This window comes from Anolis carolinensis, unplaced genomic scaffold (assembly GCF_035594765.1).
Source record: "Anolis carolinensis isolate JA03-04 unplaced genomic scaffold, rAnoCar3.1.pri scaffold_15, whole genome shotgun sequence".
Lineage (NCBI taxonomy): Eukaryota > Metazoa > Chordata > Lepidosauria > Squamata > Dactyloidae > Anolis > Anolis carolinensis.
This window is the reverse complement of record NW_026943826.1, coordinates 6517467-6661645: the sequence shown is the minus strand read 5'-3', so window position 1 is coordinate 6661645 and position 144179 is coordinate 6517467. Positions and strand designations below refer to the sequence as shown.

Below are 144179 nucleotides of genomic sequence, written 5' to 3'. Positions count from 1 at the left end.
GAAGACTATTCAAGATGTCCTGTGGTGAGACAGAAAAGGAGAAGAGTGAAATACACTGTAGAATTAATGTAGTTTGGCATCACTTGAACTGCCACAACTCAATCCCTCATAGACCTTCCTCTTCCTTCCTTGTGAAACTGTTGGGCGAGGTCATGCCAAGTTTTTAAGTTCGGTGCCATCTCTACGCAGATGACACTCAACTCTACTACTCTTTTCCACTGAATTCCAAGGACCAGTGCCTGGCAGATGTTGTGACAATACCAAAAAGCAAAACAACAAGTAGTCAACTGTTATACACAATAGTTTGTTTTTTTTCGTGTCAGGAGCAACCGGAGAGACTTGGCCGTCTGCAAGGACATTGCCCAGGGGACGCACGGATGTTTTGATGTTTTATCATCCTTGTGGGAGGCTTCTCTCATGGCCCCGCATGGAGCTGGAGCTGACAGAGGGAGCTCATCCGCGCTCTCCCCGGGTGGGATTCGAACCTGGCAGCCTTCAGATCAGCAACCCAACCTTCCAGTCACAAGGCTTTTATTATACACAATAGTGTTATACAGTATATAAGACAATTTAATCTAGAAATAAAAAGCTGAACAAGGATATATAATGGTACAATATCCAATAGTGCAGTTTTTTTAAAATAGATTATACATATAGTCAGAGTTTTTGTCTCCACTCATATATACAGTATTTAAGTCCTGTTAGTAATTTTATATATTCCTGGTGGAAGTAGTTCAAACTGTCAGACTTATATCTTCACTCTTCTGTATTGTCTTATAGTTGGTAAACGATGGTAAACTTGTAGAGTCTGCTGAATTTTATCTTACAGTTTGTATATTACAGTAGAGTCTCCTTTATCCAAGATAAACGGGCCAGCAGAAGCTTGGATAAGTGAATATCTTGGATAATGAGGAGGGATTAAGGAAAAGCCTATTAAACATCAAATTAGGTTATGATTTTACAAATTAAGCACCAAAACATTGTTATACAACAAATTTGACAGAAAAAGTAGTTCAATACGCAGTAATGTTATGATGTAATTACTGTATTTACAAATTTAGCACCAAAATATCACGATATATTGAAAACATTTGACTACAAAAATGGCTTGGATAAGCGAGGCTTGGATAAGTGAGACTCTACTGTAGTTCAATACACAGTAATGTTATGTTGTAATTACTGTATCTACAAATTTAGCACCAAAATATCACGATATATTGAAAACATTTGACTACAAAAATGGCTTGGACAATCCAGAGGCTTGGATAAGAGAGGCTTGGATAAGTGAGACTCTACTGTATGTTCAGACTCTAATGTCCTAATATTTTGATGTTGATGTTTTATGCTGGTTTGTATGTTTATACTATTTTACCTATTTTACATTGGTTTAATTATGCAGTATTTTTTTGTATGTTGAACCTGGGCTTGTCCCCATGTGAGCCCCCCCAAGTCCCCTCTGGGGAGATGGGAGCGGGTATAAAAATAAAGTTATTATTATAATAATTATTATTATTAATGGAAGTGTTTAAGAAAAGTCTCTGTAGGAATGAATAAGATACTTGAGGGGTCCTTGGGAAAGTCTCTACAAACACGCCTATCTGTATTTTATAATGTGTTTTATGAATACTGAAGTTAATAATAATTTTTAACTGATTTATATTGCACTGTATAATTTTTATATATGTGTTTTTTGTAAGCCGCCCTGAGTCCCCTGTTGGGTGAGAAGGGCGGGATATAAATATTGTAATAAATAATAAATAATACAAAGAACCCCAGTCTTGTAAATCTTTGTTTTGGGGAAAATCCCTTCAGGATTCTTCACAAGTGTTGTGAGACTCAATACATTCCTTAATAAGCAATAACAGACAACATAATAGATATGCCAAAGGCACCCGATAACACAAAAAGACAATAAAATAATTATACATATTATACATATTTCAACAGACAGAGTTGCGTGCATGTACAGTAGAGTCTCACTTATCCAACATAAACGGGCCGGAAGAATGTTGGATAAGCAAATATGTTGGATAATAAGGAGGCATTAAGGAAAAGCCTATGAAATATCAAATTAGGTTATGATTTTACAAATGAAGCACCAAAACATGTTATACAAAAATTTGACAGAAAAAGTAGTTCAATATGCAGTAATGCTATGTAATAATGACTGTATTAATGAATTTAGCACCAAAATATCACGATATATTGAAAACATTGACTATAAAAATGCGCTGGATAATCCAGAACGTTGGATAAACGAGTGTTGGATAAGTGAGACTCTACTGTAGATATGCCAACGGCACCCGATAACACAAAAAGACAATAAAATAATTATACATATTTCAACAAACAGAGTTGCATGCATGTAGTTAGAGGTTGTGACGATGCCTGCCATAGCTGTGGGCGAAACGTCAGGAGAGAATGCTTCTGGAACATGGCCATAGAGCCCGGAAAACTCACTGCAACCCAGGACATGAAAGCGTTCGACAACAAAATTATTATTATTTTCATCTTTCCTTTTCTTTCTTGTCTTTTCTCTTCTTTTCCTTCCCTCATGAAGCTCTATAGGAACCTTTGGGGATCAAACCAACATACAGTAGTCTCACTTATCCAACATTCACTTATCCAACGTTCTGGATTATCCAATGCATTTTTGTAGTCAATGTTTACAATACATCGTGATATTTTGGTGCTAAATTCGTAAATACAGTAATTACTATGTAGCATTACTGTATATTGAACTACTTTTTCTGTCAAATTTATTGTATAACATGATGTTTTGGTGCTTAATTTGTAAAATCATAATCTAATTTGGTTTTTAATAGGCTTCTCCTTAATCTCTCCTTATTATCCAACATATTCGCTTATCCAACGTTCTGCCGGCCCGTTTATGTTGGATAAGTGAGACTCTACTGTAGTTAGAGGTTGTGACGATGCCTGCCATAGCTGTGGGCGAAACGTCAGGAGAGAATGCTTCTGGAACATGGCCACAGAGCCCGGAAAACTCACTGCAACCCAGGACATGAAAGCGTTTGACAACAAAATTATTATTATTTTCATCCTTCCTTTTCTTTCTTGTCTTTTCTCTTCTTTTCCTTCCCTCATACCTTTCCCTCATGAAGCCTTTGGAAATCAAACCAACATGCATACATTCACTTTCAGACAGATAAATAGCTATACATTATGTCTTCCATTTCTGTTCCAGTTGCTTGAGAGTTCCAGTTAACTTAAATTTGGTTCCGTCTGGGTCTCACTGAGGGAAAAAGACGCCACAACAATGAAAGAAGTTCACAAACAACCAACCTAGGCCGCGTTTCCATAACAACCGGTCCCCTCACCTGCTTTGCGACGCCATCTTGGCTTTCCCCTCCAGGGCGCGCATGCGCACTACTGACCACCTTCCGTTTCGGGGACCTGCGTGAACTAAAGAACCTTCGCGCATGCGCAGTCTATCACAGGAGGAAAATGCCCTCAGAAGCCAGAAGCCGCTTTCGAGCTCCTATTGGCCGTCGCGGCTTCGAAAGACGTCAATGATTCGTCGAGAAGGGAAAAGTGGGCGGGACTGAGGCTTCCATTGGTTTACACTTCACTGGACTTTCTTGTTGGGTCAGGAAGGAGGAAGACATTGCTTCCCTTGGTAAATCCATATGAAATCTTAATATAATTAATAATATAATTATATTTATTTCTATCCCTGTATAGAAGACGTATCATAGCTATTGTGATTTTATTTACTTAGATCCATATCATAATAGTCCAGGTATTCTCAATATTGTGATTATTTCTACATAAATATATTAATATTGTGCTCATATTATATATATATATATATATATATATATATATATATATATATATATATATATATATATCCATATGATATACTAGTGGAGGTATTAGTAATACTGTGAATATTTTATATCCATGTAATAATAGTCAAATGTATTATTGATATAATAATAGAGGTGTTGCTGATATTGTGAACATATATCCATGTAATAATAATGGTATTATTATTATTATAGGTAATAAAGGTATTATTATTATTATGTGTGTTCATAATACTATTGTCATTATTTATATCCATAAAATAGTAGTCTAAGTATTATTACTATTATATATATATGTCCTATTAATATTGACATTATTTATATCCATAAAATAGTCTATTCTTTTTACTATTATATATATATATGTCCTATTAATATTGACAGTATTTATATCCATATAATAGTAGTTTAAGTATTATTATTACTATTATATACATGTCCTATTAATATTGACATTATTTATATCCATATAATAGTAGTCTGAGTATTATTATTACTATTATATACATGTCATATTGATATTGTCATTATTTATATCCATGTAATAGTAGTCTGAGTATTATTATTATTACTGTATATACATGTCTTATTAATACTGTCATTATTTCTTCTGTCCATGCAATAGTTATTATTAAAATTGTCATTATTTATATCCATATAATAGTCATTTAAGTGTTATTATTATTACTATTATATACATGTCCTATTAATATTGACATTATTTATATCCATATAATAGTAGTCTATTATTATTGCTATTATGTGCATGTCTTATTAATACTGTTATTATTTCTTCTGTCTATGTAATAGTTATTATTAAAATTGTTATTATTTATATCCATATAATAATAGTGTAAGTATTATTATTACTATTATATACATGTCCTATTAATACTGTCATTATTTATATCCATATAATGGTAGGTGAAATATTATTATTACTATTATATACATGTCCTATTAATACTGTCATTATTTATATCCATATAATGGTAGGTGAAGTATTATTATTACTCTGATATACATGTCCTATTAATACTGTCATTATTTATATCCATATAATGGTAGGTGAAGTATTATTATTACTATTATATACATGTCCTATTAATACTGTCATTATTTATATCCATATAATGGTAGGTGAAGTATTATTATTACTATTCTATACATGTCCTATTAATATTGACATTATTTATATCCATATAATAGTACTTTAAGTATTATTATTACTGTTTTATACACTGCACTAAGGAGACCAGGGCTGTTTCAATTTGGAAAATATGGTTATTTTTATATCCACATGATTGAGGTATTATTAATATTATGATTATTTGTTTACATCCATGTCATAATAGCCGGGGTATTATTAATATTGTGATCATTTATTTATATCCATGTAGTAGAGTTCTATGGATGGGCATTTGAATTCTGTAATTTCTTTTGCCACATTGGGAAGAGAAATCAATCTCCTTCGGGAGAGATAAAGCAGGGTAAATGTAAATATTATAATAATAGTTTAAAATGCAATGTTTTCAAGTTCAACTGACTGAGCATAATATGGGAGGGGGCAGAGACCAAACATCCTTGCAATTAGATAAAATATTGATTAACATTATGAATTATTAACCACATGAGTATTAGTTTGCACCATTTACTTATTATTTATGCAAGAACTGCCCTTTAAACCCAGTTTGTGGCAGCTTAAGCCAAGGATAGAGCAAGAGGAGAAAGGAGAAAGTAGGACACTTGAAAAGCAGCAGGGAAAATGGGAAAGCAGACCCAATGGAAAGCATTGGAGGATGTGAACTAGACATTGTGCAAAGCCATTTCCATTGGGTTGTTGTATGTTTTCCGGGCTGTATGGTCATGTTCCAGAAATATTCTCTCCTGACGTTTCGCCCACATCTATGAGGTTGTGAGGTATATGTACATGGGAAGGCTGGCTGGAATCCTATGTCGCAGTTATGAATGCATCACAGAGTTAAGCGCCCATGAGTGTTGTGTATTCTTAGTCCCTGCGTCAACGGACCTAAGGACTTCACAACCTCTGAGGATGCCTGCCATAGATGTGGGCAAAATGTCAGGAGAGAATGCTTCTGGAACATGGCCAGACAACAACCCTGCGATCCCGGCCATGAAAGCCTTCGACAAGCCATTTCCGTTGTTTATCTGCTTGTTTACAATTTACGAACGACCCGTCTTCTTTCAGAGCCCCGCCATGGCTACTGGGGATGATGGGCACGGCCTGAAGGAAGTGCTGGTCACTTTTAAGAAATGCCTTACAGACAATCAAGAGGTCCTTCTGGATCCGTACCTAGAAGGCTGGAAAGGCCTTGTGAGGTAAGACTAAGAGGCACGGTTGGTGGTCGGAATTAGATTTTCTGTTCTCTATAGAGGTGGTATTTCTGCTTGAACCGCAGTCCAAAACACATGGGAATCAATCTGTTCCAAAGCTCATCTTGTGATGGAAACAAGGAGCTGAGATTCAAGGTACACCACACTCTGCGGCAGAGAGTTCCACTGCTGAACAGCTCTCACAGTGACTTCAAACCACAGTCACCCCTGTGATATACTATCACAGATTCTCTGTGCCTTTCCAGGACACAGACTACATTAAATAAGTCACCAAACTTATTTAAAACCGACTCAAAATGAACAATGGAGTCTCCTTGATCCCATCAACCTGGAATCAATCTTCCCTGTGCCTTATCAGAGCACAGACTGAGATTTGAACTAAACCTGGAACCTGGCTGCCGATAAACTGCCGGGCCCAATACAAGGTGCAGATTTTGACCTATAAAGCCCTATACGGCTCGGGCCCTACCTATCTCTGTGATCGCATCTCCTCCTATGAGCCAGTGTGGACCTTGAGATCATCCAGGGAGGCTCTTCTCGCGCTCCCACCACCGTCTCAAGTGCAGCTGGTAGGGACGAGGGAACGGGCCTTCTCGGCAGTGGTCCCCCCGGCTCTGGAATGCACTGCCACAAGAGATCAGGCAATCCCCTACATTATCCAATTTCCGTAAGGAATTGAAGACCTGGTGGTGTCGGCAGATTTTTGAGTAATTACATTGGAATACCGCTAAAACATCATGTTTAACAATAAATTTCTGGGCCTGAATATATTGCACAAGATTTCTCTAGCCTAAGATTATACATTTTAATATATATTGGGTTTATGGTTCCCGTCCCCTTAATCAGGTCATGTAAGTGTTATTTATTGCTATAATTGTATTATTTTACTTGCTTAATAATGTGTTATGTTGTTATGTAATGTTGTGTTGTTTTATGATTGGAAACCGCCCTGAGTCCCATCCTAGAGATAGGGCGGTATATAAATAAAGTTTTATTATTATTATTATTATTATTATTATTATTATTATTACTACCAGTCTATTCCCTGTGACTCTCAGATCACAGACTGACATTTGAACTTCCCTGGTTCTAACCACCTCAGAACCAGTCTTTCCCTGTGATTCTTCCGACCACAGACTGAACTCTTTAAAACATTCCTTCCTTTTTCATCCCGCTAGCTCCGCCCCTTTCTTGCTAGCTTCAAAATACAGTAGAGTCTCACTTATCCAAGCCTCGCTTATCCAAGCCTCTGGATAATCCAAGACATTTTTGTCATCAATGTTTTCAATATATCATGATATTTTGGTGCTAAATTTGTAAATACAGTAATTACTACATAGCATTACTGCGTACTGAACTACTTTTTCTGTCAAATTTGTTGTGTAACATGATGTTTTGGTGCTTAATTTGTAAAATCGTAACCTAATTTCAATTGTAATAGGCTTTTCCTTAATCCCTCCTTATTATCCAACATATTCACTTATCCAACGTTCTACCAGCCCGTTTATGTTGGATAAGTGAGACTCTACTGTACTTCCCCTCATATATTGATCCATGGCCATCATCATGTCTCCTCTCCGCCTTCTCTTCTGAAGGCTAAACATGCCCAGCTCTTTAAGCCACTCCTCATAGGTCTTGTTCTCCAAACCCTTGATTATTTTAGTTGCCCTCCTCTGGACACATTCCAGCTTGTTCTAATGTTTTCCTTTGACTGTATGACCCTTGTGGTCTCTTCCAACTCTAATTCTCAATGTACTGTAGTTTTCTTAAAATACATCCATACATCAATACCTTCAATACTCTTATATTTCATTCTTAATTCATTGCATCAACTATATAAATATACAGTAGAGTCTCACTTATCCATGCTAAACGGGCCGGCAGAACATTGGATAAGTGAATATGTCGGATAATAAGGAGGGATTAAGAAAAAGCCTATTACACATCAAATTAGGTTATGATTTTACAAATTAAGCACCAAAACATCATGTTTAACAATAAATTTGACAGAAAAAGTAGTTCAATATGCAGCAATGCTATGTAGTAATTACTGTATTTACAAATTTAGCACCAAAATACCACGATGTACTGAAAACATTGACTACAAAAATGCGTTGGATAATCCAGAATGTTGGATAAGCGAGTATTGGATAAGTGAGACTCTACTGTAAATTAGATTCCTAGCATCCTAGAGTTAGAAGAGACCTTGTGGCCATCCAGTCCAACCTCATTCTGCCAAGAAGCAGGAAAATCGCATGCAAAGCACCCCCGACAGATGGCCATCCAGGCTCTGTTTCAAAGCCTCCAAAGAAGGAGCCTTCACCACACTCCGCGGCAGAGAGTTCCATTACTGAACAGCTCTCTCTCACAGTTATTAAGTTCTTCCTCATGTTCCGGTGGAACCACCTTTGCTTTAGTTTGTGTCCTAGTCTCTAGGGCAAAAGTCATCCTCCCTATTACAGTAGAGTCTCACTTATCCAAGCCTTGCTTATCCAAGCTTCTGGATAATCCAAGCCATTTTTGTAGTCAATGTTTTCAATATATCGTGATATTTTGGTGCTAAATTCATAAATACAGTAATTACAACATAACATTACTGCGTATTGAACTACTTTTTCTGTCAAATTTGTTGTATAACATGATGTTTTGGTGCATAATTTGTAAAATCGTAACCTAATTTGAATTGTAATAGGATTTCCCCTAATCTCTCCTTATTATCCAACATATTCACTTATCCAACGTTCTACCAGCCCGTTTATGTTGGATAAGTGAGACTCTACTGTACTTCCCCTCATATATTGATCCATGGCCATCATCATGTCTCCTCTCAGCCTTCTCTTCTGAAGGCTAAACATGCCCAGCTCTTTAAGCCGCTCCTCATAGGGCTTATTCTCCAAACCCTTGATTATTTTAGTCGCCCTCCTCTGGACACATTCCAGCTTTTCTAATGTTTTCCTTCGACTGTATGACCCTTGTGGTCTCTTCCAACTCTAATTCTCAGTGTATGTTCTCCCACCGTAGGTTTCTGAACACCATGGGCTCGATCTTCTCCTTCATCTCCAAAGACGTTGTGACCAAAATCCAAATCATGGAGGAATTCCGGAGCAGCGAGCGGAAGGACAGCTACGTCAGCCTCCAGTCCATGGTGAGTTATGAGCTCTCCAACGACCTGGTGGACTTGAAGAAGCCCGGGGACCACCCTGCGTCCGGCTGCCGGACCATCCTGCGCCTGCACCGGGCGCTCCGCTGGCTGCAGCTCTTCTTGGAAGGCTTGCGGACCAGCGACACGGACTCCCGGACCTCGGTGCTGTGCACGGACGCCTACAACGCCTCCTTGGCGAATTACCACCCGTGGATCATCCGCAAGGCCACCACCGTGGCCTTCTACACCCTGCCCACCCGGGACGCCTTCCTTGAGAACATGAAGGTGGGCACCCACGAGGAGGCGGTGGAGATGCTGGGAGAGGCCTTGCCCAGCATCTGCGAGGTCTACGACGTCACGCAGGCGCTCTATTCCCAACACAACCTCCTCGACCTCCCGTGAAGCACCGGCAACAATCATTCCACATCTCCGTCGAAATCAGAGATCCTCTTGCTGTAAAACCAGCCTTTTCCCGTCTTATGCTTTCGACTTCACCTCCCATCGGCCCCTGCGGTCAGAGTCCAAAACATCCCGAAGGCACCAGATTGGAGAAGACTGTTCTCCTCAGAGGGCATTTTCTTATAAAACCAAACCTTGCACTTAAAGTTGGCTTTAGGACAGTTCTCTCCCAACCTGGCTGTTTGGAAACCTTGCCTTGAACCACCTCCCCAAGCAAACATTTGGTCGGGAGGCCTGGGAGTTGTAGTATTTCCAAACATTTGGAAGTTGGATACAGTTGCTGAAAAGGTCTCACATACAATCTCTGTATCTGTTTCAATATCCAGATCATTTGGATAATCCATGCGTAGCGGGCTTTTGCTGAATATCTAAAGATTTCCCACCCCATAAATAATCAGAACTTTGATATATGTGTAATTCCATGCCAAGGGGTCTTAAATCTACCAAATTCCAAAAAGAGTCTACCTTAATATGCTTGTGAATGGTATCATCTGAAAAAGGAAATTCTGCTCTACAAGACTGATACGTTTTTGTTTTGCAATGCGACCATTAATAATAATAATAATAATAATAATAATTAATAATTAATACAGTAGAGTCTCACTTACCCAAGCTAAACAGGCCAGCAGAAGCTTGGATAAGCGAATATCATGGATATTAAGGAGAGATTAAGGAAAAGCCTATTAAACATCAAATTAGCTTATGATTTTACAAATTAAGCACCAAAACATCATGTTATACAACAAATTGGACAGAAAAAGTAGTTCAATACGCAGTAATGCTATGTAGTAATTACTGTATTTATGAATTTAGCACCAAAATATCACGATATATTGAAAACATTGATTACAAAAATGCGTTGGATAATCCAGGACGTTGGATAAGCGATTGTTGGATAAGTGAGATTCTACTGTAATCAGAACTTTGATATATGGGTCATTCCATGCCAAGGGGTCTAAAATCTACCAAATTCCAAAAAGAGTCTACCTGAATATGCTTGTGAATTGTATCATCTGAAAGAGGAAATTCTGCTCTACAAGACTGATAGGTTTTTGTTTTGCAATGCGACCATTAATAACAATATTTATTATTATTTATTTATTTACTACATTTATATGCCACTCTCCTCACCCCGAAGGGGACTCAGAGCGGCTTACAAATCAAATGTACATACAATATATTATTAGCATAGCACAATATAAGCAATTAAATTACTATATTGTACTATATAATTTTATGGTAATATTATTAGTAATATTACATTTAATATATAATTAATATTATATTATATTGCTAGCTGTCCCCGGCCACGCGTTGCTGTGGCGAAGTATGGTGGTATGGGAAATAAAGTACAGTAGAGTCTCACTTATCCAACATAAACGGGCCGGCAGAACGTTGGATAAGCGAATATGTTGGATAATAAGGAGAGATTAAGGAAAAGCCTATTAAACATCAAATTAGGTTATGATTTTACAAATTAAGCACCAAACATCATGTTATACAACAAATTTGATAGAAAAAGTAGTTCAATACACAGTAATGCTATGTAGTAATTATTGTATTTACGAATTTAGCACTAAAATATCACGATATATTGAAAACATTGACTACAAAAATGCGTTGGATAATCCAGAATGTTGGATAAATGAGACTACTGTATTGAGGAATTGGTGGTAGTTAAGGTAAAGGGTCCCCTGGGCTGAATGGGTTGCTAGGAGATCAAGTGAACAGAGCTTAGCCTTCTAACTGGCAGCAATTGGATAAAAACAATTATTCCTCTCCCTCTAATTAGGACTTTATTTTTCTTTTCTTTTTGTTGTATCAACCTAGAGGCATGGATGAGGGGTTGTGCTGTCAATTTTTGAGGTTGTGGGGTGTTTACTTTTATTGTTTTGTCCACTGCTGTGATGCCATTACTCTTTTATATATATATAGATTAATTAGTATAATATTGTAATACATTATAATATTATTATCAATATTATAAGTACATACAATATATACAATATAATAATAATAATAATAATAATAATAATACAGTAGAGCCTCACTTATCCAAGCTAAATGGGCCAGCAGAACCTTGAATAAGCGAATATCTTGGATATTAAGGAGGGATTAAGGAAAAGCCTATTAACCCCCTTCCCTAGCCCCGCCCTTTAGTCTCAAAAGGCCTCTCAGGAGAGGTATAGAGGCTCAGCCCTGTCTCAGGCTCTTAGAAGGAGCCCCGCCCCCTTCCCTAGCCCCGCCCTTTAGTCCCAAAAGTCCTCTCAGGAGAAGTATAGAGGCTCAGCCCTGTCTCAGGCTCTTAGAAGGAGCCCCGCCCCCTTCCGTAGCCCCGCCCTTTAGTCCCAAAAGGCCTCTCAGGAGAGGTATAGAGGCTCAGCCCTGTCTCAGGCTCTTAGAAGGAGCCCCGCCCCCTTCCCTAGCCCCGCCCTTTAGTCTCAAAAGGCCTCTCAGGAGAGGTATAGAGGCTCAGCCCTGTCTCAGGCTCTTAGAAGGAGCCCCGCCCCCTTCCCTAGCCCCGCCCTTTAGTCCCAAAAGTCCTCTCAGGAGAAGTATAGAGGCTCAGCCCTGTCTCAGGCTCTTAGAAGGAGCCCCGCCCCCTTCCGTAGCCCCGCCCTTTAGTCCCAAAAGGCCTCTCAGGAGAGGTATAGAGGCTCAGCCCTGTCTCAGGCTCTTAGAAGGAGGCCCCGCCCCCTTCCCTAGCTCCGCCCTCCGTGTCCCAACAAGGACCTCAGGAGAGGTAGATTCCCAGCCCTATCTCCGGCACTTGGGAAGAGGCCCCGCCCCTCTCCTGGCCCCGCCCCCGTGTCCTAATAGGTGCCATCACTTTGGGAATCACTGCCTTAAAGGGAAAGGCAGAGTCACATCATGGAACGTTGTATGTTGTCATGACTCTGTGACCCCAAATTAGCAGCATAATCCACATCGATAGCATGGGGCACAATGTCCTTATCATCCTTGGAGTGCTGGATGCTCGAACAATCGTTTCTGAATGTCTCTTGTGTTGTTAGTCATGTTGGCAGGGGGATTCTGGGAGTTGCAATCCAAACTCAGGGCAGCTGTTAACTAATTAATCACTGGAATTGCAAAGAAAGACGAATGAACATTTGAGAAGGAAATATTGACTAACTGTCCAAGTCTTTGAAAATATTCTTTCCATTGCACAAGATTTTTAGAATCATGACAATCGTGTGTCTTGCTTTTGTGGAGTGTCACTTTTGTCATAATCCACCAGTTTTGGGACACAAATCAAAACAATCTGTTGCATTTTTGTGTGTTGTCTTTCACAATTCATCTTCAATCGCCGATGGGAGGGAGGTGGCGGGTGGTGCCGAAGCAGGCTGCCAAAAAAAGCATTTGCACAATTATATTATGGGTTGGACGCATGCACTGTGATTTGTGTACATTTTCTCTCCCACAATGTTTGGATTGAAATAAATGTTTTCAGTCACGCACATTCGTACCAGGATCTTGTATTTCAGGGAACTTGAATTAAGTAGAATTCTTGCCGATTGAGAAGAGGTTGCTCATAAATCCTCGCATTCAGAAACATAAAGATTGGTCTGAATCCCTGATTCTATAAATTGTAGCCAAGGTATTTCTACCTCGGTGGGTTGCTGTGTGTTTTCCGGGCTGTCTGGCCATGTTCCAGAAGCATTCTCTCCTGACATTTCACCCACATCTATGGCAGGCATCCTCAGAGGTTGTGAGATCTGTTGGAAACGAGGCAAGTGGGGTTGATATATCTGTGGGAGAAAGAATTCTTGTCTGTTGGATGCAAGTGTGAATGTTGCAATTGGCCACCTTGATTGGCACTGAATAGCCTTGCAGCTTCAAAGCCTGGCTGCTTCCTGCCTGGGGGAATCCATTGTTGGGAGGTGTTAGCTGGCCCTCATTCACACTTATAGCCTTGTTGAAAAGAAAAAATGGTGTCATATCCGTTTGGCAAATGTGAATCTCCATGAATACGTAGAGACCACCTTTTGAAAACCACTAGTCAAGAAAAGCATGATCTTGTTAGAAGTCAAGTCTTTAAGCAAGTGATATTCACAAGTATTCATGTAATGGCACACAGGCAACACAGCTGTTAAACTAAAGAACCATGTCTTTGAACTTCCGAAGACAAAGACATGCCACTACGAAACTATATTTGGTTAGCAGAGGATGGTTGTTTCTTTAAAGTTGAAATTGCAGTTGCCCAAAACATGCAATCCCTTTAAAAAAAAAAACCTTTTAGTTTAAAATATGCACTCAGAAATAAAAAAAGTCTTCTTTGAAAAATAACATCTTGTTTACTCACAAACATCTTGTATTGATTCACCATACAGGTATATTACTTATTAAAGTTCAGTTACAGATAGGATGTAGCTTCTCTGTATTGAGTCCACAAGGTATCATTCTTGATTAAGTCCATAGTCTTTAAGTATACTTGTACTCACTGAAGTCCATAAACGTACTTCTATATTGAAGTCCAAACAGCAGCATGCATCCACCTCCACTGAGGTCTAAAGCGAACTGCTAGCATAATGGTCAATAATCACACTGAATACAAAATGGAGTGCTGAGTCTGAACATGCTCAGTGCAATCGTATGTCTGTAATCCTTCCCACACCAAAGAGGTACTTCTGTATTGAAGTCCAAACAACATACATGCATCCACCTCCACTGTTTAATGCACAATACAAAATGGAGTCCTGAGTCTGAATATGCTCAGCACAATTACATCTCTATAGCCTTTCTCACACCAAAGAGATAGTCAAACTGGCAAATCAATATCCACATAGAATACAGGTTAGCAAATATATACATTAACAAATAAATAGTGAGAGGCTCGGGAGGTTGCTATTTCCAACAGATGAGCTATATTCAATAGTCCACAGTCTTTAGGTATACTTGTACTCACTGAAGTCCCTATATCATACTTCTCTACCAAAGTCCTAACAGCAGCATGCATCCACCTCCTCTGAGGTCTGATGCAAACATACATCCACCTCCACTGAGGTGTAAAACAGACACAACCACCTCCACCAAGGAGTTAAACAGAGTGAATACAAAATGGAGTCCTGAGTCTGAACATGGTCAGCACAATTACATGTCTATAGCTCTTCTCATTTCCAACAACACTTGCCTCAAGCAGACAAGAGTTCTTTCTCCACCCTGGACATTATTCCACAGATACATAAACCCCACTTGTCTAGTTTCCAACAAACCTCACAACCTCTAAGAATGCCTGCCATAGATGTGGGTGAAACGTCAGGAGAGAATGCTTCTTGAACATGGTCATATGGCCAGGAAAATACACAGCAAACCAAGCCTTCGACAACACATTGAAAAGAGGTTGCTAATCAATCCTCACATTCAGAAATATAAAGATTGGCCTGAATCCCTGATTCTCGAAGTTGTCCAGGTAGTTCTACCCAATCGAATCCGGGGGTCTTCGGATTTGTTTGGATGTAGGACATTTGCACACGTTTCATGCTTGACATCGTTTTGAATAAGGAAGGGAGGAAACCGAGATCTGGGCCAGTGATTTGCAAAGGAGTCCATTGCAGCGAGCCTTGGAGACCATTTGGTTAGGACGGGAGGCCATGCCAGTTCCTTCCCGCCCCGATATGCAGGGTCACGCATACACGCCATATATACTTTGCTAAACAAATTCCCCTCGGACGTTTTCTCTCCCATCGTTCATCAAAATATTTAGCATCCTAAGTGCTTCCCATAGTCATCCCTTCATCCCTTCTTTTTGGAATTACCGAATTTGTGGAAAGTCTCGGGAAATGTTCCTGCTCTTTTTGCTCGGCATCGGTTGGGACGGAGCCTCGGCCCAGGACTTTCGCTGCATGTCTTCCCAGTTTAGGAAACCCGGGGATTACATCCTGGGTGGCTTGTTCCCTTTCACAGTCCTCACCACCAACATGTCGGATCGGACCCTGCCTGATATTTACAGCTGTGACCGGTAAGGAGTAATACAAGATGCAGAGCTCTCAGGAAGCAGATCTGCTTAGTCAAAAGTCAGGATCTTCTGGTTGTTGTTCCTTCCCAATACTATGGCCGTCAGAACCAAATTCATCCAAGGAACCTTCTGCTGAGCTCCCAGGTTCTACCCTTGACTTCTCTAAGGGTCATCTCAAAATCCATACCGTATATACTAGAGCTTCTGTTCAACCATTTCAAAGCTCCCTGCTTGAGCGGTGATGGCACGATCGTCAGCATAGATGAAACTCTGCGTCTGTGTTTTAAATGGATTAGGAATCAGCTGGTTTTCCCTGTAATAGGCAGTAAGAACACCTAAAGCTTCAGGGAGCTTCTGTTCAACCATTTCAAAGCTCTCTGCTTGAGCGGTGATGGCACAATCGTCCGCATAGATGAAACCCTGCGTCTGTGTTTTAAATGGATTAGGAATCAGCTGGCTTTCCCTGTAATAGGCATTAAGAGCACCTAAAGCAGGGGTCCCCAAACTACGGCCCGCGGGCCGGATGCGGCCCATCGAAACTATTTATCCGGCCCCCACGGCACAAGGGCAGAAGGGGGTTGGACTAAATGACCCAAGGGGTCTCTTCTTCTCTTACAACCCTTATTATTATTATTATTATTATTATTATTATTATTATTATTATTATTATTATTATTATATTGTATGACATAGCAAACAAGAAAGATATGCTGGATTTCGTATCACAAAATCACATTATTATTATTATTATTAACATTGAGGCTGGGTGGCCATCTGTCAGGGGTGCTTTGGTAGTGCTTTTGGTGCACAAAGGCAGAAGGGGATTGGACTCAATGGCCCAAAGGGTCTCTTCCAACCCTTATTATTATTATTATTATTATTATTATTATTATTATTATTATTATTATTTTAGTATGACACAGCAAACAAGATAGATATGCTAGATTTCATATCACAAAATCACAAGTCGAACACTTCCCAAGTGTCTATTATTATTATTATTATTATTATTAATAATAATAATAATAATAATAAACATTGAGGCTGGGTGGCCATCTGTCAGGGGTGCTTCGCTTGTGCTTTTGGTGCACAAAGGCAAAAGGAGTTTGGACTTAATGGCCCAAGGGGTCTCTTCCAACACTCTTTATTATTATTATTATTAATAATAATAATAATAATAATAATAATAATAATAATAATAATAATAAACATTGAGGCTGGGTGGCCATCTGTCAGGGGTGCTTTGCTTGTGCTTTCTGTACACAAAGGCAAAAGGGGATTGGACTCAATGGCCCAAAGGGTTTCTTCCAACACTCTTTGCTGTTGTTGTTGTTGTTGTTGTTGTTATTTATTATTATTGCTCAGTGGCCAACTATAGTCCGGCCCTCCAATGTTCCGAAGGATCGTGAACCGGCCCCCTGTTTAAAAGGTTTTGGGACCCCTGTACTAGAGTATAAGCCGACCCAATCTCCAATCTCCAATGGTAGAGTTCGAAACAAATACAATAATTTGGGGAGTATACACATTTTAATTGATCTAATTCTCATTGAAATACTTAAGTTCTTATCCTTCCAATTAATCATTTGTAGCTGTATCCTATTCCATGGAGACTCAGTGGCGTAGTGGATTAAAGCCTCGTGACTTGAAGGTTGGGTTGCTGACCTGAAGGCTGCCAGGTTCGAATCCAACCCGGGGAGAGTGCGGATGAGCTCCCTCTATCAGCTCCAGCTCCATGCGGGGACATGAGAGAAGCCTCCCACAAGGATGGTAAAAACATCAAAACATCTGGGCAACGTCCCCTGGGCAACGTCCTTGCAGACGGCAAATTACTCCAGAAGAGACTTGCAGTTTCCCGAGTCACTCCTGAAATGAAAAAAAAATCCTATTCCATGTCTTCTTATAGTTATAGTCCCAGATCCTTGTTGGCTTATTAGTTAAATAAATTCCCAAATATTTAATTTTGTTTTTTACAATCTGTATATCCTTTCTTTTCCGGGTCTCTTCTAAAATTCCTTTCCCCAGGTTAAACCCCAACAGCTCTGATTTTGTCATATTTATCCGTAAAGCTGAGATTTTATAATAATCTTCCAATATTACTGGTACTTCCAGTTCTTTCAAGGTGTCAAGTGGATTTTCTGTGATTATTAAAAAATTGTCCACAAACAGATTCACTTTCACTTCCTCCTTTCCTGTCCTAAATCCTGTTATTCTACCATTGTTTTTTTAATTCTATCTGCTAAATATTCTATTGAGTATAAGCCAAGGGTGGGAAATCCAGCTGCTACGGGTAAATTTCAAAATAAAAATAGATATCAATAAAATTACATTAACTGAGGCATCGGTAGGTTGAATGTTTTTGAATATTTACCTTATTTCAAAGAAAAACAGTAAACAAGCTCTGTAAGTGGAAAAGGAGGGTCAACAAAAATAATATGAGATCAACTATAACAATAAGATTAAAGGAAATACAGTAGAGTCTCACTTATCCAACATTCGCTTATCCAATGTTCTGGATTACGCATTTTTGTAGTCAATGTTTTCAATATATCATGATATTTTGGTGCCAAATTTGTAAATACAGTAATTACAACATAACATTACTGTGTATTGAACTACTTTTTCTGTCAAATTTGTTGTATAACATGATGTTTTGGTGCTTAATTTGTAAAATCATAACCTAATTTGATGTTTAATAGGCTTTTCCTTAATCCCTCCTTATTATCCAAGATATTCGCTTATCCAAGCTTCTGCCAGCCCATTTAGCTTGGATAAGTGAGACTCTACTGTACCAATAAAATTACATTAACTGAGGCATCAGTAGGTTGAATGTTTTTGAATATTTACCGCATTTCAAAGAAAAACAGTAAACAAGCTCTGTAAGTGGAAAAGGAGGGTCAACAAAAATAATATGAAATCAACTATAACAATAAGATTAAAGGAGATATATATTTTCTTCTTCCTGAATTGCAAGGGCTTCTCTCTCTCTCCTTTCCCTTTTCAAAACATTCCCTTGGTTAAGAGCAAGGGTGGATTTTGATAAGAAAACACACTGTTAAGGGAGAGGAAGAGGAGAGATAAATACATCATATATTGCTGGGCTTCTCTTTTCCCTTTTCAAAGCAATCCCTTGGTTAAGAGCGAGGGCGGCTTTGGATAAGAGAACACACTGTTAAGGGAGAGGAAGAGGAGAGAGAAATACATCATATATTGCTGGGCTTCTCTCCCTCTCCTTTCCCTTTTCAAAACATTCCTTTGGTTAAGAGCGAGGGCGACTTTGGACAAGAAAACACACTGTTAAGGGAGAGGGAGAGGAAGAGAAATACATCATATGTTGCTGGGCTTCTCTCCCCCTCTTTTCCCTTTTCAAAGCAATCCCTTGGTTAAGAGCGAGGGCGGCTTTGGATAAGAGAACACACTGTTAAGGGAGAGATAGAGGAGAGAGAAATATATCATATATTGCAAGCAATGGCGTCCAGGCTCCACTACTTATCTTGACCCCATTATAAGCCGAGAGAGGCTCAAAAAAAGGGCCAAAAAACTTGGCTTATCTTCAAGTACAGTAGAGTCTCACTTATCCATCACTCGCTTATCCAACGTTCTGGATTATCCAGCGCATTTTATAGTCAATGTTTTCAATACATCGTGATATTTTGGTGCTAAATTCGTAAATACAGTAATTACTACATAGCATTACTGCGTATTGAACTACTTTTTATGTCAAATTTGTTGTATAACTTGATGTTTTGGTGCTTAATTTATAAGATCATAACCTACTTTGATGTTTAATAGGCTTTTCCTTAATCCCTCCTTATTCTCCAACATATTCGCTCATCCAACATTCTGCTGGCCCGTTTATGTTGGATAAGTGAGACTCTACTGTATATATTTTCTTCTTCCTGAATTGCAATGGCTTCTCTCCCTCTCCTTTTCCTTTTCAAAACATTCCCTTGGTTAAGAGCAAGAGTGGCTTTGGAAAAGAAAACACACTGTTAAGGGAGAGGAAGAGGAGAGAGAAATACATCATATATTGCAAACAATGGCGTCCAGGCTCCACTACTCGGCTTGACCCCATTATAAGCCGAGGGAGGCTCAAAAAAAGGGCCTATCTTTGAGTATATAAGGTATTTTTGCTTCCAACTTATGCATGAGTACATATGGTAGATAATGTATCCTGCTTGTAAGGATTGATTCTACTCAATAACAATAGTAAAGTAACTGAGATTTTCCTGCTTCTTGGCAGGGGGTTGGACTGGATGGTCCACAAGGTCTCTTACAACTCTTATGATTCTAAAATATGAGCATTGTACGTCCAAAAACTGAAGACATGGCAGGTGCCACCTGCAAATGTTGCCTTAACCTCTCCTCCTTTGCACTGCTTCGTCCACAGGCTTTATGCCGCTGGGCTCATCTGGGCGCTGGGCATGAAGTTTGCTGTGGAGGAGATCAACAACTCCACCACGCTGCTGCCGGGCATCACATTGGGCTATGACTTCTACGACAGTTGCATGGAGCCCGTGGTGGTCCTCCAGCCCAGCTTGCTCTTCCTCTCTGAAATGAACACCAGCAGCATCAGCGTCCATTGCGACTACACCGACTATTGGACCAGAGTGCTGGCCGTCATTGGGCCCCACAGCTCAGAGCTCTCCATGGTCACAGCCAAGCTGTTTAGCTTCTTCCTGATCCCTCAGGTAAAAGAAGAGGGTCTCCTTGTCATGATTCACCTGGGTCCGTTTAGCTTGGATAAGTGAGACTCTACTGTATATAGGCATTAACCCCTTGCAAGCTTTTGCCATCTCTATGTACCTTTATATGTGTATATATCTATATACATTAATTTTATATATGAATTTCCCCTCATGTTTGCAGGTCTTTGCAAATCCTTTATACATATAGATATATCTATATAGATATAGAAATTTACCCGTAGCTGCTGCATTTCCCACCCTTGGCTTATACTCGAGTCAATAAGTTATCCCAGTTTTTTGTGGTAAAATTAGGTGCCTCGGCTTATATTTGGGTCGGCTTATACTCAAGTATATATGGTAGTACAGAGCTCTGCAGCCAGATTATTGACAGGTTCTGGACCCAAGGCACGTATTTCCGCCCTGCAGTGGCTGCCAATTCCTTTCTGGGCCTGATTCAAGCTTTCTTATCTGAATATTTAGCATGTATTATACTCTTATCTCCTGCCAACCTAGCAGTTCGAAAACATGCCAATGTGAGTAGATCAATAGGTCTGGCGGGAAGGTAACACTGGCGCTCCATGCAGTCATGCCAGTGGCCACATGACCTTGGAGGAGTCTACGGACAACGCCGGCTCTTCGGCTTAGAAATGGAGATGAGCACTGTAAAGAGGTTTAATAATGGCTGAGGCTCCTTCAGGAAGGGGGAAATATTTTTATCCCACCGCTGCCACCAATTGTAAAGATGTTTTATTTAAAAGCTGCCACCAGAGGTAAAACTGTTTATAATGCGGCCACCAGATGTTAAGGGGATTATCAACTCTTGCCACCACTATAAAAGATGTAGCCACTGGCTACTTAGAGAGGAGACTTTTATTAAATTTTATTTTTCTTCTTTCTGGTTTGCTTTTGATGGTAATATAGATTCCAGAGACTGAGATGTTAAAAAGAACAATAACAGACTACCTTAAAATAAGTCACCAAACTTATTTTAAACTTGACTCAAAATCAAACATTTGAGCCCCCCTGATCACTGAGGATCAGTCTTCCCTGTAATCCCTCCGATTACAGACTACCTTAAAATAAGTCACCAAACTTATTTTAAACGTGACTCAAAATTAAACATTTGAGTCTCCCTGATTCTCCGAGAATCAGCCTTCCCTGTGCTTCAACAGAACACAGACTACCATAAAATAAGTCACCAAACTTATTTTAAATTGGCTCAAAATCAACCATTTGAGCCACCCTGATCCCTTCACTGAGGATCAGTCTTAACTGCAATTCCTCCGATTACAGACTAAACTCTTTTTCCCTCCTTTTTCTCCAAACGGTGGTTGGCTCTGCCCTTGTTACTATGGCAACCTGCCTCAGAATGCTGAGCTGGCTACCATCCCCCACGCACTGTTGACTCTAATACTTACCCTTTCAAACATAGTTAAACATGACTTTTAAAACTCAATTAAACATGACATCTGTCAACTAAAAAATTCACACCTCTTTACAAGCACCAACCCCCAGAGTCAGACATGACTGGACTTAACGTCAGGGGAAACCTTTACCTTTACCTTTATACTCTTATATGAAAACGACAGTTCAAAAAGTATACTGCCAAAAATAAATGACCTTCTTTGTCCCAAGGTGAGCTACGGAGCCACATCAGAGAAGCTGAACAATGAGCAATACCCGTCCTTCTTCCGCACGGTGCCCAGTGACAAGATCCAGATCGACGCTCTCTCCCAGCTCTTGATTGCTTTCAAGTGGAACTGGATTGCGGTTGTCGCCAGCGACGATGACTACGGCCGCGAAGGCCTGAGCCTGTTGTCCTCCACGATGAACAGCAAGAGCATCTGCATTGCCTACGAGGGACTCATCCCAACCGATCTGTCCAACGCCAACGTCCAAGAGAAGATGTCCCAGGTCATCCACTCCATCAACGAGACCAAAGTCAACGTCATCGTCCTGTTCTCCAAAGACCGATCGGTCCGGGAATTCTTCAAAATGTGGTTCAAATTGGGATTGGGCCAGAAAGTGTGGCTCGCCACCGAAGCTTGGGTGATGTCCGATGTGGTCCTCACCTTAAAAGGTGTTCAGAACATCGGGACGGTCATCGGCTTCGTCATCAAGGCGAGGAACGTCTATGCCTTTGAGGAATACACCTCCGATCTCTTGGAGCTGACCCAACAGGAGAGCTTCTGCCGAGAGTCCAGGGAGCAGGCTGGCCAGCTGGGCTCCGTCCTGGGACCACAGTGCCCGCAATGCAACAATATTTCCCACCATCAAGTCACCGCCGTCCTCGGGCATCGCCAGACCTTCGCTGTGTACACTGCGGTGTACGGAGTGGCCCAGGCCCTTCATGAGGCATTGCAATGCCAGAATGGGCAATGCCAGAAACACAGAGTCAAACCTTGGCAGGTATGTGCGGAAGCGCCCTCATGGTGATCCAGGGGCTGTTAAGAGGGGCACAGAGTGGGCAATGAAGCAAAATCAGCATTTGCAAGGTGTACTAAACAAAGCAGGTTGATTTCCCCTGTATTGAGGATGCAGTTATCATGTTGTAAAGGTGTTATTATTATGTCTAAGGCTCTTTCAGGCAGGGGGGGGGGGGATCTTTTTATCCCACTGTTGCCACCAAATTGTAACGGGCTCTTAATTACGCGGAGCTTCCACCAATTTGTAATGGAGCTAATTATGACTGCCACCAATTTGGAAAGATGGAACCACCAATTGAAATGATCTAGCCACCAAAGACTCAGGGAGGAGACCTTTTACTTTTTATTCCTTTCTTCTTCTTATTCACTCTAGATGGTAGCGTCCTTGGTTTATAATATATATGACAGAGGCTTCCATGTTAGAAAAACAAGAACAAGGCACATGCAGGCACAAAGCTTAGTGGTTACAATGTTGTTTCTCACGAAGAGGTATTCTTAATGTTACAATTCCAGAATAAGATGAATCAGCTCTCTAAAATATTGCTTCTTTTACCTAAGGAAACTCTATTCCTCAGCCACTTTTATACCACAGTCACCCCTGTGATCTGCTATCACAGATTCTCTGTTCCTTACTAGGACACAGATTATATCAAATAAGTCACCAAACTTATTTTAAACTGACTCAGAATGACCAATTGAGTCTCCCTGATCCCCTTAACCTAGGATCAGTCTTCCCTGTGCCTCATCAGAGCACAGACTGGCTCTCTTTTTTAAACTCTGCACTTCTTCAGCAAAATGGCAGTTGGCTCCGCCCACTTCTCCATGGCAACCAGCCATGCAATACTTACCCTTCTAAAACACAAACACCCGATTAAACATAACATTTGTAAACCAAAAATTTGTACTTCATTACACATGTATTTAAAACATAAACAAAGTTGAAACTTGGCATGTTACTAAATGTCCTTTGACCAGAAGCTGGGCACTTGGAGTTTCTCTGGTGTCGCCATGAGAAATTCCTCCATTGTGCATGTGGCAGGGCTCAGGCCACATTGCAGTCAGTGGTCTGTGGTTTGCTCTTCTCCACACGTTGTGGACTCCAGTTTGTAGCCCCATTTCCTAAGATTGGCTCTGCACCTCGTGGTGCCAGAGCGCAGTCTATTCAGCGCCTTCCAAGTCATTCTGTCTTCTGTGTGCCCAGAGTGACTCCCGGGTATTTTGGTGTACTGCAATTTATTTATTTATTTACAGCATTTTTACCCCACCTTTCTCACCCAAGGGACTCAAGGCGGCTTACATAAATTGGCAAAATTCAATGCCCAAAACAGTGCACTAAAACAAACAGCTTATACAGATCAAAATAACAATACAGAATAAAAACATATAATAAAAGGTAAAGGTTTCCCCTGACGTTAAGTCCAGTCATGTCTGACTCTGGGGGTTGGTGCTCATCTCCATTTCTAAGCCAAAGAGCCGGCATTGTCCGTAGACACCTCCAAGGTCATGTGGCCACTGGCATGACTGCATGGAGCGCCGTTACCTTCCCGCCGGAGCAGTACCTATTGATCTACTCACACTCTGGGGGTTGGTGCTCATCTCCATTTCTAAGCCAAAGAGCCGGCGTTGTCCGTAGACACCTCCAAGGTCATGTGGCCACTGGCATGACTGCATGGAGCGCCGTTACCTTCCCGCCGGAGCAGTACCTATTGATCTACTCACATTGGCATGTTTTCGAACTGCTAGGTTGGCAGAAGCTGGAGCTAACAGCAGGTGCTCACTCCGCTCCCGGGATTTGAACCTGCGACCTTTCGGTCTGCAAGTTCAGCAACTCAGTGCTTTAACACACTTCGCCACCGGGGCTCCAAAAACATATATTTGAGTCCATTAAATTACACATAGTCAAACAAAATTATATAATAACATAAAATCTAAACAAACATCCACATTAATTTACAACAGCCAACTAGAGTTCATAAACGGCTTATGGATTTCCATGTGATGAGGCCGAAGGCAGGGCAGATCCATGTATCTGATGAAAGAAAGGGGCTCTACTTTTGGCCCTGAAGGATGCTGGTTCAAATCCGTGAGATGGGGTGAGCTCTTGTCTGCCAGCTCTAGCTTGCAGGGACATGAGAGAATCCTCCCAACAAGATGGTAATGCATCCGGGTGTCCCTTGGGCAACATCTCTGTAGACGGTCAATTCTCTTACATCAGAAGTGACTTGCAGGATGTTCTCAAGTCGCTTCTTGCTTTATCTCACCCTATTTTTCCTGAAACCTCCCGTGGGATTCCTTCCCAGGTCATCCTCAGAGCTCGAGATGCTTGTCTGTTCTTAAGATGAAAAGCACAAATCTGCATTTTAGATGGATTAGGAATCAGCTGGTTTTCCCTGTAATAGGCAGTAAGAGCACCTATAGCAAAACAGAATTATGAAATGGCATGAGAAAGGTAGAGAACAGCGGGGTTTTTTCCTGTATTCCCTGGTAAATAGTGTTTTCCATTTGTGCAGCTTCTGGAGAAACTGAATGACCTCAATTTCAGCATCCACAACGAGTCCTTCCATTTTGACGAGCAACACAGCATCAACATGGGCTACGAGGTCCTGTCGTGGACCTGGCCCCATAAGAAAACTGAGATCGTCAGCATTGGAAGCTTCCATGGAAATCTGAGCATCAACGAATCCATGGTCCACTTCCATACCGTGGATCAAAAGGTAAGAGTTAAATTTGTGTTGTCGAAGGCTTTCATGGCCAGAATCACAGGGTTGTTGTATGTTTTCCAGGCTGTGTGGCCATGCTCTAGAAGCATTCTCTCCTGATGTTTCACCCACATCTATTAGAGGCATCCTCAGAGATTGTGAGGTCTGTAGGTCCGTTGACGCAAGGACTACGAATACACAACACTCACGGGCGCTTATCTCTGTGATGCATTCATAACTGCGACATAGGATTCCAGCCAGCCTTCCCATATACATATACCTCACAACCTCTGAGGATGCCTGCCATAGATGTGGGCAAAACGTCAGGAGAGAATACTTCTGGAACATGGACATGTATTCCTCACAACCTCTGAGGACGCCTGTCATAGATGTGGGCGAAACATCAGGAGAGAATACTTCTGGAACATGGAGATATATTCCTCACAACCTCTGAGGATGCCTGCCATAGATGTGGGTGAAACGTCAGGAGAGAATACTTCTGGAACATGGACATATATTCCTCACAACCTCTGAGTATGCCTGCCATAGATGTGGGCGAAACATCAGGAGAGAATACTCCTGGAACATGGGCATATATTCCTCATAACCTCTGAGGACGCCTGTCATAGATGTGGGCGAAACATCAGGAGAGAATACTTCTGGAACATGGAGATATATTCCTCACAACCTCTGAGGATGCCTGCCATAGATGTGGGCGAAACATCAGGAGAGAATACTCCTGGAACATGGGCATATATTCCTCACAACCTCTGAGGATGCCTGCCATAGATGTGGGCAAAACATCAGGAGAGAATACTTCTGGAACATGACCATACAGCCCAGAAAACATACAACAACTCCAAACTGCATTTGTTCTACAACGTAGATGCATCCTAAATGATGAAATTTAATACAAGAAACAAATGCATGATTTCGTTCCCGTTTTTTCTAGGCGCCCCTGTCTGAATGCCTGACCAAATGTTCATCTGGGCAGATCCGTCGTATGAAGGGCTTCCACCTCTGCTGCTACGACTGCATCGAGTGTGAGAGTGGGACTTTCCACAGTTCCTCGGGTAAGAAAGGTATCTCGGAGCAGGATTATGTAAATGTTTCACATGGAGCCCCAATAAACGTTTATATATATTATCTATACACATAATAAAAGTGAAAATACATATGTGTGTATGTGGCTGGGGTGTCCACTTACACAGACAAGCTTGTGTCTCCACAAATATAAGCTAATGTCATCCACAGGAGAGTGAGAATGCCTCAGTATGAAGAAGGCCTAGTGTGAGGAAGCCTCAGTGTGAGAGAGTCCTTGTGTGTGAGAAGCTTCGTGTGTGAAGCCTCAGTGTGAAGGTTGCTGTGTGTAAGCTACTGGGTGAAGTTCCTGTGTAAGTTTGATGTGAGAGGAGGCTCTGTGAGAGCGAAGCAGTTTATCTGCATGAGAAAGAAGCCCAGCGTGGAAACAAAGAAGGAAGTTTAGCTGAGAGAAGATCCAGGTTTAAGGCCTCATTTGTGAAGCTTCAGTCTGAAGGTTGCTGTGTGTAAGTTCAATGTGAGAGGAGACTCTGTGAAAGCGAAGCTGTTTATCTGCATGAGAAAGAAGCCTAGCGTGGAAACAAAGAAGGAAGCTTTGATGAGAGAAGCCCCAGGTTTAAGGCCTCATGTGTGAAGCTTCAGTCTGAAGGTTTCTGTGTGTAAGTTCAGCATGAGAGGAGACTCTGTGAAAGCGAAGCTGTTTATCTGCATGAGAAAGAAGCCTAGCGTGGAAACAAAGAAGGAAGCTTTGATGAGAGAAGCCCCAGGTTTAAGGCCTCATGTGTGAAGTTTCAGTGTGAAGGTTGCTGTGTGTGAAGATCCTGTGTAAGTTCAGTGTGAGAGGAGACTCTGTGAAAGCGAAGCTGTTTATCTGCATGAGAAAGAAGCCCAGCGTGGAAACAAAGAAGGAAGTTTAGCTGAGAGAAGCCCCAGGTTTAAGGCCTCATTTGTGAAGCTTCAGTGTGAAGGCTGCTGTGTGTAAAGCTACTGTGTGAAGCTCCTGTGTAAGTTCGATGTGAGAGGAGACCCTGTGAGAGTGAAGCTGTTTATCTGCATGAGAAAGAAGCCTAGCGTGGAAACAAAGAAGGAAGCTTTGGTGAGAGAAGCCCCAGGTGTGAAGCTCCTGTGTAAGTTCAGTGTGAGAGGAGGCTCTGTGAGAGCAAAGCTGTTTGTCTGCATGAGAAAGAAGCCTAGCGTGGTAACAAAGAAGGAAACTTTGGTGAGAGAAGCCCCAGGTTTAAGGCCTCATGTGTGAAGCTTGAGTGTGAAGCTCCTGTATAAGTTCAGTGTGAGAGGAGGCTCTGTGAGAGCAAAGCTGTTTATCTGCGTGAGAAAGAAGCCTAGCGTAAAAACAAAGAAGGAAGCTTTGGTGAGAGAAGTCCCAGGTTTAAGGCCTCATGTGTGAAGCTTCAGTGTGAAGCTCCTGTATAAGTTCCGTGTGAGAGGAGGCTCTGTGAAAGTGAAGCTGTTTATCTGCATGAGAAAAAATCCCAGCGTGGAAACAAAAAAGGAAGCTTCGGTGAGAGAAGCCCCAGGTTTAAGGCCTCATTGGTGAAGCTTCAGTGTGAAGGCTGCTGTGTGTAAAGCTACTGTGTGAAGCTTCTGTGTGAGAGGAAACTCTGTGAAAGCAAAGCTGTTCTAGTAAGTTACTCTGCTATATGTTTATGGGGAAGGTCTTTTGTTAATAACCCCACTCACCCAACAATGTTGTCCTCTTTCTATTCCTTTCTTCCAGATGACTCCACTTGCACCCCGTGCCCCGAGCACCAGTGGTCTCCCAAGCGGAGCACTCAATGTTTAGACCGCGGTGAGAAATACATCTTCTGGTCTGAGCCACTGGCCGTCTGCTTGCTGGGCCTCTTGCTGGTGGCCTTTGTTCTCACCTGCCTTTCGGGTGTGTTGTTCCTGAAGAACCTCCAAACGCCAGCGGTGGAGGCATCTGGAGGTGGCCTGTGCCTCGTGGCCCTCCTCGGCCTCGCTGCCACGTGCATCAGTGGCGTCCTCTTCCTTGGCAAACCCAGCCCAACCATTTGCCGCATCCAGCAACCCTTTTTCGCCCTGTGCCTCAACCTTTGCTTCTCCACCATCTTGGTCAAGGCTCTCCAGATCATGCTGGTCAACGACTTTGCCGACAGCCGACCGAACGTCCTCCACACGATCATCCAGAGACATCCCAGTGTCCTTGCGACCGTATCCGTCTTAGCCGAGACCGTACTCTGCGTAGTGTACCTCTACGCCACCCCAACTCTCCTGATCCAGAACTACAAGCTCCTCCCCGAGGAAGTCCTCCTCCAATGCCAGGTCCAGTCCTGGCTCACCTTTGCCACCATCCATGGGCTCAACGGCATCGTGGCCTTCGTCTCTTTCATTTGCACCTTCATGGTGCAGTCGTCTCCCAAGAAGTACAACATTGCCCGGGCCATCGCCTTTGCCATGCTCACCTATTTCATCACCTTGATCATCTTCATACCGACATATGCCACTGTGAAGCAAGTGGACCAGCCAGCGGTACAGATCGGCGCCATATTGCTGTGTACTTTTGGCATGCTGACGGCTTATTATCTCCCTAAATGCTACATCATTTGGTTTAAGCCGGAATGGAACACGCAGAACTATTTTCAAGATTACACCCAAAATAGAATCCAAGGGAAAGATACCTAAAATTAGCTCCTTTGAGGAGGAAGGACCATTTATCCACTAGGAAGTTGTGGGTCTTAGGATTTTCTGCTGACCCCAAACAGCAGAGTATCCGAAAATATACAAAACAGAATACATATAGTTGAGCATTCAGTTCACAGCAAGCAGAGCATGAAGTGCCATGTGGCTGTAAAGAATTTAGAGCATAGGAGGGAAAGATACAAAAATGGGATACTTATAGTTGAGCATTCAGCTCACAGCAAGCAGAACGTGAAGTGCCATGTGGCTGTAAAAGAATTTAGAGCTTAGGAGGCAAACACGTAGAGTTCTGTCTTTAAAATTACAACAATACAGCAAAGCATCCAAAATACAAACTGGATACTTATAGCTGAGCATTCAGCTCACAGCAAGCAGAGAGTGAAGTGCCATGTATCTGTAAGAATGTAGAGCTTAGGAGGGAAAAATACAAAAACGGGATACTCATAGTTGAGCATTCAGCTCACAGCAAGCAGAGCATGAAGTGCCATGTGTCTGTAAAGAATTAAGAGCTTAGGAAGGAAAAATACAAAAACAGGATACTTATAGTTGAGCATTCAGCTCACAGCAAGTAAAGAATTTAGAGCTTAGGAGGGAAAGATACAAAAACAGGATACTTATAGTTGAGCATTCAGCTCACAGCAAGCAGAGCATGAAGTGTCATGTGGCTGTAAAGAATTTAGAGCTTAGGAGGCAAAGATACAAAAACAGGATACTTATAGTTGAGCATTCAGCTCACAGCAAGCAGAGCATGAAGTGCCATGTGCCTGTAAAGAATTTAGAGCTTAGGAGGCAAAGATACAAAAACAGGATACTTATAGTTGAGCATTCAGCTCACAGCAAACAGAGCATGAAGTGCCATGTGACTGTAAAGAATTTAAAGCTTAGGAAGGAAACAAACCAAAATGGGATACTTATAGTTGAGCATTCAGCTCACAGCAAGCAGAGTGTAATGTGCCATGTGGCTGTAAAGAATGTAGAGCTTAGGAGGGAAAGATACCAAAACGAGATACTTATAGTTGAGCATTCAGCTCACAGCAAGCAGAGCATGAAGTGCCATGTGCCTGTAAAGAATTTAGAGCTTAGGAGGCAAAGATACAAAAACGGGATACTTCTAGTTGAGCAGTCAGCTCACAGCAAGCAGAGCGTGAAGTGCCATGTGGCTGTAAAGAATTTAGAGCTTAGGAGGCAAAGATACAAAAACGGGATACTTCTAGTTGAGCAGTCAGCTCACAGCAAGCAGAACATGAAGTGCCATGTGGCTGCAAAGAATGTAGAACTTAGGAGGGAAAGATACCAAAACGGGTACTTATAGTTGAGCATTCAGCTCACAGCAAGCAGAGCGTGAAGTGCCATGTGGCTGTGAAGAATTTAGAGCTTAGGAGGCAAAGATACAGAAACAGGATACTTCCAGTTGAGCATTCAGTTCACAGCAAGCAGAGCGTGAAGTGCCATGTGGCTGTTAAGGATTTATAGTTTAGCAGGCAAAATGCAGAGTCCAATATTAACAATTACAAAAGGTATATTTACAAAAATAATATCTACATTTCTTAATAGTTGAGGAGTGCCTCCTTGCGTGTTGTGTGATCTCATGAAAGTCCCATCAAAAATCGCAGCTAAACTGTAATTGAGTTGGGTTGCTGTGCATTTTCTGGGCTGTATGGCCATGTTCCAGAAGCATTCTCTCCTAATGTTTCGCCCACATCACAGCAACCCACTGTTTATGTACATTGCTCTTTTATGTGTGTGTGTATATATATATGTGTGTGTATATAAAATTGCATTTTGTGTAATTGCTGCACCACTAGTGCTTTTGTAAGCCGCCCTGAGTCCCTTCTGGGAGATGGTGGCGGGATATTAATAAAGTTTTATTATTATTTATTATTACTATTCTGTGTTGCATTTCCCTGCTCCATCATCCCCAAGTCCAGCAGCTCCGTATTAGAGTTCCTATTTCAAATGAACCAAATCGTATGTGTTGTCGAAGGCTTTCATGACGGAATCACTGGGCTGCTCTGTGTTTTCCGGGCTGTCTGGCTATGTTCCAGAAGCATTCTCTCCTGACGTTTCTCCCACATCTATGGCAGGCATCCTCAGAGGTTGTGAGGTCCATAGGTCTGTTGACGCAGGGACTACGAATACACAACACTCACGGGCGCTTAACTCTGTGATGCATTCATAATTGGAAACTAGACAAGTAAGGATTATATATTTGTGGAAGGCCCAGGGTGGCCATGTTCCGGAAGCATTCTCTCCTGACGTTACACCCACGTCTGTGGTAGGCATCCTCAGAGGTTGTGAGGTCTGTTGGAAACTAGGCAAGTGGGGATTATATATGTGTGGAAGGCCCAGGGTGGCCATGTTCCGGAAGCATTCTCTCCTGACGTTTCACCCACATCTGTGGCAGGCATCCTCAGAGGTTGTGAGGTCTGTTGGAAACTAGGCAAGTAGGGATTATATATATTTGTGGAATAATGTCCAGGGTGGGAGAAAGAATTCTTGTTGTGTTGGAGGCAAGTGTGAATGTTGCCATTGGCCAGCTTGATTAGCACTGAATAGCCTTGCAGTTTCAAAGTCTGGCTGCTTCCTGCCTGTGGAATAATGTCCAGGGTGGGAGAAAGAACTCTTGTCTGTTGGAGGCCAGTGTGAATGTTGCCATTGGCCAGTTTGATTAGCATTGAATGGCCTTGCAGCGTCAAAGCTTGGCTGCTTCCTGCCTGGGGGAATTATCCTGAAAAGGCCATTAAACGCTAATCAAGGTGATCAATGGCAAAATTCACGCTTGCTTCCAACAGACAAGAGTCTGGATGTCATTAACCCCACTTGCCTCGTTTCCAACAGACCTCACAACCTCTGAGGATGCCTGCCATAGATGTGGGCGAAACGTCAGAAGAGAATGCTTCTGGAACAAGGCCATACAGTCCAGCAAACTCAACCAAATCATCCTTTTGGTACGTGAAATCAATGGAAATAATTCTGGTTCTTCGTTCCTTTTTTGCCTCTGATTGTGGTGGAAACCAAATCCGCAAAGGGAACGCCAGGGTGTGATAAAAAAGGATTTATTTTCCGCCAGGATTTGAATGCACTGCTTGAGTCCTCCGTCTTTGCAAAGGAGATGAAAATTGAGGCGAGAAAGAGTGGGAGGCCCGCATTCCCCATTCAAATAAAGAGCCAAAAGCCAAATGTCTCTTGAAGGTATGCAAAAGGTCTGCCAATGACTTATCCACCCACATCTTGAAACCAGCAAAACATGTTTTGAAACTGGAAAGTTTTGCTTGCTGTTCAAGGTGTGGCTCGGAATTTGGTCAAAATCCTTTTGTAAATGGTGACAAAGAATTACCCAATGGCGCAGTGGGTTAAACCCTGGTGCCGGCAGACTGCTGACTTGAAGGTTGAGTTGACCTGAAGGTTATAGGTTCGAATCCAACGTGGGGAGAATGCAAATGAGCTTCCTCTGTCAGCTCTAGCTGTATGAGAAAAGCCTTCCGCAAGCATGGTAAAAACATCAAAACCTTCCTTGGGCAACGTCCTTGCAGACAGTCAATTCTCTCACATCAGAAGCGACTTGCGGTTTCTCACAAAAAAAAGAGCGAGAGAGAAATAAAACAACATGTGGTGTATATACTTGAGTATAAGCCTAGTTTTTCAGCCTGAAAAAGTCCCCCTCGGCTTATACTCGGGTGAGGGTCCTGCTTGGCTTATATTTGGGTCAGCTTATACTTGAGAATATATGGTACATTGATTATTTTTCTCTATTATTATTGGTATTATTACATTTATTATTTTTCTCTATTATTGTTGCTACTATTACATTTATTTTTCATTATTATTATTATTATTATTACATTTATTATTTCACTCTGATCTTATTATTATTATTATGGCATTTATTATTTTACTCTATTTATTACTACAGTAGAGTCTCACTTATCCAACATTCTGGCTTATCCAACACAATTTTGTAGTCAATGTTTTCAATATGTCGTGATATTTTGGTGCTAAATTTGTAAATACAGTAATTACTACATAGCATTACTGCATATTGAACTACTTTTTCTGTCAATTTTTTTGTATAACATGATGTTTTGGTGCTTAATTTGTAAAATCATAACCCTCCTTATTATCCAACATATTTGCTTATCCAACATTCTGCCGGCCCGTTTATGTTGCATAAGTGAGACTCTACTGTTTTACATGTATTATTTTTCTCTATTATTGTTGCTACTATTACCTTTATTTTCCTCTATTTTTTATTATTATTAATACATTTATTATTTCACTCTGATCTTATTATTATTATTATTATTGCATTTATTATTTTACTCTATTTATTATTGCTTGTATTATTTTCCTGTATTTATTATTATTACATGTATTATTTTACTCTATTATTATTAAAAGGATCCATAAGCACATTTACATTGAAGAAGATAAGAATAATGATTTGATCAGAGTTAGACAGTCTTATCTTAAATTTGAGCTTGATGTAAATATTCAAAAACACTTAACCTACCGATGCCTCAATTAATGTAATTTTATTGGCATCTATTTTTATTTTTGAAATTTACCACCTTCGGCTTATACTGGAGTCAATGTTTTCCCAGTTTATTTGTGGTAAAATTAGGTGCCTCGGCTTATATTCGGGTCGGCTTATACTCGAGTATATAAGGTACTTTAAATTGCATCATTCAAACATAGCAATGACTTGAAATTGCACAATCCAAAAACATGTCAGGAGCCATTCCAATTGTCATCTGTAATTGTTCCATTATTGCGCTGGCCGCATGACCTAGGAGGTGCCTATGGATAATGTAAGTAGATGAATAGGTACTGTTCCAGTGGGAAGGTAATGGCGTTCCATGCAGTCATGCCAATGGCCACATGACCTTGGAGGTGTCTACGGACAACACCGGTTCTTCAGCTTAGAAATGGAGATGAGCACCAACCCCCAGAGTCGGACACAACTGGACTTAACGTCAGCGGCAAACTTTTACCTATTATTATTATTATTATTATTATTATTATTATTATTATTATTATTATTACTATTGTTATTATTATTAGCTGTGCCCAGCCATGCACTGCTGTGGCAAAGTCTGGTGGTATGGGAAATAAAGTCTTGAGGAATTGGTGGTAGTTAAGGTAAAGGGTAAAGGTTTTCTCCTGACATTAAGTCCATTATAAATGGGTTGTATAGCTGTGTGGAAGGGCCTTGAGTCTACACTGCCATATAATCCAGTTAAAATCAGATAATCTGTATTTTATAGGCAGCGTGGAAGAGGCCTGATTGAAGTGGCCCGGGGCTGAGTAGGTTGCTAGGAGACCAAGTGGGTGGAGCTTATCCTTCTGACTGGCAGCAATTGGATAAAAACAATTATTCCTCTCACTCTAATTAGGACTAATTAGGATTATATGAAGCCCCTTCTACACAGCTGTATAAAATGTACACTGAAGTGGATTATATGGCAGTGTGGAGTCAAGATAATCCAGTTCAAAACAGATGATATAAGATTATAAATGGGTTATATAGCTGTGTGGAAGGGCCTTGCGTCTACACTGCCATCTAATCCAGTTAAAATCTGATAATCTGTATTTTATAGGCAGTGTAAAAGAGACCTAAGTGAGGCCTAACTCTGCCTGTCCTCTGGGCTGAGTGGGTTGCTAGGAGACCAAGTGGGTGGAGCTTATCCTTCTAACTGGCAGCAATTGGATAAAAACAATTATTCCTCTCTCTCTAATTAGGACTTTATTTTTCTTTTCTTTTTGTTGTATGAACGTAGAGGCATGGATGAGGGGTTGTGCTGCCAAGTTTAGTGTTTCTGGGATGTGTAGTTTTGTTGTTTTGTCCTAGGTCGAAATTTCATTACCCTTTTATTTATATAGATAGATTATTATTATTATATCAGATTTGTCCCACAGGTTGCTATGTGTCAGTCCGTGGCCGCTATGTTCCCGGTCTTGCATGTAAATGATCTGTTTTGTTTCTAATTTGACTCTAAACTCCATCACAGAGGCACCCGGGAGGGAGATATTCATCATTCCTCCGTTCTCGGTTTCCACGGACTGCTATTCAAATTGGAAAAGGAATGGCATTTGGGGCTTTAAAGCCACAGCCGATGAGGCAACATCTCCAAATCTTCTCTAGAGGCAAAGATGACTTCCAAAGCGTTCGTCGGACTCCTGGTTTGGATCCTTTTTATACGAGTGGACGATGGGAAGGCCGATTCTTTGGCCGTCCAATTCACGGCTCCGGGAGACTTCATCCTTGGAGGTTTGTTTGCATTGCACTCCCAAGCCGAGTTCCAGTTCCGTGACGGCAGGCCGGAAACTCACACCTGTTACAGGTGAGCAAGGGAGTAAAAAAGCAAAACCAGGGGGTTCCTCTATGCGTTGTTTTCAGATGGCTCCAAAACAAACAAAAATCCATGGAGTCCTGAGTCTGAACATGCTCAGCACAATGTGTTGTCGAAGGCTTTCATGGCTGGGATCACAGGGCTGTTGTATATTTTCCGGGCTGTGTGGCCATGTTCCAGAAGCATTCTCTCCTGACGTTTCGCCCACATCTAGGCATCCTCAGCGGTTGTGAAGTCTGTTGTCGAAGGCTTTCATGGCCAGAATCACTGAATTGCTATGAGTTTTCCAGGCTGTCTGGCCATGTTCCAGAAGCATTCTCTCCTGACGTTTCGCCCACATCTAGGCATCCTCAGAGGTTGTGAAGTCTGTTGTCGAAGGCTTTCATGGCCAGAATCACTGAATTGCTATGAGTTTTCCAGGCTGTCTGGCCATGTTCCAGAAGCATTCTCTCCTGACGTCTCGCCCACATCTAGGCATCCTCAGCGGTTGTGAAGTCTGTTGTCGAAGGCTTTCATGGCCAGAATCACTGAATTGCTATGAGTTTTCCAGGCTGTCTGGCCATGTTCCAGAAGCATTCTCTCCTGACGTTTCGCCCACATCTAGGCATCCTCAGAGGTTGTGAAGTCTGTTGTCGAAGGCTTTCATGGCCAGAATCACTGAATTGCTATGAGTTTTCCAGGCTGTCTGGCCATGTTCCAGAAGCATTCTCTCCTGACGTCTCGCCCACATCTAGGCATCCTCAAAGGTTGTGAAGTCTGTTGTCGAAGGCTTTCATGGCCAGAATCGCTGGGTTGCTGTGAGTTTTCCAGGCTGTCTGGCAATGTACAAGAAGCATTCTCTCCTGACGTTTCGCCCACATCTATGGCAGGCATCCTCAGAGGTTGAGTTGTCTGTTGAAAACTAGGAAAGAGGTGTTTATATATCTGTGGAATGATGTCCAGGGTGGAGAAAGAACTCTTGTCTGATTGAGGCAAGTGTGAGTGATGCCATTGGCCAGCTTGATTAGCATTGAATAGCTTTGCAGCTTCAAAGCCTGGCTGCTTCCTGCCTACAGGAATCCTTTGTTGGGAAGCCATTCAATGTTAATCAAGGTGGAAACAGGGGAAACAGGGAATTCCAGACAGGAAACAACCAGGGCCAGTTAACACCTCTCAACAAACGACAAGCCCCAACCCTTTTGAGTTTTAGAAAAGCCTTAAAAACATAGCTATGTGCCCAGGTTTTCGATGAATAAATGATAAAGTCGACCTGGACTGATTTATGGCTAAAGCACGAAAATATTGGATGAACGGATTTTAACCATATGTTTTATATATTTATGCCATATTGATTGCTTGTAATGGATTTTATTTACTGTTATGTTTTAATTATGTGTCGGCATCGAATTGTCACCAGTGGTGAGTCCCTTCGGGTGAGAAGGGCGGGATATAAATGTTGGAAATAAATAACTAAATAAATAAATCCCCCAAGGCAGGAAGCAGCCAGACCTTGAAGCTGCAAGACCATTCAATGCTAAACAAGGTGGTCAATTGCAACATTCACACTTGCCTCCAACAGACAAAGGTTCTTTTTCCCACCCTGGATATTATTCCACAGATATATAAACCTCAGTTGCCTAGTTTCCAACAGACCTCACAATCTCTGAGGATGCCTGCCACAGATGTGGGCAAAACGTCAGGAGAGAATGCTTCTGGAAGATAGCCATACAGCCCAGAAAACTCACAGCAATCCAATTGAACAGTGTATTGAGTTAACGGTATTAAAACTACCGTATATACTCGAGTATAAGCCAACCCGAATATAAACCGAGGCACCTAATTTAAACACAAAAAAACTGGGAAATCGTTGACTCCAGTATAAGCCGAGGGTGGGAAATTTCAGAAATAAAAATAGATACCAATAAAATTACATTAATTGAGGCATCAGTAAGTTAAATGTTTTTGAATATTTACATCAAGCTCTAATTTAAGACTGTCCAACTCTGATTAAAATCATTATTCTCATCTTCTTCAATGTAAATGCGCTTATGTATCCTTTCAATAATAATAGAGTAAAATAATACTTGTAATAATAATAATTTTTAATCGTATGTTTTGATTTTTCATTTGTGTGTTTTCGGTATTGGATGTTTTTGTATGTATACTCCTTTGCATTTGTAAGCCACCCTGCGGGGAGATAGAGGCAGGGTACAAGAATAAAATTATTATTATTATTATTATTAATAATACAGGAAAATAATACTTATTAATAGTAATAAATAGAGTAAAATAATAAATGATCTTATGATCAGAGTGAAATAATAAATGTATTATTAATAATAATAAAAATAGAGTAAAATAAATGTTATAGAAGCAACAATAATAGAGAATATAATAAATGTAATCATACCAATAATAATAGAGAAAAATAATAAATGTACCATATATTCTTGAGTATAAGCTGACCCAAATATAAGCCAACCAGGACCCTCACCCGAGTATAAGCCGAGCAGGGCTTTTTCAGTCTTAAACAAAGGGCTGAAAAACTAGGCTTATACTCGAGTATATACAGTAATTAAAAGATCGATTGAAAGTCTGTCCAAGTCAATTCCTGATGGCTTTGTTTTGTCCTATTCCTCTCTGCTTTAGCTTCTACTCGCCTGGCTACCAACAGCAGCTTGCCATGCGTTTTGCCATTGACGAAATCAACAACTCAACCGCTCTGCTCCCCGGCATCACTCTCGGCTACGAAATCCACGACACTTGCAATGATGAACTTGTAACTACCAAGCTAGCCATCTCCTTCCTTTCTGAGGATCCCAGCAGCAGCCTTGCCATGCAGTGCAACTACGCCAACTACAAGCCTCGGGTCGTGGCCGTGGTTGGCCCCAACGTTTCCGGGCTGAGCATGTTGGTGGCTCAAATCTTGGATTTCCTCTCCATCCCTGAGGTAAGACTCACTTCATGGGCCTTTACGAAGCAACTAGCTCGAGTACCCAGCGTTGCACAGGTTACTTTAAAAATTCAATTTTGTATTTGTACAAAATGCGTAAGGTTGTGGGTGAACTACAACTCACATCATGCCAGGTTAACCCACAGAAACTCCATCAGTTCTTATAGTTTGTGATGTTGGGTGTAAGCGGCAGAGTTTTGTGGGGAAGGAGTTTCCAAGCTCATTCATCGCTATGATAAGTGCCTAGATTTGAATGGCGACTATGTTGAGAAGTGGTATTTGGGTGTGGCTTTCAACTGCATATGGTAAATGTTTTCTTCTATATTTTTTGATGGTGTAAGCGGCAGAGTTTTGTGGGGAAGGAGTTGCCAAGCTCATTCATCGCTATGAGAAATGCCTAGATTTGAAAGGTGACTATGTTGAGAAGTGGTATTTGGGTGTGGCTTTCAACTGCATATGGTAAATGTTTTCTTCTATATTTTTTGATGGTGTAAGCGGCAGAGTTTTGTGGGGAAGGAGTTTCCAAGCTCATTCATCGCTATGATAAGTGCCTAGATTTGAAAGGTGACTATGTTGAGAAGTGGTATTTGGGCGTGGTTTTCAACTGCATATGGTAAATGTTTTCTCCTATATTTTTTGATGGTGTAAGTGGCAGAGTTTTGTGGGGAAGGAGTTGCCAAACTCATTCATCGCTATGATAAGTGCCTAGATTTGAATGGCGACTATGTTGAGAAGTGGTATTTGGGTGTGGTTTTCAACTGCATATGGTAAATGTTTTCTCCTAGACGTTTTGAGGGTGAAAGCGGCAGAGTTTTGTGGGAAAGGAGTTGCCAAGCTCATTCATCGCTATGATAAGTGCCTAGATTTGAATGGCGACTATGTTGAGAAGTGGTATTTGGGTGTGGTTTTCAACTGCATATGGCAAATGTTTTCTCCTAGACGTTTTGAGGGTGAAAGCGGCAGAGTTTTGTGGGAAAGGAGTTGCCAAACTCATTCATCGCTATGATAAGTGCCTAGATTTGAATGGCGACTATGTTGAGAAGTGGTATTTGGGTGTGGTTTTCAACTGCATATGGCAAATGTTTTCTCCTAGACGTTTTGAGGGTGAAAGCGGCAGAGTTTTGTGGGAAAGGAGTTGCCAAGCTCATTCATCGCTATGATAAGTGCCTAGATTTGAATGGCGACTATGTTGAGAAGTGGTATTTGGGTGTGGTTTTCAACTGCATATGGTAAATGTTTTCTCCTATACTTTGTTCATTTATAATTCCAAAACGTAACCTACTTTGTGGATAACTCTCGTATGTTCTTCTCCTCTGCTCAGATAAGCGCTGGAAGTTCTAGCATCAAGCTTAGTGACAAGCAACTTTACCCGTCCTTTTTCCGAACCATCCCCAGCGACCAAAACCAAGCAGATGCCATGGTCCAACTCCTGAACTATTTCAACTGGAACTGGGTGGCCGCTTTGGTCACGGACAATGAATACGGCCACCAGGTCCTGGAGGTCTTTGTCCAGTTGGCTCTCTCCAAGGACATGTGCGTGGCCTACGAAGCCATCTTCCCACGCGGTCAGGATGAAATTCAGAGAAAGCAAGAGCTTGTCAAAATAGCAAATCAGCTGGAAGTATCCCGCATCAACGCGACTGTCATCTTCTCACACTCCGGCGAAGCTGAGGAACTGCTCCAAGTCGTGGCTGGAAGGGGGATCACCGGCAAAGTGTGGATCGCCAGCGAATGTTGGTCGACTTCCTCCGCTATTGCGCTCATCCCGAACCTGAACAAGATCGGCACGGTCCTTGGCATGGCTGTAGAAAGCGGGGAGATGCCCGGCTTCCAGGAATATATCCAGAAGGTCCTCGCGAATACTGAACTGGACCAGAAGAGTCCCAACGTTCTCGAGGCCTGCCCTGAATGCAGCTATCTCAGCCTGGCCAATTTCTCCAAGTTCTTCGAGGTGTTCAACACCTACAAGGCCATCTACGCCATCGCCCACGCTCTCCACCAACTGCTGAATTGCAGCACAACCCACAAGACGTGTGACGCAGACCGAGACATCTATCCTTGGCAAGTAAGTACAGGATGGCTTGTTGGGCGAGAAACAATGCTTATTAGCAGCATTGTAACCCAGCACCAGTAGCCAAAAGTGATACAAAGAACAAAAACACACAGAACAATGTTATCTCTTCCTTAGGAGGCTTTTCTTTGTTGCACTATTTACAAAAACAAGGTTTCTGTAATACAAATAAAGTTCTGTTGAAGTGGGAATGATTGTACATAGGTTTGTTTAAATGTAATTGAGTTATAGTGATGCAATGTGAGCTGGGGATTGCATCATGCACTGTCTGCTGTCCACTATGCAAGTGTGTAAAGAGTTAACTGAGTGTTGCATCATACAGCAGAGGTGTTTATATATATAGCCTTCTGCTTCCTGTATTCTCTCTCTGGTTATCTGCTCTCTGCACTCTGTCTGTATGTATATTGTCTTGTGAGAGTTTTCCATTCACCAGTAAACCTGTTTATAGATAGCTGAAGTCGCAAGCCTCGTTACTGGTACCAGTGCTTCTACGTGGGTCTTCTGCTGCGTGTATGCTTATCCAAAGCGCACTCTGACAAGTTCTTTATACTTCCTTCTTTGCTTCCACGCTGGGCTTCTTTCTCACGCAGATAAACAGCTTCACTCTCACAGAGTCTCCTCCAAGCTTCACACATGAGGCCTTAAACTTGAGGCTTCTCTCACCAAAGCTTCCTTCTTTGTTTCCACGCTAGGCTTCTTTCTCACGCAGATAAACAGCTTCACTCTCACAGAGTCTCCTCTCACAGTGAACTTACACAGAAGCTTCACACACAGCAGCCTTCACACTGAAGCTTCACACATGAGGCCTTAAACTTGGGGCTTCTCTCACCAAAGCTTCCTTCTTTGTTTCCACGCTAGGCTTCTTTCTCACGCAGATAAACAGCTTTGCTCTCACAGAGTCTCCTCTCACACTGAACTTACACAGCAGCCTTCACACTGAAGCTTCACACATGAGGCCTTAAACCTGGGACTTCTCTCACCAAAGCTTCCTTCTTTGTTTCCACGCTAGGCTTCTTTCTCATGCAGATAAACAGCTTTGCTCTCACAGAGCCTCCTCTCATACTGAACTTACACAGGAGCTTCACATACAGCAGCCTTCACACTGAAGCTTCACACATGAGGTCTTCAATTGGGGTTTCTCTCACCAAAGCTTCCTTCTTTGTTTCCACGCTGGGCTTCTTTCTCATGCAGATAGACAGCTTCGCTTTCACAGAGTCTCCTCTCACACTGAACTTACACAGAAGCTTCACACAATAGCTTTTCACACAGCAGCATTCACACTGAAGCTTCACACATGAGGCCTTAAATCTGGGGCTTCTCTCAGCTAAACTTCCTTTGTTTCTACGCTGGGCTTCTTTCTCATGCAGATAAACAGCTTCCCTTTCACAGAGTCTCCTCTCACACTGAACTTACACAGGAGCTTCACACAATAAGATGGAGAAGCCTTTACCTCTGTTTGTGTATTGTCTGTCCTTGTTAATTGTATAGAAATAAGACGGAGAAGCCTTTACCTCTGTTTGTGTATTGTCTGTCCTTGTTAATGGTATGGAAATAAGATGGAGAGCCTTTACCTCTGTTTGTGTATTGTCTGTCTTTTTTAATTGTATGGAAATAAGACGGAGAAGCCTTTACCTCTGTTTGTGTATTGTCTGTCTTTGTTAATTGTATGGAAATAAGACGGAGAAGCCTTTACCTCTGTTTGTGTATTGTCTCTCCTTGTTAATTGTATGGAAATAAGATGGAGAAGCTATGAGAGTATGTGTTAAAATAAGTCTTCAAGGTTGTCCCCTTCTAGATATCTTCTCCTCTGTTTCCTGTCCTTGTTGTAGCTTCTGGAGGAACTACCGAAGGTCAACTTCACCATCGAGTCTCAGCCGGTTCATTTCAGCAAGACAGGAGACCCACCAGCAGGTTACGATCTCCTCTTCTGGGACTGGATCCTGCCCAACAACCATACGTTTGCGGTCGTTGGCAGATACGACGCCTCGACGCACAAACTCAATATCAATGAGTCGAAGATCCGCTGGAGCACAGAGAACGGGAAGGTCTGCACCAAGAAAAATTAGATTTGTTGTCGCAGTGGTCCTCTGGGATTTGGAGAAAAGAAGTTTCCCCCAATGCTTCTTCCCTTCTGTCTTGACAGGCCCCTGTCTCGAGATGCACACAGGGATGTAAGCCGGGGCAGAAGCGGTGGCTGAGAGGCGAGCACAACTGCTGTTACCAATGCGAGGACTGCCCAGCTGGTTACTTCCAGGATACAAACAGTACGTTTGGGGCAGGTAGTCCGAAGGGTCTGAGCACAGGTCTCTTAACTGGTGGCCATCCAAGGTTTTTTTTTCACCTGAGGCTAAGGATGATGGGAGTGATAGTTTCCCAAGGTCCATACCCTCCTCTGCAGTAGTGACCCATTTTAAATGCCATTATTTTTATTCTTCTTCTTCTTATTATTCTTATGGCATATCTCCATATTGTGCAGTCCTGGGAGTGATAGTTTCCCAAGGTCCATACCCTCCTCTGCAGTAGTGACCCATTTTAAATGCCATTATTTTTATTATTGTTATTATTGTTGTTATTACTATTATTATTATTATTATTATTATTATTATTATTATTATTATTATGGCATGTCTCCATGTTGTGCAGTCCTGGGAGTGATAGTTTCCCAAGGTCCATACCCTCCTCTGCAGTAGTGACCCATATTAAATGCCATTATTTTTATTGTTGTTGTTGTTGTTGTTGTTCTTCTTCTTCTTCTTCTTCTTCTTCTTCTTATTATTATTATTATTATTATTATTATTATTATTATTATTATTATTATGGCATGTCTCCATGTTGTGCAGTCCTGGGAGTAATAGTTTCCCAAGGCCCATACCCTTCTATGGGTGCATCTGCACTGGAGAATAAATGCAGTAGGAACCTATTATAAATGCCATTACTACTACTATTATTATTATTATTATTATTATTATTATTATTATTATTATTATTATTATTATTATTATTATTATGCCATGTCTCCATGCTGTGCAGTCCTGGGAGTTATAGTTTCCCAAAGTCCATACCCTTATCTGGGCGCATTTACACAATAGAATAAATGCTCTTGGACCCCACTTCAAATAGTATAGCTCCATACTATGCATTCCTGGGAGTTATAGTTTCCCAAGGTCCATACCCTTTTCTGCAGTAGTGACCCATTCTAAATGCCATTATTATTATTGATATTATTATTATTATTATTATTATTATTATTATTATTATGGCATGTCTCCATGCTGTGCAGTCCTGGGAGTCATAGTTTTCCAAGGTCCATACCCTTCTCTGCAGTAGTGACCCATTTTAAATGCCATTATTATTATTATTATTGGATTATTATTATTATTATTATTATTATTATTATTATTATTATTATTATTATTATTATTATCATCAACACAACGACGTTGTATGGCACAGCAAACAAGATAGATATGCTGGATTTCGTTTCGCAAAACCACAAGTCGAACACTTCCCAAGTGTCTAGGACTGTGTGATGTATTTTCTGATGATGTGTGCAGATCCCAGTAGGGTGGCCTTTTGCAGTTGGCAGATCGTGATTTTGTCAATGTCTATTGTTTCCAAATGCCGGCTGAGATCTTTTGGCACGGCACCCAGTGTGCCCATCACCACCGGGACCACCTGCACTGGTTTCTGCCAGAGTCTTTGAAGTTCAATCTTGAGGTCCTGATAGCGGCTGAGTTTTTCCTGTTCTTTTTCGTCAATGCGACTGTCACCTGGGATGGCGACATCAATTATCCAAACCTTTTTCTTTTCCACAACTGTGATGTCTGGTGTGTTGTGTTCTAGAACTTTGTCAGTCTGGATTCGGAAGTCCCACAGTATCTTTGCGTGCTCATTTTCCAATACTTTTGCAGGTTTGTGATCCCACCAGTTCTTTGCTACTGGCAGGTGGTACTTGAGGCATAAGTTCCAATGAATCATTTGGGCCACATAGTTGTGCCTCTGTTTGTAGTCTGTCTGTGCGATTTTCTTACAGCAGCTGAGGATATGATCAATGGTTTCATCGGTTTCCTTGCACAGTCTGCATTTTGGATCATCATTATTATTTGGGTCATTATTATTATTATTATTATTATTATTATTATTATTATTATTATTATTATTATTATTATGCCATGTCTCCATGCTGTGCAGTCCTGGGAGTCATAGTTTCCCAAGGTCCATATCCTTCTCTTGCTGCATTTACAATATGGAATTAATGCCCTTACAACCCAGTTCAAATACCATAGCTCCGTGCGATGGAGTCCTCCTGGGAGTTATAGTTTCCCAAGGTCCATATCCTTCTCTTGGTGCATTTACAGTATGGAATGAATGCCCTTGCACCCCACTTTAAATTCTTTCACACCAGAAGCAACTTGCAGTTTCTCAAGTCGCTCCTGACATGGAAAAAAAAAAGTGCTGCAGTCCTCCTGGGAGTTATAGTTTCCCAAGGTCCATACCCTTCTCTGGGTGCATCTACACTGTGGAATGAATGCAGTTGAGACCTTACTTTAAATGCCATGGTTCCATGAGATGGTCTTGGGAATGGCAGTTTCCCAAGGTCCATGAACTTTCTCTGGGTGCATCTTCACTGTGGAATGAATGCCGTTGAGACCTTACTTTAAATGCCATGGTTCCATGAGATGGTCTTGGGGATGGCAGTTTCCCAAGGTCCATGAACTTTCTCTGGGTGCATCTACCCCGTGAAATGAATCCAGCTGGACCTTACTTGAGACACCATGGCTCCCTACAATGCAGTCCTGGGAGTTATAGTTTCCCAAGGTCTGTGGGGCCTTGGGGAAAATGAACTGAAAGAATACAACTGAGTACAACTGATAAATTTAACATAAATCTTCAATGTGATGACACCCCTCTTCTGGTTTCTCCTCTCCTTTTTTGATGAAGTTTCAACATAAACCTTCAATGTGATGACGTCCTTCTTCTGATTTCTCCTCTCCTTTTTTGTACTACTTAGAGCCAGATGAATGTACTCCATGCTCGAAAAACGAGTGGTCTACCGCGCGGAGCACCACATGCCAGCCGAGAGCGGTCGAGTATCTCGAAATCACCGATCTCATTGCCATCATCATGATGGCGCTGACGGTGCTGGTCTTTGCTCAGATGGTTGCCGTGACCGGGATTTTTGCCACGTACCGGGGCACCCCGGCCATGCGCTACGTGCGTGGCTTCCCGCTGCAATCCATCCTGTTCTCCACCACGTGCTTTTGCGTCAGCTTCCCGTTTTTCGTCATGAAGCCCACGAAGGAGATCTGCAAAGTCCGGCAGCCCCTCTTCTTTGGCAGCTTCACCCTCATCTTAGCCACGTTGCTTGGCAAGACTCTCCAAAGCGTAGGACTCGACCAAATCTTGAGGCGGCCTTGGGTGAGGAACCACTTGATGGTCCTCTGCATTGTGGTCAACGCGGCTCTCCAAGGTCTCCTCTGTCTCTTCTGGTACTACTGGGAGCCTCCCGTCTTGGAGGAGAACACGGACATCGAGAGGACCATCCTGCTCCAGTGCCATGACAGCAAGTTCCCCGGCTTCGGGATCCTTCTCGCCCACGACTATTGCCTGGCCGTCATTTGCTTCGCGTGCTCTCTTGTGGGCTACAACACCGAGAAGAAGAAGGACAACGTCGCCGCCAAGTCCATCAACTTCGCCATGCTCCTCATCCTCATCATCTGGATCATCTTCGTCCCCACCTATTCCACCACCAAAGGCAAATTTGTCGCCTTGTTCCAGGTCTTTGCAGGCCTGGCGAGCATCTTTGCCATCTTTGGCTCCTACTACTACCCGGTGTGTTACGTCATGCTCTTTGCGCCTCACTTGAACACCGACAACCACTTCTGCCTGTCCCAGGACCTTCCCGTGGACAAGGAACCGAGCGCCAGAGACAGCAAATAAGGGAGTTGCTGTCACATTGTGACTCAAAAATCAATCCGACTACAACAGCGAGGAGCACTTTTCATCTGGTTGTACCTAAAACAGAAGTAGAACATTCATTATAGCTCATCTGTTGGAAATAGAAATTACATGTATTATTTTTCTCTATTATTGTTGCTATTACTGTAGCAACCTTTCAAGACTACACTATTTATTTCTTAATGTATATATTTGCTAACCTACTGTATATACTCGAGTATAAGCCTAGTTTTTCAGTCCTTTTTTCAGCTTATACTCGGGTGAGGATCCTGGTTGGCTTATATTTGGGTCAGCTTATACTCGAGAATATATGGTACATTTATTATTTCTCTCTATTCTTATTGGTATTATTACATGTTTTATTTTTCTCTATTATTATTGTTGCTACTACTGTAGCAACCTTTCAAGACTACACTATTTATTTCTTAATGTATATATTTGTTAACCTACAGTATATACTCGAGTATAAGTCTAGTTTTTCAGCCCTTTTTTCAGCTTATACTCGGGTGAGGATCCTGGTTGGCTCATATTTGGGTCAGCTTATACTTGAGAATATATGGTACATTTATTATTTTTCTCTATTCTTATTGGTATTATTACATGTATTATTTTTCTCTATTATTGTTGCTACTACTGTAGCAACCTCCCAAGACTACACTATTTATTTGTTAATATATAATTTCTAACTTATATTCTATGTCGATGTTGATTTGCCAGTTTGGCTGTACCTCTTTGGTGTGGGAGGTGTCAGCGTTGGAGTCAGGGTGCGAGCTGGGTGGGTTTCTTCAAACTCCATCAATCATCTTCTCCAGCACCCTGATGAATTGGTTGCAATTGCCTGCCACACCAATTCCTCTGTTCAATGTTAGACTCAAAGACATCTGTAGTCTAGAGTCTAAACATTTATTTCAATATCTATAAACATATTTACAAAGCACAGCAAAAGCCATCGCTCTGAGCTGGCATTCTTCTTTAGCCTCTTGCCTCAGCAAGCACAGCTCAACACTCACAGAGATAAGAAAGCACATTCCTCAGTCCGAAGGAAGTTCCCGGTCTCCAAGGCCAGAAATCATGCCTGATAGGTCATAGTTGTCACAACAGACTGTCAGTCAAACCAGCCTGCTGTTAACTGTTTCATTGCTGAAACACATACTCTTGCAAAACAGCAGAAACACTTGATTTACATTTCATGCACATACAACCATAATCCAACAGGTTGGACTATAGGCATGTGATTGCTGGTAAGTAGTTGTGCCACTAACCAGGTTAGTAGCCAGCTGCAATAAATCACTACTGACTGAGAGGTCATGGATTCGAAGCCAACCCGGGTCGGATTGAGCTCCTGACCATGTATAGCCTAGCTCGCTGTTGACCTAAGCAGCTCGGAAGACAGTTGCATCTGTCAAGTAGAAAATTTAGGTACCACTTTATGCAGGGAGGCTAATCTAACTAATTTACAACCTCATAAAAACTTCCAGCAGCGTACAGAAAAGAATGAGAAAGTACTCCATCAAGGACTTGGTGTCACAAGTGGATGAAGCTGCAGCTCCCCGTGGCCAGAATTGAGCATACTATCATGAAGCTGGAAAATGTCAAATTGCCTCTGTGTCTGTCTGACTGTCTGTCTATATGTCGTATGTCTAATGGCACTGAATGTTTACCGTGTATATATGCATTGTCATCTGCCCTGAGTCCCCTTCAGGGAGAGAAGGGCGGAATATAAATACTGTAAATAAATAAAATAAATTGTACTGAGCATAGGGTTGTTGTATGTTTTCCGGGCTGTATGGCCATGTTCTAGAAGTATTCTCTCCTGACGTTTCGCCCACATCTATGGCAGGCATCCTCAGAGCTTGTGAGTTCTGTAGGTCCGCTGACGCAGGGACTACGAATACACAACACTCACGGGCGCTTAACTCTGTGATGCATTCATAACTGTGACGTAGGATTCCAGCCAGCCTTCCCATATTCATATACCTCACAACCTCTGAGGATGCCTGCCATAGATGTGGGTGAAACATCAGGAGAGAATACTTCTGGAACATGGACATATATTCCTCACAACCTCTTGAGGATGCCTGCCATAGATGTGGGCGAAACGTCAGGAGAGAAGACTTCTGGAACATGGACATATATTCCTCACAACCTCTGAGGATGCCTGCCATAGATGTGGGCGAAAGGTCAGGAGAGAATACTTCTGGAACACGGACATATATTCCTCACAACCTCTGAGGATGCCTGCCATAGATGTGGGTGAAACATCAGGAGAGAATACTTCTGGAACATGGACATATATACCTCACAACCTCTGAGGATGCCTGCCATAGATGTGGGCGAAACGTCAGGAGAGAATACTTCTGGAACATGGACATATATTCCTCACAACCTCTGAGGATGCCTGCCATAGATGTGGGTGAAACATCAGGAGAGAATACTTCTGGAACATGGACATATATACCTCACAACCTCTGAGGATGCCTGCCATAGATGTGGGCGAAACGTCAGGAGAGAATACTTCTGGAACATGGACATATATTCCTCACAACCTCTGAGGATGCCTGCCATAGATGTGGGTGAAACATCAGGAGAGAATACTTCTGGAACATGGACATATATACCTCACAACCTCTGAGGATGCCTGCCATAGATGTGAGCAAAATGTCAGGAGAGAATACTTCTGGAACATGGACATACAGCCCGGAAAACATACAACAACCCTGTGATCCCGGCCATGAAAGCCTTCAATAACACATTGTGCTGAGCATGTTCAGACTCAGGACTCCATTTTGTAGTTTCAAATACCCAGGCAACACCATGTACTGAAGCTCGTCACAAGTAAAGGAAAGACTTTGGAGTGCATTTGTCACATAAAATTAAAAGCTTTTTTTAGTCTTTAAAATAGCATTTACACATAAGCCGCTATACATGAACTATACAGACAACTTGGGTTTTTTTAATACAGTATCTACACAAAGAGAAGGATCCAAAGTCGCACATCTAAAACGGGGAACAGTGCAGTTCACCCCACTAAGAACTCCATCTTGGGAGTCAAACCGGGACTATAGATCATATCCCCGCTTCCGCTTGTTACTTACAACCTTTCCCTTTTCCCCTACTATACAGAAATTCTTTATACATTGTTCTAATCGCAGATTAGAATCCATCGCTCTTTTCCAGTGATTCGTTACGACCCAGTAAACAATTTTGAAAAGGAACTCCCAGTCTTAATCCCAACATTTTAACCAGTCTCAGGTGGAGTGATTTTGCGATTATAGACGACTCCGAGAAGAAGTTGCGTGGAGGAAGGCCAACCCAAAAGGTTACACTGGGATTCAGATTTGGTCGCATGTAGAAGACTCGTCATCCGGTTTGACACCCAAACTCCTTGAAGATTGGCCATCTTTTCTCTAAATTGGGAACATCAGATCGATCCGTGTATTTAATGGATAATTGAGACCAGTTGCGTTCTATTGATGGATGGAAGAAAGGAAGATGCCAAGCAGAGTATCTCTTCTTCTCGTGGGTCCACTGGACTCTTCCAATGTCTATTACTCATAGACACCACATGCTAGCTGCAGAAAATCCTGCGGATCAAAAGGTCGCCAGTTCGAACCCGAGTCGGGGTGAGCACCCGCCATCAGCCCCAGCTCACCTGCCCACCTAGCAGATCGAAAGCAAACATGCGAGTAGATAAATAGGTAAAGGTTTTCACCTGACATTAAGTCTAGTTGTGTCCAATTGGGGGTTGGTGCTCATCTCCATTTCTAAGCCGAAGAGCCAGCATTGTCCGTAGACACCTTCATGGTCATGTGGCCATTGCCATGACTTCACCTATTGATCTACTCACGTTTGCATGTTTTCGAATTGCTAGGTTGGTAGAAGCTGGGGCTAATAGTGGGAGCTCACCGGATTCGAACCACCAATCTTTCGGTCATCAAGTTCAGCAGCTCAGCTATTCAACCCGCTGCACCACTGGGGGTTCCGAGTAGATAAATAGGTGCCACTTTTAGCAGAGAGGTAATAAAAGGTGCCCTTAAGGACATAGATTGGGAGGACATCTAAGGACAACAAAGCTCCTCGGCATGGAAGATGGACAACAGCATCACCCTCCAGATACTGGAAATGGAAAAAATGGGGAAAGCCTTTACCTCTGTTTATGTATTGTCTGTCCTTGTTAATAGTATAACGGCATTGAATGTTTGCCGTATATATGTGTATATATATATGTGACATCGATTGGGGGACATCTAAGGACAACAAAGCTCCTCGGCATGGAAGATGGACAACAGCATCACCCTCCAGATACTGGAAATGGAAAAAATGGGGAAAGCCTTTACCTCTGTTTATGTATTGTCTGTCCTTGTTAATAGTATAACGGCATTGAATGTTTGCCATATATATGTGTTCTGTAATCCGCCCTGAGTCCCCTCAGGGAGATAGAGCGGAATTTAAATAAAGTATATAATATATTATTATTATTTCTGATTTCTATTTATGGGTGAGCCAAGTGGGAAGAAAATCAACACATTTGAAATGTGCCGCCGGAAGAGAGATCCATGAATAGCGTGGACTGTGAAATTGAGACATAAAAGGGAGCATCACTTCAGAACCACATTGCACCATCTTTTAAATAATAAAAATATTAATAATACATGGTTTTCCACCACTAACATGAGGCTCGGCCTCTTTTTTCTTACTCTTCCTAACTTTCCTTCCTCTTTCTCCAATTCTATTCATAGCTAACCAGAGCTAAATAAATCATTAAAATATACAGATAAGGGCCAATTCCAAATGATCTGCATCAGGCATGGGTCAACTTGGGCCTTCCAGGTGTTTTGGACTTCAACTCCCACAATTCCTAACAGCCGGTAGCCAATTGAGACCAACTTAACTGCTACAGACCAAGGCTATAGGATCCTGGGAGTTGTAGTTTGGTAAGGCACCAGCAGTCTCTGGCAGAGTAGGGTTCAATCACCAGCTACAGAAGATCTTGCTGACTGGAAGGTTGGCGGTTCAAGCTGCGGGCAAGGTGAGCTCCCGCCGTCAGCCTAGCTTCTGCCTACCTAGCAGTTCGAAAACAATGCGAGTAGATAAATAGATACCGCTTAGTCGGGGAGGTAAAAGGCACCCCCGAAAAACATGCCAGCGGTTTGATCAGGAAGGCATCCATGAATGACAGGCTCCTTGGTGTGGAAGAATAGAACAACAGGATATGAAAAAAGAAGGAAGCCTTGCCTCTGTTTATGTACTGTCTGTCCTTGTCAATTCTATAACGGCACTGAATGTTTACCATATTTGTACCTGTAATCCGCTCTGAGTCCTCTTGGGGAGATGGAGCTGAAAATAAATAAAATATATTATTATAATATACGGTGCACATACTGCAGAATGGATACAGTATATGCACCTTATATAATAAATAATAATAATAATAATAATCTTACAGCAGCTGAGGAGATGATCAATGGTTTCGTCGGTTTCCTTGCACAGTCTGCATTTTGGGTCATCAGCTGATTTTTCGATCTTGGCCTGAATTGCCTTTGTCCTGATGTCTTGCTCCTGGGCTGCAAGGATCAGGCCTTCTGCCTCCTTCTTCAGGGTCCCATTCGTGAGCCAGAGCCAGGTCTTCTCCTTATCAGCTTTTCCTTCAATTTTGTCAAGGAACTTTCCATGCCATGTTTTGTTGTGCCAGTTGTCAGCTCTAGTTTGTAGTGCGGTTTTCTTGTACAGATTTTTTGTCTGATGCTTTGAGGAGTTTCTGATTTTTGACTTCAGTCAAAGCAGGTTCTTCACTTTGCTTTACATACCGACGAAACCATTGATCATATCCTCAGCTGCTGTAAGAAAATTGCACAGACAGACTACAAACAGAGGCACAACTATGTGGCCCAAATGATTCATTGGAACTTATGCCTCAAGTACCACCTTCCAGCAGTAAAGAACTGGTGGGATCACAAACCTGCAAAAGTATTGGAAAATGAACACGCAAAGATACTGTGGGACTTCCGAATCCAGACTGACAAAGTTCTGGAACACAACACACCAGACATCACAGTTGTGGAAAAGAAAAAGGTTTGGATCATTGATGTTGCCATCCCAGGTGACAGTCGCATTGACGAAAAACAACAGGAAAAACTCAAGATTGAACTTCAAAGACTCTGGCAGAAACCAGTGCAGGTGGTTCCGGTGGTGATCGGCACATTGGGTGCCGTGCCAAAAGATCTCAGCCGGCATTTGGAAACAATAGACATTGACAAAAGTATGATCTGTCAGCTGCAAAAGGCTACCCGACTGGGATGCGAAAATACATCACACAGTCCTAGACACTTGGGAAGTGTTCGACTTGTGATTTTGTGATATGAAATCCAGCATGTCTATCTTGTTTGCTGTGTCATACAATAATAATAATAATAATAATAATAATAATAATAATAATAATCATCATCATCATCATCATCATCATCAGAATGGATGCATTTTGAGACCAATTTAACTGCCACGGACCAAAGCTATGGGATCCTGGGAGTTGTCGTTTGGCGAGGCACCCGCAGTCTTCTGGCAGAGAAGGCTGAAGACCTTGTCAAACTACATCTCCCAGGACAGAATTGTCCTCATTACAGTAAGGAAAGAAAAAGGTGAGAAAGAGGAGGAGGAGTAAGAAAAAGAGAAAGGGTGGAAGAGGAAGAAATAAAAAACAAAACAGATGTCTTTCTCTGGCTGGAAGGTTGAAGACTGGAGAAGCGGGTGTTGTTTCTCATTTTTCTTCTTTTCTCTTTTAATTCCTTCCCTCTCTATCTCTTTCTCTCCGTCTTTCTCATTCTTTCTAAAGTCCTATATAAAATACGATTCCTTGCAAAAGCCAAGGAGGAGACAGTATCATTGCACTGGGGGGAAAGGTGCCACAGATAATGGAGCACAATATATGTGAAGAGAACACCAAGAAAATCAAGGGCCAGAAAATGAGCGGAAGGGGGAGGAGAAATCCCGCTGCTTTGCCGATTCCTTGCACAACACGAATCGAGAGCCGGGAAGGCATGACATGCAAAGGACAGTCCGAGCGGTTTTATCTCCTTTTCATCTCTCTTCCTTGGTGTTCTGTTTAAAAAATTGTCCGACGTCGAAAAAAGAACCACCCGCCCGAGGTCTCTGAAGGCACTTCTTCCGTTCACATAATGTCCACAAAGAACTCGCAAGGGTTGCCCATGGCCTTCTGGAATGACTGGCGGCTGCCCGTCAGTTCGGGAGGGACGGAGCCCAGCTCTCGCACAGGGGGTCCCCCGGGGGGTCCGCCGGTCCCGTAACCCGCCACCGGGAAGCTGTAGAGCGGGGGCAGGCCGGGCGGCCCGTACGAGTGGTGGCTGCGGGGGCTCCTCTCGCTGGCGGCCGAGACGTGGCTGCAGTGGCTGAGCTGGCTGGCCGGCCGCTCCCTCCGCCCCAGGCTGCCCCCGCCCGTGCTCCGGGTGGCGGGTTCCGATTCGCTGCCGCTGCCGGCCGACTTGCGGTCCTTCTCCCGGTTCAGAGCCCTCCGGCTGTTCTCGCTGTTGCTTCGGTTGGAGCCGCTGCTTTTGCTTCCTGGGAAGAGGGAAAGAAGAAGTCAATTAAAGTAGGTTATAGTCACCACCCTATATTGAGGACCTGCCGTGGATGTGAACATGTTGTGATGCCTTATTTATTCAACACCACACTGCTCAAGTCTGAAGTCCTCAATGAGTAGTTAGCTTAGAATAGGTAAAGGTTTTCCCCTGACGTCTGACTCTGGGGGTTGGTGCTCATCTCCATTTCTAAGCTGAAGAGCCAGCGTTGTCCGTAGACACCTCCAAGGTCATGTGGCCGGCATGACTGCATGGAGCGCTAAGGGAAATCCCTTCCTGTTGGAAATATCACCCTCCCAACCCTTTCACTGTTTATTTGTTAATCTGTATTTTATAGGCAGTATGGATGAGGCTTAAGTGAACCCTCAGAAATTGTGGACACGAATTGAGCGAGGCCTGAAGGGGCGGGGCTTACCTTTCTGACTGGCAGCCAGGGGGAGAACGGCTCTTTCTCGTCCTCTGTAATTTGGACTTTATTTTTCTGGGTTTTTTGGTTTGAAAGACATAGACGGGATGACTATGTCTTTTGTGGCCAAATTTGGTGTGATTTGGCTCAGGGGTTTTGTTGTTTACTCCATAGTAAAACAGCACATTACATTTTTATATATATAAACTAGCTGTCCCCAGCCACGCGTTGCTGTGGCGAAGTCTGGTGGTATGGGAAATAAAGTATTGAGGAATTGGTGGTAGTTAAGGTAAAGGGTAAAGGTTTTCCCCTGACATTAAGTCCATTATAAATGGGTTATATAGCTGTGTGGAAGGGCCTTGAGTCTACACTGCCATATAATGCAGTTCAAATAAGATAATCTGTATTTTATAGGCAGTGTGGAAGAGGCCTAAGTGAGGCCTAACTCTGACTGTCCCCTGGGCTGAGTGGGTTGCTAGGAGACCAAGTGGGCAGAGCTTAGCCTCCTAACTGGCAGCAATTGGATAAAAACAATTATTCCTCTCCCTTTAATTAGGACTTTATTTATGTTTTCTTTTTATTGTATGAACGTAGAGGCATGGATGAGGGGTTGTGCTGCCAAGTTTAGTGTTTCTGGGATGTGTAGTTTTGTTGTTTTGTCCTAGGCCGAAATTTCATTACCCTTATATATATATAGATATATAAAGTAGAGTCTCACTTATCCAAGCTAAACAGGCCGGCAAAACCTTGGATAAGCAAATATCTTGGATAATAAGGAGGGATTAAGGAAAAGCCTATTAAACATCAAATTAGGTCATGATTTTACAAGTAAAAAGGTAAAGGTTTCCCCTGACGGTAAGTCCAGTCGTGTCTGACTCTGGGAGTTGGTGCTCATCTCCATTTCTCAGCTGAAGAGCTGGCATTGTCCATAGATACCTCCAAGGACATGTGGCCAGCATGACTGCATGGAGCGCCGTTACCTTCCCAGCGGAGCGGTACCTATTGATCTACTCACATTGGCATGTTTTTGAACTGCTAGGTTGGCAGAAGCTGGAGCAATAGCGGGCGCTCATTCCGCTCCCGGGATTTGAACCTGGGACCTTTCGGTCTGCAAGTTCAGCAGCTCAGTGCTTTAACACACTGCACCACCGGGGCTCTATGGTTTTACAAATTAAGCACCAAAACATCATGTTATATAACAAATTTGACAGAAAAAGTAGTTCAATAGGCAGTAATGTTATGTTGTAATTACTGTATTTACAAATTTAACACCAAAATATTATGATATATTGAAAATATTGACTACAAAAATGCCTTGGATAATCCAGAAGCTTGGATAAGGGAGTCTTGGATAAGTGAGACTCTACTGTATTTGCTAAACTGTATTCTATGTATATGTTGATTTGCCAGTTTGACTGTACCTCTTTGGTGTTTGAGGGGCTATAGACATGTGATTGTACTGAGCATATTCAGACACAAGACTCCATTTTGTTATCAGTTCGCTTTAGACCAGTGGTTCCCAAACTTTGTGCTTCCAGGTGTTTTGGACTTCAATTCCCAGCCAGCTTACCACCTGTTAGGAACTGTGGGAGCTGAAGTCCAAAACACCTGGAGGCCCAAAGGTTGGGAAACACTGGTCTAAAGCGAACTGATAACAAAATGGCGTCTTGTGTCTGAATATGCTCAGTACAATCACATGTCTATAGCCCCTGTATGTGTTTGGACTTCAATAAAGACTATGTGTTTGGACTTCAGTAGTGATTCAGTAGCATACTTCAGAGCAGTGATTTTCAACCTGTGGGTCCCCAGATGTTTTGGCCTTCAACTCTCATTAATACAAGATGTTTATGAGTAAACAAGATATGCTATTTTCAAAGAAGACTTTGTTTTTAAAAAAATATCTGAGTGCATATTTAACTAAGAGGTTTCAAGGGAGTGTCTATCTTTTGGACAACTGCAAATTCTACTTCAAATAAACAACAATCCTCTGCTTTCTGCTCTCATTCTGATTGGTTGTGTAGAATGGATACTTTGTAGGTGCATGGCTTTTGTCTTTGACTTTCTCATTTTACATCATGGTGTATGCTGTGTGTATTCAGATCTCTCTCTGCTTGTATGTCAACAACTGCTTCCAGAATATGCCCATGAGAACAAACCATGAAGGCAACATCTCCTTTATCTTGGAGCTTTCCATGGTCCTGAAGTACTCAGAATCTCCATGCTGGATGAATCTGGCTTTAAGGAACTGTATTTTTGTTGACCATTTCTATCGACCGGTGCTGAGTCAGACAATATTGTCCAGACAATATGAGGCTCAAAATAATCCAAAGCAAAAATAAATGGGTCGGGATGTGGGTATAAACAAGCTAGACATTTGAGAGTGGAGAAAAGAAAAAGATGGCAAGAATCTAGATCAGTGATGGCCAACCTATGCAGATTGATTGGATGACTAATGTCTTTTGTGGCCAAATTTGGTGTGATTTGGTCCAGTGGTTTTGTTGTTTACTCCATGGGAATTATGCACATTACATATATATATATATATATATATATATATATATATATATATAATTCTATTATTGTAGTATATTATTATATTATTACTATTATATTATTATTATATTATTCATTATTCGTGACTACATTGAAACTACAACCGAGAGAAATCAGCGTGGAAACTGCAAGAGGTACCATAGATTGTTGTACATGGAAAAAATGGTAGTAAATAGTTTTTGATTTATTAAATACAGTTATATATTACAACTAGCTGTGCCTGGCCACACGTTGCTATGGCGAAGTCTGGTGGTATGGGAAATAAAGTATTGAGGAATTGGTGTAGTTAAGGTAAAGGGTAAAGCTTTTCCCCTGAGATTAAGTCCATTAAGCTTAGCCTTCTAACTGGCAGCAATTGGATAAAAACTATTATTTCCCTCTGTAAAGAAGTGTATGTTTTTGTTTTGATTTATAGATGACATGTTTGTTTGATTTTGTTTTAGAAGTCATGTTTGGCTGTGTTTAAAATGGGTAAGTATTAGAGTTAACAATATGTGGGGGAAGGTAACCAGCTCAGCATTCTGAGGCAAGTTACCATAGCAACGGGGGCGGAGCCAACCACCGTTTGGAAAGAAAAGGAGGGAATGTTTTAAAACCAGTTTAGTCTGTGATCTGAGAGTCACAGGAGATAGACTGGTTCCAGGTTTAGGGAAACCAGGGAAGTTCAAATCTTAGTCTGTGATTTTTAGTCACAGGGGAAAGACACTGGTTCCAGATTAGGGAAACCAGGAAAGCAGACCTCTAAGCAAGACTAAGCAAGTTGGGTGACTTGTTTAGGGTTATGTGTAGAGGCTGAGAAGTAAGGGGAAGTAACAGTAGATCCAAGAGATCAGTTAATAGTTTTGATTGAAGATGAGAAAGTATTTTGGAAGTTGGAACACCTCAACATCTATTTGTAACAGTTATTTAAGTGCCTTAAAGAAGTTATTGAACCACTAAGCTCTGTGCATGAAATAAACTTGTTTTGTTCTTTAAACTATCTAAGCCTCTGTCACACTCATATTCTAAACTAAGCAACGTTACCATCAAAAGTGAAATAAGTAAAGAAAGATTTAAAAGAATAAATTATCCTCTGCCTGACATCTCCACAATTGGTGGCAGCAGTGGGATCAAAAAGATTCCTCCCTGCTTCAGTTCTTCATACTCTCCCTCTAATTAGGACTTTATTTTTCTTTTCTTTTTTGTTGTATGAACCTAGAGGCATGGATGAAGGGTTGTGCTGCCAAGTTTAGTGTTTCTGGGATGTGTAGTTTTGTTGTTTTGTCCTAGGCCGAAATTTCATTACACTTTTATATATATAGATTATACATTTTTGTTATTTAAACTATATATGTTGTGAAATTATGTTTTTTTCTCGAAGTGACACACCACCCAAGTCATGCTAGGTTTTTTGGTGAATTTTGACACACTGAGCGCAAAAGGTTGCCCATCATTGATCTAGATGGTCATGCTATGGATCAGTAAGACTTGTTTTTCAAATACAGAAGTGAAATGCTTACCGATCCCAGCCATTTCTTTATGAATCCTTCAGTCTAAGGCTTGCTCAGGACAAAACAAGGGAATAACAACAGTTACATACAGCTTCCCCACCGGGAGGAACGATACAGCAGCAACCAAGCAATAGTGACACATTTGAGCCAGAAAAGACGTGGAAGCAAAAACAACAAATGGCACATCATGCTCATCGCGCCCTCATTCCCAGACGGTTTATATGTATTAACTTCTTTGTGAAAGACCCATTAAATACAATTGGGAAAAAATTACAAGGGTCATAGTAAAAGTATAAATATATTTTTACTTCTTGTAGGATGTGATTCGTTGTTGTTATTTAGACCCCACTTGTTCTCTCTTAAAAACTGCTTACAATAAAATCAATACACTACGATTTGAAACTTAAAAACATGCAAACATTATAGTAGAATAAAATATTGTCGGTATTAAAAATAATCAGTTAAAACTAATTAAAACCGAGTTCGGGACTACGGTTGTCATGGACAAATATGATGTATGGTTTGAACTGAATGGTATGAAAGGAGTATGAATGGGGCCTAATTGGGATGAAGACACAATTCTAAAATATTGAGGCCTGGAAAATAACTACACTCAGAAACTACAGTAGAGTCTCACTTATCCAACATTCGCTTATCCAATGTTCTGGATTATCCAACACATTTTTGTAGTCAATGTTTTCAATATATCATGATATTTTGGTGCTAAATTCATAAATACAGTAATTACTACGTAGCATTACTGCATATTGAACTACTTTTTCTGTCAAATTTGTTGTCTAACATGATGTTTTGGTGCTTAATTTGTAAAATCATAACCTAATTTGATGTTTAATAGGCTTCTCCTTAATCCCTCCTTATTATCCAACATATTCGCTTATCCAACGTTCTGCTGGCTATGTTGGATAAGTGAGACTCTACTGTATAATTAAAAGTTGATGATGACCAGAGACAATGATTAACTATTGATATTGCTGATCTAATTAACTTTTGGGGGGAAACTGTGAGGGTTTGTAAAAAGACACCATGATGAAATGAGTTGACTAGAAAGGCATGTGGCGACAGCTGATTGGCTGAGCCAGCCACAAGCCAGAATTCTGATTGGCTGCTGCCTCTAACTTGATGTTGAGGCAAACGGTTTTAACTGCCACTTTCATCTTGGAGAGGAAGGAGAGCAGCTGATTGAAAATACAATAGAGTCTCACTTATCCAACATAAACGGGCCGGCAGAATGTTGGATAAGTGGATATGTTGGATAATAAGGAGGGATTAAGAAAACGCCTATTAAACATCAAATTAGGTTATGATTTTACAAATTAAGCACCCAAACATCATGTTATACAACAAATTTGACAGAAAAAATAGTTCAATATGAAATAATGCTATGTAGTAATTACTGTATTTACGAATTTAGCACCAAAATATCATGATTTATTGAAAATATCGACTACAAAAATGCGTTGGATAATCCAGAACGTTGGATAGGCGAGTGTTGGATAAGTGAGACTCTACTGTAGTCAGGAAGGTAATAGCTGCCATACTCTCTGAAGCCTGATTATTTATAAGGCAAATGAGGCATATTTAAATAGACTATTTATTCCTATTGTGGATTCAGAAAGACTGTTATATATTTTGTTGCCCTGTTCGAACTTTTGAACTAAACTAAAGATACTGTTACCTGTTGCACAAGCCTGAGTGACATTTTATTATACTGTAGGGTTTATCTTGATTCAGAAACTGTGGTAAAGCTTCTATTTATTTACAGTAGAGTCACACTTATCCAACATAAATGGGCCGGCAGAACATTGGATAACAATTGAATGTATAATTGATTCCTTTAGTTTCACATTATAGCAGCATATATTATTTTGTAAAGGTTGAATGTGCATGAGGCATTAACACACATATTGTGTTGTCTTCAAATAATAAGTTGGAGTCTTGAGAAATTGTTCAAATACCGTAGACTACTCTATGTTGACTCCGTTTCGCATTTACTGTATATACTCAAGTATAAGCCTAGTTTTTCAGCCCTTTATTTAAGGCTGAAAAAGCCCCTCTCGGCTTATACTCGGGTGAGGGTCCTGGTTGGCTTATATTTGAGTCAGTTTATACTTGAGAATATATGGTACATTTATTATTTTTCTCTATTATTATTGGTATTATTCCATTTATTATTTTTCTCTTATTATTGTTGCTACTATTACATTTATTTTACTCTATTTTTATTATTATTAATACACTAGCTTTGCCCGGCCACGCGTTGCTGTGGCTTATGCTTTCAGAGTGTTGTTCTTTATTTACTGTCCTGACTTTAGAGATTATATTGTTCTGTATTATTATACCACAGTAATTGTTACATCTTATATTTATAATCTTATATTATCTGCTTAGAACTGGATTATATGAGGCCCCTTCTAAAATGCACACTGAAGTGGATTATATGGCAGTGTGGACTCAAGATAATCCAGTTCAAAGCAGATAATATAAGATTATAAATGGGTTATATAGCTGTGTGGAAGGGCCTTGAGTCTACACTGCCATATAATCCAGTTCAAATCTGATAATCTGTATTTTATAGACAGTGTGGAAGAGGCCTAAGTGAGGCCTAACTCTGCCTGTCCCCTGGGCTGAGTGGGTTGCTAGGAGACCAAGTGGGCGGAGCTTAGCCTTCTAACTGGCAGCAATTGGCTAAAAACAATTATTCCTCTCCCTCTAATTAGGACTTTATTTTTCTTTTCTTTTTGTTGTATGAACGTAGAGGCATGGATGAGGGGTTGTGCTGCCAAGTTTAGTGTTTCTGGGATGTGTAGTTTTGTTGTTTTGTCCTAGGCCGAAATTTCATTACCCTTTTATATATATAGATTATTTTGCTCTGATATTATTATTATAGCATTTATTATTTTACTCTATTTATTATTACATGTACAGTAGAGTCTCAGTTATCCAACATAAATGGGCCGGCAGAACATTGGACAAGCGAATATGTTGGATAATAAGGAGGGATTAAGGAAGAGCCTATTAAACATCAAATTAGGTTATGATTTTACAAATTAAGCACCAAAATATCATGTTATACAACAAATTTGACAGAAAAAGTAGTTCAATATGCAGTAATGCTATGTAGTAATTACTGTATTTATGAATTTAGCACCAAAATATCACGATATATTGAAAACATTGACTACCAAAATGTGTTGTATAATCCAGAACGTTGGATAAGTGAGACTCTACTGTACTATTTTCCTGTATTTATTATTATTATTATTGCATTTATTATTTTACTCTATTTATTATTACATGTATCATTTCCATTATTATTATTATTATTATTATTATTATTATTATTATTACTATTATTACATGTATTATTTTACTCTATTATTATTAAAAGGATACATAGGCACATTTACATGGAAGAAGATGAGAATAATGATTTGATCAGAGTTGGACAGTCTTATCTTAACTTTGAGCTTTGTTGGATAAGTGAGACTCTACTGTATTTCTAAAACAGTCAACAAAAGCAGCGTGTTTACATTATCAGAGACAATGGCTCTTTAAGTTAAGGAAATGTTTACAAGGTTCCTTACGTTAAGAAGGAAGTCAACACAAGGCTTCAACATCAATTAAGAAGGGGCATTAACATTATTAAGAGTAGTAGTAAGAGAAGTCATAGTAGCAGTAGTACAATAAACTTGTCAGTTAATGAAGGTTCTGATGAGCCAAGTAACATCAAACATATCAATCCGTGCAGGCCATTGGGGGGAAATGAGCGACAGCCAGCCTTCTTTGGATAGCAGAAGAAAATCAATTCCAAATAACAAGAAGAGAAACAAAACAATGGTTGGATGGGGAAGACAGCAAATGGGAAGAACAGGAAAATGTAGAGCATACCTTCACTCTGTTGGCTTCCTGCACTGCCACTTCCATAGCTGAATCCGGGGTCCTGATAAGCCGGTGGGAAACATGGGGCGGCCAGTGGGTACTGGTAGGGATAGGCTTGCCCCAGGGGCCACGGTGCGGCCGAATGTGGGAGTGGACCGAGAGTGTCTTGGTCTGAAGCCCCACTGGAGCCATTGTTAAGGTTGAGTGCAGCCAGATCTGGAAGGGAAGGTAGAGAGAGCTTTCATTATGATAGTCAGATACTCACACTGAGTCACACAGGAGAGAGAAAGATGGATTGTTTCATCCGCCTTATAAGAAACACTGGCTGATGCAATCCCTTGGCAATCACCCTGACATGGTTATGACTCCATTGTGACCACGTCCCCTTAGGTATTGCATCATGATAGTCATTACTCAGGCAGATACTCACTGTGCTGGTACAACTGTACCAGAACCTTCTACTTTACTTTCTTGCTGCAAATGTTTGCATTCATAGGACAGGCCACCTGTCAATCACCATTAAGTTTGGTTCCGCCCCTTGTTCAGGGCTCTGGGAGGGAAGGAGCCATTTTTAAGTTAGTCTTACTTAGGAAGCTCAGCTATAGGACGTAGACCAGCTCGTCCCATAGAAAAGCTTCATATTTCAAGAACACCAGGGATATAGACCAGGGATACAGAACAGCAGCACAGAAACATCTGCAAGCCTTGGCTGGTAGGTCCACTCGACACCCAGACGCATTTGGAGTCGGCAATGGGTCCCAGATCAGCTAGCCTGGGAGAGGTTATAAGAGGGTTTTCACAGTTATTCAAAGCCAATCGCCTGTCCCTTGGGGACAAGACTCCTTGAAGATTTATTATTTGTTCATCAATAAAGACTTTGTTATTTCTTTAAAGACTCAAAGGCCATCTTTTCAAGGAAATCCTCAACAACCTTTCTTTAGGCACCCTGGCTTCCTGCTGGGCGTAAAGTGTACGTCCTATATAATAGTGAATCAGTTACAGGCCCAGCGCGTGACAGAACACTCACACTGAGTCACACAGGAGAGAGAAAGATGGATTGTTTCATCCTCCTTATAAGAGACACTGGCCGATGCAATCCCTTTGCAATCACCCTGACATGGTTATGACTCAATCGTGACCACGTCCCCTTAGGTATTGCATCATGATAGTCATTACCCAGGCAGATACTCACAATGAGTCACACAGGAGAGAGAAAGATGGATTGTTTCATTCTCCTTATATAAGTCATCAGTAAGGGACACTGGCTGATGCAACTCCTTTGCAATCACCCTCACATGGTTGTTGTGTGTTTTCCGGGCTATATGGCCATGTTCCAAAAGTATCCACAACCTCTGAGGATGCCTGGCATAGATGTGGGTGAAACGTCAAGAGAGAATACTTCTGGAAGATGGCCAGATGGCCCGGAAAACACACAACAACCCTGTGATCCCAGCCATGAAAGCCTTCAACAACCCTCACATGGTTATGGCACAAGCGTGACCACATCCCCTTAGGTATTGCATCATGACTGTCATTACCCAGGTGCTGTCAATCAACCACATGTTCACCAAACCGTATTTTTTCCATTATTAGAAATGCTATGTCATTTCTATCTATCTGGATCTCGCTTGGATCCCTAACATCTCAAGATGGGTCTCAGAAAAACTTCTTCTAATGCTTTTCATTTATACAAGTTCCATTGGTTTAAATGAGCCCACTCGACTGGAAACAGACCCAACTAGGGAAGCATCTGCACTATAGAACTGACACCACTTTAGCGCCATGGTTCAATTCTATGGAATTGTAGTTTTACAGCATCTTTAGCTGGTGCTCACCAAACAAAAAGCGGGTGTTTGCCAATCCTTGATGTACATAATCTTGAGATGATGCCAGGTGTATAAATATATACAATAGAAACATGTTACTGGTGGCAAATTTTTCGTGACCCCCATTTTCAATTCCAGTGACCCCATTTGGGGTCTCGACTCACAGTTTGTGAAGCTTTGGTCTATATGTCTAACAATGGGAGTATACACGTAACCAACAAACTATGTATGGCATTGTTTATTTGGCGAGCCATGAGTTTCCCAGCCTAGCTTTGGAAAATACGAGGGCTATCCAGAAAGTAGGCTACGTTTTGGATTTTTAAAAGGACAAAGTATAGGATAAATCATTTACCATATGCAGCTGAAAATCACATCCCAAAACTACAATCTCATGTAATCCCCATTTAAATTTAGCCACGTTTCTTATAGATAAATGAGCTTGAAAAGTACTGCCCCAGTAAATTTGCCACCTCTCTCCTCCGTTTCCAACAATGGGGGCGTGGTTGGCAGCGCAGCGTTTTGGCTATGCTGCAGGAAGGGAGAAGGGGGAAGAGCTGAGGACACAAGCGGGGAATTTTCTGGAGCAGTACTTTTCAAACTCATTTATCTATAAGAAACGTGGCTAAATTTAAATGGGGATTACATGAGATTGTAGTTTTGGGATGTGTCTTTCAGCTGCATATGGTAAATGATTTATCCTATACTTTGTTCTTTTTAAAATCCAAAACGTAGCCTACTTTCTGGATAGCCCTCGTATACAGCACAGCCTCGAATAAGGGGTCAAGAGGGGACTTACTGCCACAGAGATCTCCAAAGACGTAGTAGCATTGCTCGGAGAAAGTGATTTTGTTCACAGTGTGCCTGAGGTAGCCATGTTTTAACATGCTGCTGGCATACTTCCTGGCTTCCCTTCGGTCTTTGAAACCCTCCACGTGCGTATAAAGCCAGTCCACCACGTCTGCGCCTGTGAATGGAAAGACGGAAAATATTTCAGTGAATATAAGCAAACAGATTATTGCAAAAACAGACAAAAAAGCATATAAAATCAGGAATAAAGAAGATATATAATCCAAAAATATTCAGCAATAGGTGATATCCAAACAATAAAGTCCCAGAGATGGCAAAATCTAGGAATCACTGATACAGCATAAGTCCACAATCATGAAGGTATAACTAGTAACACTTGAACAGGAGTACAAGAACAGGAACACAAAACACTTCCAGGATATATTAAATCCAAAACCAAAGCTTGACTTGAACCAGGAACAAGAGAACTCAGGCTTAGCTTCTCACGCTAACGCAGCGTTGCCTGAACTGACTTTAAGGTAGACAACTTGTTGCTTAATAGACACCCATGAAATCATTCAGTTTCCCATGAATTTCTTTCACAATTTTTCCACATAATCTCTCTGAATGACCACTGAACTAAAAGAATCAGCCCTCTTGTCACACCTCAGGTTAGCTTCACCTTGCTAAAGACACCAAGCCACACTGTCATGATCTCCAATCCTTGACATCTCCGGTCAGCTGACAAGGAACAGATGCCAGCCATAAAACGGGCCAGTCATAAAATCTCAATAACCCTCTGGTATGCAACAGCCCCTATATAAGTGGGCCAAAGAGAAGGTTCTGCTATTCGATACAATAAAATCTGTTGGAATCTACCAGCATGTCTTGATGCTTTTTCCTTTGGAAGACTGACCCACAGCACAACTGAGAGAAGAGAACCTAACAATTTGTACCGAATCACCTACGAAGAGAACCTAACACACACACAGGAAGTAGTCTTTTGTAGTTTATTTAGAAAATAGGCAAAAGATAGTTCATAAAAGGGAAAAAGTTCAGTTCCAAAAGATAGGTACGAAACCAAGGCTGTAAGCAATAAGTCCATAGAAACATAGAGCATAAAACTAGGTCCTTTTTATGGAAGCCAAAAGTCCCAACAAGCAGAATATATCCACAAGATATTACAGGAAAGCAAACTTGGCACAGGAAAGCAGACTTGCTTCTAGATCAAGCGATGGAGTTGCATTGACAGAGAGCTCTCTGCGAGAAGACTGTTTTAAAAGCATGACATAAAAGCGTTCCTTTGCCCTTTGAACTCTCATTTATTGGCTATGCGAAGGCTTCTCCGCAACCCTCTAGATTCCAGTCTTGTCCCCAGAGTCAAGACTACTGAGCTCATTATCAGGCGGCAAAGCGCTATCCTCCCTTTCTACTTCCTGTTGTGACCCAGCCACGGGCTGGTCAGATTCATGATTAAGATGAAGGGGATTCTGGATTTGAGATTCAAGAGCTGCCAGAGGCAGAAGCTGGTTCAGAGATGGAGTCTGGCTCAGAGGCCAGAGATTTGCAGTTTCAGTTTGAGCAGGATGACCTGCTGAACCCAGGAGCTATAGATAACGGACAGGCTGACATTCCCTTGAGAAATAATGAGGGAGAACCGTTGAGAAATGAGGGAGTAGATTCAGCTCCATGCCAGGTGCAAGATAACGGTAGCACAAGCAATGAACTATCCAGAGAGGACCGTTTGTCTTGGATGGGTTCCCAGGTTCGAAGAAGTGAGCGTTTGGCGTGCAAAAGAAAAACCAGCTCTCTCTTAGAAACGCCTTTCTAAGTTGTTATTAAAAGAGCTTTTGCAGACTGCTCTTTGTCAGAGCAATTTCCTCGCTTTATCTAGGTGGATGCTCTCTTTGTCTGTGTTCTTGGATCTTTGGATTTTGGGCCTTGTTCTTGGACTCCTGGATCTTTGGATTTTAGGCCTTGTTCCTGGACTCTTGGATCTTTATATCTTGGACTCTATTGGACCTCTGGATTTTGGATCTTGTTCTTGGACTCTATTGGACCTCTGGATTTTGGATCTTGTTCTTGGACTCTATGGATTATTGTCTTGCCTTGTGAATTATTTCTCTTGGACCTCTGGATTCTGGATCTTGTTCTTGGACTCTATGGACTATTGCCTTGCCTTGTGGATTATTGTTCTTGCCATGTTCTTTGGACTTTTAGACCTTGCATCATTGATTAATGGACATTTCCTTGCATTGTGAACAATTGGATTCTTATTGACTATTTCCTTATAACTTCGAACTACCTTTTGATTGCTTACTTGAATTATATCCTGCTTTGCTTAATAAAAACCTCAAAAGACTTTCCTTGTGTCTGACTGGGTATCTATAGCAAGGTGAACTTAGCCTGAGGTGCGACACTCCCTGCACCTGAAATTCCTCGTTAGAAACAACATCATGATTTATTCCCATGGGAACAACTCCCTGCTCTTCATTTCCCACAGCTGGAACAGTCCTATAATTCCAAGCATCAGAGTCATCCTCAAATTCATCCTGAATCCCATCATTATGCACATATAACCTCATCAGAGTCATGCAAAGGCACACAACACCTCTCTAGTCTCTCTGAATTAACTCTCTGTAACGACCCTTCAGTTATCTACAAATCATATCAAAATTCATAATTTGTGCCCTCCAAATCTGCCCTCAACTTATACACGACGTCAACATATACAAGAGTATATACTAGGGGTCCCCAAACTTTTTAAACAGGGGGCCAGTTCACGATCCTTCGGACCATTGGAGGGCCGAACTATAGTTGGCCATTGAGCAATAAATAATAATAATAATAATAATAATAATAATAATAATAATAATAATAACAACAACAACAACAACAATAAAAAAGAGTGTTGGAAGAGACCCTTTGGGCCATTGAGTCCATTCCCCTTCTGCCTTTGTGCACCGAAAGCACAAGCAAAGCACCCCTGACAGATGGCCACCCAGCCTCAATGTTTATTATTATTATTATTATTATTATTATTATTATTATTATTAATAATAATAATAATAATAATAATAATAATAATAAAGAGTGTTGGAAGAGACCCCTTGGGCCATTAAGTCCAACCCCCTTTTGCCTTTGTGCACCAAAAGCACAAGCAAAGCACCCCTTACAGATGGCCACCCAGCCTCAATGTTAATAATAATAATAATGATGATGATGATGATGATGATGAGGGTTGGAAGAGACCCTTTGGGCCATTGAGTCAAATCCCCTTCTGCCTTTGTGCACCAAAAGCACTAGCAAAGCACCCCTGACAGATGGCCACCCAGCCTCAATGTTAATAATAATAATAATAATAATAATAATAATAATAATAATAATAATGTGATTTTGTGATACGAAATCCAGCATATCTATGTTGTTTGCTGTGTCATACAATATAATAATAATAATAATAATAATAATAATAATAATAATAATAATAATAATAAAGATCTCAGCCGGCATTTGGAAACAATAGACATTGACAAAATCACGATCTGCCAACTGCAAAAGGTCACCCTACTGGGATCTGCACACCTCATCCGAAAATACATCACACAGTCCTAGACACTTGGGAAGTGTTCGACTTGCGATTTTGTGATATGAAATCCAGCATATCTGTCTTGTTTGCTGTGTCATAAATAATAATAATAATAATAATAATAATAATAATAATAATAATAATAATAAGGGTTGTAAGAGAAGAAGAGACCCCTTTGGTCATTTAGTCCAACCCCCTTCTGCCCTTGTGCAGGGGGCCGGATAAATAGCTTCGATGGGCCTTAGTTTGGGGACCCCTGATATATACATTAAGGTGCTTGTAACATCAGTTGTAGAACACTCACCGATAACAGCATTGGAGATGGTAATTTTTAACCACATCCTGTCTCGGATTTCAAGGCCGGAATCGGGTAACTGCATAACCTTGACAATAGTAGCCATATCGCTTTTGACCGTCAAGGGGATTTCGTCTAGTTCTGAAACAGGACAAAAAGATGGGAATAACATGCCAGCAAGATTTCCTAATCATCTGCACCATAGAAGGCTGAGGAATAGGTACTACCAAAACCAAGATCCTTATGATTGCGCATTCAGCTCACAGCAAGCAGAGCATGAAGTGCCGTGTGGTTGTGAAGAATTTAAAGCTCAGGAGGCAAAGATGCAAAGTTCTGTCTTTAAAATCACAAAAGGACCCAGTTCTTTACTATTAAGAAATGTAAATATTATTAATGTAAATACCATATATACTTGAGTATATGCCGACCCTAATTTAAGCCAAGGCACCTAATTTTACCACAAAAAGCTGGGGAAACTTATTGACTCGAGTATAAGCCGAGGGTGGAAAATGCAGCAGCTACGGGTCAATTTCAAAATAAAAATAGATTTAATAGATATAAATGAAATTATATTGAGGCATCAGTAAGTGAAAGGATTTTCAATATTTACTGTATTTCAAAGAAAAACAGTAAACTAGCTCTGTAAGTGGAAAAGTAGGGTCAACAAAAGCAATATGGTATTAACAATAAAATAATAATAATAATAATAATAATAATAATAATAATAATAATAATAATAACTTCATTTATACCCTGCCCTAGCTCCTCATATGGACTCAGACCAGCTTCCAACATAGTAACAGGCAAACATTCAATGCCTACATAAACAATGCAGAGCTAGACATAGATCTATAATTATATATACTAATTTCACATATGTGAAACGTTTGCAAATCCTCTCTCTATATATATGCGCATTTCCCTCCAGCAATATTTGCAAGCCCTATATATTTATGTTTATATCTATCTAGAAATCTCTGTAAGTGTATTCTGTGCATGCATTTCCCCTGCATATCTATATTCATATATATCTATCTAGACATCTCTCTCTATATATAGATAATTATATCTGTGTAGGATTTGCAAAGACTTGCAAACATATGAGGGGGAAATTCATATATAAAATTAATGTAGATAGATAGTTAGATAGATATATAAAGATACATAGGGATTGCAAAGGCTTGCAGGGGGAAATGCCTATATATCTGTAGCAGAGATTAACAAATATTTCAGGGCAAATGCTTTTGTAAGATTAATGGATATATATATATATTCCTCTTCCTGACTTGTAAGGGCTTCTTTCCCTTTTCAAAACATTCCCTTGTTTAAGAGCGAGGGAGGTTTTGGAAAAGAAAACGATGATAAGGGAGGGTAAGATAAGAGATAAATATATCATATATTACAAGCAACGGCCTCCAGGCTCCACTGCCGGCTTGACCTTGACCCAATTATAAGCCAGGGGAGGGTTTTTCAGCTCATAAATAAGGACTGAAAAACTCGGGTTATCTTTGAGTATATACAATAAACCTTTTGTTTATCCCGTTTTTGTATCTTTGCCTCCTAAGCTCTTCACGCTCTGCTTGCTGTGAGCTGAATGCTCAACTATAAGTAGCCTGTTTTTGTATCTTTGTCTCCTGAGCTCTAAATTCTTTACAGCCACATGGCACTTCACGCTCTGCTTGCTGTGAGCTGAATGCTCAACTATAGGTATCCTGTTTTTGTATCTTTGTCTCCTGAGCTCTAATTTCTTTACAGCCACATGGCACTTCACGCTCTGCTTGCTGTGAGCTGAATGCTCAACCATAAATACCCTGATTTTGTATTTTGGAAGCTCTGCTGTGTTTTTGGGTAGTTTTTCCTGGCACAAAATCCTAACACTCTGGTCCCTCCAGAACAACATCTGGTAGACATTGACCATTTATTTATGTATTTATTTATTTACTGTACTTTCACCCCACCCTTCTCAGGGGACTCAGGGTGACCATAACATTGTCCTGGAGAACCAAGAGGTTTCCTGAGAGAACCTAATCACTATTTCCATGATTCTGGAAGCTGGCGCTGGCCCACTCTGACACAACGCAATAAATAATAATCCAATCTGAAAACGTGAAACCAGCACGTTCATTTTTACTCTAAGAACCAGGACACGAGGAACAGCAAGCAAGCCACGGGGAAAGGTCTCCAAGGCCGAATCCAACCCAAGTCTGATTCTGCATCGGGAGACTCAATAGCATTCATGTTTAAGCCATGCAGTCCATGACACACCAGAACCATCCTCATCCATAACATGCCATTGGCCCACAAAGCTCCAGGATTTGGTCCACAAACCAATTTATTGCCAGCAATACTCTCTAACAAACCTTTGGCACTGGTTTGAAGCTAGTTTGGTTAGTAGCAAGGAAAGCAACATGTGGTTTTGGGTCGACAGATGTTTGGATTAAAATAAGTGGGGGAGCAATAAACCGGAAAGCCCACTACAGTTTGCCATGGGGCAGGATATGAGCATGGCAAGAAATCGAAAGATCGAAGCTAATGGACTTTTGTCATGATCTCTGATCTTTGACATCTCCGGACACAGAGCAAGCGCTGACAAAGAACAGATGCCAGCCATAAAACGGGCCAGCCATAAAACCTCAATTACCTTCTGGTATGTGAGAGCCCCTATATAAATGGGCTACAGAGAAGATTCTGGTATTCTGTACAATAAAACCTGTTGGAATCTACCAGCGTGTGTCTTGGGCCAGCCATAAAACCTCAATTTCCCTCTGGTATCTGAGAGCCCCTATATAAATGGGCTACAGAGAAGATTAGAATCATAGAATCATAGAATAGTAAAGTTGGAAGAGACCTCATGGGCCATCCAGTCCAACCCCCTGCCAAGAAGCAGGAAATCGCATTCAAAGCACCCCCGACAGATGGCCATCCAGCCAGCCATAAAACCTCAATTACCCTCTGGTATGTGAGAGCCGCTATATAAATGGGCTACAGAGAAGATTCTGGTATTCTGTACAATAAAACCTGTTGGAAACTTCCAGCGTGTGTCTTGGTGCTTCCTTCTGTGGAAGACTTACCCACAACACAACTGGAAGAAGAGAACCTTACAACTTTACTTGGGAGTTGGGCACAGTTCAACGAACAGACCAGATATGATGCTGGGTCACTGTGAATTTTCTGGGCTGTCTGGCCATGCTCCAGAAGCATTCTCTCCGGATGTTTTGCCTGCATCTATGGCAGGCATCCTCAGAGGTTGTGAGGTATGTTGGAATCTAGGCAAGTCGGGTTTATATGTCTGTGGAAGCAGCCAGACCTTGAAGCTGAAAGGCTATTCAATGCTAATCAAGGTGGCCAATTGTAATACGCTTGCCTCAAGCAGACTCCCATCCTGGACCTTCCAGGTATATAAATCCCATTGGTTAAGTTTCCAAAAGATCTCCCAACCTTTGAAGATGCCTGCCATAGATGTGGGTGAAACATCAGGAGAGGATGCTTCTGAAACATAGCTATACAGCAGTGATTCCTAAAGTGAGCACTGCAGTGATCCAGGAGGGTGGTGATGGCATCTATTAGGACATAGGGGCGGGGCCAGGGGAGGGGCGGGGCCTCTTCCCAAGTGCCGGAGACAGGGCTGAGCATCTGAGATGCCTGTTAGGACACAGGGGGCGGAGCTAGAGGAGTGGGCGGGGCCTCCTTCCAAGAGCCTGAGACAGGGCTGAGCCTCTATATCTCTCCTGAGGCACTTGTTGGGACACAGAGGACGGAGCTAGGGAAGGGGGCGGGGCCTCCTTCCAAGAGCCCGAGACAGGGCTGAGCCTCTATACTTCTCCTGAGGCCTTTTAGGACTAAAGGGCGGGGCTAGGGGTGGGGGCGGGGCCTCTTCCCAAGAGCACGAGACAGGGCTGAGCCTCTATATACCTTCCCTGAGGCGCTTGTTAGAACACGGGGTTGGGGTATACAGGTTCAGCCCCGTCAGGCACTTGGGAATAGGCCCCGCCCCCTCCTCTAGCCCCGCCCCCTATGTCCTGGCAGGTGCCGCTGGACAGGGATAGAAGCTCAGCCCTGCCTCAGAGCTTGTAACTCCGCCCATCCCAGTCCTGGCTGCCCATTTGTGGCCCTGCCCACCTCCCCCTCCCAGCCCTGCATCTTGGACTAGGGGAGAGGCTCAGCCCCGCCCTCTTGAGAATGAGCCACACCCACCCCTCTAAGCCACGCCCCCCTTTCCAGGGAGCGCTGAGTAATATTTTTTCTGGAATACAGCCTGGAAAACTCACAGCAACCCAATGAGATTCCACCTAATATTAGGAAGAACTCAATAGCTATTGCTGTTTAATAGTGGGATGTGCTGCTTACGAGTCCCGTGGAGGTTTATAAACAGAGACTAGATGGCCATCCGTTGGGAGTGCTTTGGTTGCATTTTCTTGCGTGACGCAATGAGGTTGGACTGGATGGCCCTTAGGATCTCTTCCAACTCTAGGATCCTATGATTGACCAGAGCGGTGGGTCTCCAATAAAGGTGAGAAAGGAGAGAGAGAGATATTGCGCCAAATTGCTATGTGTGTGTGTAAAGCAATCCTTGCAAAGTTGCTTGCAAAAGATCTCTGCAAAAAGGGAGCTGAGCTTTTTGCAGAGGCAAGCCACGCCTCAAACAATGTATCGGTTTGCTGGCAGATGGCTGGGTTTGTCAGTTGGGAATCTGGGCTTGCAGGGAGAGCACAGAAAAGACAGGCTCTCTAGCTACGGTCAAGTAGCAGTTTAAATATGCTATGCTGGATATATTGAATGCTGATTGATTAGTTATTGATCCTATGCAACTACAAGGACATTGTACGATTGCTGAACTGTTTACTTAACTTCAACTCAACAAGTAAAGTTCCTTTGTTCTTTCAATTCCTCTGCCTGGTCTGAGTCTTTTGCACATGGTGTTAACTGGACGCTGCTGGTTCCGCTATACACACTCGCTAACAAGAGAGGAAGCCAACAAGTTTGTGGTTGCTGCTATTTTTCATTTTCTGAACATAACACCGTTCTGGGGCTTGGTTGTGTGTTTTTGTGGGTTTGTTTAGCTCTACACTGCCAGCCCTGTGCAGGAGGAAAACCTGCGGCAGTGTGACTTACTTTCCGAATCAGGAATTGAGCTTGTTAGTGAGGAGCTGGTAGAGGTGATGGTGCTCATGGAGGGGCTCATACCGTAACGGGGGTACGCTCCCGTCAGGGCCGTGGTATGAGAGATCCACGCCGCCGGGTCGATCGGCCGAACGGGTTCAGCTGCAGAAGGAGAGGAGAGAGACGCCGAGGGATGGGAAAGGAGGAGACAGAGACAACACTGCGTTAATCAATATACACAGAGGTCTATTCTAACCAATGTCAAAAAGATATGCAAACACTGCGCTGGTACAGCTGTACCTGAAGCTCCGACTTTATTTTCTTGCTGCAAATGTTTGCAATCATAGGACAGGCCGCCTGTCAATCATCATTAAGTTTGGTTCTGCCCCTTGTTCAGGGCTCTGGGAGGGAAGGAGCCATTTTTAAGTCTGTCTCTCTTAAGGAAGCTAAGCTATAGGACGTAGACCAACTCGTCCCGTAGAAAAGCTTCATATCTCAAGAACATCCAGGGACATAGAACATCCGAGGAATCAGAAACAGAAATTCCAGGGGAAAAGTCCCAAAGGTTCTGGCTAAGAGCTCACAGCCTCTCAGCCTCACAGCTCCTGAGGGAAACAGCCCTAAAGTTTCCAGAGAAACCTCAGAGAGGGAACAGCACCACAGATCCACGGAACCCCAGCTGAAACATCTGCAAGCCTTGGTTGGTAGGTCCACTCGATACCCAGACGCATTTGGAGTCGGTAGTGGGTCCCACATCAGCTAGGCCCAGATAATAGACAGCCTGGGAGAGGTTATAAGGGGACTTTCTTATATCCAAAGCCAATTGTCTGTCCCCTGGGGACAAGACTGAAAAGTCAACAGTTTATTAAGGAAACCTTGAAGTGTTATTTGACTCCTTGAAGATTTATTATTTGTTCATCAATAAAGACTTTGTTATCTCATTAAAGACTCAAAGGACTATCCTTGTTCAGGAAAATCCTCAACAACCTTTCTTTTGAGGCGCCCTGGCTTCCCGCTGGGCATAAAGTATACGTCCTATACAAAGACAATAGTTACAGGCCCAGCACATGACAGAATAAACACTATAAAGGTTCAAAACATATGCTATAAATACAGTATGTATATTAGAGCATCATATACATTTGACATTCACATAAGTGTTTACAACAATAATAATAAAGTACAGTCAACTGTTGTAATACACAGCAGTATTTTACAGAATATAATGTTTCAAGAAACTGCAATCTTAGAGACTTAAAGGCGAAATGGAGTCAACATAGAGTAGTCTACGGTATTTGAACAATTTCTCAAGACTCCAACTTATTATTTGAAGACAACACAATATGTAAGTGCCTCATACACATTCAACCTTTATAAAATAATATATGCTGCTATAATGTGAAACTAAAGGAATTAATTATACATTCAATTGAGGAATCAATTATACATTCACAGCAGGTTTAAGCCAATTGAATGTATGATTGATTCCTTTAGTTTCACATTATAGCAACATATATTATTTTGTAAAGGTTGAATGTGCATGAGGCACTAACACACATACTGTGTTGTCTTCAAATAATAAGTTGGAGTCTTGAGAAATTGAATGCCAAAAGTACTTGCAGTAGCTGATCACTCACCTCTGGGAATGGTGAAATAGCTCCTGGGCGTTGGGTCCCAGCATTTGGCCACAGTTAGGCTGATGGGGCTGGGAGGGAAAAGGAAGAGGGGGAATTATGTTGATGCCTGCCTACCACATTCCCCATCAATCCACAAGGGCCAAGATGTATTGTCGAAGGCTTTCATGGCCGGAATCACTGGGCTGTATGGATGCCAGGAATCATAGCACAGGCATAAATCCAAAAGCAAGAATCATACATTGTAGCCCTATTGAACAGACTTGCTCTGAGTCAGGGCTGAGCTTCTATCCCTGTCCTGCGGCACCTGCCAGGACACAGGAGGTGGGGCTAGAGGAGGGGGTGGGGCCTCTTCCCAAGTGCCTGACAGAGCTGAACCTCTCTACCCCACCCCTGTGTTCTAACAAGTGCCTCAGGGGAGGTATAGCCCCGCCCTTTAGTCCTATAAGGCCTCTCAGAAGAGATATAGAGGCTCAGCCCTGTCTCATGCTCTTGGGAAGAGGCCCCGCCCCTAGCCCCGCCCTTTAGTCCTAAAAGGCCTCTCAGGAGAGGTATAGAGGCTCAGCCCTGTCTCATGCTCTTGGGAAGAGGCCCCGCCCCTAGCCCCGCCCTTTAGTCCTAAAAGGCCTCTCAGGAGAGGTATAGAGGCTCAGCCCTGTCTCATGCTCTTGGGAAGAGGCCCCGCCCCTAGCCCCGCCCTTTAGTCCTAAAAGGCCTCTCAGGAGAGGTATAGAGGCTCAGCCCTGTCTCGGGCTCTTGGAAGGAGGCCCCGCCCCTGTCCCTAGCTCCGCTCTATGTGTCCCAACAAGTGCCTCAGGAGCAGTATAGATTCTCAGCCCTGTCTTGGGCTCTTGGGAAGAAGCCACGCCCCTCCCCTGACCCCGCCCCCATGTCTAATAGGTGCCATCACCGCCCCCCTGGATTGCTGCAGCGCCCACCAGGGGACGGTAGCGCCCACTTTGGGAATCACTGGTTTAGTTAATACTACGGGGCTCCTATGTGGCATGAATGCAAAGGTGGGTTCCAGGTTAGGATGCAACAGTGACAAAAGTGAATGATGCAATGCTTAATACCACAACATAGTCGCCATTCAAATCTAGGCACTTATCATAGCGATGAATGAGCTTGGCAACTCCTTCCCCACAAAACTCTGCCGCTTGTGTCCTCAAAAAGTATAGGAGAAAACATTTACCATATGCAGTTGAAAGCCACACCCAAATACCACTTCTCAACATAGTCGCCATTCAAATCTAGGCACTTCTCATAGCGATGAATGAGCTTGGCAACTCTTTCCCCACAAAACTCTGCCGCTTGTATCCTCAAAAAGTATAGGAGAAAACATTTACCATAGGCAGTTGAAAGCCACAACCAAATACCACTTCTCAACATAGTCACCATTCAAATCTAGGCACTTATCATAGCGATGAATGAGCTTGGCAACTCCTTCCCCACAAAACTCTGCTGCTTACACCATCAAAAAGTATAGGAGAAAACATTTACCATATGCAGTTGAAAGCCACACCCAAATACCACTTCTCAACATAGTCGCCATTCAAATCTAGGCACTTATCATAGCGATGAATGAGCTTGACAACTCCTTCCCCACAAAACTCTGCCGTTCGCGTCCTCAAAACTCTGCCACTTGCGATCCAGGACGAGCATGGGGGAAAGTTGAGCGCGGGGATTTTGCTGTTTCATGGGTACGCCCAGCCGCACACGTGAAGTTCTGGAGTCTTTTGGGTGGGAGTTGTTTCCTCATCCGCCGTGCACTCCAGGCCTTGCACCGAGCGACTACCACTTGTTTCCAACAATGGGGAGGTGGCTGGCAATGCAGCGTTTTGGCGACGATGCGCAGCTGCCGGAAGGGGTGCCGGCTGGTTGAGGACGCAAGCGGCACAGTTTTGTGAGGAAGGAGTTGCCAAGCTCCATCATCACTATGAGAAGTGCCTAGATTTGAATGGCGACTATGTTGAAAAGTGGTATTTGGGTGTGGCTTTCAACTGCATATGGTAAATGTTTTCTCCTATACTTTTTGAGGATGCAAGCGGCAGAGTTTTGTGGGGAAGGCGTTTCCAAGCTCATTCATCGCTATGAGAAGTGCCTAGATTTGAATGGCGACTATGTTGAGAAGTGGTATTTGGGTGTGGCTTTCAACTGCATATGATAAATATTTTTTCCCATACTTTGTTCGTTTTTAATTCCAAAACTGGATAACCCTCGTAATAGTGCATTGTCTACCCAATTGTGTGGATCTTACACATATGCAGTTACACTCTGGGTCTGCCTAAATTAGAAGTCAAGAACCCCCTGACGTGGTCTCTTACCCAGGCTTGGAGACAATTTCTCTCAAGACCCGCACTGCGTCGTCGTTGCTCATGTTCTCAAAGTTGACCTCGTTCACCTGGAATGCACCACACAGAAGAGTTGGTACCTGCAGGATCACTTCCAGAGGGAACAGATATTTGCAAACACAGATTTTTGTGAAAAGCTAGAAAGGGCTTGCTCACTTGTAGCAACATGTCCCCTGGTTCAATCCGTCCATCAGCGGCCACAGCGCCCCCCTTCATGATGGAGCCAATGTAGATGCCTCCATCCCCCCGGTCATTGCTCTGGCCGACGATGCTGATGCCCAGGAAATTATATTTTTCTGAAATAGGATAAGAGGTTGATTAGCATTACAACCATCCCTCTGAACTTGGCTTATGTGGACTTGATTACTCACGGATTGTATTAATATGTTTTCCCTAGGAACCCTGAGGTCCTACAGCACAAATTTGCACTCCATTTGCACCAGAAGTCACACTGGAAGACCTACAGATTCCTAGAAAAAAAAATTCTTCAGAAATCTCTAGGTGGAAATCTCTAGGCTTCTATGGTCAACCCAAGGACTAGAAGGTGTATTTGTAGTTCCGGGGTCAGAGAAGCAGATGGCAAAAATGGCCTGTCTAGTGGGAGCATGCTTGCTTCATCAATGTTTAATATTTACACAAATGAACAGCAACTTCCAGAAGGACAGAGAATTTCATCTATGCTGACGATCATGCCATCACCACTCAAGCAGGGAGCTTGGAAATGGTTGAACAGAAGCTTTCAGAAGCTTTAGGTGCTCTTACTGCCTATTACAGGAAACGCCAGCTGATTCCTAATCCATTTAAGATGCAGACGTGTATTTTTCACCTTAGTGCAGTTCTTCTTGTAAGTTTTTTTTTTTTGGTGAAATATAAATTTATATATATATATATATATATATATATATATATATATATATATACATACGTACATACAAATAGAGACATACAATCTTGATATTCCACATTTACATTACCTGTAGTTCTCCCCGATCCCGCCACCTCCCCGTTCTCGCCCATAAACTTATTCTTACATAATGTAAGGGTACAGAGATACTATATATATTTATATCCCCTCTCTCCCTCCCCCCTCCCCCCTGAGAACAGTTTACTACTCTTTACCGTACTAATTATAGTTGTTCAATCATAAGGATAATCTTATTTAATTCCTTGTATTTGTCTTTCCCCTTTATCCTAGAGATAGGGCCCTTCCATTTTGCCTCCCAGGTCATCTTGGTTTGGCCAAACTTATAATAGCTTTTCCTTTCGCTAATATAATCTTGAAGTAGATAATCGGCTAAATATTTATACCACGTTTTTATATCCCATTTTTTTTGGTCCTTCCATCCTAGGGCAACTGAGGCTTTGATTGCATCTAACATATGTTTTATTATTTCCTCCCATTCTTTAAGCTCCCCATTGCCTTCTAATTTTTGAACAAAAAATTCCATTCTATTGTCGTCCCCAATAGCTCTTTCATTTCCTTCTTAATTATATTATAGAATCTTTGAGTTCTTCTTGTAAGTCAGGGCATGATCTAGAGCAGTGATGGGCAACCTTTTGATCTTGGTGTGTCAAAATTAGCCAAAGAACCGAGCATAACTCAGGTACTGTGTCACCTCACTATTTCCAATGGCAGGAAACAGCACCCATAGCACAGGCCCTTGCCTCTCCCAGTCTCCCCCTCACTTCTCTCAGTAATGATGGTCAATTAGAAATCCACGACACCCCAGAACAGTAGATTGGATGATGGTTGCTGTGGTTATGTGGTTTCTGGTAATGGCGATCACAAAGCCCTCAGAGATACATCCCTCGCGTCATTCCACTGCTTCCTGCTCCTCCAGCCGGGAGTGAGGTCAAAGATCTCCTAAAGGCCTAACTGGGCAGGGCTGTGGCCCAGCTGGCTAGTAGCCAGCTGCAATACATCACTACTGACCAAAAGGTCATGAGTTCGAAGCCAGCCCGGGTCAGAGTGAGCTCCTAACCATTAATAGTCTAGCTCGCTGTTGATCTATACAGCTCAAAAGACAGTTGCATCTGTCAAGTAGAAAAACTAGGTACCGCTTTATGTGGGGAGGCTAATTTAACTAATTTACGACACCATAAAACCTTCCAGCAGCATGCAGAAAGGAATGAGGAAGTAATACCATCAAGGACTCGGGTGTCACAAGTGGACAATGAAGCGGCAGCTCCCTGTGTGGCCAGAATCGAGCATATCCTCATGAAGCCAGAAGCTGGAAAATGTTAAATTGCCTCTGTGTTTGTCTATATATGTTGCATGTCATATGGCATTGAATGTTTGCCATGTATATGTGCATTGTGATCCGCCCTGAGTCTTCTTCGGGGTGAGAAAGAAGGGTGGAATATAAATACTGTAAATAAATAAATAACTAGTAGTCCCAGAACTTGACGCTCTGTGCCAGAATTCTGTGGTTTTGGTCTATAGACCTCCAGCACAGGGTGTCAACACTACAGCAAATGTTTTATCCTTGGCTATGGCACCTGGCTGTGCAGGAGCTGAGGATGAAACATATTTCTTGGTATGCGGCCCCATACTTCTCTGTATGTGGCCGCATGTGGCCACGTGTCACTGAAAATGGCTATGTGTGTCAGTGCTAACACGTGTGTCATAGGTTCACCATCACTGGTCTAGAGTGACTCCCAGGTATTTTGTTGTGCTGCAATGCTCCAGTGGAATTCCTTCCCAGGTCATCCTCAGAGCTCAGGATGCTTGTCTGTTCTTAAGGTGAAAAGCACATGTCTGAGTTTTAGATGGATTAGAGCTCAGCTAGTTTTCCCTGTAATTGACAGTAAGACCACCTAAAGCTTCAAAAAGCTTCCCTTCAACTATTTCAAAGCTCCCTGCTTGGGTGGTGATGGCAAGATCATCAGCAGAGATGAAATTCTCTGTGCCTTCTGGCAATGGCTGGTCTTTTGTGTAGATGTTAAAGATTGATGGAGTAAGCACGCTCCTCTGAGACAGGCCGTTCTTCTGTTTTCACCAACCAGAAGCGACTTGCAACAGACTGCGCTCTGGCACCACGAGATGCAGAGCCAATCTTAGGAAATGGAGCTACAAAGTGGAGTCCATGACATGCGAGTGTGGAGAAGAACAAGCCACTGACCACTGACTACAATGCAGCCTGAGCTCTGCCACATGCACAATGGAGGACCTTCTCGCAGCGACACCAGAGGCACTCCAAGTGGCCAGCTTCTGATCAAAAGAAATCTAGTATAATACCAAGTTTTTAACTTTGTTGGTATTTACATACATTCTAACTGTATCCTCAATTGACTTCTGACACAATACATTTAAAAAAGCGATGTTCCTTTACCCATGTTGAGCGTGACAGTGATGATGTTCAGGGACATGGTGGAGTCCGTGATGCTGCTGAAGGAGGACGACTGCAAAGCACAAACACAAAAGGAGAGGTGGTTCAGAGTCTTAACCGAAAGAATTGGACTTGCCTAGAGATGGGCTACTGTAATGAAGTGTGATTTTTTTTTTAGTTTACAGATGTTATGTTTGTGTTTTAAAAGGGTCAATGTTTCAGTTATTGCATCTCTGCACTCAGGAGTTGGTTGCCATGGAGAAGTAGGCGGAGCCAACTGCCGTTTTGTTGGAGAAGTGCAGGTTTTTTTTAAAAAGCAGTTACTCTGCTCTGACGAGGCACAGGGAAGACTGATCCTTGTTGAAGGGATCAGGGAGGCTCAATTGCTTATTTTGAGTCAGTTTAAAATAAGTATGGTGACTTATTTTAAGGTAGTCTGTGTCCTGATAAGGAACAGAGAATCTGTGATGGTATATCACAGGGTGACTGCGGTTTAAAGCAGTAGAGAAAGAAGTGACATTTTAGGAAGTTTGAATCACCTCATTCTAATACTGCAACTGTTAACTAAAGTGCCTCTAAGGAGAAATGTTATTGTAACCACTAAGCTCTGTGCCTGAATAAACTTGTTATTGTTCTTCCAAACATCTAAGACTCTGTCACATATATTATAAACTGAGTTGTGCTACCATCGAAAGTAAATAAGAAATAGAAAGGAAAAGAAAATTTAAAAGGTCTCCTCTCTGAGTAGTTGGTGGCTGTATCTTTTACAAGTGGTGTCAAGCGTTAATAATCGCCTTTACATTTGGTGGCGGCTTTAATAAAACCTTTATAATTTGGTGGCAGCATAAGCCCATTTTGCAGCTCAGTCAATGAACCGAAAGCATGAGTTGAGAATAATGGCAGCATACCCTGTCGATCTGTCGCATCTTCTGTTTCCTCCGCCGGCGTTTGTGCTTCCGGATGAGACGGGACGAAGTGCTTTGCTCCGTGGAGCTACTCAACCTGAAAAGGAAGGCGAGGGAAAAAAAAATCAGAGCATATTTCATATTTTAATCTGGCTACTTGATTTTATCACAGGAGGAGTAACCTTTTCTCTGTTTGGACTTGGATCCCATCACAACAATAACTCATTATTTTGACTTTTTTTTTTTGGATAAGCTCTTTTTCAACACTTGCAAAAACCCTCCTTGAAACTGACTGAAAGAGCTCAAGATCGGCAGAAAAAAATGGAATGCAAGCAAAAGTCTAGGCTGGAATCCGTGTGTAATTCGACCACATTCATGCTGCTTTAGTATCAGGGATGCAACTCCTCTTTTCCTTCCTAAAAGGCTCCTCTTCCAGGTACAATAAGATTTATATCATACTCAGAATAGCTGTGCAAAAGGTCAGAAAGCACAGAAGAACAAATGCATAACATTCATCAAAGTTGCCCCAGTTAGAGGAGAAGATCCAATCATAGACCCTCATTGTTACATCTCATTTGTCCATAATATATTACTGGGTTGTTGTGAATTTTCCAGGCTGTATGGCCATGTCCCAGAAGCATTCTCTCTGGATGTTTTGCCCACATCTATAGCAGGCATCCCCAGAGGTTGTGAGGTATAATATCCCTCACAATCTCTGAGGATGCCTGCCATAGATGTCGGTGAAATGTCAGGAGGGAATGCTGCTGGAACATGGCCAGACAGCCCAGAACACTCACAGCAACCCAATAAATAAATCTCTCGCTCAAGAAAAGAAAAATGCAAGTACTCACATACAGGTGGAGTGCCTTCTTTGCCCATCAAAGTGCCCAAATAAGCTCTTTCTCCCTGTCCTTCCATCCACAACAACCCCTCGTCCTGACTTCCAAACACAAGCTTTGCGTCCCTCCTTTTACAGGCAACCGCTTTTGTTATTTTGCTTTTTCTCTGGCTAGGTTCGAACCCCTGCTCTATCCCTTTCTCCGCCTGCGTCCACCAAACGCCGGAAAGCCCCCAGCCGACGGAATGTCTCATCCGCTTATGAAGATCATCTTTGTAATATTAAACAACATACCTTGGCACATTCCTCTCTGTCGGCAAGCCAGCCAGCCACGTCTTTGTGCCAAAAGACAGATCGGAAGAGGGAGGGATTCTGGACTTGGACCTAACTTGGCCCACAGAAGACTCAAGACCAACTGAACACACTGTAGGGGTTGGTGGGAATTGACCTTGGTTTTGGGAGTTGTAGTTCACCAACATCCAGTGAAACAGAGACTCCCACCAACAACGGACCGGGACCCAACTTGACATAATAACGCTCCATGACTAACTGAACACACTGCAGGGGTTGGTGGGAATTGACCTTGGTTTTGGGAGTTGTAGTTCACCAACATCCAGAGGAACAGAGACTCCCGCCAACAATGGACCGGGACCCAACTTGATACAGAGAAGCCCCATGACCAACTGAACACACTGCAAGGATTGGTGGGAATTGATCTTGGTTTTGGGAGTTGTAGTTCACCTACATCCAGAGACTCCCACCAACAATGGACCGGGACCCAACTTGACACAGTAAAGCTCCACTACCAACTGAACACACTGTATGGGTTGGTGGGAATTGACCTTGGTTTTGGGAGTTGTAGTTCACCCAAATCCAGCGAAACAATGACTCCCGCCAACAATGGACAGGGACCCAACTTGACACAGTAAAACTCCACGACTAAATGAACACACTGCAGGGGTTGGTGGCAATTGACCTTGGTTTTGGGAGTTGTAGTTCACCTACATCCAGTGAAACAGTGACTCCCACCAAAAACAGACCGGGACCCAACTTGACACAGTAAAGCTCCACGACCAACTGAACACACTAAAGGGGTTGGTGGGAATTGACCTTGGTTTTGGGAGTTGTAGTTCACCTGCATCCAGAAAGCACTGAAACCAGCCAACGTCACATCTGGACCAAACTTGATACATAGACCCAACACCGCCAACTGCAAATACTCTCATGGTTTGAGGTTGACTGTCCTGGGAATATGGGAGTTGTGGTTCACCCTTATACAGAGAGAACTGAACCCAGCCAATGACGGATCTGGACCAAACCTACTGTATATTCTCAAGTATAAGCCTAGTTTTTCAGCCCTTTTTTTAAGACTGAAAAAGCCCCCCTCGGCTTATACTCGGGTGAGGGTCCTGGTTGGCTTATATTTGGATCAGCTTATACTCGAGGATATACGGTAAGTGGTATTACCTAACATCCCAAAAGAAACAATGTCTTCTTCTAATAACCTGGGCACCGCCGGGTCCCTAGGCGAGTATTTCATAAAGCAAACCTCAGGATCGTGAGACTAAACTCCATTGGATACCAAAAGCCAGCTTGGTTGGGCAAGACTGCCCAAAAATGAAGACAGGATTCCGCTTATTCGTTTGCTTTTCTTTCTTTTCACATCTTACAAATGGGTCCCATACCTGCTTGTGTTTTCATCGTCATCCGAGTCGACGAAGCTGCTGGACTCCAGCTCGCTGCTCATGACCGTGGAGGAGCTGTCGTAGCCGGGCGGGTGCTCTCGGTGCCTCTCGAGCTTTGTGTGCCCATTGATGCGGGAGACTGCGGGGAGGAAGGGGAAACATGGGGATGAAAGGCAGGCAGAACAATGGGATAGCCAACTGGGTTTGGGAGTTTGCTCGCAAGACCGATACAGAGAAAGAGAGATTGATGTTTCCATCCAAACTCTGTCCTGAAGTTCCCTGAGACAACCTTGGGATGATGTTATTTCGTAAGCCAAGTCATACCGATTGAAATATGATGTGTATGGACCTCGGCAGAGAAACACACTTAGGCCTAAACGGGATTGACCTATGTGTTGATTTACCCCTTACTGTGACGGAGCGAGTGGTGCCATCTATATGTCGAACTGTACGTTGCAGGATTTGAATTGTATCATGCCTGATTTTGCCTTTACCCTGTAAATGCAGTTGAATTGATTGGTTATTTATAGCTGTCAATCAATGTTGTTTGCACCAGTTATATTACTCCCTCAGCTCAATTGTTTGACTCCACCCTTTCCTGGAGTAGGATTTCCTGCTTCTTAGCAGGGGGTTGGACTAGATGGCCCATGTGGTCTCTTCCAACTCTACTATTCTATGATTCTATGATTCTATGATTCTAGTGTTTCCTTTTTCATTCCACCATCAAGCTTTCTACCAGATGGACGTGAGAGAGAGACTTGGCTCTAAAAGCCCTTGATTAAGTTACCTCTCAGCACCAATTCTGAGGTTCTTACCCTTGAGACTTATGCTTCATGTTCAGGGCCAACCTGGACGACGTTGAGGAGTCTCAAGCGCCATCAAATCAATTCTTTGGCACCAGAGGAATACTGTGCCTTCAAACATAGGCCATTTGGACTGAGGCTGAGGAGTGCTCCGGCATTCACAGCCATTGAGAAAAAGGGACCTGGAAAAGCTTCTCAGCTGCAGAGCTCCTTGGACTCAAGACAACCAAAGACTGTAATGTATATTTTCCCTATCCCTTTGAAACTTCCAATTTATTGGGATAACCTTTTGTGAACAATAAAACCAGTTTTGAGTTATCTACAGTGTTTTGGTCCTTGGGAGTTCCAGTTTCCATAAAAGAGGGCAAGAAGCAATCCCCTGGGGAAAGACCATGCCTCTTTTGCCAAGAGTTATAGCCCCAGGCACACTTACCAAGAGATGAACCTACAGTGTTTGTGCATGGTTTGGTAACTGCACAGTGGCAGATAGGAAGGTGCTCCAAAGGGTCATTGATTGCCCTCTTTCTCCTCTCTTTGGAAGAAAGTTATAGTTCCCACAGTCTTAAGAAAGCTCATTGCATTCTTGGGGATCCATCTTGAAAGGCTTTTCCTGGGTGTGTTAGGGAAAACTAGCCCAAAACAGCAGAGCATCCAAAATAAGCAAAAATAGGATACTTATAGTTGAGCATTCAGCTCACAGAGTGTGAAGTGTCATGTGGCTGTAAAGAATTTAGAGCTTAGGAGGCAAAGACACAAAAACGGGATACTTATAGTTGAGCATTCAGCTCACAGCAAGCAGAGTGTGAAGTGCCATGTGGCTGTAAAGAATTTAGAGCTTAGGAGGCAAAGATACAAAAACGGGATACTTATAGTTGAGCATTCAGCTCACAGCAAGTAGAGTGTGCCATGGAGCTGTAAATAATTTAGAGCTTAGGAGGCAAAGATAAAGAGGTCTGTCTTTAAAACAGGTAAAAGGTATATTTACAAAAACAATATCTACATTTCTTCATAGTAAAGAACTTAGTCTCTTCTAGGATTCAGAAAAGAGGTGAAAATCTCCAAGCACACATCTCTCCGGACACACAAGCAGAGAGAGGTCTCAACACACAACAGCACACACCAAGATGTAAGAGTAGAAGTCCAGAGTAAAAGGCACGCATCTGCAAAGTATCCTTTCTACACAACCAATCAGAATGAGAGCAGAAACAGAGAGAAGAAATACATATATTCCAGGTGTCATACAGGAGACAGTGAGGAAGGATTTCCACCTGCCTATTGTAAGATAACTACAGGTTAGCTTTGTAGCATAGCTTTGTTTACTGATGGTCCAGAGCTGGCCCATTCCTTTCTTAGGAAACAGATTGACACTTCTCCTCTTAGAGCAGTGGTTCCCAAACTTATTTCGCCTACCGCCCCCTTTCCAGAAAAAATATGATTCCGCACCCCCTGGAAAGGGGGAGCGTGGCTTAGAGGGGGTGGGCATGGCTCCTGCTCAAGAGGGCGGGGCTGAGCCTCTCCCCAAGTCCAAGATGCAGGGCTGGGAGGGGGAGGTGGGCGGGGCCACAAATGGGCAGCCAGGACTGGGATGGGCGGAGTTACAAGCTCTGAGGCAGGGCTGAGCTTCTATCCCTGTCCTGGACACAGGGGGCGGGGCTAGAGGAGGGGGTGGGGCCTCTTCCCAAGTCCCTGACGGAGCTGAACCTCTATACCCCGCCCCCGTGTTCTGACAAGCGCCTCAGGGGAGGTATAGAGGCTCAGCCCTATCTCATGCTCTTTGGAAGAGGCTCTGCCCCCATCCCAGCCCTGCCCTTTAGTCCTAAAAGGCCTCTCAGGAGAGATATAGAGGCTCAGCCCTGTCTCATGCTCTTTGGAAGAGGCCCCGCCCCCATCCCAGCCCTGCCCTTTAGTCCTAAAAGGCCTCTCAGGAGAGATATAGAGGCTCAGCCCTATCTCATGCTCTTTGGAAGAGGCCCCGCCCCCATCCCAGCCCTGCCCTTTAGTCCTAAAAGGCCTCACAGGAGAGATATAGAGGCTCAGCCCTATCTCATGCTCTTTGGAAGAGGCCCTGCTCCCAGCCCCGCCCTTTAGTCCTAAAAGGCCTCTCAGGAGAGGTATAGAGGCTCAGCCCTGTCTCATGCTCTTTGGAAGAGGCCCTGCTCCCACCCCTAGCCCTGCCCTTTAGTCCTAAAAGGCCTCTCAGGAGAGATATAGAGGCTCAGCCCTATCTCATGCTCTTTGGAAGAGGCCCTGCTCCCACCCCAGCCCCGCCCTTTAGTCCTAAAAGGCCTCTCAGGAGAGATATAGAGGCTCAGCCCTGTCTCGTGCTCTTTGGAAGAGGCCCCGCCCCCACCCCAGCCCCGCCCTTTAGTCCTAAAAGGCCTCTCAGGAGAGGTATAGAGGCTCATCCTGTCTCATGCTCTTTGGAAGCGGCCCCGCCCCCATCCCAGCCCTGCCCTTTAGTCCTAAAAGGCCTCACAGGAGAGATATAGAGGCTCAGCCCTATCTCATGCTCTTTGGAAGAGGCCCTGCTCCCACCCCAGCCCTGCCCTTTAGTCCTAAAAGGCCTCTCAGGAGAGGTATAGAGGCTCAGCCCTGTCTCATGCTCTTTGGAAGAGGCCCTGCTCCCACCCCTAGCCCTGCCCTTTAGTCCTAAAAGGCCTCTCAGGAGAGATATAGAGGCTCAGCCCTATCTCATGCTCTTTGGAAGAGGCCCTGCTCCCACCCCAGCCCCGCCCTTTAGTCCTAAAAGGCCTCTCAGGAGAGATATAGAGGCTCAGCCCTGTCTCGTGCTCTTTGGAAGAGGCCCCGCCCCCACCCCAGCCCCGCCCTTTAGTCCTAAAAGGCCTCTCAGGAGAGGTATAGAGGCTCATCCTGTCTCATGCTCTTTGGAAGCGGCCCCGCCCCCATCCCAGCCCTGCCCTTTAGTCCTAAAAGGCCTCACAGGAGAGATATAGAGGCTCAGCCCTATCTCATGCTCTTTGGAAGAGGCCCTGCTCCCACCCCAGCCCTGCCCTTTAGTCCTAAAAGGCCTCTCAGGAGAGGTATAGAGGCTCAGCCCTGTCTCATGCTCTTTGGAAGAGGCCCTGCTCCCACCCCTAGCCCTGCCCTTTAGTCCTAAAAGGCCTCTCAGGAGAGATATAGAGGCTCAGCCCTATCTCATGCTCTTTGGAAGAGGCCCTGCTCCCACCCCAGCCCCGCCCTTTAGTCCTAAAAGGCCTCTCAGGAGAGATATAGAGGCTCAGCCCTGTCTCGTGCTCTTTGGAAGAGGCCCCGCCCCCACCCCAGCCCTGCCCTTTAGTCCTAAAAGGCCTCTCAGGAGAGGTATAGAGGCTCATCCTGTCTCATGCTCTTTGGAAGCGGCCCCGCCCCCATCCCAGCCCTGCCCTTTAGTCCTAAAAGGCCTCACAGGAGAGATATAGAGGCTCAGCCCTATCTCATGCTCTTTGGAAGAGGCCCTGCTCCCACCCCAGCCCTGCCCTTTAGTCCTAAAAGGCCTCTCAGGAGAGGTATAGAGGCTCAGCCCTGTCTCATGCTCTTTGGAAGAGGCCCTGCTCCCACCCCAGCCCTGCCCTTAAGTCCTAAAAGGCCTCTCAGGAGAGATATAGAGGCTCAGCCCTATCTCATGCTCTTTGGAAGAGGCCCTGCTCCCACCCCAGCCCCGCCCTTTAGTCCTAAAAGGCCTCTCAGGAGAGATATAGAGGCTCAGCCCTGTCTCGTGCTCTTTGGAAGAGGCCCCGCCCCCACCCCAGCCCCGCCCTTTAGTCCTAAAAGGCCTCTCAGGAGAGGTATAGAGGCTCATCCTGTCTCATGCTCTTTGGAAGCGGCCCCGTCCCCACCCCAGCCCTGCCCTTTAGTCCTAAAAGGCCTCTCAGGAGATGTATAGAGGCTCAGCCCTATCTCTGTCCCACCAGAGGTCGGTAGCACCCACTTTGGGAATCACTGTCTTAGAAGCAAGTATTACAAGACTTCCACACGATACCCAATACATACAGAGATAGACAGGCGGCGGAGCTTCTGGGTAGCACTTGATAGGTTCCAGCGGCCTCAAAAGGCGATGCCTCCAAGGGCTGCAGGACCTCCGGTCGCGGCTCGCTATCCACGGGGAGCAAACGGGTAGCCGCTGGGGCTCCCTGCGCTCTCGACACAAGCACCCCAACAGCGACGAGGTGGCCATTTCGGGGCCTCCCTTAAATTGGCCACTTGTGAATTTCCAAAAGAAGGTGAAGAAGATACCAAACACCCCCAGACGTCGAGACGCAATCAGAACCAAGAATGTCGAAACGAAGGAAGGACGGCACACAAACACAATTAGCTCTCCGGCTGCGACATCAAACAAAATCTGGAGATTCAGGATCAAACTGAATGGCCCTTGTGGTCTCCTCCAACTCCATAATATTATGAAATCATGGAGACGAGGGCAACGGCTGGCTGCTTCCGTCGCGACAAAATCCTACGGGGTTATTTTGCTCTGCAACGGAGCAGTCCAAAACAACAACCAAAGCTGCAGAAAACAAAACACAAGCGGTTAGCATCTTCTCTCCAACCCTAGGCAAAGGCAGGCAAAGCTCAGACTACATCTCTCGAAAGCAGGATGGGTCAGAATAATGTTGCCTCTTTTCTTATTTCAAAGACCAATGAAGGGGCGGAAGGATCATGGAACGTACAGGATAAACTCTCTTAGCCCATAAGCCAGGGCGAATTCGCATGATTGCTTTTGACCCCCAAAAGTAGATTACAGCGATGGGGGAGGACTGGCGAGATGAGCGTTTTTCCAATAATAATTGAGGGATAAAAGGGATGCAAAGGCCTAGATTAAGGCTTGGATATGTCCAAAAAGCAGACAATTTCCACTTCAGGGTTGTTGTATGTCTTTCAGGCTGTGTGGCCTTGTTCCAGAAGTATTCTCTCCTGACATTTCGCCCACATCTATGGCAGGCATCCTCAGAGGTTGTGAGGAATATATGTCCATGTTCTAGAAGTATTCTCTTCTGACGTTTCGCCCACATCTATGGCAGGCATCCTCAGAGGTTGTGAGGTCCGTAGGCCCGTTGATGCAGGGACTACGAATACACTACACTCACAGGCGCTTAACTCTGTGATGCATTCATAACTGTGACGTAGGATTCCAGCCAGCCTTCCCATATACATATACCTCACAACCTCTGAGGATGCCTGCCATAGATGTGGGTGAAACGTCAGGAGAGAATACTTCTGGAACATGGACATACATGGCCTGACGTTTCGCCCACATCTATGGCAGGCATCCTCAGAGGTTGTGAGGTCTATGTATATGGGAAGGATGGCTGGAATCCTATGTCTCAGTTATGAATGCATCACAGAATTAAGCGCCCGTGAGTGTTGTGTATTCGTAGTCCCTGCGTCAACGGACCTACGGACCTCACAACCTCTGAGGATGCCTGCCATAGATGTGGGCGAAACGTCAGGAGAGAATACTTCTGAAACATGGAGATATATTCCTCACAACTTCTGAGGATGCCTGCCATAAATGTGGGCAAAACATCAGGAGAGAATACTTCTAGAACATGGACATATATTCCTCACAACCTCTGAGGATGCCTGCCATAGATGTGGGCGAAACGTCAGGAGAGAATACTTCTGGAACATGGCCATACAGCCCGGAAAACATACAACAACCCTGCAATCCCGGCCATGGAAGCCTTCAACAACACAATTTCCACATCGTGTTGTTGAAGGTTTTCATAGCCAGAATCTCTGGGTTGCTGTGAGTTTTCCTGGCTGTGTGGCCATGTTCCAGAAGCATTCTCTCCTGACGTTTTGCCCACATTTATGCCAGGCATCCTCAGAAGTTGTGAGGTACGTTGGAAACTCGGCAAGTGGGATTTATATATCTGTGGAATAATGTCCAGGGTGGGAGAAAGAACTCATGTCTGTTGGAGGTGAGTGTGAATGTTGCAATTGGCCACCTTGATTATAATATAACAAATAATAAAAAACTTTATTTGTATTCCACTCTGGTGGATTCGCATTAATAATAATAAATAATAATAAATACTGTATATACTCGAGTATAAACCTAGTTTTTCAGCCCTTTTTTTAGGACTAAAAAGCCCCCCTCGGCTTATACTCGGGTGAGGGTCCTGGTTGGCTTATACTTGGGTCAGCTTATACTCAAGAATATATGGTACATTTATTATTTTTCTCTATTATTGGTATTATTGACATGAAACAACCAGGGCCAGCTAATCACCTCCCAACGTTGAAATCCACAAGTATGTGGACAATAGCAACAGAAAGGAGGAAACCATAGAAATGAACAATATTTGGCTACCAGTATTAAAATACTCTAAAATCAGGACAGTAAATAAAGAGCAACACTAAAAAACAGAGGGATTCCAGTCTTGAAACAACCAGGGCCAGCTAATCACCTCCCAACATTGAAATCCACAAGTATGTGGACAATAGCAACAGAAAGGAGGAAACCATAGAAATGAACAATATTTGGCTACCAGTATTAAAAAAAAATCTAAAATCAGGACAGTAAATAAAGAGCAACACTCAGAAACAGAGGGATTCCAGTCTTGAAACAACCAGGGCCAGCTAATCATCTCTCAACATTGAAATCCACAAGCATGTGGACAATAGCAACAGAAAGGAGGAAACCACAGAAATGAACAATATTTGGCTACCAGTATTAAAAAAACTCTAAAATCAGGACAGTAAATAAAGAGCAACACTAAAAAATAGAGGGATTCCAATCATGAAACAACCAGGGCCAGCTAATCACCTCCCAACATTGAAATCCACAAGCATGTGGACAATAGCAACAGAAAGGAGGAAACCATAGAAATGAACAATATTTGGCTACCAGTATTAAAAAAAAACTCTAAAATCAGGACAGTAAATAAAGAGCAACACTAAAAAAACAGAGGGATTCCAGTCTTGAAACAACCAGGGCCAGCTAATCACCTCCCAACATTGAAATCCACAAGCATGTGGACAATAGCAACAGAAAGGAGGAAACCATAGAAATGAACAATATTTGGCTACCAGTATTTAAAAAAAAACTCTAAAATCAGGACAGTAAATAAAGAGCAACACTAAAAAACAGAGGGATTCCAGTCATGAAACAACCAGGGCCAGCTAATCACCTCCCAACATTGAAATCCACAAGTATGTGGACAATAGCAACAGAAAGGAGGAAACCATAGAAATGAACAATATTTGGCTACCAGTATTAAAAAAAACTCTAAAATCAGGACAGTAAATAAAGAGCAACACTAAAAACAGTAAATAAAGAGCAAGACTCTGAAAACAGGGGAAATCAAGACTGGAAATAATTAGGGCCAACTAACATCTCCCAACAAAGGATTCCCTCAGGCAAGAAGCAGCCAGGCTTTGAAGCTGCAAGGCTATTCAATGCTAACCAAGGTGGCCATTGGCAACATTCACACTTGCCTCAAACAAACAAGAGTTTATATGAGTTTATATGAGAGCCATGCGTGAGTTAGGGCCTTTTACCCTAGCACTTAAGACCTGGCTCTTTACTAGAGCTTTTAATCTATGTTAATTTTATCAATATTTGTATGTATGTATTTTTATCCTTTACAATTTTATCTTGTAAATCGCCTAGAGCATCGTGGATGGAGAGCGATTAATAAGTAATTAAATGATGATGATGATGATGATGATGATGATGATGATGATGAAGAGTTCTTTCTCCCACCCTGGATATATAAACACCACTTGCCTAGTTTCCAAGAGACCTCACAACCTCTGAGGATGCCTGCCGTAGTTGTGGGCAAAACGTCAGGAGAGGCTGCTTCTGGAACATGCCCATACAGCCCAGAAACTTCACAGCAACCCATTGTTGTCAAGTTAAACGTATAAGCAGACATCAACAAACAGAAGCAGGCTGTCCAAACGTGTGTGTAAACGGCATAGCTTAATCCACAGCCTTAATTCAAAACAAAGCGCTCGGATTTAAGCGAATATCATTTGGAGAGCTTCTGTGGGATTAGGGGTGGGGGTGACATCTGAGCGCTTTAGCTTTCTAGGACAACAACATCAAACAAGGGAGTGTGTCCTTAACAGAGAGCATCCCGGGTCTCCTCAATCCCACCCAAAGAGCATCCCAAACCTGCGGTCAGAAATCCTATCCGGTCAAGCATACCTGCTCTCCAAGGCTGCAGACTTGCTCTGTTCCTCGAGGGTCCCATTACACTAGATTCATCCTGCTTCGAGACACCTTAAGCCACCCCAGCTGGCATAGTCGGATTTGCCTCTGCCCGCCTCGCCCCAGGTTTAAGCCAATGAGAGCAGAGCTATGCAAATGTTCTCCATGCATGAGACAGGGCTGAGCCTCTATATACCTCCATGCAGCCACGTTTCCTACTATCTCCTCGTTTGCTGGTCAGGAGAGCAATAAATAAAGAAATAGCTCCCTTCAATCCAGTGGTTCACAGGCCAGCGCAGGTAGATTGCCTCATAATAATAATAATAATAATAATAATAATAATAATAATAATAATAATAATAATAATGAGACAGAAGGCCTGATCCTTGCAGCCCAGGAGCAAGCCATCAGAACAAATGCAATTAAGGCCAAGATTGAAAAATCAGCTGATGACCCAAAATGCAAACTGTGCAAGGAAGCTGACGAAACCATTGATCATCTCCTCAGCTGCTGTAAGAAAATTGCACAGACAGACTACAAACAGAGGCACAACTGTGTGGCCCAAATGGTCCATTGGAACTTATGCATCAAGTACCACCTCCCAGCAGTAAAGAACTGGCAAAGGTCGTGGAAAATGAACACGCAAAGATACTGTGGGACTTCCGAATCCAGACTGACAAAGTTCTGGAACACAACACACCAGATATCACAGTTGTGGAAAAGAACAAGGTTTGGATAATTGATGTCGCCATCCCAGGTGACAGTCACATTGATGAAAAACAACAGGAAAAACTCAGCCGCTATCAGGACCTCAAGATTGAACTTCAAAGACTCTGGCAGAAACCAGTGCAGGTGGTCCCGGTGGTGATGGGCACATTGGGTGCCGTGCCAAAAGATCTCAGCCGGCATTTGGAAACAATAGACATTGACAAAATTATGATCTGACAACTGCAAAAGGCCACCCTGCTGGGATCTGCACGCATCATCCGAAAATACATCACACAGTCCTAGACACTTGGGAAGTGTTCGACTTGTGGTTTTGTGAAACGAAATCCAGCATGTCTATCTTGTTTGCTGTGTCATACAACATCGTTGTGTCAATAATAATAATAATAATAATAATAATAATAATAATAATAATAATAATAATAACAACTTTATTTTTATACCCCGCCCCATCTCCCCGAAGGGACTCGGGGCGGCTTACATGGGGCCAGGCCCGATAAAACAAACAAAACAGTAACAAAGCAATAAAACAATTATCCCAGTAAAAAACATCAACATCAATAAAAACAATCATTAAAATCAACAAGCAGGACACAGTGTTAAAAACAGGAGACTTTTGCCCTCATGAGACAAAACAGGAAAGGTAACCATTTCTGCACTGATATGTGTTGGAGTTCAACCCCACACTGCCTCTCTTTCGAACACTAGAAGAGATGAAGCTAGTTAAAGTAGCTCAGACCCAGTTCTTTACTATGAAGAAATGTAGTCAGCTTGCCTCCTAAGCTCTAAATTCTTGCTGTGAGCTGAATCCTCAACTATAAGTATCCCATTTTTGTTTCTTTGCCTCCTAAGCTCTAAATTCTTCACAACCACATGGCACTTCATGCTCTGCTTGCTGTGAGCTGAATCCTCAACTATAAGTATCCCATTTTTGTTTCTTTGCCTCCTAAGCTCTAAATTCTTCACAACCACATGGCACTTCATGCTCTGCTTGCTGTGAGCTGAATGCTCAACCATAAGTATTCTGCTTTTGCATATTTTGGATGCTCTGATGTATTTGAGAGTTTTCCCCAATTTACAAAGAAAATGCTAAATTCTTCACAACCACATGGCACTTCATGCTCTGCTTGCTGTGAGCTGAATGCTCAACCATAAGTATTCTGCTTTTGCATATTTTGGATGCTCTGATGTATTTGAGAGTTTTCCCCAATTTACAAAGAAAATGCTAAATTCTTCACAACCACATGGCACTTCATGCTCTGCTTGCTGTGAGCTGAATGTTCAACCATAAGTATTCTGCTTTTGCATATTTTGGATGCTCTGATGTATTTCAGAGTTTTCCCTAATTTACAAAGAAAATGCTAAATTCTTCACAACCACATGGTACATTGGGCTCGGGCGGTGGCGCAGGCTGGAGAGCAGCTGCAATGAATCACAGGAGGTCATGAGTTCAAGGCCCGCTCGGAGCCTATGTTTGTTTGTCTTTGTTCTATGTTAAAAGGCATTGAATGTTTGCCCATATGTGTAATGTGATCCGCCCTGAGTCCGCTTCGGGGTGAGAAGGGCAGAATATAAATGCTGTTAGTAAATAAATAAATAAATACTTCATGCTCTGCTTGCTGTGAGCTGAATGCTCAACCATAAGTATTCTGCTTTTGCATCTTTTGGATGCTCTGATGTATTTGAGAGTTTTCCCTAATTTACAAAGAAAATGCTAAATTCTTCACAACCACATGGTACTTCACGCTCTGCTTGCTGTGAGCTGAATGCTCAACCATAAGTATTCTGCTTTTGCATATTTTGGATGCTCTGATGTATTTGAGAGTTTTCCCTAATTTACAAGGAAAATGCTAAATTCTTCACAATCACATGGCACTTCATGCTCTGCTTGCTGTGAGCTGATGTATTTGAGAGTTTCCCCTAATTGACAAAGAAAATACTAACACCAACATGCCATCTCTTTTGTGATTTTAAAGACTGAATTCTGCATGTTTGCCTCCTGAGCTCTAAATTCTTTACAGCCACATGGCACTTCACGCTCTGCTTGCTGTGAGCTGAATGCTCAACTATCAGTATCCCATTTTTGTATCTTTGCCTCCTAAGCTCTAAATTCTTTACACCCACACAACACTTCACACTCTGCTTGCTGTGAGCTGAATGCTCAACCATAAGTATTCTGCTTTTGCATATTTTGGGTCGTCTGCTGCATTTGAGAGTTTTCCTTAATTTACAAAGAAAATCCTAACACTAGTATGCCGCCTCTTTTGTGATTTTAAAGACTGAACTCTGCATGTTTACCTCCTAAGCTCTAAATTCTTTACAGCCACATAACACTTCACTCTCTGCTTGCTGTGAGCTGAATGCTCAACCATAAGTATCCTCTTTTTTTTGCATATTTTTGATGCTCTGCTGTTTTTGGGTAGCTTTTCCTAAGAGAAAAAGCACGTGCAATCCTGAAATGCAAAATTAGTTTTGAAAGAGTATAGGAACTCTTCAGATTTCAGACTGTGGGCAGTTTGGATTTTTTGGAATTGAGAATTGTGGGCAAGGAATACTCAGCCTATATCTCCAAAAAGGAGGAAACCTTCTCTGCCTTTTTGATCCAATCATGGACCAGTCCCATTTCCCGCATGACATCCGATGGAGGCCTTCCAGGGGCACTTGACTTCCAATGCGCCCTTGTTCTTTGTCCAGGACCAGCTGGCCAAGGCCTTCAAAACAGGGCCTCCTGATCCTTCCTGACACGGAGCCATTGCTCTGGAGATCAAAGCCTGTCCTTCTCAACGTTTATCAGGAGACCATGACCCAAGGGGTCCAGGAAACGCTCAGAAGTGGACACTCCAACAGGCCCCTTGAAGCCAGGACAACAGAAAAGCACTTCACAAAGGCATTAATCACGGCAAAAGGCTTGAACTGACAACTCAAGTTAATAAATGTCAGTGCAACCCTGCTTTGGGAGACTGTTCAGCGAGTGGAGAGTCATCCCAATTAATGGAGGAGTCTACCCTAACCAGCAGTTTCCATGATCAGAAGTCAATCCTGTTCTCTCACCTTCCTTTTTCTTCTCTCTATTGGGGATTCCCTGTTGCACTCCATCTACTCAAAAGCTGTTGCCATGGGCTTGTTTGCCCAGTCAGTCTCCATCTGCTGAGCTCATTTCATCCCTCCTTAATCTGCCCAGCCAGAGCCCTTGTGTCCTTTTCTGTCATTGGCATGCACTGGCTGCATTTTTCTCTGGTGCCGGACACCCTTTTTAAATTCTCTGTATTATTCTCAGCAGATGTACATACATACATGCTGTGGCACTTCGTCTCCTGCCTTGTCACAAGGTCAAACAAGATCTGTTCTAGAACTCCAATATGCCGATGATAATGTAGTCTGTGCGCATTCAGAAGAAGACCTACAAGCCACTCTAAACACCTTTGCAGAAGCATACAAGAAGCCCAGCCTCTCATTGAACATTGAAAAAACCACAAACAGCAGAGCATCAAAAATATGAAAAACAGAAAACTTAAGAGTTGAGCATTCAGCTCACAGCAAGCAGAGCATGAAGCGTCATGTGGCTGTAGAGAATTTAGAGCTTAGGAGGCAAAGATACAAAAACGAGATACTTCTAGTTGAGCATTCAGCTCACAGCAAGCAGAGTGTGAAGTGCCATGTGGCTGTAAAACATTTAGAACTTAGGAGGCAAAGATACAAAAACATAATACTTCTAGTTGAGTATTCAACTCACAGCAAGCAGAGTGTGAAGTGCCATGTGGCTGTAAAGAATTTAGAGCTTAGGAGGCAAAGATACAAAAACGGGATACTTATAGTAGAGCATTCAGCTCACAGCAAGCAGAGCGTGAAGTGCCATGTGGCTGTAAAGAACGTACAGCTTAGGAGGCAAAAATACAAAAATGGGATACTTATAGTTGAACATTCAGTTCACAGCAAGCAGAGCGTGAAGTGCCATGTGGCTGTAAAAAATTTAGAGCTTAGGAGGCAAAGATACAAAAACAGGATACTTCTAGTTGAGCATTCAGTTCACAGCAAGCAGAGTGTGAAGTGTCATGTGGCATTTTTTTAGTAAATGTTTTCAATACATCGTGATATGGGGGTTGGACTGGATGGCCCATGAGGTCTCTTCCAACTCTACTATTCTATGATTCTATATTTTGGTGCTAAATTCGTAAATACAGTAATTACAACATAACATTACTGCGTATTGAACTACTTTTTCTGTCAAATGTGTTGTATAACATGATGTTTTGGTGCTTAATTTGTAAAATCATAACCTAATTTAATGTTTAATAGGCTCCTTAATCCCTCCTTATTATCCAACATATTCGCTTATCCAAGGTTCTGCCGACCCATTTAGCTTGGATAAGTGAGACTACTGTAGATACATTCTCAATAAATACTCTTCCTCGTTGAGGACTGCAGACTTGAATTCCAACCATTGTTACTTTTCTTTATTTGTCCCTTTTCCAATAAAAGTTTTCATTGAAAATAAGTAAAAATAAATAAATTCATAGCCCATCCGTTCCCCACGACCAAGCATTAATCCACCGACGAGGCGTTAAAGTTCCCATTGTAAAGTCGACAAACAACCGAACGGTCCATTTCACAAGCGGAGACACAATTATGGCAGACACTTGACACCTGCAGCGATGGGGAAAGAACAACAACGGCCAGCCGGACCAGCCACCTAAAACATTCGGGAAGTCGGTCCCTTAATTACCTTCATAATTAAGACCCCGCTTTTCTTGGGAAACAGAAGGAGGGAGAAGAGATTTCAACTTTGTTCGGGGTCCTGAGAACCAAACTCCCCGGCTCCTAATTAACTTCCACGCTGTGCTTTTTCTCCTTTTCACGGGATCCGGTCGACGTTCCCAACCCTCAAGCGGATCTCTTGTTCTCAAAGGCCTGTTTCAGAAAACTCCAGCAGAATATCTGCTAATTAGGCCCAAGGTCTAATTCGATAAAAGAGGAAGGGCAGATATTGTTGTTTATTGAAACACGCAGACAAAACGCCACAAAAAGCCCTCTCGCTTGTTTCCGCCGTTCAATTATTATTTCTCCGTCGCACAACGTGCTCTGTCTGAGAATTCACCCACCACACTACAAAGTGAGTTTTTTTGTCTAATGCAGTGGCTCCCAATCTGTGGTCCGTGGACCACCAGTGGTCCCCAAGAACTAAAATATGGTCTGAATTGCTGCATTCACTGTTAATGTGGGATTTGTGTATTGATAGTGTTTAAATGCAATTTGTGTCTTGGTTTGTATTGCATACTCCAGAGCAGGGATCCCCAAACTTTTTAAACAGGGGGACAGTTCACGATCCTTCGAACCGTTGGAGGGCCGGACTATAGTTGACCACCGAGCAATAATAATAATAATTATTATTATTATTATTATTATTATTATTATTATTATTATTATTATTATTACGGCTGGGTGCCGTGCCAAAAGATCTCAGCCCGCATTTGGAAACAATAGACATTGACAAAATTACGATCTGCCAGCTGCAAAAGGCCACCCTGTTGGGATCTGTGTGCATCATCCGAAAATACATCACACAGTCCTAGACACTTGGGAAGTGTTTGACTTGTGATTTTGTGATATGAAATCCAGCATATCTATCTTGTTTGCTGTGTCATAATAATAATAATAATAATAATAATAATAATAATAATAATAATAATAAAGAGGGTTGGAAGAGATCCTTTGGGCCATTGAGTCCAATGCTCTTCTGCCTTTGTGCACCAAGCACAAGCAAAGCATCCCTGACAGATGGCCACCCAGTCTCAATGTTAATAATAATAATAATAATAATAATAATAATAATAATAATAATAATAATAATAATAATAAGGGTTGTAAGAGAAGAAGAGACCCCTTGGGTCATTTAGCCCAACCCCCTTCTGCCCTTGTGCCATGGGGGCCGGATAAATGGCTTCGATGGGCCGCATCCGGCCCCCGGGCCTTAGTTTGGGGACCCCTGATCCAGAGTGTACTATAGTCTAGAAAGAGTTAATTACTGAGAAGCTGTGATGACCTTGATGTGTGGCTGGAACTGGGGAGTGTCCAGACACAAGTGTGTATGCTTTACTGATTACATCAGTTCAGTTCTGTTCTGTCTGCCTAGAGTGAGAGTCCTGTGTCTATTGTCTGCAAGTCTGTTTGTCTTGTACAATAAAACTTTGTCTATAGTTTTACCAAAGTCTCTGGATGTCACTTCATTCTGCATTCCACCGACTCCATCTACTGCTGCGCTGCTATTACTCTGACAGTCACTCTCTGGAAATAAATTGCAATCATAACCTTATTGAAAAGGGCAAATGATTTCACATCTGTTTGGCAAATGTGATTCTCCATGAACATATGGGCATCACTAGTCAATAAAAGCATGAGCTTGTTAGAAGTCAACTCTTTGAACAAGCGATATTCACAAGCATTCATGTAATGGCACACGGGTAACTCAGCTGTTAGACTGAAGAACCATGCCTTTGAACTGCCAAGGACAAAGACATGCCACTACAAAAATATATTTGGTTGTTTCTTTGCAGTTGAAGTAGCAGTTGTAATTGCAGTTACCCAAAACATATACACTCCCTTGAAACCTTTTAGTTTAAAATATGAACTCAGAGATTTAAAAAGTCTTCTTTCACTGAAAAATAATATATCTTGCTTACTCATAAACATCTTGTATTAATTCACCATACAAGCACATTTCTTATTAAAGTTCAGTTATGGATAGGATGTAGCCTCTCTCTGTGTTGAATACACAGGGTATCATTCTTAATCAATAGTCCATAGTCTTTAAGTAGTCTTTAAGTCATACAGCAACATGCATCCACCTCCACTGAGATCTGATGCAAAACTCTGAATACAAAATGGAGTCCTGAGTCTGAACATGCTCAGTACAATCACATGTCTATATCTCACTAGTCTTTTGGTATAGTGGTAGTCACTAAAGTCTTTAAGTAGTCTTTAAGCCATACAGCAACATGCATCCACCTCCACTGAGGTCTGATGCAAACATGCATCCGTCTCCACGGAGGTGGAAAGCAGATACTGAATAAAAATGGAGTCCCGAGTCTGAACACGCTCAGTACAATCACATGTCTATAACCACTCCCACACCAGAGAGGTACAGTCAAACTGGCAATCAACATACACAGGTTAGCAATCAAAATACAGGTTAGCAAATATATACATTAATAAACAAATAGTGAAAGACTTGGGAGGCTGCTATTTCCAACATCCGCAGCCTCACTGTTATTACACCGTTGCATCGAGAGTGACTGGTCTTGTGAAACCCTCTTATAGTGCCGAGGCAATGGGGATGGAGGGAGGGGAGAGGCTGACTACCCACCAAAGGCTCAACAACAAGCCTTCTGTCTGCTGCTTCTCCTCCTCCTCCCTCCCCTGGAGCAGAGCCATTCCATATACACTGACAGTATAACAGAGATCAAACTGCATTACATGGCCATGTAGATCCAGCATAAGAGGACACGTAAACAACGACGCCATTATTTATTGACACAAACTTCTGACCAGTTCCTGAGACGGATCTCTGTATTCAAAAACTCAGTCTCCCCGAAGGCCTTTTGAAGGAGTGGATTGGGCTTACCGTCTTCATGGCCTTCGCGGTTCCTTCGCCGGTGCCTCTCCCGCCTGTGGCTGACCACCGACTCCGTCCCGGTTTCGTTGTCCAGCCCATCTCGGCTACTCGCGGCATTCGGGCTGGGAAGAAAGGCGATGGCAAGAAGGGATGGTTAGCATTCCAAGCACACCTGGATTGTTCAGGTGGACACCAAAAGCAAAAGATGGACAGTTGACCTATCAAGTAAGCCACCTGTAATGAAGTACGAATTTTGGTTTACAGATGTTATGTTTAATTGTGTGTTTATGTTTTAAAAGGGTAAGTATTACAGTTATTTCATCTCAGCACTCAGAGGCTGGTTGCCATGGAGAAGTAGGCGGAGCCAACTGCTGTTTAGTGGAAGAAGTGCAGAGTTTTAAAAAGTCAGTCAGTCTGTCCTCTGATGAGGCACAGGGAAGATTGATTTCAGGTTGATGGGATCAAGGTGACTCAATTGTTCATTTTGAGTCGGTTTTAAATAAGTTTGGTGACTTATTTAATGTAGTCTGTGTCCTGGTAAGGAACAGAGAATCTGTGATAGTATATCACAGGGGTGACTATGGTTTGAAGTCACTGGATAGTCCAAGTTTCAGACTTTGGGAACCAATCCCAGCTGGGCTCACAGAGATCCATTGAAGTAATGGTTTAAAAGTAGAAGGAGAAGAAGTTTTAACTAAGTAAAAGGAGTGATACTTTAGAGAGTTGATTCATCTCATTCTAGTATTGTAACTGTTAATAAGAATACCTCTAAGTGAGAAACAAAATTGTAACCACTAAGCTTGTGCCTGAATAAACTTGTTATTGTTCTTCCAACATCTAAGCCTCTGTCGCATATATTCTAAACCAAGGTACGCTACCCTTTAAAGTGAAGAAGTAGTCCTTGGTGGTTGCATCTTTCCAAATTGGTGTTAGTCGATATTAGACCTTTACAAATTGGTGGCAGTCGTTTTAAATTCTTTACAAATGGGTGGCAGCGGTGGGATAAAAAGATTCCCCATGCCTAAAAGAGCCTTAGACGATCTTAGCGCTTCACACCGTCTAGCGGCCAAACTGTGTAATATGTTATGTAATAATTCAAGTATGTTTATGTGTGTATAAGTATGGATGCTTTCTTTATGTTTTTCCCCCCGAATGAAAACAATGGGGGAAACGATAGCGAATTTGTCAAGGAACCATAAACAACAACAAAGCAATGGGGATACAGAAAGTTTCTTGCTGTGCCCAAGAGACAAAGGAGGAGGGAGCCTCGCCGGTTGTGCATTGGCAGCACACACAACACTTCCGCAATGTCAGGGCCGCAAGAGGGCAGCAGAACCTAAGCAAGGAATCGTAGGAACATAGAAACACAGAGCTGGAGGAGACCCAAAGGGCCACCCACTCCACCTTCCCTGCCAGGCAGGAAAATACAGTCAAAGCCTTCCCCGGTAGATAGCCATCCAGCCTCAGATTCAAAACCTCCAGAGAAGGAGACTCCAGCAGACTCCAAGGAAGCCCATTTTTCCATGTTTAGGTGGCAGCTAAAAAAGCCAAGGCATAAATAGGAGAATAGTGTCTTGGTCCAGGAAAGTCATGCCTTGGTCAGACCACTTTACCTGGAATCACACTGTGTCCAATTCTGGGAAACACAATTGATGGGAGATGTCGACCCTAAGCTGGAATGTGTCCAAAGAAGGGTGACTCAAAGGATTAAAAAAGAGGGAAATGAATATCCGAAAGGGATAACTAGTATGATATATAAAATATTAATAGAGATTAAAGGGGGGAGGAAAGGGATATTAACAAGGGAAATATGGGAGGAAGAACTGGGAATAAAAGTAGGAGAAAGAAATTGGGAAAAATTATGGAAAGCAAGGCATCTCAAAAAATTATCAATTAGAATAAAAGAAAACTACTACAAGATAGTATGGAAGTGGTATCTGACCCCAATAAAGATACATAATATGGATAAGAGCTGTTCAGAAAAATATTGGAGGGGTTGTCAAGAAAAGGGGACATATATTCATATGTGGTGGGAATGTAAGTATATACAGAGTTTTTGGGGAAAGATAATAGTAGAAATAGAAAGTATCATGAAGAAAAAAAATCAATACAAACCCAGCGACTATACTATTATCTATTTATAATACGGATGAATGGAAAGAAAATGAAAAGAATTTGGTAACAATGTTGCTAACGGCTGCAATGTTATTAATAGCAAGAAATTGGAAAGGGGAGGTGGAAATTAAAATAGAAGAATGGTACAAGGAAATTTGGAAATTAGCAATGAATGATAAATTAACATGTAATTTGAATGTTAAAAAAGGCCTAAGGAAGAAAAATGATTTTGAAAGTATAGGGAAGAAATTTATCGAAGAAATATTAAGGAGAGAAGATGGGAATCAACCCCCACCAGAAGAAATGAGGTTCTGGTTGGACTATAAAGAAAGGGACTGAATATTACGAAGAACTTCCTCACTGGGAGAGCTGTTCAGCAGTGGAACTCTCTGCATCAGAGTGTGGTGGAGGCTTTGAAACAGAGGTTGGATGGCCATCTGTCAGGGATGCTTTGAATATAAGTTTCCTGCTTCTTGGCAGAATAGGGTTGGACTGTATGGCCCACATGTCTCTATGATTCTATGGTTCTATATGTCACCTATCTTTGCATTTTAATTTTTTCTGCTGAAGCGTAACAGCGTACATATCTCCCTGTTAAAATTCATTTACTGTTTGTTTTGGCCCAACCCTCCGATCTGTTAAAATAGTTTTGGATCCTGATCCAAATGGGAAAAAGCATTCCACAGCATAGTAGCTCACTGTCCAAGTACAGGGGCGGTGGGAGAGGCACTCACTCTGAATTTTTCAGAGGCAATCCTGAGCTCCTTAGAGCATAAAATAACGCTCTGGACTATAGATTCAGTGGTTCCCACCCTGTAGTCTCTGGACCACCAATGATCCCCAAGAACTAAAATATGGTCCACGGTCTCACCGTTACTACACCATTGCAAGGAGAGAGACTGGTCTTACAAAACACTCTTAGTGCCGACGCATTTGGAATGTCAGGAGGGGAGAGGTTGACTATCCATGAAAGACACAAGAACAAGCCTCCTGACTGCTGCTTCTCCTCCTCCTCCAGTTCCACCTGGTGTCTGGAAGCGGGGACGCCTTTCTTTCTTCATTTTTAGGCCTGTTCCTGGGGTTATTTGGGGTGCTGATTCAGAAAATTGCATTGGATAGACTACATCAGCTCTAGATTATTAAATATGGTTTTCTGTGGACAAACAGATGGCGACTACTGGATGGCATATGTTCTGGATCAGAAACTAGAGCTGATGTGGTCTATCCAATGCAGCTTTCGTAGTGTCCTCATTCAGGGGTTACTTGGGATGCTGATTCAGAAAATTGCATTGGATAGATCACATCAGCTCTAGATTATTAAATATGGTTTTCTGCGGACGAACAGATGGCAACTACTGGATAGCATATGTTCTGTATCAGAAACTAGAGCTGATGTGGTCTACCCAATACAGCTTTCTTGGTGTCTTCATTCAGGGGTTATTTGGGGTGCTGATTCAGAAAATTGCATTGGATAGACCACATCAGCTCTAGATTATTAAATATAGTTTTCTGTGGACGAACAGATGGCAACTACTGGATGGCATATGTTCTGTATCAGAAACTAGAGCTGATGTGGTCTATCCAATACAGCTTTCTTGGTGTCTTCGTTCAGGGGTTATTTGGGGTGCTGATTCAGAAAATTGCATTGGATAGACCACATCAGCTCTAGATTATTAAATATAGTTTTCTGTGGACGAACAGATGGCAACTACTGGATGGCATATGTTCTGTATCAGAAACTAGAGCTGATGTGGTCTATCCAATGCAGCTTTCTTGGTGTCTTCGTTCGGGGGTTATTTGGGGTGCTGATTCAGAAAATTGCATTGGATAGACCACATCAGCTCTAGATTATTAAATATGGTTTTCTGCAGACGAGCAGATGGCGACTACTGAATGTCAACTATTCTGTATCAGAAACTAGAGCTGATGTGGTCTATCCAATGCAGTTTTCTGAATCAGCACCCCAGATAATCAAACCGAATCTGAAGTTCACCAAAAACTGATTTGTAACCCTTTTGGTACTAATGTTGGAGAGTGGACCCAGGTCAAATAAAGGTTGGGAATCAATGGATTAGGAAGAGCCTTACTGGAAGGAGGGCGGCCGGGAGTCTCCGATGCCTCCGGTTCTTTCAAGGGGAGGAGGAAGAAGGTCGGGGTGGCTTTCGGTGCATTGAGAACCGGCGTCCGAATGAGCGCTTTCTGCCAGGACCAGCTGAAAGAGTCAAAAGCAAGAAGGGAGTTAGAAACAGAAGCCAGGGAAGAAGTGGGCACGATGTAATGTATCAATTGAACCAATTCAACCAAAACCCTGCAGATACTAAGGGTGTCCTGTGAAAAATAAAGAAGAACTGGACGCTCAATGCTTCCAGAGGCCACATGAGTTGTGCTCAAGCCACAGAGAGAAGCGGAATGTTATATTATTATTTTATTGTATGACACAACAAACAGATAGATATGCTGGATTTTGTATCACAAAATCACGAGTCGAACACTTCCCAAGCATTTAGGACTGTGTGATGTATTTTTGGATGATGCGTACAGATCCCAATAGGGTGGCCTTTTGCAGTTGACAGACGGTAATTTTGTCAATGCCTATTGTTTCCAAATGCCGGCTGAGATCTTTTGGCACAGCACCCACTGTGCCCATCACCACCGGGACCACCTGCACTGGTTTCTGCCAGAGTCTTTGAAGTTCAGTCTTGAGTTTTTCCTGTTGTTTTTCGTCAATGCGACTGTCACCTGGGATGGCAACATCAATGATCCAAACCTTTTTCTTTTCCACAACTGTGATGTCTGGTGTGTAGTGTTCCAGAACTTTGTCAGTCTGGATTCGGAAGTCCCACAGTATCTTTGCGTGCTCATTTTCCAATACTTTTGCAGGTTTGTGATCCCACCAGTTCTTTATTGCTGGGAGGTGGTATTTGAGGCATAAGTTCCAATGAATCATTTGGGCCACATAGTTGTGCCACTGTTTGTAGTCTGTCTGTGCGATTTTCTTACAGCACCTGAGGATATGATCAATGGTTTCATCGGTTTCCTTGCACAGTCTGCATTTTGGGTCATCAACTGATTTTTCGATCTTGGCCTGAATTGCCTTTGTCCTGATGTCTTGCTCCTGGGCTGCAAGGATCAGGCCTTCTGTCTCCTTCTTCAGGGTCCCATTCGTGAGCCAGAGCCAGGTCTTCTCCTTATCAGCTTTTCCTTCAATTTTGTCAAGGAACTTTCCATGCAGTGTTTTGTTGTGCCAGCTGTCAGCTCTAGTTTGTAGTGCGGTTTTCTTGTACTGGTTTTTTGTCTGCTATGCTTTGAGGAGTTTCTGATTTTTGACTTCAATCAAAGCAGGTTCCTCACTTTGCTGAGAGCTGTGCTGGCAGTAGTGTAACTACCGGCAGGTCCAACCAAGCCAGAGAGGTCTCAGCTGAGGAGTGGAACTAAGAGCACCTAACCCATTAGCATTATGGAGAATCAAACCAAAACGAAGTCTATACTGGCTTTACATATTCTACCAGGGCATGTTCTTCTTCTTTGACGGCTTGTTTTACTTGTAAGAGTTATTATTATTATTATTATTATTATTATTATTATTATTATTATTATTATTAGTTTTTGGAACTTTCCACTGGAACATTGGGACTGCCTTTACTCTACCCTTGTCCACCTGGCCATGTATTGTCTGCGATAATATACAGCTCTCCACTTAACCACGATGAACCTGGAGATGCTGGCGATTGTAATTTGTTGCTCGCGGGAGGAGGATTTGAAACACTCCTTTTTCAACTACACATCCTTGTATCCCATAGGAGGGAGCAGTTCATCCATGGATCATGGGTTTGCCTTTGCCCAACCTTTTTGGTCAATCCCACTTGCACTTGGCTCCTGGCTCGCCCTTCCTTTGCATTCCTTTTCCCTGCGAGGTTGGCCTCACGGGATCGGGACCAAGCCCAGTTATTTGGCGCCCTTTTCTTCGCAAGGAGCGGCATTTTGCGTATATGGAAAAACACAATGGATGCTTAGGTTTTTGACGGCTCTCATTTTACTCTTGACTGTCCAGCCTCAGTGGGTTGGCCATTGTCAGTTCCTTTCCCCTCCGCCCTTGTCACCCCGAAAAAGAGATTGCCATAACGGACCGTCTTTTCCTTTATTTACTTATTTATTTATTTTTAAAATCCCATTTGTCGTTTGGGACTGGCGCGGTGGGCTCCCGATTGGCTCGCGGTGATGTCAGGCTTCTTTTTCTCCATCGGGGCGGGGAATTAAACACCTACCGACTCTCCTTTTGTGCGGTTGCACATGTGCACTCCCCTGCCGCCCATCTCCACGTTTTGAACAATCCCTATTCAACCCTGTCCCGGATTGAGAGGCACCATGCCGAGATACGTTGGCTCCATAATCCACCGCCCACTGGGGAAGGCCATTGTGGAAAGCTTTTTGGAATTATTATTATTTGCACGAAACCGGCTGGATCGCGAAATGGACAAAGACGACACTCAAATCAGCCTCAACCAGAATAGAATTATTTTATTATATGTCTGTCTGTGGCGTCAAATTGCTGCCAATCTGTAAGGCCGCTCTGAGTCCCCCTCCGGATGAGAAGGGCGAGATATAAATACTGTAAATAAATAAGTAATAAATACAATAAAAGACCCGGTGGTGCAGTGGGTTGAACCACTGAGTTGCTGAGCTTGCTGACTGCAAGGTTGGTGGTTTGAACTCGGGTAGCAGGGTGAGCTCCTGCTGTTAGCCCCAGCTTCTGCCAACCTAGCAACACTCAGAATACAGGGGAATTCCAGACAGGATACATACAGCCTGGAAAACTCACAGCAACCTAATAGTAATAATAATAATAATAATAATAATAATAATAATAATAATAATAATGACAAAATCACGATCTGCCAACTGCAAAAGGCCACCCTGCTGGGATCTGCACGCATCATCCGGAAATACATCACACAGTCCTAGACACTTGGGAAGTGTTCAACTTGTGATTTTGTGATACGAAATCCAGCATGTCTATCTTGTTTGCTGTGTCATAATAAAATAATAATAATAATAATAATAATAATAATAATAATAATAATAATAATAATAATTGTGCGGTTTTCTGGCATTGTATATTTCTGCCACTTCTGTGGCTGTTCATTTGTATTTTGATTCTGTAGCCCACATGTCAATGGATGTCCAGAATTGGCAGCATCCACCACAGTCCTTTTTATCCTGGGCGACGACCGAGCCAGTATAGACTTCATTTTGGTTGATTCTCCATAATGCTAATGGGTTAGAGAGCCAGTATAGACTTCATTTTGGTTGATTCTCCATAATGCTAATGGGTTAGAGAGCCAGTATAGACTTCATTTTGGTTGATTCTCCATAATGCTAATGGGTCTCCTCAGCTGAGACGTCTCTGGCTTGGTTGGACCTGCTGGTAGTTACACTACTGCCAGCACAGCTCTCAGCAAAGTGAGGAACCTGCTTTGATTGAAGTCAAAAATCAGAAACTCCTCAAAGCATAGCAGACAAAAAACCAGTACAAGAAAACTGCACTACAAACTAGAGCTGACAGCTGGTCCAACAAAACATTGCATGGAAAGTTCCTTGACAAAATCGAAGGAAAAGCTGATAAGGAGAAGACCTGGCTCTGGCTCACGAATGGGACCCTGAAGAAGGAGACAGAAGGCCTGATCCTTGCAGCCCAGGAGCAAGACATCAGAACAAAGGCCATTAAGACCAAGATCGAACAATCAGCTGATGACCCAAAATGCAGACTGTGCAAGGAAGCTGACGAAACCATTGATCATACCCTCAGCTGCTGTAAGAAAATTGCACAGACAGACTACAAACAGAGGCACAACTATGTGGCCCAAATGATTCATTGGAACTTATGCCTCAAGTACCACCTTCCAGCAGTAAAGAACTGGTGGGATCACAAATCTGCAAAAGTCTTGGAAAATGAGCACGCAAAGATACTGTGGGACTTCCGAATCCAGACTGACAAAGTTCTGGAACACAACACACCAGACATCACAGTTGTGGAAAGGAAAAAGGTTTGGATCATTGATGTTGCCATCCCAGGTGACAGTCGCATTGACGAAAAACAACAGGAAAAACTCAGCCGCTATCAGGACCTCAAGATTGAACTTCAAAGACTCTGGCAGAAACCAGTGCATGTGGTCCCGGTGGTGATGGGCACACTGGGTGCCGTGCCAAAAGATCTCAGCCGGCAAATTACGACCTGCCAACTGCAAAAGGCCACCCGACTGGGATCTGCGCGCATCATCTGAAAATACATCACACAGTCCTAGACACTTGGGAAGTGTTCGACTTGTGATTTTGTGATACGAAATCCAGCATATAGACCTCGTTTGCTGTGTCATGCTCTGTCTTTGTGTCAATAATAATAATAATGTGTGAGTGTTGCCATTGGCCAGCTTTATTTATACCCCGCTTTTCTCTTCAACAAGGAGACTCAAAGTGGCTTACATCAAAAAGCCTTTTGGCACAGTTTAAAATCTACAAATCTACAAACACTAAAACGGAATTAAATATAAATGGTATTTAAAAATTCACAGTTGGAATCTGTAATGATGATAATAATAATAATAATCCTTGATCAAAGCTCCAGCCTCTTTGACTCTTCCTAGCCTGACACTGTCCTGTCTCTAATATAATAATACTATATAATAATAATAATAATAATAATAATAATAATAATAATAATAATAATGGCTTACGAAGAAAGTCTCCCAATGGAGTCATTGCGTTCCTTGGCCAAAGTGAAGCTCTGGACTCTTGGATCCTCCTACCCCAACACTGCCCTATCTCAATAATAATAATAATAATAATAATAATAATAATAATAATAATAATAATAATAATAGAGATCTGCACGCATTATTTGCCGATACATCACATAGTCCTAGACACTTGGGAAGTGTCCGGCATGTGATCCAATTCAACAGCCAGCAGAGTGTCTGCTGTGACTCATCTTGTTGTGTTTTAAATAATAATATTAATAATAATACATCACACAGTCCTAGATACTTGGGAAGGGTCTGACGTGTGATCCAATACAATAGCCAGCAGAGTGTCTGCTGTGGACTCATCTTATTGTGTTTCAAATAATAATAATACTTTATTTATAACTCGCTTCCATCTCCCCGAGGGGACTCGGAGCGGTTCACATGAGGACCAAGCCCGATCAAGAGATAAAACAATACAACAGCATATATAATTAAAACAGTACCAGTAAAATAACATTCATAAAACAACTCCAATAGAAAATTCACTTACAAATGAATACTAAGGCCCTTCCACACAGCCATATATCCCAGAATATCAAGGCAGAAAATTCCACAATATCTGCTTTGAACTTATATTTATATATATTTATATAATTTATATAATTTATATATTTATAAATTATATATAATTTATAATTTATTATATATAATTTATATAATTATATGTATCTCACATATAAATTTATATAATTTATATATTTATATGTATCTCACACACACACACACTCCACTTGTCTAGTTTCCAAACAGACCTCACAAGCTCTGAGGCTGCCTGTCATAGATGTGGGCGAAACTTCAGGAGAGAATGCTTCTGGAACATGGCCATACAGCCCGGAAAACTCACAGCAACTTTTTAAAAGTTCGTTTTTCATACTTGTACTCCAAGCATGATCCAGCCAGCCTATGACCATGCTGCCTGGGAACTTGTTAGGATCTGTTGACTTCCAAAAGTAACTTTTCCAAACTTTCTCATTTTCATAACCACTTTTATTTATTTATTTATTTATTAGCAACATTTATATCCCGTCCTTCTCACCCCAAAGGGGACTCAGGATGGCTTACAAGTGATGTGTACATACAATATATTATATTATTAACATAGCACAATATAAGCATTATAAATGTCTATATTGTACTACAACACTATATTGTAATATTATGAGTAATATTACATGTAATATAAATATCTCTCTATATAAAAAGGTAATGGCCTGGGGGCCTAGAAGTAAGCAACAAAACTAAATGCCCCAGAACCTCGAAACTTGGCAACAGAACCCAGCAGCCTTGCCGCTAGGTTCCTACAACAAAACCCAACATCTGGAACCGAACCGGGACCCAAAAAAGCCAAAAAACAGAAAAGATTGATCTGCGCATGCGTCAAACGCAAACCGGCACACGCCATCTAACCTTGCGTGGAGAATCTACAAACCACTCCCAATTTGAATCTACAAACTACTCCAAAATGACCAAAACAAGAGAAGGAACCCCAATAATGCTTTCTGGGCACCTTTGACTATATACAGCCCAAACAATAAGATTAGATCCAACATACCCAGGACACGACGCGTCCGTTGAAGCACGGCAGCCTTGCATTGTCATCGGAGATCTCTTCCTTTACCACCCTGCGGGGAAAGAAGTAGGAGAAACATCAGGGCTGGGAGACAAGTTGAGCATCCCACATCCAAAACTGCCCACCTGAAATAGTGACAACTTTGCTTTCAGACAGTCCAAGAGAGACAATGTACACTTCATGCACAAAAATATATAGTACTTTACAAGACAACATGGCTCAATCACTTTTCACAGCCAGGAACTAACTGTTGTAAAAACGACTCATTTACAAAGTCTTTCTTGAAAAAATAACATCTGTGTTGGGGCTAGCAACCTTCTCAAGCCTCCTCAATTTAATGTTTTGTCTGTTTTGTAATATGTCGATTTATTGCCTGAAGTGTATGTCGTCTTTAGTTTACAGTTTTGTTAGCCCTATGAACTTGAAGCAGTGGTTGGGGCTTGGGTCTGTTAGAGTGAAGAGGACTATGTTAGAAGTCAGAAGATGTTGAGGCTTGAGTCTGTTAGGGTACAGAAGCCAATGTTAGAAGTTAGAAGACGTTGAGGCTTGAGTCTGTTAGGGTACAGAAGCCAATGTTAGGAGTTGGAAGACGTTGAGGCTTGAGTCTGTTAAGGTACAGAAGCCAATGCTAGAAGTTAGAAGACGCTGAGGTTTGAGCCTGTTAGAGTACAGAAACCAATGTTAGAAGTTGGAAGACATTGAGGCTTGAGTCTGTTAAGTACAAAAGCCAATGTTAGAAGTTAAAAGATGTTGAGGCTTGAGCCTGTTAGAGTACAGAAACCAATGTTAGAAGTTGGAAGACGTTGAGGCTTGAGTCTGTTAAAGTACAGAAGCCAATGTTAGGAGTTGGAAGATGTTGAGGCTTGAGTCTGTTAGGTACAAAAGCCAATGTTAGAAGTTAGAAGACGTTGAGGTTTGAGCCTGTTAGAGTACAGAAACCAATGTTAGAAGTTAGAAGACGTTGAGGCTTGAGTCTGTTAAAGTACAGAAACCAATGTTAGAAGTTAGAAGACGTTGAGGCTTGAGTCTGTTAGGTGCAAAAGCCAATGTTAGAAGTTAAAAGATGTTGAGGTTTGAGCCTGTTAAGAGTACAGAAACCAATGTTAGAAGTTAGAAGACGTTGAGGCTTGAGTCTGTTAAAGTACAGAAACCAATGTTAGAAGTTAGAAGACGTTGAGGCTTGAGTCTGTTAGGTACAAAAGCCAATGTTAGAAGTTAAAAGATGTTGAGGCTTGATTCGGTTAGAGTGCAGAAGCCGGTGTTAGGAGTCGGAAGACGTTGAGGCTTGAGTCTGTTAGAGTACGGAAGCAAATGTTAGAAGTTAGAAGAAGCTGAGATTTGGGTCTGTTAGAGTACAGAAGCCAATGTTAGAAGTCAGAAGATGTTGAGGCTTGAGTCCGATGGAAGTGGGCAGTTATGATAAAGAGCTGTACTATAAGTTAAAGATACAAACTGAAACATTTTAAGGTATAACCTGACAAGAAATGTACCTGTATCTTTAAATACATGAAGTTACGAGTAAACAAAGTTGTTATTTTAAAAGTCTGTTTGAAACTTTGTCTGCTGAGAGCATGAAATAGAAACAAGATATCTATGAAGAATAGATAAATAACACTTTGGAAACTCTGCTACTCAATACGTTATGATCCTAATAGGTCATAATCCATCCTCCCAATAATCTGTAACACTTTGGCAGAACCACTGGCTGCCTCCCCAGGGATCTGTCGGCGTGGAGGTCAGGGTGCGAGCTGGGTGGGTTTCTCCAAGCTCCATCAATCATCTGCTCCAGCACCCTGATGCAATCGTCTGCCACACCAATTCCTCTGTTCAATGTCAGACTCAAACACATCTGTAGTCTGAAGTCCAAACATTTATTTCAATATCTATAATACATATTTACAAAGCAGAGCAAAAGCCATCGCTCTGAGCTGGCATTCTTCTATAGCCTCTTGCCTCGGCAAGCACCAGCTCAACACTCACAGAGATAAGAAAGCACATTCCTCAGTATGAAGGAAGTTCAAGGCCGGAAATCATGCCTGATAGGTCAACAGCAGGCTGTCAGTCTAAATAGCTTGCTGTTAATAATAATAATAATAATAATAATAATAATAATAATAATAATAATAATAATAACTTTATTTTTATACCCCGCCCCATCTCCCCGAAGGGACTCGGGGCAGCTTACATGGGGCCTTGCCCGATACAACAATATAATAACAATAACAAAACAATAACACAATTATCCCAACAATAAAAACATCACTACTGAAACACACACTCTTGCAAAACAGCAGAAACACTTGATTTACATTTCATACACATACATCCATAATCCAACAGGATCTGTGTATAGTTAGTTTCTAAAGTGCATTAATTCTACAGTGTAGATGCACCCTATTCAAATTCTAACACCCAGAATTCCATATCACTGAGCCATTCAGGGAGTTCTAGCCTGAAAAGGTTTGGAATCATAAAGGGATTTTGCCTTGTCACCTGAAGCGGATAGACCAAAGATCATTTTGAAGAATCACGCCAGAGAGGCTGAACGCCCAACATGTTTCAGGGCATAAACTAACTGGTGATTCGCCCGGACACAACAGAGTTGGGAATGTTGTGAAAGCTCGTGTCAGCAATAGTTTGCATTCAGCCGAGCGCAAACGGTGGTGGGTGGGTCGCTTCCCAGCAAATGAGCAACACGCTCGCCTTGTTCGGCAGGGCTGTTCGGTCCGGAGCCAATGCCATGCGCCCTCAGAGCGGGAACTAAAGATCCCTTTGATGCCTGCCAACCTTGGGCACCAACCGGCATGCCTCACACGCACATTATGCCCTCGTGGAACAGACAGCTTACAAGAGCTCAACTTCCTCGACACCTTGGATTGGTGGGCAAAGCAATTCAAGAAGGATTCTGGCAAGATGGGAGATGCCCAGAGAAGGGAGACCCAAATTATTATATGATATTCTAGCTGTGCCCGGCCACGCGTTGCTGTGGCATAGTCATAAGTGGGTTTTTATTTGTGGAAGCAAGTATGAATGTTGTAATTAGTCACCTTGATTAACACTGAATGGCCTTGCAGCTTCAAAGCCTGGTTGTTTCCTCCCTGGGGACTCCTTTGTTGGGAGATGTTAGCTGGCCCTGATTGTTTCCTGTCTGGAATTCCCCTGTTTTCAAAGTGTGGTTCTTTATTTACTGTCCTGATTTTAGAGATTATATTATTCTGTATTATTATACCCCTGTCATTTTTATCTATATATATAAAAGAGTGATGGCATCACGGCGACCCACAAAACAACAAAACTACAGGCCCCCCCAACCTCAAAATTTGACAACACAACCCATCATCCACGCCTCTAGGTTGATACAACAAAAAGAAAAGAAAAATAAAGTCCTAATTAGAGAGAGAGGAATAATTGCTTTTATCTAATTGCTGCCAGTTAGAAGGCTAAGCTCCTCCAACTTGGTCTCCTAGCAACCCAATAAAAAATAATAAATTAAATTATTAAATATTATTAAATAAAATTAATACAATAAAATACTATAATAACAGAAAATAACTAAAAATAATACAAGAAAATAATAAAATGTAATAAATAAAAATATAACTTACAATAAAATTAATTTAAAAATTGCAAATAAAGTCAAATAAAAATTACACAACAATTTTTAACCAATACCACCACCACTTTGCCACAGCAACACGTGGCCGGGCATAGCTAGTATATTATATTTATATTTTTGTATTATTTGCTTAGAACTGGATTATATGTGGCCCCTTCTACACAACTGTATAAAATCCACACCGAACTGGATTATGTGGCAGTGGGGACTCAAGATAATCCAGTTGAAAGCAGATACTGTGGATTATCTGCCTTGGCATTCTAGGTTATATAGCTGTGTGGAAGGGCCTTGAGTCTACACTGCCATATAATCCAGTTAAAATCAGATAATCTGTGGAAGAGGCCTAAATGAGGCCTAACTCTGCCTGTCCCCTGGGCTGAGTGGGTTGCTAGGAGACCAAGTGGGCAGAGCTTAGCCTTCTAACTGGCAGCAATTGGATAAAAACAATTATTCCTCTCCCTCTAATTAGGACTTTATGTTTCTTTTCTTTTTGTTGTATGAACGTAGAGGCATGGATGAGGGGTTGTGCTGCCAAGTTTAGTGTTTCTGGGATGTGTAGTTTTGTTGTTTTGTCCTAGGCCGAAATTTCATTACCCTTTTATATATATAGACTAGCTTTGGTACCCAGCATTGCTCGGATTATTTGAAAAAATCAATTTTTAATTTTACAAAATACACAACTACAACTCACATCAGTACTTAATATTTGTTAAGTCGGGCAAGTTTTCTCTGGATGCGTCATCAATGGGGTTGAGTGTGCTCTCCGACTGTAGGGTAAACTACAACTCCCACTATGGTGAGTCAGTCCCCTCAGAGCCCTCCAGTAGGTTGAGTTAGTCATTGGGGTTCTGTGTGCCATGTTTGGTCCAGGTCCATCATCAGTGGACATCACAGTGTCTCTGGCTGTAGGGTGAACTATAACTCCTACTATGGTGAGCCAGTCCCCTCAGAGCCCTCCAGTAGGTTGAGTTAGTCATTGGGGTTCTGTGTGTTGAGTTAGGTCCAGGTCCATCATCAGTGGATGTCACAGTGTCTCTGGCTGTAGGGTGAACTACAACTCCTACTATGGTGAGCCAGTCCCCTCAAACCCCTCCAATAGGTTGAGTTAGTCATGGGGGTTCTGTGTGTTGAGTTAGGTCCAGGTCCATCATCAGTGGATGTCACAGTGTCTCTGGCTGTAGGGTGAACTACAACTCCCACTATGGTGAGCCAGTCCCCTCAAACCCCTCCAATAGGTTGAGTTAGTCATGGGGGTTCTGTGTGTTGAGTTAGGTCCAGGTCCATCATCAGTGGATGTCACAGTGTCTCTGGCTGTAGGGTGAACTACAACTCCCACTATGGTGAGCCAGTCCCCTCAAACCCCTCCAATAGGTTGAGTTAGTCATGGGGGTTCTGTGTGTTGAGTTAGGTCCAGGTCCATCATCAGTGGATGTCACAGTGTCTCTGGCTGTAGGGTGAACTACAACTCCCACTATGGTGAGCCAGTCCCCTCAAACCCCTCCAATAGGTTGAGTTAGCCATTGGGGTTCTGTGTGCCATGTTTGGTCCAGATCCACCATTAGTGGACGTCACAATTTCTCTGATTGTGTGTGAACTACAACTTCCAGAAAGGAAGGTCACTTTCCACCAAACCCCTCCAATAATCAAATTTTGGTATATCAGGAATGCATGCCAAGTTGGGTCCAGATCCAGCACTGGTGTTTTGGTTCACAGTGCTCTCTGGATGTAGGTGAACTACAACTCCCGCAAATCAAGGTGAATTTTCCCCTAAGACCTCCAGTATTCTTTGCTGGTCATGGCGACTCTGTTTGCTAAGTTTGGACCAATTCCATCCTTGGTGGGGTTCAGAGTGCTCATTGATTGCAGGCAGGCCTGTAGCGAGGGGGGGGGGGGGGTTTCGGGGTTCAACCCCCCCCCCCCCCGAAATTTTTCAGGTTATAAAAAAAACCTGGTTTACTCATGAATTTTAACTGGTTAACCAAATCCCCATGCTAAGTCTATGAGACGCAAAACATCAAGAGTCCCTCCAGGCACTATTTCAAGCAGATATTGACAGGTTTGTAGCGGGGAGAGGTGTGTGCTAGGGGTTAAACCCCCCCCCCCCCGAAATTTTCAAAACCCCTCCCGAAATTTTTTTCTGGCTACGGCCCTGATTGCAGGTGAACTATACATCCCAGTACATACAACTACAAAATGCCCAGGCCAATTGCTGTGAAAACCCACCAGTATTCAAATATGGACACATCGGGGATGCATGCCAAGTTTGGTCCGGATCCATCATTGTTTGGGTTCATAGTATGCTCTGGATCAGGGGTCCCCAAACTTTTAAAGCCGAGGGCCGGTCCACAATCCTTCAGACTGTTGAGGGGCCAGATTATCATTTAAAAAAAAATACAAACAAATTCCGATGCACACTGCATATGTCTTATTTGTCGTGCAAAAACAACAACAACAACAACAACAAGAACAATGAAAGAATAATACAATATTTAAAAATAAAAACAATTTTAACCAACATACATTTATCAGGATTTCAATGTGAAGTGTGGTCCTGCTTCTGGCCAATGAGATAGTCAAGTTAATTAGGGTTGTTGTTGTTGTTATTGTTGTGTGCCTTCAAGTCATTTCAGACTTTGGGTGAGCCTAAGTCTAAAATGTATTTATTATTTATTATTTACTGCATTTATTTACTACATTTATATCACACCCTTCTCACCCCAAAGGGGACTCAGAGTGGCTTACAAATTATATGTACATACAATATACAGTAGAGTCTCACTTATCCAACACTCGCTTATCCAACGTTCTGGATTATCCAACGCATTTTTGTAGTCAATGTTTTCAATATATTGTGATATTTTGGTGCTAAATTCATAAATACAGTAATTACTACATAGTATTACTGCATATTGAACTACTTTTTCTGCCAAATTTGTTGCCTAACATGATGTTTTGGTGCTTCATTTGTAAAATCATAACCTAATGTGATGTTTAATAGGCTTTTCCTTAATGCCTCCTTATTATCCAACATATTCGCTTATCCAACATTCTGCCGGCCCGTTTATGTTGGATAAGTGAGACTCTACTGTATTATATTATTAGCATAGCACAATATTAGCATTATATATTACTATATTGAACTATACCACTATACTGTAATATTATTAGTAATATTATATGTAATATAGAATATATAATTAATATTATTATATGGTATTATTATTAGTGTTATATTGTATTACATTATAATATTATTATCAATATTATATCTATATACAATATATTATATTATAAAACTGAGGGCGGGGGCCAGGTCAATGACCTCGGAGGGCCGCATCCGGCCCCCGGGCCTTAGTTTGGGGACCCCTGCTCTGGATGTAGGTGAACTACAACTCCTATAAATCCCTCCAATATTTTTTGCTGGTCACGGGGGTTCTGTGAGCCAAGTGAGCAGGTGAACTATACATCCCAGTCCCTACAACTCCTATAAATTGTCCCTCACGCCACCCCACTCTCGTCCTTTTGGTGAGTTTCCCCGGCTTGCCGAGCCAACCAACGCTGGCTCTGTGACGTGCCTTGACAAGCACCGAAAACATGGGAGAGCCAGTTCGGCTTTCAAGTGGGTGAGAGGGAAACAGAAAAACGCTGGCAGTGCTGCGTAAACAAAGCCAGGAAGTTGTAGATGTGTGCGTTTCGTTTTGTGAAAAGAGAGCCTTGAGCTCCCGGTAGAATAGCCCCAGTCTGGACTCCAATGAGAATCCAGGTTTGGATGGATTTATACTAGGCGTGAGCGAACTTGGGCCCTTCCAGGTGTTTTGGACTTCAACTCCCACAATTCCTAACAACCTCAGGCTCCTTCCTATTAGCTGGCCCTGATTGTAAATAATAACCACCATGTCAAGACTACACAGAGAAGCCACTGAAATCTACAAGCAACAGAAAGGAAGAAACCACGAAAACGAACAACATCTGGCTACGAGTACAGTAGAGTCTCACTTATCCAACGTTCTGGATTATCCAACGCATTTTTGTAGTCAATGTTTTCAATACATCGTGATATTACATCGCCGAGGTTGGTAAATTTCAGAAATAAAAATAGATACAGTAGAGTCTCACTTATCCAACATAAACGGGCCAGCAGAACGTTGGATAAGCAAATATGTTGGATAACAAGGAGAGATTAAGGAAAAGCCTATTCAACATCAAATTAGGTTATGATTTTACTAATTAAGCACCAAAACATCATGTTATACAACAAATTTGACAGAAAAAGTAGTTCAGTACGCAGCAATGCTACGTAGTAATCACTGTATTTACGAATTTAGCACCAAAATATCAAAATATATTGAAAACATTGACTACAAAAATGCGTTGGATAATCCAGAACGTTGGATAAGCGAATGTTGGATAAGTGAGACTCTACTGTACCAATAAAATTACATTAATTGAGGCATCAGTAGGTTAAATGTTTTTGAATATTTACATAAAGCTCAAATTTAAGATAAGACTGTCCAACTCTGATCATAATACATGTAATCATAAATAATACATGTAATCATAAATAGAGTAAAATAATAAATGCAATAATAATAATAATATCAGAGTGAAATAATAAATGTACTACTACTACTACTAATAATAATAATCCTCAAAAGTATGGATAATCATAATAATAATAGAGTAAAATAATACAAGTACAGTAAAGTCTCACTTATCCAACATTCTGCCGGCCCGTTTACGTTGGATAAATGAGACTCTACTGTATTTACATCAAGCTCAAATTTAAGATAAGACTGTCCGACTCTGATCAAATCATTATTCTCATCTTCTTCCATGTAAATGTGCTTATGTATCCTTTTAATAATAATAGAGTAAAATAATACATGTAATAATAAATAGAATAAAATAATAAATGCAATAATAATAATAAATAATACAGGAAAATAGTACAGTAGAGTCTCACTTATCCAACGTTCTGGATTATCCAACGCATTTTTGTAGTCAATGTTTTCAATATATCGTGATATTTTGGTGCTAAATTCATATATACAGTAATTACTACATAGCATTACTGTGTATAGAACTATTTTTTCTGCCAAATTTGTTGTCTAACATGATGTTTTGGTGCTTCATTTGTAAAAGCATAACCTAATTTGATGTTTAATAGGCTTTTCCTTAATGCCTCCTTATTATCCAACATATTCGCTTATCCAACATTCTGCCGGCCCATTTAAGTTGGATAAGTGAGACTCTACTGTACCAATAAAATTACATTAATTGAGGCATCAGTAGGTTAAATGTTTTTGAATATTTACATCAAGCTCAAATTAAAGATAAGACTGTCCAACTCTGATCAAATCATTATTCTCATCTTCTTCAATGTAAATGTGCTTATGTATCCTTTTAATAATAATAGAGTAAAATAATACATGTAATAATAATAATAATAATGGAAAATGATACATGTAATAATAAATAGAGTGAAATAATAAATGCAATAATAATAATAAATAATACAGGAAAATAGTACAGTAGAGTCTCACTTATCCAACGTTCTGGATTATCCAACGCATTTTTGTAGTCAATGTTTTCAATATATCGTGATATTTTGGTGCTAAATTCGTAAATACAGTAATTACTACATAGCATTACTGAGTACTGAACTACTTTTTCTGTCAAATTTGTTGTATAACATGATGTTTTGGTGCTTAATTTGTAAAATCATAAACTAATTTGATGTGTAATAGGCTTTTCCTTAATCCCTCCTTATTATCCAACATATTCGCTTATGCAACGTTCTGCCGGCCCATTTATGTTGGATAAGTGAGACTCTACTGTATTAAAAAAAACTCTAAAATCAGGACAGTAAATAAAGAACAACACTCAGAAAACAGGGGAATTTCAGGCAGGAAACAATTAGGAGCAGTTAACACCTCCCAACAAAGGATCCCCCTAGGCAGAAAGCAGCCAGGCTTTGAAACTGCAAGGCTATTCCATGCTAATCAAGGCAAGGGAGGTTTGTATATCTGTGGAATCATGTCCAGGTTGGGAGAAAAAACTGCTGAGGAATGGCTAACTAAAATCTATATAAACTGTATAAAAGAGTGATGGCATCACGGCGACCCACAAAACAACAAAACTACAGGCCCCCCAACCTCAAAATTTGACAACACAACCCATCATCCATGCCTCTAGGTTGATACAACAAAAAGAAAAGAAAAATAAAGTTCTAATTAGAGAGAGAGGAATAATTGCTTTTATCCAATTGCTGCCAGTTAGAAGGCTAAGCTCCTCCAACTTGGTCTCCTAGCAACCCAATAAAAAATAATAAAAAACACTAAAAATTAATACAATAAAATACTATAATAACAGAAAATAACTAAAAATAATACAATAAAATAATAAAATATAAAAAATAAAAATATAACTTACAATAAAATTAATTAAAAAAATTGCAAATAACGTCAAATAAAAATTACACAACAATTTTTAACCAATACCACCACCACTTTGCCACAGCAACGCGTGGCCGGGCACAGCTAGTACTAGATATAATACAAATGGACAATTTAACATACAAGATAAAGAGAAAGGAAAATCAAAACGGATGGGACAAACTTCACAAAGTTCATGAGAAAAAGAAAAATGGAGCTCACAATAGACTTATCCTGCATATAAAACGATAAGGTTGCAATCAAAAGGAGGCGAAGAAAACTGACAACTAATTTATGAGGTTTAGAAACTCTTCGAACCCAAGATGGAAAGTCAAACTGCACTTTTTTATTGTTATTTTTATTTCTCTCTTTCTCTTTGTTCTCTTTCTTTTCCTCTCCTTTCCTGCACTATAATCAATATGTTCCTCCACTTTCAATGTATTATATCAATAGAAAATTATATATATATATATATATATATATATATATATATATATATATAAAAGAGTGATGGCATCACGGCGACCCACAAAACAACAAAACTACAGGCCCCCCAACCTCGAAATTTGACAACACAACCCATCATCCACGCCTCTAGGTTGATACAACAAAAAGCAAAGAAAAATAAAGTCCTAATTAGAGGGAGAGAAATAATTGTTTTTATCCAATTGCTGCCACTTAGAAGTCTAAGCTCTGCCCACTTGGTCTCCTAGCAACCCGCTCAGCCCAGTGTTAATAAAAGAATAAAAAATAAAATAAATACAAATAATACAATAAAAAATAATAAAAAACTAAAAAATTAATACAATAAAATACTATAACAAAATAACTAAAAACAATACAACAAAACAATAAAATATAATAAATAAAAAAGATAATTTACAATAAAGTTAATTAAAAAATACAAATAACGTCAAATAAAAATTCCACAACAACTTTTAACCAATACAACCACCACTTTGTCACAGCAATGCGTGGCCGGGCACAGCTAGTGTGTATATATATATATATATATATATATATATATATATATATATATAGAAAACAATTGGAGGCACGGCCTTAAAACGCCTGCCGTAATGGATTTGTTTTTCTAAAGTTGCCTTTCCTTTGAGAGCCACAGGAAAAGGGCCGACCCTTCTGCATCCCTTTGCTATGTTTTCCTAGCGCTGCCGTACAATTTTTTAAAAAAAATACTCACCCCACCCAGAATGCTTTGGAATTGTTTCTATGGATCTGGTGAACTATAAATCCCAGCATTGACAACTCCCAAATGTCAAGGTCTATTTTCCCTCAAACTCCACCACTGTTCAAATTTGAACATATTGAGTATTTGTGCCAAGTTTGGTCCAGATCCATCATTGTTTGGGTCCACAGTGCTCTCTGGATATAGGTGAACTACAACTCCCAAGCTCCAGGTCAATGCCCACCAAACCCTTCCAGTATTTCCTGTTGGTCATGGGAGTTCTGTGTGCCAAGTTTGGTTGAGAACCACTGCTTTATATCTATATGCTGCCCTCTTGTGGCTGCGTGTAAGTGCTGTGTACATACCTATCTGTTTGTTTTGTGGGCCTGACCCCTAAACAGAGTGGGATTTCTAAGCAAAACCCTACCAGTATTTTAAGTTGAATAGTGAAGGGGAGGTATACTAAACTTGGTCCTGATCCATCAAGCCATGTATGAGCCTTTGAAGAACAAACATACATACATATTAGGAACGTTGAGAACCACTGCTTTATATCTATATGCTGCCCTCTTGTGGCTGCATCTAAGTGCTGTGTACATACATACCTATCTGTTTCTTTTGTGTGCCAGACCCTTAAACAGGGTGGATTTCTAAGCAAAACCCACCAGTGTTTTAAGTTGAATAGTGAAGGGTAGGTATACCAAGCTTGGTCCTGATTCATGAAGCCATGTATGAGCCTTTGAAGAACAAACATCTATATATATAAAACAGTGATGGCATCACGGCGACCCACAAAACAACAAAACTACAGGCCCCCCCCAACCTCGAAATTTGACAACACAACCCATCATCCACGCCTCTAGGTTGATACAACAAAAAGAAAAGAAAAATAAAGTCCTAATTAGAGAGAGAGGAATAATTGCTTTTATCCAATTGTTGCCAGTTAGAAGGCTATGCTCCTCCAACTTGGTCTCCTAGCAACCCAATAAAAACACTAAAAAAACTAAAAAAAATAATTAAAAACACTAAAAAAAATTAATACAATAAAATACTATAATAACAGAAAATAACTAAAAAATAATACAAGAAAATAATAAAATATAATAAATAAAAAGATAACTTACAATAAAATTAATAAAAAATTGCAAATAACATCAAATAAAAATTACACAAAATTTTTTAACCAATAGCACCACTACTTTGCCACAGCAACGCGTGGCCAGGCACAGCTAGTACATACATATTAGGAACGTTGAGAACCACTGCTTTATATCTATACTAGCTGTGCCCGGCCACGCGTTGCTGTGGGGTTGTCTGGTGGTGTTGGTGAGAACTTGTTGAGGTAGTGATGGTATTGCATGTCTGTTGTATGGTTGTTTTTATGTTTAGTATGCATTTGGTTGTTTGTGTCCTGTGAAAGTGGTGAGAGTAGAGGGGGTCTATGTCCCTGTGTAGTATTGTATAGTATTTATACGTTGTCCATGTGTTGTGAATGCTTGGATTGCGTCCTGCTGCATAGTAGAAAGGGTTGGGCTGGATGGCCCTTAGGGGTCTCTCCAAACTCTTGGATTCTATGCTTCTATTATCATCATCATCATCATCTTCACCATCATCATTATTATGTAGAGGCTGGATGGCCATCTGTCAGGAGTGCTTGGATTGTGTCCTCCTGCATGGTAGAAGGAAGTTGATCTGGATGATCCTTAGGGGTCACTCCAAACCTTAGGATTGTATGATGATGATGTTGTTGATATTATTATTATTATTATTAGTAGTAGTAGTAGTAGTAGTAGTAGTATTGAGAGGCTGGGTGGCCATCTGTTGGGAGTGCTTGGATTGTGTCCTGCATGGCAGAATTGGGTTGGACTGGATGGCCTTTAGGGGTGTCTCCTAACTGTCTGATGCTATGATTCGATGTGTATTATTATTGTGCAGATATTGGATGGCCATCTGTCAGGAGTGGTTGGATTGTGTCCTCCTGCATGGTAGAAGGAAGTTGATCTGGATGATCCTTAGGGGTCACTCCAAACCTTAGGATTGTATGATGATGATGTTGTTGATATTATTATTATTATTATTATTAGTAGTAGTAGTAGTAGTAGTATTGAGAGGCTGGGTGGCCATCTGTTGGGAGTGCTTGGATTGTGTCCTGCATGGCAGAATTGGGTTGGACTGGATGGCCTTTAGGGGTGTCTCCTAACTGTCTGATGCTATGATTCGATGTGTATTATTATTGTGCAGATATTGGATGGCCATCTGTCAGGAGTGGTTGGATTGTGTCCTCCTGCATGGTAGAAGGAAGTTGATCTGGATGATCCTTAGGGGTCACTCCAAACCTTAGGATTGTATGATGATGATGATAATGATGATGTTATTATTATTATTATTAGTTTTAGTATTGAGAGGCTGGGTGGCCCATCTGTTGGGAGTGCTTGGATTGTGTCCTGCATGGCAGAATTGGGTTGGAAACATCTAGCCAGAAAGTTCTAGTTTATCCCTCCAAAGCTGTCTGGCTCCTATCATTCCCGGCCAGGAATGAATTCAACTGTGTGGCGAGTTTGATTTCGGCCCTGGCCGGGTTATTGTTTCAGTCCTCTCCAGGAAAAGGCCGTGCCCTTATGACAACACGGACACGGCCGCAAAGTCAGATCCGGACACAAAGTCCTTCTGCAAAGCGACACTTCCGCACCGAGGGGAGAGACAACGCCGCTCGCTTTCCTGACATGAGAACCCCTTATTATTTTGATTTGGCTTTTCGCTGAGTGGAAAAGGCAGAGCGTGCCAAGCTGGAACATACTTGCCAAATTACAGCCCTGCACCGGGGATAGGAACCCGGCGCATGGCTTTGACATTCTCAAATTGCGGCATTAATCTAATTGCTACTTGCCAAGCCAGAGGGAGAAGCAGAGGAAAACAGCTTTGGAAAAGGCATATTTTCCGGCCCGTTATCATGCAGCGTTTCTCCGCAGCAGTGGTTGCTTTCCATCCCAATCCTTAAGCCAAGTGAAAATCGAATCGGGTCCCATTGATATAGTATAATATAGTAATTTATTACCAGTATTGTACTATGCTAATAATATAATAATAATAATGGGCCCCTGGAGGTGGCACAGTGTGTTAAAGAGCTGAGCTGCTGAACTTGCAGACCGAAAGGTGCCAGGTTCAAATTCAAGGAGCGGAATGAGCGCCCACTGTTAGCCCCAGCTCCTGCCAACCTAGCAGTTCGAAAACATGCAAATGTGAGTAGATCAATAGGTACCGCTCCAGCGGGAAGGTAACGGCACTCCATGTAGTCATGCCGACCACATGACCTTGGAGGTGTCTACGGACAACGCCGGCTCTTCGGCCTAGAAATGGAGATGAGCACCAACCCCCAGAGTGTGAGTAGATCAATAGGTACCCAGGCAGGATCGTAAATAAAGTAAATAAAGAACAACGCTCAGAAAACAAAAGAATTCCAGATGGGAAACCATCAGGGTCAGCTAACACCTCCCAACAGAGGATTGATGATCAATGATCCAAATCTTTTTCTTTTCCACCACTGTGATGTCTGGTGTGTTGTGTTCCAGAACTTTGTCAGTCTGGATTCGGAAGTCCCACAGTATCTTTGCGTGCTCATTCTCCAATACTTTTGCAGGTTTGTGATCCCACCAGTTCTTTGCTGCTGGGAGGTGGTACTTGCGGCATAAGTTCCAATGAATCATTTGGGCCTCTGTTTGTAGTCTGTCTGTGCGATTTTCTTACACCAACTGAGGATGTGATCAATGGTTTCGTCAGCTTTCCTGCACAGTCTGCATTTTGGGTCATCAGCTGATTTTTCAATCTTGGCCTGAATGGCCTTTGTTCTGATGTCTTGCTCCTGGGCTGCAAGGATCAGGCCTTCTGTCTCCTTCTTCAGGGTCCCATTCGTGAGCCAGAGCCAGGTCTTCTATTATTATTATTATTATTATTATTATTATTATTATTATTATTAATTGCCTTTGTCCTGATGGCTTGCTCCTGGGCTGCAAGGATCAGGCCTTCTGTCTCCTTCTTCAGGGTCCCATTCGTGAGCCAGAGCCAGGTCTTCTATTATTATTATTATTATTATTATTATTATTATTATTATTAATTGCCTTTGTCCTGATGGCTTGCTCCTGGGCTGCAAGGATCAGGCCTTCTGTCTCCTTCTTCAGGGTCCCATTCGTGAGCCAGAGCCAGGTCTTCTATTATTATTATTATTATTATTATTATTATTATTATTATTATTATTAATTGCCTTTGTCCTGATGTCTTGCTCCTGGGCTGCAAGGATCAGGCCTTCTGTCTCCTTCTTCAGGGTCCCATTCGTGAGCCAGAGCCAGGTCTTCTATTATTATTATTATTATTATTATTATTATTATTATTATTAATTGCCTTTGTCCTGATGGCTTGCTCCTGGGCTGCAAGGATCGGGCCTTCTGTCTCCTTCTTCAGGGTCCCATTCGTGAGCCAGAGCCAGGTCTTCTATTATTATTATTATTATTATTATTATTATTATTATTATTAATTGCCTTTGTCCTGATGTCTTGCTCCTGGGCTGCAAGGATCAGGCCTTCTGTCTCCTTCTTCAGGGTCCCATTCGTGAGCCAGAGCCAGGTCTTCTATTATTATTATTATTATTATTATTAATTGCCTTTGTCCTGATGGCTTGCTCCTGGGCTGCAAGGATCAGGCCTTCTGTCTCCTTCTTCAGGGTCCCATTCGTGAGCCAGAGCCAGGTCTTCTATTATTATTATTATTATTATTATTATTATTATTATTATTATTATTAATTGCCTTTGTCCTGATGTCTTGCTCCTGGGCTGCAAGGATCAGGCCTTCTGTCTCCTTCTTCAGGGTCCCATTCGTGAGCCAGAGCCAGGTCTTCTATTATTATTATTATTATTATTATTATTATTATTATTATTAATTGCCTTTGTCCTGATGTCTTGCTCCTGGGCTGCAAGGATCAGGCCTTCTGTCTCCTTCTTCAGGGTCCCATTCGTGAGCCAGAGCCAGGTCTTCTATTATTATTATTATTATTATTATTATTATTAATTGCCTTTGTCCTGATGTCTTGCTCCTGGGCTGCAAGGATCAGCCCTTCTGTCTCCTTCTTCAGGGTCCCATTCGTGAGCCAGAGCCAGGTCTTCTATTATTATTATTATTATTATTATTATTAATTGCCTTTGTCCTGATGGCTTGCTCCTGGGCTGCAAGGATCGGGCCTTCTGTCTCCTTCTTCAGGGTCCCATTCGTGAGCCAGAGCCAGGTCTTCTATTATTATTATTATTATTATTATTATTATTATTATTATTATTATTAATTGCCTTTGCCCTGATGGCTTGCTCCTGGGCTGCAAGGATCAGGCCTTCTGTCTCCTTCTTCAGGGTCCCATTCGTGAGCCAGAGCCAGGTCTTTTATTATTATTATTATTATTATTATTATTATTATTATTAATTGCCTTTGTCCTGATGGCTTGCTCCTGGGCTGCAAGGATCAGGCCTTCTGTCTCCTTCTTCAGGGTCCCATTCGTGAGCCAGAGCCAGGTCTTCTATTATTATTATTATTATTATTATTATTATTATTATTATTATTATTAATTGCCTTTGTCCTGATGGCTTGCTCCTGGGCTGCAAGGATCAGGCCTTCTGTCTCCTTCTTCAGGGTCCCAATCGTGAGCCAGAGCCAGGTCTTCTATTATTATTATTATTATTATTATTATTATTAATTGCCTTTGTCCTGATGGCTTGCTCCTGGGCTGCAAGGATCAGGCCTTCTGTCTCCTTCTTCAGGGTCCCATTTGTGAGCCAGAGCCAGGTCTTCTATTATTATTATTATTATTATTATTAATTGCCTTTGTCCTGATGGCTTGCTCCTGGGCTGCAAGGATCAGGCCTTCTGTCTCCTTCTTCAGGGTCCCATTTGTGAGCCAGAGCCAGGTCTTCTATTATTATTATTATTATTATTATTAATTGCCTTTGTCCTGATGGCTTGCTCCTGGGCTGCAAGGATCAGGCCTTCTGTCTCCTTCTTCAGGGTCCCATTTGTGAGCCAGAGCCAGGTCTTCTCCTTGTCAGCTTTTCCTTCAATTTTGTCAAGGAACTTTCCATGCAATGTTTTGTTGTGCCAGCTGTCAGCTCTAGTTTGTAGTGCGGCTTTCTTGTACTGATTTTTTGTCTGCTGTGCTTTGAGGAGTTTCTGATTTTTGACTTCAATCAATTTGTCCCATTCATGAGCCAGAGCCAGCTTTTCCTTCGATTTGTCAAGGTAAAATGGGTATTCCTAAGATTGTCCCGCTGATCCTGGAAAGGTGTCGGGAGCAAGGAGAAGGAGGCCACGCTGGGCCAAGAACAAGCCAAACGGGATCCACGGTCACCTTACTCCCAGCAATGTGCAAGACGCCTTTCCAAACGCCCGCAAGATCCCATCAGGGATCCAAGAAGACAACGCTGCTCTGCTTACTCATCCCTTCTTCCTTTCTTGCAGCCCGGCAGAGGTCATCCGCAAAGCCTTCGTCAGCTCTACAGTAAATCCAATTTGGTACAGTAGCTCCCAAGTCAGTTGTAAAATACAAGACTATAATCTGGCAGCTAATTAGAAATGGAAGTGAATCTGTCTTTCTCAGCTTCGACTGGCAGATAAAAAGCAGCGAGGGGGAAGGGAGCACGCGGCACAGCTGCCGCTTCCCAACGGCAGGAGAAATGATCCTAATAGCCCGCCTTTGTTGTTGTTTGGTTGCTGTTCCAGAAGCATTCTCTCCTGATGTTTCGCCCACTTCTATGGCACTTCTTCGCCACTTCTATCCTCAGAGTTTGTGAGGCCTGTTGGAAACTACGGAAGTGGGGTTTATATATATCTGTGGAATGATGTCCAGGGTGGGAGAAAGGACTCTTTGTCTGTTGGAGGCAAGTGTGAATGTGATCATCCGAAAGAGAGAGAAAACCTGGCTTTGGGAACAAGCCTTTGAGAAGTAGTTGTGCCATTAGTTTACTTGAAATCGTGCAATTGACTCTGGATCGGCCTTAGACTTTGCTTTTTGGATGCTGTGTCTTAACTTTGCCTATTTTCTATGTCTATTTTAATTTTAATGTAACTTTCTCATGTTTTATGCTGTAAAAGGTAGGCATAATAATAATAACAATAATAATAATAATAATAATAATAATAATAATAATAATAATAATAATAAGTGAGGGCATAAATATGCCTAATGGCCAAACAATAAAGTATCACCAACCAGAGGCCTATAAATATCTGGGCATATTACAGCTGGACAACATCAAGCATGAACATGTGAAAACTGTGGTCAGTAACGAATACACACAAAGGGTCAGAAAAATTCTCAAAAGCAAGCTCAATGGAGGCAACACCATCAAGGCCATAAACACCTGGGCCATACCTGTCATAAGATATACTGCTGGCATCATAAACTGGACACAGGCGGAACTGGACAATTTGGACAGAAAAACAAGAAAACTCGTGACCATTCATCATTCACTGCACCCTCGCAGTGATGTTGACCAGCTATATCTACCTAGAAGATCAGGGGGCAGAGGACTCTTACAAGTAAAACAAGCAGTCAAATAAGAAGAACATGCCCTGGCAGAATATGTCAAGCAAAGTGAAGAACCTGCTTTTATTGAAGTCAAAAATCAGAAACTCCTCAAAGCACAGCAGACAAAAAACCAGTACAAGAAAACCGCACTACAAACTAGAGCTGACAGCTGGCACAACAAAGGATTACATGGAAAGTTCCTTGACAAAATTGAAGGAAAAGCTGATAAGGAGAAGACCTGGCTCTGGCTCACGAATGGGACCCTGAAGAAGGAGACTGAAGGCCTGATCCTTGCAGCCCAGAAGCAAGACATCAGAACAAAGGCAATTCAGGCCAAGATCGAAAAATCAGCTGATGACCCAAAATGCAGACTGTGCAAGGAAACCGACGAAACCATTGATCATACCCTCAGCTGCTGTAAGAAAATTGCACAGACAGACTACAAACAGAGGCACAACTATGTGGCCCAAATGATTCATTGGAACGTATGCCTCAAGTACCACCTCCCAGCAGTAAAGAACTGGTGGGATCACAAACCTGCAAAAGTATTGGAAAATGAGCACGCAAAGATACTGTGGGACTTCCGAATCCAGACTGACAAAGTTCTGGAACACAACACACCAAGCCTCACAGGGTATGCTTGACTAATGGCAACATTCGCACTTGCCTCCATCAGACAAGAGTTCTTTCTTCCAAGCTGGATACATAAACCCTACTTGCCTAGTTTGCAACGGACATCACAACCTCTGTGGATGCCTGCCATAGATGTGGGTGAAACGTCAGGAGAGAATGCTTCTGGAATATGGCCAGACAGCCCGGTAAACCCTCAGCAACCCATTCACCAGAAATTCCTAGAAAGGTTATTTTTTTAAAACTGCCAAGTCGTAGAGGACACACAATAAGGCCTATTCCAATGGCAGGTGCCTTATCTTTTGCACCCGGCTTGGCCTGACCTTTTGCAAGTGATACACAACACCGAGCCGGTCGTGCCAAAAATAGAGGCAGGTACAAGCAATCCAACCCTTCCGAGGGATTATTACATTTCAAAAGCTGATTCAGAGCAGCGTGAAGCTGATTCAGAGTTTGAGGCGGGCTTGTTAGTTTGTTTCGATTCTATAAATCCCAACGGATCTTAAGGTGGAAAGAGCAGGGCAAAGGGCTCAGGCAATACAAGGATTTAAAGTATTTTCTCATTTCTTATGCCCAAGAGCCCTGCCAATGTCCTCCACAAACACCATCCTGCCCACCACCCTCGATTTTCTTTTTTTCCTCCACCACAGACATCACAGTGTTTCTGACTCCATTGGAGTGCAATTTGCATGACCCCGCCCACTGCCTCTCCCTTAACCCTTTCCTATAGTTTTCTATGGCACACAGCAAACAGAGGAATTGATCAGCAACTGAACACACTAGAAAGGTTTGGAGAGAATTCACCATGGTTTAAAGCAGGGGTCCCCAAACTAAGGCCCGGGGGCCGGATGTGGCCCATTGAAGCCATTTATCTGGCCCCCACGGCACAAGGGGGTTATAATAATAATAATAATAATAATTATTATTATTATTATTATTATTATTATTTTATTTTTATACCCCGCCCCATCTCCCCGAAGGGACTTAGGGAGGCTTACATGGGGCCAAGCCCAGACATCAGACAATATAAAAACATAGCAATAAAACACGTCAATCAACAATAAAACAAATCATAAAACAAATGAGGTCACATACATTTGGGCTAAAAGACCCAAGGGGGTCTCTTCTTCTCTTACAACCATTATTATTATTATTATTATTATTATTATTATTATTATTATTATTATTAACATTGAGGCTAGATGGCCATCTGCCAGGGGTTCTTTGCTTGTGCTTTTGGTGCACAAAGGCAGAAGGGGGTTGGACTAAATGGCCCAAGGAGTCTCTCCCAACCATTATTATTATTATTATTATTATTATTATTATTATTATTATTATTATTATTAACATTGAGGCTGGGTGGCCATCTGTCAGGGATGCTTTGCTTGTGCTTTTGGTGCACAAAGGCAGAAGGGGATTGGACTCAATGGCCCAAAGGGTCTCTTCCAACCCTCATTATTATTATTATTATTATTATTATTATTATTATTATTAACAACATTGAGGCTGGGTGGCCATCTGTCAGGGGTGCTTTGCTTGTGCTTTTGGTGCACAAAGGCAGAAGGGGGTTGGACTAAATAGCCCAAGGGGTCTCTCCCAACCCTTATTATTATTATTATTATTATTATTATTATTATTATTATTATTATTATTAACATTGAGGCTGGGTGGCCATCTGTCAGGGGAGCTTTGCTTGTGCTTTTGGTGCACAAAGGCAGAAGGGGGTTGGACTCAATGGCCCAAATGGTCTCTTCCAACCCTCTTTTTTTTATTTTTATTATTATTATTATTATTATTATTATTATTATTATTATTATTATTATTATTATTAACATTGAGGCTGGGTGGCCATCTGCCAGGGGTGCTTTGCTTGTGCTTTTGGTGCACAGAGGCAGAAGGAGGTTGGACTCAATGGCCCAAATGGTCTCTTCCAACCCTCATTATTATTATTATTATTATTATTATTATTATTATTATTATTATTATTAACAACATTGAGGCTGGGTGGCCATCTGTCAGGGGTGCTTTGCTTGTGCTTTTGGTGCACAAAGGCAGAAGGGGGTTGGACTAAATAGCCCAAGGGGTCTCTCCCAACCCTTATTATTATTATTATTATTATTATTATTATTATTATTATTATTAACATTGAGGCTGGGTGGCCATCTGTCAGGGGAGCTTTGCTTGTGCTTTTGGTGCACAAAGGCAGAAGGGGGTTGGACTCAATGGCCCAAATGGTCTCTTCCAACCCTCTTTTTTTTATTTTTATTATTATTATTATTATTATTATTATTATTATTATTATTATTATTATTAACATTGAGGCTGGGTGGCCATCTGCCAGGGGTGCTTTGCTTGTGCTTTTGGTGCACAGAGGCAGAAGGAGGTTGGACTCAATGGCCCAAATGGTCTCTTCCAACCCTCTTTTATTATTATTATTATTATTATTATTATTATTATTATTATTATTAACATTGAGGCTGGGTGGCCATCTGCCAGGGGTGCTTTGCTTGTGCTTTTGGTGCACAGAGGCAGAAGGAGGTTGGACTCAATGGCCCAAATGGTCTCTTCCAACCCTCTTTTTTATTATTATTATTATTATTATTATTATTATTATTATTATTATTATTATTATTATTATTAAAATTGAGGCTGGGTGGCCATCTGTCAGGGGTGCTTTGCTTGTGCTTTTGGTGCACAAAGGCATAAGGGGGCTGGACTCAATGGCTCTTCCAACCCTCTTTTTTATTATTATTGTTGTTGTTGTTGTTACTATTATTACTATAGTCCAGCCCTCCAACGGTCCGAAGGATCGTGAACTGGCCCCCTGTTTAAAAAGTTTGGGGACCCCTGGTTTAAAGGATATATAGTTCACTTGCAATCTAAAAACACTCTGAACTCCACCAATGATAGACCTGGAACTCACTTGCACACCGAACCCCCATGACCAAGAAAATATACTAGAGTTCTTTGGGGAAAATTCACCTTGATTTGGGGGAGTTGTAGTTCACATACATCTAGAGCAGGGGTCCTCAAACTTTTTAATCCGAGGGCCGGTCCACAATCCTTCAGACTGTTGAGGGGCCGGATTATCATTTGAAAAAAAAAAAATACAAACAAATTCCGATGCACACTGCACATGTCTTATTTGTAGTGCAAAAACAACAACAACAATTAAAGAACGATACAATATTTAAAAATAAAAACAATTTTAACCCAACATAAACCTATCAGGATTTCAATGGGAAGTGTGCTTCTGCTTCTGGCCAATGAGATAGTCAAGTTAATTAGGGTTGTTGTTGTTGTTGTTGTTGTGTGCCTTCAAGTCATTTCAGATTTGGGCGAGCCTAAGTCTAAAATGTATTTATTTATTATTTATTTATTTACTGCATTTATTTACTACATTTGTATCACGCCCTTCTCACCCCAAAGGGGACTCAGAGTGGCTTACAAATTATATGTACATACAATATATTATATTACTAGCTGTGCCCGGCCACGCGTTGCTGGTGGTGGTGGTATTGGTTAAAAATGGTTCTGTAATTTTAATTTGACGTTATTTGTATTTTTAATTAATTTTATTGTAAGTTATCTTTTTATTTATTATATTTTATTGTTTTCTTGTATTATTTTTAGTGATTTTCTGTTATTATAGTATTTTATTGTATTAATTTTTTAGCGTTTTTAATTATTTTTTAGTGTTTTTTATTATTTTTTATTGGGTTGCTAGGAGACCAAGTTGGAGGAGCTTAGCCTTCTAACTGGCAGCAATTGGCTAAAAGCAATTATTCCTCTCTCTCTAATTAGGACTTTATTTTTCTTTTCTTTTTGTTGTATCAACCTAGAGGCGTGGATGATGGGTTGTGTTGTCAAATTTCGAGGTTGGGGGCCTGTAGTTTTGTTGTTTTGTGGGTCGCCGTGATGCCATCACTCTTTTATATATATAGATTAGCATAGCACAATATTAGCATCTCTATATTACTATATTGAACTATACCAGTATACTGTAATATTATTAGTAATATTATATGTAATATAGAATATATAATTAATATTATTATATGGTATTATTATTAGTGTTATATTGTATTACATTATAATAATATTATCAATATTATATGTATATACCATATATTATATTATAAAACTGAGGGCGGGGGCCAGGTACATGACCTCGGAGGGCCGCATCTGGCCCCCGGGCCTTAGTTTGGGGACCCCTGGTTTAAAGGATATATAGTTCACCTGGAACTCACTTGGCTCACAGAACCCCCATGACCAAGAAAATATACTGGAGGTCTTTGGAAGGATTGATAGGAGTTGTAGTTCACCTACATCCAGAACCCAAACAATGATGGATCTGGACCAAACTTGGCATGCCTACCCAATATGCCCAAATTGGAATATTGGTGGATTTTGAGGGAAATTGGCCTGGACATTTTGGAGTTGTATAGTATATATATATGGGATGTATATATATGTTGTATATATGGGATGTATAGTTGTATATATGGGATGTATAGTTCATCTTCAATCAAAGAGCACTATGAACTTCACCAAAGAGGGACCAAACTTGGCATCCAGAACTCCCATGACTAGCAAAAAATACTGGAATTCTCTGGGGAAAATTCACCTTGATTTGGGGGAGTTGTAGTTCACATACATCCAAAGAACACTATGAACCAAAACACCAGTGCTGGATCTGGACGCAACTTGGTATGCATTCCTGATATACCAAAATTTGATTACTGGAGGGATTTGGCGGGAACTGACCTTCCTTTCTGGGAGTTGTAGTTCACTCACAACTAGAGAAACTGTGACGTCCATCAACGATGGATCTGGACCAAACTTGGCACACGGGACCCCCATGACTAACTCAACCTACTGGAGGGGTTGGAGGGGACTGACTCACCAGAGTGGGAGTTGTAGTTCACCCTACAGCCAGAGAGCACACTCAACCCCACCAATGGTGCATCCAGATCAAACTTGCCCAACATAACTATCTTTAAGTACTGATGGAGTTTTTTGGGGTCAACCTGGCACGATGTGAGTTGTAGTTCACCCACAACCTTATGCATTTAGTACAAGTAAAAAAATTACTTCTTCAAGCTAGTATGTTATAAAACACTAGCTGTGCCCGGCCACGCGTTGCTGTGGTGAAGTCTGGTGGTATGGGAAATAAAGTATTGAGGAATTGGTGGTAGTTAAGGTCAAGGGTAAAGGCATTAAGTCCCTGACATTAAGTCCATTATAAATGGGTTATATAGCTGTGTGGAAGGGCCTTGAGTCTACACTGCCATATAATCCAGTTCAAATCAGATAATCTGTGGAAGAGGCCTAAGTGAGGCCTAACTCTGCCTGTCCCCTGAGATGAGTGGGTTGCTGGGAGACCAAGTGGGCGGAGCTTAGCCTTCTAACTGGCAGCAATTGGATAAAAACAATTATTCCTCTCCGTCTAATTAGGACTTTATTTTTCTTATCTTTTTGTTGTATGAACGTAGAGGCATGGATGAAGGGTTGTGCTGCCAAGTTTAGTGTTTCTGGGATGTGTAGTTTTGTTGTTTTGTCCTAGGCCGAAATTTCATTACCCTTTTATATATATATATATATATATAGACTATATAGTTCAAGTCTAGCTATTTGTCTGATTGTATCTCCACATATGAACCAACTTGAGCATTGAAGTTCTCAAGCTCTATATACTCTATATGACTATGGAAGTTCTTAAAGGACGATGGGGAAAATGCATCTGATCCAACAACGTTCCCAACTTGGATTTCTCCTCCGCTAAAGGCACTCCAGCTCCTCTTCTTCCCCTGACTAAGCCCATGGCCAACATAACTGCATCTTGTGGTACATTCCACCCGTTAATTATACGTTCAAGCCCACGAATCCGAGACTCCATGCCCAGAAATAGGAAAATTCTGTGCCATGCCATTCATTGTATGCTAATGTGCACTTCGACACAGACTTTCACCCACGCCCCTGGGCCACCACCCGACACAATACATTCCTAGGTAAGTAACTTCAGGATGGAGGAGTTGGATGGGAAATCTCTAGGGTTGAAGGAGGGATGGGAAAAAAATAATCCTCCACAGATACATACAGTATATACTTGAATATAAGCCGACCCAAATATAAGCCGAGGCATCTAATTTTACCACAAAAAAACCTGGGAAAACATTGACTCCAGTATAAGCCGAGGGTGGGAAATTTCAGAAATAAAAATAGATACCAAAAAATTACATTAATTGAGGCATCGGTAGGTTAAATGTTTTTGAATATTTACATCAAGCTCTAATTTTAAGATAAGACTGTCCAGCTCTGATTAAACCATTATTCTCATCTTCTTCAATGTCAATGTGCTTATGTATCCTTTTAATAATAATAGAGTAAAATAATGCATGTAATAATAATAATAAATACAGGAAAATAATACATGTAATAATAAATAGAGTAGAATTCCGGTGTGCTTTCGGAGAGTAAATGTTCTATGCTACTCCCCCCCAATATTTATCCTCTAGACTGGTTCACTATCTGAACCCCGTCCCTCGAGGTTTTTATTCTGATCCCTTTCTCACCCAGAGTTTTAATTTTTAATCTAGCTTTTAAATATAGTGTTCATGCGGCCCGCTCTTGTTATATTGCTGTTTCGATCTTATGTTGTACTGTTTATTTTATGTAATGTATTATTTAATTGTATTATGTTATAGTTATATTGTATTGTCTTGGGCATGGCCCCATGTAAGCCGCCCCGAGTCCCCATCGGGGAGATGGTGGCGGGGTATAAATAAAGTTTTATTATTATTATTATTAGAATAATAAATGTAATACAGTAGAGTCTCACTTATCCAAGCCTCGCTTATCCAAGTTTCTGGATTATCCAAGCCATTTTTGTAGTCAATGTTTTCAATATATCATGATATTTTGGTGCTAAACGGGCCGGCAGAAGCTTGGATAAGCGAATATCTTGGATAATAAGGAGGGATTAAGGAAAAGCCTATTAAACATCAAATTAGTTTATGATTTTACAAATTAAGCACCAAAACATCATGTTAGACAACAAATCTGTCAGAAAAAGTAGTTCAATATGCAGTAATGCTATGTACAGTGGAGTCTCACTTATCCAACACTCGCTTATCCAACATTCTGGATTATCCAACACATTTTTGTAATCAATGTTTTCAATATATCATGATATTTTGGTGCTAAATTCATAAATACAGTAATTACTACATAGCATTACTGCGTATTGAACTACCTTTTCTGCCAAATTTGCTGTCTAACATGATGTTTTGGTGCTTCATTTGTAAAATCATAACCTAATTTGATGTTTAATAGGCTTTTCCTTAATGCCTCCTTATTATCCAACATATTCGCTTATCCAACATTCTGCTGGCCCGTTTATGTTGGATAAGTGAGACTCTACTGTAGTAATTACTGTATTTACGAATTTAGCACCAAAATATCATGATATATTGAAAACATGGACTACAAAAATGCATTGGATAATCCAGAACATTGGATAAGTGAGAACCTACTGTACATGCAGTTCAATACATGGTAGCATTATATAGTAATTCCTGTATTTATGAATTTAGCACCAAAACATTGCAATGTATTGAAAACATTAACTACAAAAACATTGACGACTAAAAGGCCGATTGCGTTGGATAATACAGAACGTTGGATAAGTGGAGGTTGGATTAGAGAAACTCTACTGTAATAATAAAAAGAGTAGCATAATAAATGTAATAATAATAATAAGATCAGATTGAAATAATAAATATATTATTAATAATAAAAATAGAGTAAAATAAATGTAATAGTAGGAACAATAATAGAGTACAATAATGTAATAATAATAGAGTACAATAATAATAGAGTACAATAATAAATGTAATAATACCAATAATAATAGAGAAAAATAATAAATGTACCATATATTCTTGAATATACGCTGACCCAAATATAAGCCAACCAGGATCCTCACCCGAGTATAAGCCAAGGGGGCATTTTTAGTCCTAAAAAAAAGGTCTGAAAAACTAGGCTTATACTCGAGTATATACAGTATATAATACAATCCCCCACAGACAGATAGATATAGTGTAAATATTGCCATTGGTCACTTTGCTTAGCATTGAATAGCCTTGCAACTGCAAAGCCTGGCTGCTTCCTCCCTGCAGGAATCAGGAAATAATCCAGACCGGGTAACAAAGGGTCCCCCTAGGCAAGAAGCAGCCAGGCTTTGCAGCTGCAAGGCCATTCCAATCCAATCCAATAAGCCTGTCTATTGGAGGCAAGTGTGAATGCTGCCATTGGCCTCCTTGATTAGCGCTGAACAGCCTTGCAGCTTCAAAGCCTGGCTGCTTCCTCCCTGGGGGAATCGGGAAATAATCCGGACCGGGTAACACCTCCCAACAAAGGATTCCCCCCCAGGCAGGAAGGAAGGATGCTAATCAAGGCAAGTGAGGTTTGTATATCTGTGGAATAATGTCCAGGGTGGGAGAAAGAACTCTTGTCTGTAGTGTGAATGTTGTGATCAGCACTGAATAGCCTTGCAGCTTCAAAGCCTGGCTTCTTCCTCCCAAGAAAGGATTCCCCCAGGCAGGATGCAGCCAGGCTTTGAAGCTGCAAGGCCATTCAATGCTAATCAAGGACAGTGAGGTTTGTATATCTGTGGAATAATGTCCAGGGTGGGAGAAAGAACTCTTGCCTGTAGTGTGAATGTTGTGATCAGCACTGAATAGCCTTGCAGCTTCAAAGCCTGGCTGCTTCCTCCCAAGAAAGGATTCCCCCAGGCAGGATGCAGCCAGGCTTTGAAGCTGCAAGGCCATTCAATGCTAATCAAGGACAGTGAGGTTTGTATATCTGTGGAATAATGTCCAGGGTGGGAGAAAGAACTCTTGTCTGTAGTGTGAGGGTCGTGATTAGCACTGAATAGCCTTGCAGCTTCAAAGCCTGGCTGTTTCCTCCCAAGAAAGGATTCTCCCAGGCAGGATATAGCCAGGCTTTGAAGCTGCAAGGCCATTCAATGCTAATCAAGGCCAGTGAGGTTTGTATATCTGTGGAATAATGTCCAGGGTGGGGGAAAGAACTCTTGTCTGTAGTGTGAGGGTCATGATTAGCACTGAATAGCCTTGCAGCTTCAAAGCCTGGCTGCTTCCTCCCAACAAAGGATTCTCCCAGGCAAGATATAGCCAGGCTTTGAAGCTGCAAGGCCACTCAATGCTAATCAAGGCCAGTGAGGTTTGTATATCTGTGGAATAATGTCCAGGGTGGGGGAAAGAACTCTTGTCTGTAGTGTGAATGTTGTGATCTGCACTGAATAACCTTGCAGCTTCAAAGCCCGGCTGCTTCCTCCCAAGAAAGGATTCTCCCAGGCAGGATGCAGCCAGGCTTTGAAGCTGCAAGGCTATTCGATGCTAATCAAGGCGAGTGAGGTTTTGGATATCTGTGGAATAATGTCCAAGGTGGGAGAAAGAACTATTTTTATTTTTATTTCTCTCTTTCTCTTTGTTCAAAGCCTGGCTGCTTCCTCCCAAGAAAGGATTCCCCCAGGCAGGATACAGCCAGGCTTTGAAGCTGCAAGGCCATTCAATGCTAATCAAGCTGCCTAATGGCAACATTCACACTTGCCTCCAACAGACAAGAGTCCTTTCAAGGCTATTCAATGCTAATCAAGGCAAGTGAGGTTTATATATCTGTGGAAAGTCCAGGGCGGGAGAAAGACCTCTTGTCTGTTGTGTGGATGTTGTGATTGGCATTGCTGATGAGCAGTGAATGGCTTGCAGCTGCAAAGCCCGGCTGCTTCCTCCCTGGGGGGATCAGGAAATAATGCGAGTCCCAATAAAGGACTCCCCCACCCAGGCAGGAAGCAGCCAGGCTTTGCAGCTGCGAGGCTATTCAGTGCCAATCAAGGTGTCTGATTGCAACATTCATACAGAACTATTTATTTATTTATTTGCATCACTTTTACCCCGCCTTTCTCCCCGAGGGGACTCAAAACGGCTTACAATAAATAGGCAAAAATTCAATGCCTAAAAACCACGTAAAAACAACAATTCGTACAAAACAATCTAGAAAACAACAATTCGTATAAAACTATCTAGAAAACAACAATTCATATAAAACAGATACCATTACAAAATAAAATCACATTATATAAAATGTTAAGCATGTCCAAGATTAGAGTTCTTTCTCCCACCCTGGGACATGACTCCACAGATATACAAACCTCACTTGCCTTTGATTAGCATTGAACTAATCCTCCCAACAGAGGATCCCCTCCCGATCCCAGGCAGGAGGCAGCCAGGCTTTGAAGCTGCAAGGCCATTCAATGTGAATAATGGCAATTAAGGTGTGCAATGGCAACATTCTCACAGGCAAGAGTTCTTTCTCCCAACCTCCACAGATATACAAACCTCACTTGCCTTTGATTAGCACTGAATAGCCTTGCAGCTGCAAAGCCTGGCTGCTTCCTGCCTGGGGGGAATCAGGAAATAATGCCTGGGATCCCAACTGAGGATGCCTGGGATCCCAATAGAGGATCCCAACAACTCCCAACAGAGGATCCCCTCGCCCTCCCAGGCAGGAGGCAGCCAGACTTTGAAGCTGCAAGGCCATTCAATGTGAATAATGGCAATCAAGGTGTGCAATGGCAACATGTCTCCCAACCTGGGACTTGACCCCACAGATATACAAACCTGACTTGCCTTTGATTAGCATTGAATAGCTTTGCACCTGCAAAGCCTGGCTGCTTCCTGCCTGGGGGGGCATCCTTTGTTGGGAGGAAGCAGCCACCCTGGAACTATCCACCTCAACCATTGCCTAGACCTCCCAACCTCTGAGGATGCCTGCCACAGATGGGGGCGGAACGTCAGGAGAGCATGCTTCTGGGGTCTCCGGGAGGAAGGGAGGGCGAGGTGGGGGTGCCCATGCCCAGCCTGAGAGGCACAGAGAGGCTCCTCTGGGCAGAAAGGCCTTGGCGGTCCCTTCCTCCCCCCCCCCCCTCCATGGGTCGCCCATTGAGCCACCAACCCCCTGACGCACCCATTGGATCCCTCTCTTTCTCTCTCACCCGAAATCCTGGTCCATGGATTTGAAGAAGAATTTGTAGCTGTGGACGGGCCGGTTGCTGAGCACATTTTTGAACTCGGCCAGCGTGACTTTCTCCGGGGGGACGGGCAGCTTGACCAGGTAAGGGGTCTCCTCCTCGTCGATGTGGTAGATGATTTTTGTCTCCGCCATGGAAGAAGGAAGGGAGGAAGGAAGGAAGGAAGGAAGGAGGAGGGAGAGGAAAAGGAAAAGGAGGGAAGGGAGAAGAGGAGAGGAAAAGGGGGAAGAAGGGAGAGCCAGGCCCAAGGCTCCGCTCCCGGGGAGCCCCTCCGCCACAATGCCCGGCAGGAGAAGGAGAAGCAGGAGAAGCAGGAGGAGGAGGAGCAGGAAGGGAAGTGTCAGCAGAGCACGGGCAGGAAAGAGGAAGCACGCCCCCCAGTGGACGCAGAGGGCACCGCCCCCGCCCCCCCCCCTTTGGCCTGGCCCTTCCTCCTCCTCCTCTTGGAAAGGGAAAGGGAAAGGGAAGGGTTAGGGAAGGGGAAAGGAAAGGGAAAGGGAAAGGAAGAGGAAAGAAAGGGAAAGGAAAGGGTTAGGGAAAGGGAAAGGAAGAGGAAAGAGGAAAGGAAAGGGAAAGGAAGAGGAAAGAAAGGGAAAGGAAAGGGTTAGGGAAATGAAAGGATGAGGAAAGAGGAAAGGAAAGGGAAAGGAAGAGGAAAGAAAGGGAAAGGAAAGGGTTAGGGAAAGGGAAAGGAAGAGGAAAGAAAGGGAAAGGAAAGGGAAAGGAAGAGGAAAGAAAGGGAAAGGAAAGGGAAAGGAAGAGGAAAGAAAGGGAAAGGAAAGGGAAAGGAAGAGGAAAGAAAGGGAAAGGAAAGGGTTAGGGAAATGAAAGGATGAGGAAAGAGGAAAGGAAAGGGAAAGGAAAAGAAAAGAAAGGGAAAGGAAAGGGTTAGGGAAATGAAAGGATTAGGAAAGAGAAAAGGAAAGGGAAAGGAAAAGAAAAGAAAGGGAAAGGAAAGGGTTAGGGAAATGAAAGGATGAGGAAAGAGGAAAGGGAAGGGAAAGGAAG

The 144179-nt window shown here is 42.1% G+C and overlaps 5 protein-coding genes across 9 annotated transcripts in view; 3 read left to right on the top strand and 2 right to left on the bottom strand.

Moving 5' to 3' along the window:
- Positions 1-3438, bottom strand: part of ints11 (integrator complex subunit 11) — a 25819-nt gene extending 22381 nt beyond the window's left edge. Inside the window, exons 1-2 of one of the 2 annotated variants that reach the window (XM_008122822.3) lie at positions 3339-3438; positions 1-19 (exon numbers count right to left, since the gene is read on the bottom strand). The exon at positions 1-19 is cut by the window's left edge and continues 116 nt beyond it. The gene's annotated coding sequence lies outside the window, so the exon portion shown is untranslated. Of the gene's footprint in view, positions 20-3303 lie in introns of both variants that reach the window. The other variant, XM_003228931.4, reaches the window with a different exon arrangement.
- Positions 3399-13244, top strand: cptp (ceramide-1-phosphate transfer protein). The gene is made up of 3 exons (XM_003228930.3): positions 3399-3637; positions 6040-6170; positions 9207-13244. The coding sequence occupies exons 2-3, from the start codon at positions 6049-6051 to the stop codon at positions 9727-9729; spliced, it is 645 nt and encodes a 214-aa protein (XP_003228978.1). The 5' UTR covers positions 3399-3637; positions 6040-6048; the 3' UTR covers positions 9730-13244.
- Positions 13245-20062: 6818 nt separating this feature from the next.
- LOC100553279 (taste receptor type 1 member 3) lies at positions 20063-31145 on the top strand. Its single transcript, XM_003228934.4, has 5 exons — positions 20063-20430; positions 22063-22836; positions 25364-25567; positions 26505-26625; positions 28329-31145. The coding sequence occupies exons 1-5, from the start codon at positions 20164-20166 to the stop codon at positions 29252-29254; spliced, it is 2292 nt and encodes a 763-aa protein (XP_003228982.4). The 5' UTR covers positions 20063-20163; the 3' UTR covers positions 29255-31145.
- A 4274-nt stretch (positions 31146-35419) lies between these two features.
- On the top strand, positions 35420-46741 carry LOC103281378 (taste receptor type 1 member 1). The gene is made up of 6 exons (XM_062965968.1): positions 35420-35610; positions 38248-38548; positions 39873-40616; positions 42452-42667; positions 42766-42901; positions 45634-46741. Exons 1-6 carry the CDS (start codon positions 35420-35422, stop codon positions 46560-46562), a joined length of 2517 nt encoding a protein of 838 aa, XP_062822038.1. The 3' UTR covers positions 46563-46741.
- A 5719-nt stretch (positions 46742-52460) lies between these two features.
- On the bottom strand, positions 52461-143537 carry dvl1 (dishevelled segment polarity protein 1). Of its 4 annotated transcripts, XM_062965852.1 has the most exons (16): positions 143136-143536; positions 112620-112689; positions 106355-106479; positions 102162-102274; positions 84860-84998; positions 82340-82433; positions 81435-81504; positions 78259-78398; positions 78076-78152; positions 75755-75822; positions 74130-74279; positions 69027-69158; positions 65144-65311; positions 62531-62737; positions 58631-58669; positions 54043-54152 (listed from the first exon to the last, which is right to left on the bottom strand). In XM_062965852.1, exons 1-15 carry the CDS (start codon positions 143303-143305, stop codon positions 58659-58661), a joined length of 1734 nt encoding a protein of 577 aa, XP_062821922.1. In that variant the 5' UTR covers positions 143306-143536; the 3' UTR covers positions 54043-54152; positions 58631-58658. The 4 variants fall into 4 exon arrangements, with proteins under 4 accessions (XP_062821920.1, XP_062821919.1, XP_062821921.1 ...); XM_062965850.1 differs by lacking the exon at positions 58631-58669 and having other exon boundaries at positions 52461-54152; positions 74202-74279; positions 143136-143537; XM_062965849.1 differs by lacking the exon at positions 58631-58669 and having other exon boundaries at positions 52461-54152.
- Between the last annotated feature and the right edge of the window lie 642 nt (positions 143538-144179).

Coding starts and splice junctions, on each gene's coding strand:
- cptp (XM_003228930.3), top strand. CDS start 6,049: ATGGCTACTGGGGATGATGGGCACGGCCTGAAGGAAGTGCTGGTCACT. Junction 6,171..9,206: donor GGCTGGAAAGGCCTTGTGAG/GTAAGACTAAGA, acceptor CTCCCACCGTAG/GTTTCTGAACACCATGGGCT.
- LOC100553279 (XM_003228934.4), top strand. CDS start 20,164: ATGAAGTTTGCTGTGGAGGAGATCAACAACTCCACCACGCTGCTGCCG. Junction 20,431..22,062: donor GCTTCTTCCTGATCCCTCAG/GTAAAAGAAGAG, acceptor CTTTGTCCCAAG/GTGAGCTACGGAGCCACATC. Junction 25,568..26,504: donor TCCATACCGTGGATCAAAAG/GTAAGAGTTAAA, acceptor CGTTTTTTCTAG/GCGCCCCTGTCTGAATGCCT.
- LOC103281378 (XM_062965968.1), top strand. CDS start 35,420: ATGACTTCCAAAGCGTTCGTCGGACTCCTGGTTTGGATCCTTTTTATA. Junction 38,549..39,872: donor ATTTCCTCTCCATCCCTGAG/GTAAGACTCACT, acceptor TCCTCTGCTCAG/ATAAGCGCTGGAAGTTCTAG. Junction 42,902..45,633: donor AAACAGTACGTTTGGGGCAG/GTAGTCCGAAGG, acceptor TGTACTACTTAG/AGCCAGATGAATGTACTCCA.
- dvl1 (XM_062965849.1), bottom strand. CDS start 143,305: ATGGCGGAGACAAAAATCATCTACCACATCGACGAGGAGGAGACCCCT. Junction 78,399..81,434: donor CACTGTCACGCTCAACATGG/GTAAAGGAACAT, acceptor ATCCTATTTCAG/AAAAATATAATTTCCTGGGC. Junction 74,280..75,754: donor CTATTTCACCATTCCCAGAG/GTGAGTGATCAG, acceptor CTCCTTCTGCAG/CTGAACCCGTTCGGCCGATC.